Source organism: Oncorhynchus gorbuscha, linkage group LG02 (genome assembly GCF_021184085.1).
Source record: "Oncorhynchus gorbuscha isolate QuinsamMale2020 ecotype Even-year linkage group LG02, OgorEven_v1.0, whole genome shotgun sequence".
In the NCBI taxonomy this organism is placed as follows: Eukaryota; Metazoa; Chordata; class Actinopteri; order Salmoniformes; family Salmonidae; genus Oncorhynchus; species Oncorhynchus gorbuscha.
In genome coordinates this window covers 33,536,890-33,681,068 of record NC_060174.1, presented here as the reverse complement: position 1 = coordinate 33,681,068, position 144,179 = coordinate 33,536,890, and the positions used below count along the sequence as shown (strand labels likewise).

Sequence of the window (144,179 nt, the reverse complement as noted above, 5' to 3'; positions counted from 1 at the left end):
TTAATCCCAGATTCACCCATTGGACTGCCAGATGGTGAAGTGTGATTCATCACTGGAGAGAACGCATTTCCACTGCTCCAGAGTCCAATGGCGGTGAGCTTTATACTGCTCCAGCCAACACTTATCATAGAGCATGGTGATCTTGTAGCGCATGGCATAGCGCATGGCAGAGCACAAGGCATAGAATGGCGCATGGTGTGCAGTTGCTTCGGCCATGGAAACCCATTTCATGTAGTCCCCTGATGAACAGTTATTGTGCTGATATTGCTTCCAGAGGCAGTTTGGAACTCGGTAGGACAGATGATTTTTACGTGCTACATGTTTCAGCACTTGCCGGTCCCATTCTGTAAGCTTGTGTGGCCTACCACTTCGCGGCTGAGCCGTTGTTGCTCCGAGATGTTTCCACTTCACAATAATAGCACTTACAGTTGACCAGAATAGCTCAAGCAGGGCAGAAATGTGACGAACTGACTTGTTGGAAAGGTGGAATCCTACGACAGTGCCACGTTGAAAGTCACTGAGCTCTTCAGTAAGGCCATTCTACTGCCAATGTTTGTCTATGGAGACTGCATGCATGTGTGCTCGATTTTATATCCGTCAGCAATGGGTGTGGCTGAAATAGCGGAATCCACTAATTTGAAAGCGTGTCCACATACTTTTGTATATATAGTTTATGTTGGTTGTATGAATTCAGACACGTCCATGCTCTTTGTTATGGATGATGTTTAGGTGATTGAAATAAATAAACAGGCCATTGTCTACATTTAAATAGTTGCTTATGCTTTCTGGAAGATGGCGCTGGAGGCTAGGGCTGCCGTCTCATCGACTCTTAACCAACCATGCTATTTTGTTAGTTTTTTTGCGTTGTTCGTAACGTGTTTTGTACGTAATGTTTCTGCTACCGTCTCTTATGACTGAAAATCGACTCTTAACCAACCATGCTATTTTGTTAGTTTTTTTGCGTTGTTCGTAACGTGTTTTGTACGTAATGTTGCTGCTCCCGTCTCTTATGACTGAAAAGAGTTTCTGGACATCAGAACTGGGATTACCCACCTCTTCTTCAATGAGTTGGATGCGAGGGATATACTACGGACACCCGACCAGGCCCAGATCCCTGTGATTTGCTGGAAAAGGAAACGTAGGTTTCACGGAAAGAGATCAGGATGCCTTGTGTGGGTCAGGTGGCGATCTGGCTAATCTGCCCTTGCCTTCCGTTCTGCTAGCCGACGTTCAATCGCTGGAAAATAAATGGGACGAACTGAAAGCATGTGTATCCTACCAACGGGACATTAAAAACCTTAATATCTTATGTTTCACAGAGTCGTGGCTGAACGACGACGTTAAGAACATACAGCTGGTGGGTTATACACTCTATCTGCAGGACAGAACAGCAGCCTCTGGTAAGACAAGGGGAGGAGGGGGCCTATGCATATTTGTAAATAATAGCTGGTGCACAATATCTAAGGAAGTCTCAGGGTTTTGCTCGTCTGAGGTAGAGTATCTCATGATAAGCTGTAGACCACACTAGAGAGTTTTCATCTGTTTTTTTAGTAGTTGTCCACATACCTCCACAGCCCGAAGCTGGCACTAAAATCACACTCAATGAGCTGTATTCTGCCATAATCAAACAGGAAAATGCTCATCCAGAGGTGGCGCTCCTAGTGGCCGCAGACTTTTATGCAGGGAAACTTAAATCAGTCTTTGCTCATTTCTATCGGCATGTTAAATGTGCAAACAGAGGGCAAAAATTTCTAGACCACCTGTACTCCACACACAGAGACGCATACAAAGCTCTCTATCGCTCTCCATTTGTCAAACCTGACCATAACTCTATCCTCCTGATTCCTGATTGCAAGAAACAATTAAAGCAGGAAGCACCAGTGACTCGGTCTATAAAAAAGTTGTCAGATGAAGCAGATGCTAAACTACAGGATCATTTTTCTAGCACAGACTGGAAAATGTTCCGGGATTCTTCCGATGGCATTGAGGAGTACATGACATCAGTCACTGGCTTTACCAATAAGTGCACCGAGGACGTCACCACGGTGACTGTGTTATGCAGGTGAAGGAGGACCCAAACGCGACTTAACAGAAACAGAGTTTATTAATGCTCAAAACCGAATAACTGAAATCCTCTAGATAGTAGAGGGGAAAACAACTGGAGAAGCGGCCACAGACTGCAGGTCGCTTCGGGTAGGCGCAGGCCGTAGTCAACTGAGACACCTGCTCACACGCAGCGTCTGAAGAAGGCACAAAACACGACAGGACAGGGTGATACACAATCACGGCAAAAAACACGACAGGACAGGGCGAAACGCAATTACAGCATGGAATACAAAACAAGGAACCGACGGCACAGGAACGGAACACAAAGGAATAAATAGGGAGTCTAATCAGGGAAAGGATCGGGAACAGGTGTGGGAAGACTAAATGATGATTAGGGGAATAGGAACAGCTGGGAGCAGGAACGGAACGACAGAGAGAAGAGAGAGCGAGAGAGTGAAAGGGGAGGGGGAGAGAGAGATAGAACCAAACAAGACCAGCAGAGGGAAACGAATAGCATGGGGAGCACAGGGACAAGACATGACAATAAATGACAAACATGACAGTACCCCCACTCACCGAGCGCCTCCTGGCGCACTCGAGGAGGAATCCTGGCGGCAACGGAGGAAATCATCGATGAGCGAACGGTCCAGCACGTCCCGAGACGGAACCCAACTCCTCTCCTCAGGACCGTAACCCTCCCAATCCACTAGGTATTGGTGACCCCGTCCCCGAGAACGCATGTCCATAATTTTATGTACCTTGTAAATAGGTGCGCTCTCGACAAGGACGGGAGGGGGGAGGGAAGACGAACGGGGTGCGAAGAAAGGGCTTAACACAGGAGACATGGAAGACAGGATGGACGCGACGAAGATGTCGCGGAAGAAGCAGTCGCACAGCGACTGGATTGACGACCTGGGAGACACGGAACGGACCAATGAACCGCGGAGTCAACTTACGAGAAGCTGTCGTAAGAGGAAGGTTGCGAGTGGAAAGCCACACTCTCTGGCCGCAACAATACCTTGGACTCTTAATCCTGCGTTTATTGGCGGCTCTCACCGTCTGTGCCCTGTAACGGCAAAGTGCAGACCTCACCCTCCTCCAGGTGCGCTCACAACGTTGGACAAACGCTGAGCGGAGGGAACGCTGGACTCGGCAAGCTGGGATGAGAACAGAGGAGGCTGGTAACCCAGACTACTCTGAAACGGAGATAACCCGGTAGCAGACGAAGGAAGCGAATTGTGAGCGTATTCTGCCCAGGGGAGCTGTTCTGCCCAAGACGCAGGGTTCCTGAAAGAAAGGCTGCGTAGTATGCGACCAATCGTCTGATTGGCCCTCTCTGCTTGACCGTTAGACTGGGGATGAAACCCGGAAGAGAGACTGACGGACGCACCAATCAAACGACAGAACTCCCTCCAAAACTGTGACGTGAATTGCGGACCTCTGTCTGAAACGGCGTCTAACGGGAGGCCATGAATTCTGAATACATTTTCAATAATGATTTGTGCCGTCTCCTTAGCGGAAGGAAGTTTAGCGAGGGGAATGAAATGTGCCGCCTTAGAGAACCTATCGACAACCGTCAGAATCACAGTCTTCCCGCAGACAAAGGCAGACCGGTAATGAAGTCTAAGGCAATGTGAGACCATGGTCGAGAAGGAATGGGGAGCGGTCTGAGACGACCGGCAGGAGGAGAGTTACCCGACTTAGTCTGCGCGCAGTCCGAACAGGCAGCCACGAAACGGCGCGTGTCACGCTCCTGAGTCGGCCACCAAAAGCGCTGGCGAATAGACGCAAGAGTGCCTCGAACACCGGGATGACCCGCTAACTTGGCAGAGTGAGCCCACTGAAGAACAGCCAGACGAGTGGAAACAGGAACGAAAAGGAGGTTACTAGGACAAGCGCGCGGCGACGCAGTGTGCGTGAGTGCTTGCTTAACCTGTCTTTCAATTCCCCAGACTGTTAACCCGACAACACGCCCATAAGGAAGAATCCCCTCGGGATCAGTAGAAGCCACAGAAGAACTAAACAGACGGGATAAGGCATCAGGCTTGGTGTTCTTGCTACCCGGACGGTAAGAAATCACAAACTCGAAACGAGCGAAAAACAACGCCCAACGAGCTTGACGGGCATTAAGTCGTTTGGCAGAACGGATGTACTCAAGGTTCTTATGGTCTGTCCAAACGACAAAAGGAACGGTCGCCCCTCCAACCACTGTCGCCATTCGCCTAGGGCTAAGCGGATGGCGAGCAGTTCACGGTTACCCACATCATAGTTGCGCTCAGATGGCGACAGGCGATGAGAAAAATAAGCGCAAGGATGAACCTTATCGTCAGACTGGAAGCGCTGGGATAGAATGGCTCCCACGCCTACCTCTGAAGCGTCAACCTCGACAATGAATTGTCTAGTGACGTCAGGAGTAACGAGGATAGGAGCGGACGTAAAACGTTCTTTTAGAAGATCAAAAGCTCCCTGGGCGGAACCGGACCACTTAAAACACGTCTTGACAGAAGTAAGAGCTGTGAGAGGGGCAGCAACTTGACCGAAATTACGAATGAAACGCCGATAGAAATTAGCGAAACCTAAAAAGCGCTGCAACTCGACACGTGACCTTGGAACGGGCCAATCACTGACAGCTTGGACCTTAGCGGAATCCATCTGAATGCCTTCAGCGGAAATAACGGAACCGAGAAAAGTAACGGAGGAGACATGAAAAGAGCACTTCTCAGCCTTTACATAGAGACAATTCTCTAAAAGGCGCTGTAGAACACGTCGAACGTGCTGAACATGAATCTCGAGTGACGGAGAAAAAATCAGGATATCGTCAAGATAGACAAAAACGAAAATGTTCAGCATGTCTCTCAGAACATCATTAACTAATGCCTGAAAAACAGCTGGCGCATTGGCGAGACCGAACGGCAGAACCCGGTACTCAAAATGCCCTAACGGAGTATTAAACGCCGTTTTCCACTCGTCCCCCTCTCTGATGCGCACGAGATGGTAAGCGTTACGAAGGTCCAACTTAGTAAAGCACCTGGCTCCCTGCAGAATCTCGAAGGCTGATGACATAAGGGGAAGCGGATAACGATTCTTAACCGTTATGTCATTCAGCCCTCGATAATCCACGCAGGGGCGCAGAGTACCGTCCTTCTTCTTAACAAAAAGAACCCCGCCCCGGCCGGAGAGGAAGAAGGCACTATGGTACCGGCCAAGAGACACAGACAAATAATCCTCGAGAGCCTTACGTTCGGGAGCCGACAGAGAGTATAGTCTACCTCGAGGAGGAGTGGTCCCCGGAAGGAGATCAATACTACAATCATACGACCGGTGAGGAGGAAGGGAGTTGGCTCGGGACCGACTGAAGACCGTGCGCAGATCATGATATTCCTCCGGCACTCCTGTCAAATCGCCAGGTTCCTCCTGAGAAGTAGGGACAGAAGAAACGGGAGGGATGGCAGACATTAAACACTTCACATGACAAGAAACGTTCCAGGATAGGATAGAATTACTAGACCAATTAATAGAGGGATTATGACATACTAGCCAGGGATGACCCAAAACAACAGGTGTAAACGGTGAACGGAAAATCAAAAAAGAAATAGTCTCACTGTGGTTACCAGATACTGTGAGGGTTAAAGGTAGTGTCTCAAATCTGATACTGGGAAGATGACTACCATCTAAGGCGAACATGGGCGTAGGCTTATCTAACTCTCTGAAAGGAATGTCATGTTTCCGAACCCATGCTTCGTCCATGAAACAACCCTCAGCCCCAGAGTCTATCAAGGCACTACATGTAGCGCCCGAACCGGTCCAGCGTAGGTGGACCGACAAAGTAGTACAGGACTTTGATGGAGAGACTTGAGTAGTTGCGCTCACCTGTAGCCCTCCGCTTACAGATGAGCTCTGGCTTTACTGGACATGAATTAGCGAAATGTCCAGCAACTCCACAATAGAGGCACAGGCGGTTGGTGATCCTCCGTTCCCTCTCCTTATTCGAGATGCGAATCCCTCCCAGCTGCATGGGCTCAGTCTCAAAGCCAGAGGGGGAGATGGCTGCGATGCGGAGCAGGGAAACACCGTTGATGCGAGCTCTCTTCCACGAGCCCGGTGACGAAGATCTACCCGTCGTTCTATGCGGATGGCGAGAGCAATCAAAGAGTCCACATCTGAAGGAACCTCCCGGGAGAGAATCTCATCCTTAACCACAGCGTGGAGTCCCTCCAGAAAACGAGCGAGCAGCGCCGGCTCGTTCCACTCACTAGAGGCAGCAAGAGTGCGAAACTCAATGGAATAATCCGTTATGGACCGTTCACCTTGGCATAAGGAAGCCAGAGCCCTAGAAGCCTCCCCACCAAAAACTGAACGGTCAAAAACCCGAATCATCTCCTCTTTAAAGTTCTGGAAATCGTTAGAGCAAACAGCCCTTGCCTCCCAGATAGCTGTGCCCCATTCTCGAGCCCGGCCAGTGAGGAGTGAGATGACGTAAGCAACCCGAGCTCTCTCTCTAGCGTATGTGTTGGGTTGGAGAGAGAACACAATCTCACACTGCGTGAGAAAGGAGCGGCACTCAGTGGGCTGCCCGGAGTAGCAAGGTGGGTTATTAACCCTAGGTTCTGGAGGCTCGGCAGGCCAGGAAGTAACAGGTGGCACGAGACGTAGACTCTGGAACTGTCCAGAGAGGTCGGAAACCTGAGCAGCCAGGTTTTCCACGGCCTGGCGAGCAGCGGACAATTCCTGCTCGTGTCTGCCGAGCATGGCTCCTTGGATCTCGACGGCAGTGTAACGAGCGTCAGAAGTCGCTGGGTCCATTCTTTGATCGGTTCCTTCTGTTATGCAGGTGAAGGAGGACCCAAACGCGACTTAACAGAAACAGAGTTTATTAATGCTCAAAACCGAATAACTGAAATCCTCTAGATAGTAGAGGGGAAAACAACTGGAGAAGCGGCCACAGACTGCAGGTCGCTTCGGGTAGGCGCAGGCCGTAGTCAACTGAGACACCTGCTCACACGCAGCGTCTGAAGAAGGCACAAAACACGACAGGACAGGGTGATACACAATCACGGCAAAAAACACGACAGGACAGGGCGAAACGCAATTACAGCATGGAATACAAAACAAGGAACCGACGGCACAGGAACGGAACACAAAGGAATAAATAGGGAGTCTAATCAGGGGAAAGGATCGGGAACAGGTGTGGGAAGACTAAATGATGATTAGGGGAATAGGAACAGCTGGGAGCAGGAACGGAACGACAGAGAGAAGAGAGAGCGAGAGAGTGAAAGGGGGAGGGGGAGAGAGAGAGATAGAACCAAACAAGACCAGCAGAGGGAAACGAATAGCATGGGGAGCACAGGGACAAGACATGACAATAAATGACAAACATGACAGACTGTGCGTACATACCCCAACCAGAAGCCATGGATTACAGGCAACATTCGCACTGAGCTAAAGGGTAGAGCTTCCGCTTTCAAGGAGCGGGACTCTAACGCGGAAGCTTATAAGAAATCCTGCTATGCCCTCTGACAAACCATCAAAAAGGAAAAGCGTCAACATAGGACTAAGATCGAATCGTACTACACAAGCTCCGAAGCTTGTCGGATGTGGCAGGGCTTGCAAACTATTACAGACTACAAAGAGAAGCACAGCCAAGAGCTGCCCAGTGACACGAGCCTACCAGACGAGCTAAATAACCTACAGTGGGGAGAACAAGTATTTGATACACTGCCAATTTTGCAGGTTTTCCTACTTACAAAGCATGTAGAGGTCTGTAAATGTTATCATAGGTACACTTCAAATGTGAGAGATGGAATCTAAAACAAAAATCCAGAAAATCACATTGTATGATTTTTAAGTAATCAATCAGAAACTGGTATATTTGGGCGCCATTGGAACACGAGTGATAGTTAATGATAATTGGCCTCTGAACACCTATGTAGATATTCCATTTTTTTTTAATCAGCCGTTTCCAGCTACAATAGTAATTTACAACATCACACTGTATTTCTGATCAATTTGATGTTATTGTAATGGACAAAAAATTGGATTTTCTTTCAAAAACAAGGACATTTCTAAGTGACCTAAAACCTTTGAATAGTAATGTACAAATGCATACCATGAACTGAGAAACAATCTGTCCACTAAGGGCTTCACAAACTCATTTTCATTGATTGGTTGAAAGTGCTGCATAGCATCCTGATGATACTGTTTACTGTGGAATGGGATGCATGTAATTTTATCACACAATTTATTATAAAAACCCTAAGAGGCCTCTCTCTCTCTCTCTCTCTCTCTCTCTCTCTCTCTCTCTCTCTCTCTCTCTCTCACCCAAGAGGGGAGCCTCCATTTCCAAGGAGAGCGTCTGCCCCAAGTCCCACCATTCACCCTTGTACCACACAGCCTGGGCCTAAAGTGGCAGGGGTTTTGGAGTTGTTTTTAAAAGTAGTAGGAGTCTGTTTCTTTTCTTCAGATCTTGTGTTTAACACCAACCTGTCACTGAATTGTTGTCAAGGTAGGCTACTATTTCTAAATGTTGTGTCGGGTCTAGTCTGTACTAAATCTTATTGAAATAGTTGTTTGGATTTTTACAGAAGTAAGAATCTTTGTCAATACAACAGCCTACTTTGTTGTGTTTACTGAATTGTTTTCAAAGTACTATTTTTACATTTTGTGCTACTTTGTAGGAGGGGCTGTGCTTCAAGAAGTTTCATGTCATATTCTAGGCTAAATGCAAACACTCAAGTGACAGTGTGACATGAATGTGTCCTACAAATCTTATAGGGAAATTGTGTACTTTTTAAAATAGTTGTCTATTATAAAGTAAGGTACTATTTCTACTTTTTGTGTCAGGCCTGGTCTGTACTAAATCTTATTAAGAGAGGATATGTACATTTTGAAATAGTCTCTGAATAGTTGTTTACATTTCTACATCGTTACAGAAGAAAAATCATTGACAATCAAATAGCCTACTTTGTGTGGGTATTGAAATACTTTCTGAATATTGTCCTCTGGTCACATTTAGGATTATAAATAATACACTTGGTACATTTTGAGGGAGTAATTAAGTCAAATTTACTACAATTTAATATTCTGGAGTGTTTTTTTTTGTGACGAGTGTTAATCATTTTTTGATAGTGAATGTTACTCTTTACAAAATGACAAAAATAGTGTTATTCCTATTGACATGAATATGGTTTTATATTAAAGACGAAGTTGTGCTCTTTAAAACTAAGTTAACTTGTAATTGTAATTTGTTCTTTGTTTTTGAGCTATGTCTGCTTGTTTGAAATGTGTGAGAAAAATAGCTTTATCTTGAAACGGTAATCTACAGCAGCATTCTATAATTATATTAGGCTCTAAAGGGTTAATAGACCAATAACAAAGAGAGTTGCAAACCTCTCTCTAATAACAGTTAGTTTTCAGTTTTCCCCTCCCCACTCAGACCAATCCAAGACAGTCCGAGCTAAATCTTTGCTTGAGAAATATTTTTCAGCTAAAAATACATTTTAATACCATTTTAATGTAAAACTATTATAGTAAATTACTTAATTTTTACCCAGAAATGATTAGATATTGATATAAAAATGGCTGCAATAGGCCTTTAAAGATGCCGACAATATATTTCATTGTGTGCCAAATTTTTACATCACTTCTTGGTGAGAGGTTATTTGATAAGATTTAAACCCTATTTGGGGATTTTTTTTTTTCATGCATGGTTTCCTCCAGATGTGGCGCTTGGCATTCAGGTCAAAGAGTTCAATCTTTGCTTCATCAGACCAGAGGATCTTGTTTCTCATGGTCTGAGAGTACTTTAGGTGCCCTTTGGCAAACTCCAAGTGGGCTGTCATGTGCCTTTGACTGAGGAGTGGCTTCCGTCTGGCCAATCTACCATAAAGTCCTGATTGGTGGAGTGCTGCAGAGATGGTTGTCATTCTGGAAGGTTCATGTCCAATCAATTGAGTTTACCACAGGTGGACTCCAATCAAGTTGTAGAACCATCTCAAGGATGATCAATGGAAACAGAATGTACCTGAGATCAATTTCGAGTCTCATAGCAAAGGGTCTGAATACTTATGTAACTAAGGTATATCTGTTTTGATTTGAATACATTTGCAAAAATGTCCAAAACCCTGTTTTCTCTTTTTGTCTTTATGGGGTATTATGTGTAGATTAATGACTACATTCTTTTTATTTAATCCATTTTAGAATAAGGCTGTAACGTAACAAAATGGAAAAAAGTGAGGGGGGGGTGGAAAAAATGAAGGGGTCTGAATACTTTCCAAATGCACTGTATACTGAAAATAAGAATTTGTTCTTAACTGACTTGCCTAGTTAAATAAAAGGTAAAAAAATAAATAAATAAATAATACTACTTGTAAGTAAAAATGTCTCAAGGATAATTGAACTTAGACAAAGCTTTTTCATCATTAACATAGGCAACAACAGAAAAATGAACACTCACTCAAGTAATTGATTACTAACATCCGTTTCGGATATGTACGTGCTGTAATTTATGTGAAACCTATGACTGTGTACCGTATAGGCACAGCCATTTCACCCAGGATGCTTTCTGAACTCTGGATTTGGTTCCAAATAGGAAATCAGATGAGTTCAAAATGTGCTACTCACATGCAGAAATGCATGACTGTGACCTGTCTGACAGGTCAATGTGGGCTGAGGGAGAGGATGACATGACATGTTCTTTCCAACAGCCCAGTGTGGGCGTAAGCTATGGGATGTTCACATACTGTACTTACACATCTTTGGAATTATAAACACAAAACTGCTTGATACGTAAGTCAAAACCCACGGCAGAAAATGGACACGTAGCTGTAGACTGAGAGCACGTCAGCTATAAATGTACAGTTAGAATGTACCACCGGGACAACTGGTGATCAGATGCTGTGGTAAAACTGGATATAAGTGGCAAAGAGGTGGCTGTGGTTCCAGTAAATGTATGAATGAATCTTGTCTGTTCAATTGAGTAACATTCTTATGTAGTAATTGAAAAGATTAAAAGAAGACAATGTCATACCATAGACGCATATGGTTTCCTTCACCGAACTGAACCCATTGGAAATGGCTTTGGCAGCATAATGGCAGCATAATACTGTGCCTTTTCTTTCATATTTAGATGCAGTTTCAGAAAAACATGCCGAGACCTGAGGATGACCTCTCAGTGGTTAAGAATAGAGACATTCACTTGGGGGCAGGAGTAGGCTTGGAACAAATCAGGTTGATCAAAGAGCTGGAGAGAAGAACACAATAACTTTGACAACAATAACATTATGAGGAGACATAATGATGGACACTGTCTGCTAGGAGAAACCTAACCATAATAACAAGAGGCCAGACAGAATTATTCTGTTTTGTTTCTTCTTTGTTGGGGGACTCAAAGCAGATCTGTAAAAAATCTCCAAATCAAAAAGAAAAGTCCAGAAAGAGGAGAATTACAGACTGTACAATACTGTTCAACCATCACACAGAAACACATTTGGAATATAGGACTTTTATGTCCAACCCTCCTCCTCCCCCCAGAAACAAGATTCTCCAGAAAACTTGGGGAGCCCTGCTGTAGACAGTAATCGTGTCTCTATAGGTGAGGAACTGCAATACAGACACCTGGACACTACATAGAAACATCAGACAAGTGGGTAAAAATAACTGTAAGGAGTTGGAGAGTGACTCAACATTTGAAAGACTTTTTGACAAAAATCGAGAAATGTGTCAAATCGTTGCCTTGGCGGGGGTTGTGATGCGATGCAGACCCGCCGCCAGCCTATTTCTGGTTTGTCTGATGGACACAGGCCTTGTGTCATAACATCAGCACCTCATTTTAAAGCTCCCTTCCTCTATGTGTACTGAAATCACTCAATGAGGTATCATCTGAGCAGATTTATTTTGACAACTCAGGACTCAACCTGCTGGGATTATTTCTGAAGTCTGTCATGAGGAGCCTGCAGAGATGATTTCCGAGGATTTGTTCTTCTTAAATTGAACTGCTGCTCCCCAATCTTCACGCTTCCTTGCCCCTACGGGTCCAATAATACTGCTGCATGGCATAATTACACATCCATGCATGGATGCCTACAGCATGGAAATCATAATACCCTTTTTGTTCCGGGCTAAATCTGGCTGCAAATCTGCCTCCCTTCTCAAATTACACCCCTTTTAATGTCAGGTTCACAGAGGAACCTCTCCATTACTCTCAAACAACAAACTCACTGCACACTGTCTAAAATATGGAAAGGTGTAGATTTGTCTGTACTTTTACAGCAACACTACAACGATTTTGCATTGACATTCATAGCCTCCTCCTACAATTTGTTTTTAACAGCAATCTCCTCCAGAGAGAACACAAACCATATGATGTCTAGAATGAAATCTCTACTCGCACTGCAACCTGTTATTGCAGCTGGCTGCCTCTTCGTATTCCTATTACTGAGGGTGGGACTTCAGATGGACTATGTTACAGTATGTTTCCTCTTGGGGAAGGAGGGAGCAGTTCCTGTGGCCAAGGGTGTGTCCTCCTGAGCACCTTTTATCTATGCACAATAACAAATTAGAGCACAGGAAGAACCACGTTTTGTTCTGAAACCCACCCAGTCCATACAGACATAACACACCCATCAGAGTCAATAGGAGCCCCTCTATCTGAGTTGAACTGGACTGGATATGTCAGCCTCAAGAACACATGGCTCTCCATATGAATGGTGTTTTCAAAGAACATCATTCTCAGATCTTCTTGGCGTGATCACTATAGTTGTAGTAACAGGAAAGAGGGTAAACAACAATAGACAGAGGTGATGCGTCATGCTTTCCAGGAACCCTGAATCACCTTCACACCAAAACCACTTATACCAGTGACCCACCCAGGGTCATTATGAGGGGATGTGGAGTATTTCCTACAAAAAAACAACAGCAGTACAAATGGAACATCTAGCCTTCCGAATAACACTATGTATCACTCACTCTAGGTATGTACACTCTGACACAGACTGACCAGGTGAACCCAGGTGAAAGCTATGATCCCTTAGTGACGGCACTTCTTAAATGCACTTCAGTCAGTGTAGATGAAGCGGAGGACACGGGTTAAAGAAGGATTTTTAAGCCTTGAGACAATTGAGACATGGATTCTGTATGTGTGACATTCGGAGGGTGAATGGGCAATACTAAATAATTAAGTGGCTTTGAGTGGAGTATGGTAGTAGGTGACAAGCGCACCGGTTTGTGTCACGAACTGCTGGGTTTTTCATGCTCTACAGTTTCCCATGTGTATCGACAATGGTCCACCATTAAAAGGACATCCAGCCAACTTGACACAACTGTGGGAAGCATTGGAGCAACATGGGCCAGTATCCCTGTGGAACGCTTTCGACACTTTGTAGAGTCCATGTCCGACGAATTGAGGCTATTCTGGGGGCAACTCAATATTAGCAAGATGATTGATTTGATTTCATTAGAGGGAGAGAGTGAGGTGTGAGATGTAGAAAATGCATCTGACGAGGGAGGTGAAACAACTCCCATTTCCAGGTCCCTTTTCTGAATTAAAATAATGTTATGTGTTGATCACATGTATCTCATTTCTATTTTTAAACACAAATCAAAGCATGACATGTTGTTACTGAGAAAATACACTGTAGTTTTCCTACTCATCTGGGGAGTGTGTTTCTGGCCTGTACAGTTTGTCCATGGTGCTGAATAAGAGTTGAAGGATGACTATGTAGGGACGAATAATGAGTAAGTATCAGTAAATCTCTAGTGACGCTTTGATGGCACCACATCAATCACTGAGGCAGCCATCATGCTGACATGCCCATGCAATGGTAAACTTTGCCTTCAAGGCCTTACTAAAATCTCAAGTGATCTCAGGATTCAGCTGCATGACCTAATAAAAAAGTTGACTTTGTTCACTGTTTAAAACAGCTGGAAAAGAACGGACAAACATGTAGGGGAGAATGTTGAGCCATTTTCTACATTCAGCATCACTACATCAAGGGAAATATAGTATTATTTCTAACAAAGATATCTACATATATTTCAGGACATTGTGTATCTCTGGAAATAATCAGAATTTAGTTTTGAAAAGAGCTTGTCAAAAAAAAGTGGTCTCTTGGAACAACTTACCCTGGGTAAGGGTTTAGTTGAGCATAGGGACAGAGTATGTTGAGCCGCCTTGGGGTAAGTGGGTGATGGTGCTGGTAGTTAAAAGTATATATATATATTTTTCATCTTCTTATTTTTGCACTTTTTGATATCCAATTACAGTCTTGTCCCATCGCTGGGGCAATGAAATCCTGGCTGGCCAAACCCTCCCATAACCTGGACGATGCCTTAGACCACTGCTCCACTCAGGAGTCCGATAGTTCAAAGTTTAATTCATGGAATGGGGGTGTGGTGTATTGTATATCTTAAATGTATGCCTACATTCATATATAGATCTCTCTGTTCAATATCACTTACCCTTCCATTTCTAGACCAGTTGTCCTGAACAGGGATGTTTTTTCAATGTGCCAATTCTTAGGCAAGTTCTCTGCATTTGAGGCTTTCTATACACAGGCCATGATGACGTATTCCCTGTAACAATAAAAATGCAATTCATATGCATATGCATTTCTTCCTTCCTTCACAGGCTCCATAAAGACCTCTTCCTAAATATTTAGTCACGAGTGGTGGCTCAATTAGCCCTTTGGCTCAACTTACCCCACTCTCCCCTACTTTAGTCTAATACCACTATGCAGGCACTTTGTCTGTTCAGTACAGAGCAGCAAATCAATGTTTGATGGTGTTTGCCAGCATCATAATGGGAACGTTCAGATAATAATCAAAGTCAGTGGCTACATGACAGAAGTAAAATTGGCAGAAAGGTCCAACAACCCACGTGTAACCCAATATCATCCTGCTCCAGCAATAGTGGCATACAACATCCCCAGGCTCTTCAAAGTTAAAAGGCCTTATGAAACCACTATGCCATTACTTAGCTACATCAAATGTAACCTGCCTTAGAAACACCTGCACCGGATGAATCAGGACACAGATGTAACACTATATCTATATATTACATCTGATCTTTATATGACCTGCAAGTAACCTCAGGCTAAAACTCAAAAAGGTTTGGAAAATGAAAATGGATCAAAAAGGTAAGAACAAGAAGAGAAAGATGGTCCCTGTCTGAGGTAAGAAACATGGTCCTTTGAGACCATCATTCTGTAATATGTTAGAAAGACTGTTAGTCATCTAGTTCTAGTTCTTTCCTGTTGACATCCCCTCCACAAAAGCGTCAACCTTTCCTATGAAATCCGTATTACTGTTTGCATCTGTGCTTGATGCCTGTTCTTTTTATACTGTGTTGTATTTTCTATTGACATAATATTACCAGCTATGCTAAGGACAGTAAAGTGTTATCATGAAGCCAATATCATTTATACAGGTCCTTACATGATCTCTGAGGCCCTGAGCATCCTGAGGACTTGGGCCATCCAAAAAGAATACTTGGAACATTGCACCTGCAGCACTGCAGAGGCTTATCAAGAGCTCAACAAGCTTATCCGCTCATAATAAAACACAGGGATGTAAAATGTAAACAGCCTCCCTGTACCGACTCATTCTTGTTGATGTGATGCCTCACATATTAATGCTGCTGGAGCACTTGTTTTAAAGAGCACTTCACCCTGACTAGAACACACAGAAAAACCCACATAACTGAACGATCTGGAGGTGAGGCATTAACACCCATTGGGCAAAAACTGGTTAGTTGTTTCCATGCAATTTAAACCCAATAATTCAATATTATGACATTGACTCAACGTGGAAGACTGATTGGATTTGAAAAAAGTTCCGACATTTTTTTAACATATTTTCTTTCACAACATTTTTGGGTTGATTTCACTTTGAATTCACATTAGTTGACAAGCTAACCGAATGTTAATCAAAACTAGACGAACTGACGTCTGTGCCCAGTGGGAACACTGTGAAATGCATGTTTGGATTCTTAGTTGATGATATGCTCTTCATTTCAATAATAAGAGCAGGAAGGTACATCCACTTCCATATGAATAGGTAGGTCTATGTATTTCACGTGATTGAAATAAAAGTCAACCAGGATTGTAAATGACAATTTCATGAGGTTTGAGAAGAGGTCTCTATGAACGTTCTCCTTTACAGCAGTATTTTTTTTTTAAATGGGTCGCATTGAGCAACTGCAGCGGGAAGACAGAGGGAGACAGTCAACTTTTAGAACACTGCTGAAGAACAGTGCTCGTTGAGAATTACAAAGGCTCTGGAGTTTACAAATCTCAATGGGAAAATGATATATTTTGGTACGATAGCATGCGTCATCAACTGAACCCTGCAGCTGAACTAGACAAGTAGCACAGAACAGGCCTGTTGAGTATCATTGACCTTGAGGGTCTTTGTGAGAGAGTTTCAGTCAAAACCACAGTATAAGATAGTTCAGAGATTTAGTCTCAGCTTATTAAGAGCAGTATATCTTTCCCTGGTAATGAAGAGCCTGTCAGGGCTGCACTCACATCAAACAGTGAGAGATTATTCCTTGTCTGTCTGTTCAGACCTCATGCAGTATCAGCCTGGCCTCAGTCTGGAAGGAGTACAATTGAAACCCGAGACCCAATCACAGCTGGACTGCCGCAAATGTTGAGCCAACATGACACTTTGGAACCATCTCCCTTCCGTATGTATGTACCTTCCTCTGACAAAAACAGGGTTGGTCCTGGTCAGTCCCTGGATGGGAGACCAGATGCTGCTGGAAGTGGTGTTGGAGGGCCAGTAGGAGACACCTTTTCCTTTGGTCTAAAAAAATATCCTAGGGCACCGTGTGTAGGGTGCTGCCTATCGGATGGGATGTTAAATGGGTGTCCTGACTCTCTGTGGTCACTAAAGATCCGATGGCACTTATCGTAAGAGTGTTTAGCATGGTGTCCTGGCTAAATTCCCAATCTGGCCCTCATACCATCATGGTCACCTAATCATCCCCAGTTTACAATTGGCTCATTCATCTGTCTCCCCTGTAACTATTCCCCAGGTCGTTGCTGTAAATGAGAATGTGTTCTCAGTCAACTTACCTGGTTGAAATAAACCTACAATAACCTCTCCCTTTCAAAGGAAAGACGTAGTTGAATGAAATTAATACATGTAAATGGTGACTGCCTTAATCAATAGTTTCCTCTCCACGCTACGCTAGTGATAACAGTATTTTGACTTCAATCACACTAAAGCTGCAAACTGACCAGGCCCATCTTTACAGAGTATCAACAGGTAAGTAATACAAATAGATGTGGGAGCACCACTCCCTAATATATCTATATTGTGTGTGTGTGTGTGTGTGTGTGTGTGTGTGTGTGTGTGTGTGTGTGTGTGTGTGTGTGTGTGTGTGTGTGTGTGTGTGTGTGTGTGTGTGTGTGTGTGTGTGTGTGTGTGTGTGTGTGTGTGTGTGTGTGTGTGTGTGTGTGTGTGTGTGTGTGTGTGTGTGTGTAAATTATGCGCAACTGAGCCCAGAGCTGATCCTCTGCCCTAAGCGGAGTCCTGCACAGGGACTGGATGTGACAGCTGAGAATGATTATTTAGCCCATTATCCCACCAGTCATACTGCTGCCTGGAAGCCATCACACTTCACTGTCACGTCACCACACAGTACATTGAAAACACATTCCGCTGCATCTCCACCAAATACAGAGCAGTACCAGCAGCAGTGGTGGCCATTGGAAGAGAGTTATTGTTCTTTTCAACCTTACATGCGGCAGGTAGCCTAGTTTTTAGTGCGTTAGGCTCGTAATCGAAAGGTTTCTGGATCTAATTCCTGAGCTGACAAGATACAAATCTGTGGTTCTACCCCTGAACAAGGCAGTTAACCCACTGTTCCCCGGTAGGCCGTCATTGTAAAATAAGAATTTGTTCTTAACTGACTTGCCTAGTTAAATAAAGGTTAAAAAAAAATATATATATATATATATAGGTTTGCGTAATGACTTATGCCTTCACATGCTTCAGTTTGGCTACCCTCTTGTAGGAAATTGTACAGGAGGGTAGCTCTCCTGGAACAGGGTTGGAGAGACCTGGGCTAGGCGAACCGAACGATGGTGCTTGCATACTCCCTTAATAGACCTTCACCTGAAAAATGAGAAAAATGGCAATAGTACTGTTTCTCCATCTTGAGACACCATAGCCAGTATACACATCCTCAAAATAGAATTAATCGAAGAAACTCAATAAATCTGTTATTAATTTTGACATATTTGCAGAGGAGATGTTGGTCACACAATTTTACATCTACTGTAACTAAGATGTTTGGTGCAGTATTTCTCAAGTGAAAAACTGCATGAAAACGATTGATCTCTCATTGAATGACAACAAACACGTAATTGAAAAATCCCTACTGTTGACCAATCATAGATGAAATGTTGTGGACTTCAGCTGTGCTCTAAAACTTAAGAGTAAACTCTTTATCACTGAGTAATTGCTTTGACCTGGCTTACCTCCGGACCTCAGAATTGTGATGTTAAGTGAATCACCAACGGGTACATCGCTGCATGATAAGATTTTTCAAAAGATTGAGCTATTGGTTGTTGAACATTAAAGTCTTTACAAATCCTCCTGACTCACGTAGCCTGGATCAGAGCTTTTTATTACTCAGTCGTCTGTTGGTCATGTTCAGGGGCTTGACTGCCAAGAAACAGTAGCTCTAGCAACCCAGGAGGCACACTAGATTCACACCGTCTCTGCTAAATTAGAAACATACTGTCTGGGAGGTGATGGGCTGAACAGAATTATAAAGCTGTAGCCTCGTAATTGGGATTTCATAGGGCCACTTTCATTATTTTAACCTGAATAGTTACATTAGAATTATTGGCGCAATACTCAATCTACCAAATTCTACTTTATTCTAGTTCACTACTACCATTTCCCTTCTCCAGGATTAGATAAAATTGCGACAAAGATAAGTCATCAGAATGAGAAATTAAAGATACAATATTGAATGGTAGAAATTGGATACCTCATCAGACTTGGCGATTCAATGATATTGCTAATAATGGAACAATCTACATTGTCAATGTAGTGATCATGCAGTTTATCTTTTCAGAACCAACTAATGAACATTTCTATATCACCAATGCAATCAGCTATCAAAAGTTGGAATAGAAAGTATGCCAATGCCCAAACTCTGTTTTAAGTATTTGTGTTGAACATCTGTTGTGCCAGATGCAGGGAGGAGTCTGGTTATATTTTTGTTGTGCGACCATACACACATGCTCACTCACAGCCCCAGAGCTAGCCTACATTGTTCCATAACCTGAATACTTGACTCCTCACCCCGGTGCTGTGGTGGTGTGTTGCTCTTCTGTTAACCACACTGTTTGTCTAACATACTAAAGCTTTGGTCAGTCAGCAAGCGTGAACCTGAAGCTGGGACTGGGAAATAGAACAGAGCTATATTGAGTGCATTCTTCCATTGGAAAAGCAACTCTTTTTGGAAGCTATTTACAAAGGCACAAAGGACGTGTTAAGTCACAGTGCTACGGAGGTCAAGTTTCTCCTGTTGCAGGTGTTTAAACAGGACATTTGGTCTGGATAGTGCCTTTTAAGAACAATATTCATTCTGTGATCTGACTGAGCGCAGAAGTCATTTCAACGTCAGTTTTGATTTTAATTCGGTTGAGCTGTCAATAGTGATGTGCATCTTTCCTTATCAACACAATTTGAGTAATGTCTCAATAAATGGGCTATGATACGATACAGGAACAATACGTTTGAGTTTGAAACAATTCGGTGCGATTTGATTTGATTAGAGGAACGAATCAATGTGATCTGGTTAAAAGCGATTCATTAACATTTGTTGAATAAACACATTCTGAGCTGGTCCTCTCTGAGCTGACTTCTCTGTGTGTGTGTGTGTGTGTGTAAATTATTTGCATTTACAGTGCCTTTGGAAAGTATTCAGACCCCTTGACTTTTTCCACATTTTGTTACGTTACAGCCTTATACTAAAATGTATTAAATAAAAAAATAATCCTAAGCAATCTAAAATCAATACCATAATGACAAAGCAAAAACAGGTTTTTTTTCCCACAGTTGACAGTGCATGTCAGAGCAAAAACCAAGCAATGAGGTCGAAGGAATTCTCCATAGAGTTCCAAGACAGGATTGTGCCGAGGCACAGATCTGGGGAAGGGTATCAACACATTTCTGTAGCATTGAAGGTCCCCAAGGACACAGTGGCCTCCATCATTCTTAAATGGAAGAAGTTTGGAACCACCAAGATTCTTCCAAGAGCGTGTTGCACTGCCAAACTGAGAAATCGGAGAGAAGGGCCTTGGCAAAGGAGCTGACCGAGGGTCACTCTGACAGAGCTCCAGAGTTCATCTGTGGAGATGGCAGAACCTTCCAGAAGGACAACCATCTCTGCAGCACTCCACCATTCAGGCCTTTATGGTAGAGGGGCCAGGCCGCATGGAGTTTGCCAAAAGGCACCGAAAGACTCTCAGACTATGAGAAACAAGATTCTCTTGTCTGATGAAACCAAGATTGAAGTCTTTGGCCTGAATGCCAAGCATCACATCTGGAGGAAACCTGATGGTGAAGCATGGTGGTGGAAGCATCATGATGTGGGGATGTGTTTCAGCATTAGGAAATGGGAGACTAGTCAGGATCGAGGGAAAGATGAAAGGGAGCAAAGTACAGAGAGATCCTTGATGAAAACCTTCTCCAGAGTGCTCAGGACTTCCGACTGTGGTGAAGGTTCACCTTCCAACAGGACAATGACCCTAAGCACACAACCAAGAAAACGCAGGAATGACTTAGGGACAAGTCTCTGAATGTCATTTAGTGGCCAAGCCAGAGCCCGGACTTGAACCAGATTGAACATCTCTGGAAAAATCTGAAAATTGCTGTCCAGCAATACTCCCCATCGAACCTGACAGAGCTTGAGAGGATCTGCAGAGAAGAATGAGAGAAACTCCCCAAATACAGGTGTGCCAAGCTTGTAGCATCATACCTAAGAAAACTTGATGCTGTAACCGCGGCCAAAGGTGCTTCAACAAAATACTGAATAAAGGGTCTGGGCAGGAGCAGGAGCCATCCTCTGCGCCGGTGCCCAGTCCAGGCCCGGCATCCAGTCCCGCTCCATGGCAGGAGCCATCCTCTGCGCCGGTGCCCAGACCAGGCACGGCGTACAGTCCCGCTCCATGGCAGGAGCCCTCCTCTGCGCCGGTGCCCAGTCCAGGTGCGGCGTACAGTCCCGCTCCATGGCAGGAGCCCTCCTCTGCGCCGGTGCCCAGTCCAGGCGGCGTACAGACCCGCTCCATGGCAGGAGCCCTCCTCTGCGCCGGTGCCCAGTCCAGGCGCGGCATACAGACCCGCTCCATGGCAGGAGCCCTCCTCTGCGCCGGTGCCCAGTCCAGGCGCGGCGTACAGTAGCACTATATGGCAGGAGCCTCCTTCTGCACCGGTGCCCAGTCCAGGTGCAGCATCCAGTCCCACTCCATGGCAGGAGCCCTCCTCTGCGCCGGTGCCCAGTCCAGGCATGGCGTCCAGTTCTGCTCCATGGCCGGAGCCTTCCTCTGCACCTGTGCCCAGTCCAGGCGGCCAACTCAGCTCCATGGCCGGAGCCTTCCTCGGTGCCGGTGCCCAGTCCGGGTGCGGCATTCAACCCAGCTCCATGGCCGGGGCCCTCCTCTGCGCCGAAGCCCAGTCCGGGCACAGCGTTCTACCCTGCTCCATGGCCGGACCCGTGGTCTGAGCACTCCATAGCTTCACGTGTCGTTTCCACTTTATTATATTTTGTACGGTTCACACATAATAAAATGTCGAACCGATTTCACTCTGCGTTTATGTCTGAATGTTATTACGACGATCGTGACATTTTTACTTTTTCATTATGGAGTATTGTGTGTAGATTGATGAGGAAAAAATACAATTGAATACATTTTAGAATAAGGCTGTAATGTAAAAAATAATTGGAAAAAGTCAAGGGGTCTGAATACTTTCCAAAAGCACCGTTTCCACTCGATAGTAAAGATGAATAAAAACAAACAGATTTTGTCATCTTCATTTAAGGTTAGGGTTAGGCATTAGATTAGTAGTGTGGTTAAGGATAGGTTATAAATAATATTTTAAGAAGAGGAACTGCAGAAAATATCAGGTTTTATGACTTTGTTAACCAGAGACGACCCACCTGAGGTGAGCCATAACGAAAACGGGGCATCTACCACTATCAGATAAGGGGAGCAATGTTTGCTCTTTTGCAGATTCAAAGTGTTTGAACTGGTAATGTATCAATATTTATCTTTAAAAATTAGATATGTCACTGCCAACGAAAATATAGAACAACTTTGTATTTCACCCTCATCTCAAAATCGAATGGTTTACATAGTTTGGAATGTTTTATCTTTCGTCCCGCTTTGACCGTGCAGTGCAGGTAGATTTTTAGTTGTTGTTGTCCTCATTATGAAATGATCCATTTTACCCTGTATATTTACAAATGACCATGTAGATTGATTGTTCAAAACAAAGCTGTCAAAACTATTGCTGATGGTGACCTCGAACAATACAAATTAAATCCAATGTAGCCTGAGCCGCATTCACCAGGTAGGCTATATAGCAAGGTGAGAGTCATGTATCAAGCGGTTGCTTAGTTAGGCTACTTCCCCACTGGTCGATGTTGCTCCCACGTCATTTCAATTCAATTACATTGAACCAACATGGAATAGATGTTGAAATGACGTTTGTTTCCAGGGTGTTTATTTCGGTGAAATACCATTTTCAACAGCACATTTGATAACAATAACCTAGCTAATTAAATTGGTTCAACTAATAAAGCCTAACATTGCGCAAGCCTTTTTACAAACATTAGAAAGCTGAAGGTGATGTGCGGCTTACCTCTCTCTTTGTTAGTGAACAGGCGATTAATAACGTTTGAAACGGTTTTCTGAACGATGCATGCAAATTTTTGAAAGCAGTTTGGGATCCTGCAGACCAATCAATGCATATGAAACATTTGTTTTGGGGAATCATCCCTAGTTGTCAATTTGTGTGATTTCAACAGGAAAATCAACAAAACATGTCACCATGTCATTGGATTTAGGTTAAAAGTTGGGTTTAAAAAAGACAAATGTTGATGATTTTTTTTTGCCAATCCAATTAGTTTTCCAGGTTGATTCAACGTTGTCACATTGATGTATTTTGTTGAAATTATGTGGAAACAATGTTGATTCAACTAGTTTTTGCCCAGTGGGATTTAATAACACAGGGGATATATTATCAGTTCAATATTGTTGTGAAACATGGCTATATAAATATTTGAATCTACATTACAATAAACTAATGAGGCATTATAATTGACATGCTTTGATTTTCCATCAGAAGGTTTATAAAAGAGGAACATCACTAATTACCTGAAGGCTGCACCGTTTTCCTTTGAAAAGAAAATGAAACGCCAGCTTGTTAGGGTTCAGCTAATTAGAGATCCATCCATTTCTAAAGGAAAAAAAACAGCTCCAAGTCAACGCTCTCAGCTTAGGCGAAATTGCGAAGGTAAATTGGTAGAGCCCAGGGTCTAGAAAGAACTTCTTTTGACTTTCCTGTTTGTCTAGGTTCATCATTTGTGAAAGACTGAACATTCAATAGGAATTTCTATGGCAACTATTTTGAAATGCCTTGTACACTCTGAGGTTTGAATGATCTATCCTCCTGTCTATTGGCAAACGTACAATCACTAGAGAACAACCTGGGCGAGCTCCGTTTGAGACTATCCTGTCAATGGAACCCGAATAACTGTAATGTCATATGTTTTTATAGTCATGGCTGAACAAGGACATGGATAATATACATCTACCTGGTTTTTCGTTTTTTGTGAACACATTTCTATTTGTTTTGTTATTTTTGGGGGGGGGCGTTACAGGTACATTATCCCAAAAAGTATCGGCATGACCGAAATGCAGCTTCGGGTAAGGTTACGGGGGAGGTGTGTGTCTCTTTGCTAACAACATGTTAATATTAATAAGGAAATCTCAAGGTTTTGCTCACCTGAATTAGAATACCTCATTGTAAGCTACAGACCATACTATTTACCAAGAAGGTTTTCATCTATATTTTTTGTAACTGTCTATTTACCACCAGAAACCGATGCTGGCACCAAGACCACACTCAAAGAGCTGTATAGGGCCATAAGCAAACAAGAACATGCACATCCAGAGGCAGTGCTCTTAGTGTCCGATGATTTGAATGCAGGGAAACTGAAATCAGTCTTACCTTATTATTACCAGCATGTCACCTGTGCAACTAGAGGTGACAAATTCTAGATGACTTTCATACCACACACAGAAATGCATACAAATCTGTCCCTTGCCCTCCATTTAGCAAATCTGTCCATTACTCTATTGTTACAAGCAAAAACTTGAACAGGAAGGAACAGTGACGTGCTCAATACAGAAGTGGTCCGATAAAGCGGATGCTAAGCTACAGGACTGTTTCACTAGAATATGTTCCGGGATTCATCCAATAACATTGAGGAGTTTACCACTTCAGTCATCGGCTTCATTAATAAGTGCTTCGACAAAATCGTCCCCACAGTGACCGTTTGTACATATCCCAACCAGAAGCCAAGGATTACAGGCAACATCCTCACTCAGCTAAAGCTGACCCTTTCAAGAAGCGGGACACTATTCCGAACTCTTATAAGAAATACCGCCAGGGCCTTCGACGAGCCATCAAACAGTCAAAACATCAATACAGGCATACGTTTGAATCCTACTACACCAGCTCTGACGCTCGTCGGATGTGGCAGGGCTTGCAAACAAAGTATCACAGATTTCAAAGGGAAACCCTGCCGCGAGCTGCCCAGTGACGCGAGCCTACCAGGTGAGCTTCTATGGCATGCCTTCCAAGACAAGCAACACTGAACCATGCATGAGAGCACCAGCTGTTCTGAATGACTGTGTGATCTCGAGCTTCATACGGATTACCAGGATGCATATTCTGAGCATGCGCAGGCCAGCTGGTAAGTTTTTTCCTGACATTTTCAACCTCTCTACGACCCAGTCTGTAATTACCTACATGTTTCAAGCAGATCACCATAGTCCCTGTGCCCAAGAATGCCAAGTAACCTATCTAACGCCTCTCAGGACGCTGGAAAGACTCTCAGATCCTCAAAAAGGTCTACAGCTGCACCATTGGGAGCATCTTGACTGGCTGCATCACCGCTTGATATGGCAACTGCTTGGCATTCGACCACTAGGCGCTACAGAGGTTAGTGCGTATAGCCTAGTTCATCTCTGGGGCCGAGCTCCCTGCCATCCAGGACCTCTATAGCAGGCAGTGTCAGAGGAAGGCCCTAAAAAACGTCAAAGACTTCAGCCACCTAAGTCATAGACTCTTCTCTCTGCTACCGCACAGCAAGTGGTACTGATGCACCAAGTCTAGAACCAACAGGACCCTAAACAGCTTTCTACCCCCAAGCCATTCAACTGCTGTATCGTTAACCAAGCAGGTACCGCGGACTATCTGCACGGCCCCTTTCTGCATGAACTCTTTTGACTCATCAAATACAATGCTGCTACTGTTTATATATCCTATTGCTTAGTTACTTTATCCCTACCTATATGTCCATATCTACCACTATTACCTCGTACCCCTACACATCGACTCAGTACTTACCCCATGTATATAATGATGTTATCTTTACACATTGTGTATTTGGTCCTAGTAGTATTTTTCTATTTTTTCTCTATTTGTCTCTCCCCATTGTTGGGAAGTGCCCATAAACAAGCATTTCACTGTTAGTCTACACGATGGCGTGGATGTCGATTAAGGCAACCCCTCACACCGTTCTGATTCAGAGGAGTTGGGTTAAATGTGGAAGACACATTTCATTTGAATGCATTCAGTTGTACAACTGACTAGGTATCCCCCTTTCCAAGGTTTTTCAGTGTTGTTTCTGAAGCATGTGACAAATTGTGACGGCCCTGAATTTTTCTGAACCGTCTCAGTGCAGCTCCTTCCAATAGGGCACTTTCCCTTTAATTCCCAATTAAATACCCAGCATCAGCTGCGCAAAAATGGGGTTGTGATGGAGACGTGACTGAGGATGTGTTCAACCCTCAGTTCCCGAAGCTTCTCTATGTATTTCATTTGTTTTGATGTGAGGTATACTGTGATTTATGTAGTTAGTTGTAGTTGAGGACTTAGTAAGAGTTGATACGCTTTAAGTTCTGTGGTAAAATAATTGTTATATTGATGGTATGTTTAATACTGTGTTTACGCTACACTGAATGAACGGACAAACATTGAGTGACAAAAGTCACTTGAGTTCACTGAACTCCTTTACCGGGCTGGACTCTTTTTAGGCCCGAGGTACAGGACATTTCTGGAGGAACCAGAACTCATTGTGTTATATTATTATATGTGTGTGTAATCATTGATGTTGTTAATACAACCCACGCAAAATAATATAGTTTTTGAAGTTCTTTCCAATGTTTTAAGGGTTTATGAAAAGTTTATTTCCATCCTGACTTTTACATAAGTCCTTTGTATTGGTGTAGACTTGACGGACCAGATGGGACTCATTCCCACCCAAACTAAAAGGAGAAACCAATGTTTTCTCTGGTAGGCACAACCTACCTGGCACCCCTATAAATAATAACCTCAAGTCAAAACTGTTACAAAATACAATTTGAATTGACATGCAGTACATTGTTTTTAACTCCTTGTATGCTGGCTGGGCTTTGACAAGGAAAACACACTGAGCCTTTTAAGTTTACAATTTACCCAAAGTGCTGACAATGGATTGAGAGGCAAACACTTTGGGGCTCTACTGTGGATTTTCTTTCTCGATGATTGGTTTCAGAATTGTTTGCACAGATTTATACCCCTATGACTTTCACTATATCAATCCATCAAATGTTACAACAAATTCAACTTGATGTGGATGCATGATATATTTGCTAGGTTTTGCACGTTTGCTTTTGCGTTTACTTATATGATGCTTGAGAAGTCAATTTACAGTCATAGTATTGGGCCTAAAGTGCCTTCGGAAAGTATTCAGATCTTTGGACTTTTTTCACATTTTGTTACGTTACAGCCTTATTCCAAAATGGATTAAATAAATACAAATCTGCAACAATCTACACACATTATCCCATAAAGACAAAGTGAAAACAGGTTTTCAGAAATGTTAACATGTATTCCAAATGAAAAACATTGACATACCTTATTTTTGTAAGTATTCAGACCCTTTACTATGAGACTAAAAATTGAGCTCAGGTGCATCCTGTTTCCATTTATAATCCCTGAAATGGTTCTACAACTTGGAGTCCATCTGTGGTAAATACAATTGATTGGACATGATTTGGAAAGGCACACACCTGTCTATATAAGGTCCCACCGCCGACTGTGCATGTCAGAGCAAAAACCAAGCCATGAGGTTAGAATTGTCCGTAGCGCTCCGAGATAGGATTGTGCCGAGGAACAGATCTGGGGAAGGGTACCAAAACATTTCTGAAGCATTGAAGATTCCCCAAAAAACACAGTGGCCTCCAGCATTTTTAAATGGAAGAAAATTGAAACCACCAAGACTTCCTATTTTATTTTATGTTTTATTTCACCTTTATTTAACCATGTAAGCTAGTTGAGAACAAGCTCTCATTTACAACTGCGACCTGGCCAAGATAAAGCAAAGCAGTGCGACAGAAACAACAACACAGAGTTACATGGAATAAACAGGCAACACAATAGAAAAAAAAGAAATTCTATATACAGTGTGTGCAAATGGCATGTGGAGGTATGGCAATAAATAGGCCATAGTAGCGAAGTAATTACAATTTAGCAGATTAACACTGGAGTGATAGATGAGCAGATGATGATGAGCAGATGATGGTGTGTAAGTAGTGATACTGGTGTGCAAAAGAGCAGCAAAGTAAATAAAAACAATATGGGGATGAGGCAGGTAGATTTGGTGGGCTATTTACAGATGGACTATGTACAGCTGTAGCGATCGGTTGGCTGCTCAGATAGCTGATGTTTAAAGTTAGGGAAATCTAGGTCTCCAGCTTCAGCAATTTTTAAAATTTGTTCCAGTCACTGGCAGCAGAGAACTGGAAGGAAAGGCGGCCAAATGAGGTGTTGGCTTTGGGGATGACCAGTGAGATATACCTGCTGGAGCGCATGCTACGGGTGGGTGTTGTTATCGTGACCAGTGAGCTGAGATAAGGGGGAGCTTTACCTAGCATAGACTTGTAGATGACCTGGAGCCAATGTGTCTGGCGGCGAATATGTAGCGAGGGCCAGCCGACTAGAGCATACAGGTTGCAGTGGTGGGTGGTATATGGCGCATTGGTAACAAAACGGATGGCACTGTGATAGACTGCATCCAATTTGCTGAGTAGAGTTTTGGAAGCTATTTTGTAGATGACATCGCCGAAGTCAAGAATCGGTAGGATAGTCAGTTTTACAAGGGTATGTTTGGCAGCGTAAGTGAAGGAGGCTTTGTTGCGAAATAGAAAGCCGATTCTAGATTTGGAAGGAGAGTTTACAGTCTAGCCAGACACCTAGGTATTTGTAGTTGTCCACATATTCTAGGTCAGAACCGTCCAGAGTAGTGATGCTAGTCGGGCGGGCGGATGCGGGCAGGGACCGGTTGAAAAGCATACATTTGGTTTTGCTAGTGTTTAAGAGCAGTTGGAGGTCACGGAAAGAGTGTTGTATGGCATTGAAGCTCATTTGGACGTTAGTTAACACAGTGTCCAAAGAAAGGCCAGATGTATACAGAATGGTGTCGTCTGCGTAGAGGTTGATCAGGGAATCACCCGCAGAAAGAGTGACATCGTTGATATATGCAGAGAAAAGAGTCGGCATGAGAATTAAACCCCATAGAGACTGGCAGAGGTCCGAACAACAGGCCCTCCAATTTGACACACTGAACTCTATCTGCGAAGTAGTTGGTGAACCAGGTGAGGCAGTCATTTGAGTAACCAAGGCTATTGAGTCTGCCAATAAGAATACGGTGATTGACAGAGTCGAAAGCCTTGGCCAGGTCGATGAAGACAGCTGCACAATACTTTCTTTTATCAATGGCGGTTATGATATGGTTTGTACCTTGAGCGTGCCTGAGGTGCACCCGTGACGATTTCGGAAACCGGATTGTACAGTGTAGAAGGTACAGTGGGATTCAAAATGGTCAGTAATCTGTTTATTAACTTGGATTTCAAAGACTTTAGAAAGGCAGGGCGGAATGGATATAGGTCTGTAACAGTTTGGGTCTAGAGTGTCACCCCCTTTGAAGAGGGGGATGACCGCGGCAGGTTTCCAATCTTTAGGGATCTCGGACGAAATGAAAGAGGTTAAACAGACTGGTAATAGAGATTGCAACAATGAAACAGCTGGCCGCCAGGCCAAACTGAGCAATTTGGGGAGAAGGACCTTGGTTAGGGAGATGATCGGGTCACTCTGATAGAGCTCTAGAGTTCCTTTGTGGAGATGGGAGAACAATCCAGAAGGACAACCATCTCTGCAGCCCTCCACCAATCAGGCCTTTATGATAGAGTGGCCAGACGGAAGTAATTCCTCAGTAAAAGGCACATGACAGCCCGCCTGAAGCTTGCCAAAGGGCACCTAAAGACTCTCAGACTATGAGAAACAAGATACTCTGGGTCTGATGACACCAAGATTGAACTCTTTTGGCCTGAATGCCAAGCATCATGTCTGGAGGAAACCTGGCACAATCCCTACAGTGAAGCATGGCGGTTGCAGTACCATGCTGTGAGGATGTTTTTCAGCGTTAGGGACTGGGAGACTAGTTAGGATAAAGGGAAAGATGAACGGAGCAAAGTAGAGAGAGAGATCCTCGATGAAACCCTTGCTCCAGAGCACTCAGGACCTCAGACTGGGGCTTAGGTTCACCTTCTTGGAGAATTGGAGAAACTCCCCAAGTACAGGTGTGCCAAGCTTGTAGCATCATACAACACTCGATGATGTAGTTGCTGCCAAAGGTGCTTCAAAGTACTGCATAAACTGTCTGAATACTTCTGTAAATGTGATATTTTAATTTTAAAATATCACATTTTTGTAAAAATGTCTAAAATCCTGTTTTTGCTTGTCATTATGGAGTCTTGTGTATAGTTTAATGAGGAGAAAAAGTATATTGAATAACATTTTAGAATAAGGCTGTAACAAAATGTGGGGTCTGAATTCTTTCCAAAGGCAAGGTATAAAATCCCACTGTTCTACCAACCCCCCAGCTAACATCTATTGCTATTTTCTGCTGGGAGAATCAGAGATGCAAGTGGAGAGAGACTGCACACAATTTATGCCCCGACAATGAATACTGGAAAATGTATGCCTCGACAATGAATATTGGAAAATTTATACAGCTTGCTTTGGAATATAGGCCTGCATTGAACTAACCACTGAAAGTGACTAGCCTTCATGCCACATTAGTGTGCTAACGTGGGCATGTCAGTTCAGAAGCCAAGAGTTTTCACTTTGCCGATGTTAACCATGCCAATATTCTGTTCATATTGTCAACTGAAAAGCATGGGGAACAAAGTCTTCGAAGATGCAAGAGCTATTGCTCCCACACCCAGATTAAATAAATAAGCAACTGAAAGGAAAAAGTGCAAATAACCCACTAGTTCAATTACAAACATCCTTGCACATAACATTTTCATCTGGGTTGGAACATCGCATTTGTCAAATTTTACAAACTAATACTAGCTGACTATCAAGGTGAGACCCAGATGCAGACACAGGAGGCAGATGGTTGGAGTCATAATGTTTATTAATCAAAGGGGTAGGCAAGAGAATGGTCATTGGCAGGCAAAAAGGTCAAAACCAGAGTCCAGGAGGTAGAGTGGCAGACAGGCTTGTGGTCAAAGCAGGCAGAACGTTGAGGCAGGCGGGTACAAAGTCCAGAAACAGGCAAGGGTCAGGACCGGGAGGACTAGAAAAAGGAGAATGCAAAAAGCAGGAGACCGGGAAAACCGCTGGTTGACTTGGAAACATACAAGACGAACTGGCACAAAGAGACAGGAAACAGGGATAAATACACTGGGGAAAACAAGTGACACCTGGAGGGGGTGGAGAAAATAACGAGGACGGATGAAACAGATCAGGGTGTGACAGTACCCCCTCCTAGGGACGCCACCTGGAGTCCTACCTGGGCACATACCTGGTTGACCGGGGTGTCGGCGGTGACAGTCGGTGATGAGGGCTGGGTCCAGGATGTCTCTAGCGGGAACCCAGTACCTCTCCTCCGGGCCGTAAACCTCACAGTTAACCAGGTACTGGAAACCCCTGCCCCGTGGTCGAACACCCAGTTTTACCATGTAGGCCGGATGGCCATCAATGACATGGGGAGCCGGGGTTGGGCCTGGGGACAGAAGACAAATAACAGTGAGATACAGGCAAAATGGCAAAATGGGCTCCAACCCCGGATGGAGCTTGTGGTCCAATCAATCATTGGATTGTGCTTTTGAAGCCAGGCAAAATCCCAAAACAACTGGAACATGGGGAGATGCAATGAGGAGGAACTGTATTGTCTCACTGTGGTTACCAGAAACCCGTAATTGAACGGGCACAGTACTATGGGTGACTTCCCATATAGATCGGTCGTCCAGTGCCCTAGCATGCATGGGCACAGAGAGAGGCTGAGTGGGAATACCAAGCTCCGAAGCTATCGTGGCATCTATAAGACATTCATCAGCCCCAGAGTCAATGAGCACTCGGAGAGACTTAGATTGGTCTCCCCACAGCACAAGAGCAAAAAGGGGAGTGTGGGTGATGGGAATTAGGGAACTCCCAGTTTGACTCACCATAGTACTGTTACCCACTAGAGACAAGGGTTTCCTAATAGGATATTGTATTGTATTAGAGACAAGGGTTTATAAGATGTCCTGACCCTCCACAGTACAGACAACAGTTATCATTCATCCTCTGTGAGCGCTCCCAAATTGATAGCCTAGTTCTTCCCAACCGCATAGGCTCAGGAGTATCCAACACACCCGTCATAGAGTCACGTGAGAGCTCGGGTGGCATCGACTCCTCTCAGAAGAGCTGCCTTCGGAAATTTCCAGATTCCATAGGAGGTGAACGTGCCATATCGGGTACACCAGACCTCCTCTCACTTGTGTTCCCTTGGGCGGCCATCAATTTTAATGGTTAAAGCGATAAGGGAGTTGAAGTCCACCAGCAGTTCCCGAGCAGCTAGCTCATCCTTAACCGCAGATAATTAGTGCAGAAAAGTATTGAAAAGAGACTCAGGCACGCTCGGCGGCCAACGTGCGAAAGTCCACCGCGTAGTCTGCCACACTACTGGAGTCTACATAAGACAAGCAGTTTACTTGCCGCCTTTCTCCCAGAAAACAGACTCAAATACCTTTCTCACTTCTGCCATGAATTCCTCCAGATGTCAACAAAAGGCAGATTGTTGCTCACAAACTGCCGTAGCCCAGGAGAGCGCTCTTCCTGACATTAGCGTAATAATATAGGCCATCTTCGATCTGTCTGAAGGAAACGAAGATGGCTGTAGCCCAAAAAATAAGCGAGAATTGAGAAAGACATCCCAGGCAGGTACCAGGATTCCCTGAATATCGTTCCGGAGGTGGTAAGCAGGGTTCTCAGGGAGCCGGGATAGGCTGTACAAACTCACCACAGATAGGGGAAAACAATTACTGGCTGATTGGAATTTTCCAGAGGTGGCAGCCAGCCTCTGAGCTAACTCCCTGATTTGCTCCATAATAGCCTTTAACCCATGGTCATGGCGTTCCGTCAAGGACCTGAGCCCTTCCAAAAGGCCCTGAACCAACTCCTCATGTCTCCTAAATGTGGCTCCCTGCAGGGAGACAGAGTGGGGGAGCTGGTCAGTCTGCTGGGTGTGTTATGGCCAGTTTGTACTATCAAGGCACAAGATGAGACCCAGATGCAGACACAGGAGGCAGATTGTTGGAGTCTTATAAATGTTTATTAATCCAAAGGTGTAGGCAAGAGAATGGTCGTGGACAGGAAAAATGGTCAAAACCAGATCAGAGTCCAGGAGGTACAGAGTGGCAGACAGGCTCGTGGTCAAGGCAGGCAGAATGGTCAGGCAGGCGGGTGGGTACAAAGTCCAGAAACAGGCAAGGTCAAAACCAGGAGGACTAGAAAAAGGAGAATGCAAAAAGCAGGCGACTGAGGAAAACAGCTGGTAGATTTGGAAACATACAAGACGAACTGGCTCACAGCGACAGGAAATACATGGATAAAGACACTGCAAAATTCTGGTAACTTTCCTCAAATTCCAGATTTTCAAAACATTCTGGTCGAAGGATTTCCATAAATCTTCCAACCGTTATTTCATGGAAGACCTGGGAAATGTACCAGAATTTTGCAACCCTACCTGCAAATCACATTATGCTGGCTTGCAAAGTGATGTGTAATTCCTATTGCAATCTAGCCAGAGCTAGGATATCCAACAATTTCTAACGACTGCCGAGGATAGGAACAGTGTGAGGAGACTACCTAAGTCATTTAAACTGGAACAACCATTTCAAATAATCAAACTAAATGATTAGATTAGTTAAGAAAAATGTTCTTTATCTTTGTATAGCATAAGATTAATCAATGACTCAATGTACATGCAAAAACACAGATATTAAAAACAATTCCCACCTTCCGAGTGGTGCAGCGGTATAAGGCACTGCATCGCAGCTGCGTCACTACAGATCCTGGTTTGATTCCAGACTGTGTCACAGCCGGCCGCAACCGGGAGACCCATGAGGCGGCGTACAATTGACCCAGCATCGTCTGGGTTAGCGGAGGGTTTGGCCGGAATTAAAGTGAAATTATAAAAATGTTGAATTAAATAATGAATAATTTTTATTTTTAAATCAACCTGCAGTAGAACATGCTGGGGAAAAAATGTAAAAAATCACAGTTGATGTGGCTTCTCATTTAGTTTTGAGTCAGTAGCACAAATATATAAAGCTATAATGACTTAATTGACTTTGTGTTCAATTTACAAAGTATTTTAGTTAAAAATACCTTGGGGTTTACAGTGCAGTGCTGTATGTCCACATAATGGACCATGACCCTGCATTTGAAATAGACCTGCATATCTAGGCAAGTATGGTTAGGAGGGATAGCAGAGGCACACAGATGTGACGATAGGAGCTGTTCTCACACAGTGGCCAGTGCTGCAGGTAGCCTGCTGCTGCTGACAATGATGCTGACCTGGACAGACCTCCAGCCACATAGTCAGACACACAGGTGCTCATCTGGTTTACAGGATACTTTCTGACCTTTGCCATGCAAACCTGCCAAGCTCTCAGCTAAAAGGGGAAGGTCTAGATGTACAGTTTAAAACATACTCACACTCAGACCACGACAATGAACAATTCAAGGAGGCCAAGATGCAAAGATGTACTTAATAATCCATGCTTGAAATAATACAAAGGTGAAAGTGTAAAGTGATAAATCATGGTGATGTCTAGAAACAAACTTCTGATGAGACCCAGGTATTCCCATTGCTATGTCATTTTTCCTTTGTGGCATGTTATTCAACCTGATCAGTTAATTCCCATTATTTTACTCAGCAATCGTCCTGTAGTCCTTCTGTGTGTGTATAGAAACAGCCGCAGCAGTGTTAGTGATCATAAATGATCCCCTGGGTTGGGGGCTTCACCCTGAAGGCAGTGTAGTGTAGTGCTGACTTTGAACCTTGGAGGTAAATCAACATTAAGGTCATGGCTGGGACACGTCTGCACCTGCACAGCTGGGAGCTCCATGTTATGACATCACACGGAGCAGCAGCACAGTCAGACAACTCTGACACAGCCAATCTCAGCCCAAATTTTGGATTAGTAATCCGTTAAATATGTTTTGTGGCACATAGGGCCTAACATTAGATGGTGAGTCTTGTTTTGCATGTGTTCCGGTCCTGAACATTACCTTGAGGTTAAGGCTCACTTTCAAGCAGAGCTGGTTAATGTGAGCAGAGGGGGAGACCAAGTTATTTCCAACCACTGAACTTCCTGATCTGTTCAATGCCAGTCTCAGCAGTGACAGGACTTTTATTTTGTCTAGTTAAGCAGAGAGGAAGTGGGTCTACAACAGACCCACGTTTGGAAAGTCATAATACAAACTTTTAGATATTTTGTCTCAACTTCCCCCAGTCGTAACGACCAAATGTCATGCCCATCGGCACAGGAAATATAAATGGAATTGTATTTAACTTCTGTCTTCCCTCAAACTGTTTTTGTGCAACCCAATAATTGGGTGTAACGTGAGTGTATGTAAATACACATGTTGCTAAAAGCAGCTAGAGAGTAGGCAGATGTAATCACTCAAACTCATAGAGATATATGGATGCAAGGACTGCCCATCCAGGATACCAAATATATAGTTTAACCATGTTTTAATGCTAAACAGTGTTTGTTTGCATTGTTTACAAACATTGGAATAAAACAAGCTTACATGGGGTTCTGATGGGATACAACAGTTTAACTAAGCTTATGGGGCATTCTTTAATTGTTTTCTTCAAGAATAAATGGGTATATAGAAATAATTTATAAGTCCCAAATGGTTCCAGCTTTAGTTTAAATTGTCTTGGAGCTCCTGCGCCATCTGGTGGAATTTGCATTTCACTACAGTTAATGATGTCATGGAATTTCTACTAAAATAGGGTTAATTCACAGATATGGTTTATAATGTTGGTGAATTTGGTAGACCACGGGAGGCTGGTGGCACTTTAATTGGGGAGGACGGGCTCATGGTAATGGCTGGAGCAGAATAGGTGGAATGTCAGGAAAAATACATCAAACACATGGTTTCCATGTGTTTGATGATATTTCATTTTCTCTGTCCCACCCATTATTATGAGCCTTCATCCCCTCAGCAGCCTCCACTGCAGTAGACCTGTCTAGAAAGCAGAAAATCACATTTTGCTATATACCTACTCTTTAGTATTGTTACTTAACTTTAATCTGCACAAACACTGTTCTCAGTGAGCTGGAACTGGATCAGGTGAAGAGAGCCGGTTGCTAGGCATTTAAGTGTATCAATCACATATGTTGTTTGAATCGCATTTCGGGATTTATTTGGTGCAAATGTTGAGAATGATTTTATTAACCATAACAGTTGATATCTTGTGCGCCCACACACTCCCTCAAAGCAGACAAAGCCAGTCAAGTCCCTACTTCAAACAAATCATTCTGAAGAAAATCTGCCAATTTCATAGAGACCCGAGAAAACTTTTCGCCAACGTCAAGTGATTCAAGTAACTAATTTTTGGTAGCTAGCTAGCTAGTCTGATCTTTACTAGTTACCACAACCACAAAGTCATAAACCCTGCCCATTTCTATAATTTATCTTTATTTAAATTTGATTTTGAACCTAACCATAACCACGCTGCTAAAATGATTTTTTACGACATAGCCAATTTGGACTTTGTGGTAACTAGTGGAAACCAGTTTCTCCAAAACATCTGTAACAAAATTGCTTAAACATCTCAACCTAACCAAATCCAAATTCAGTAGCAGGCTGGAGGTTCTGTTTTGCTGATAATTATTTCTTGGTGCAACAGCTAGCTGTGGCTAGCATTGTATTCCTACGACTTTAAGTGTGGGATATGTGAAAATAGTAAATTATTTTAAATTATTCAGTATATTATTACCTGTCCCCAGCTTGTGAACCTTGTTAGCAAGCAATGCTGCAGCCATCACATCAGTTGGCGGGTTGTTTGTCAGAAGGAAGTCTGTACAACCAAATGGTAGGCGATCATCACTAGGATGCTTTAGATGCTAACTAAGATGGCAATCTAGCAGGTATCTCTACACACACCGACAATCTGGATATTAATTAGCATTTGAAAAATGTTTTGTTTTTTACCCTGCATAGGTGAGACCCATTCAGCTTGCCAGTTTCAGGTTCAGGGACCTGTTTCAGGGACCAGGTTCGGTCCCTCTCAGACAAACCTCTCCAATGGGCCCGTGTGGGTGATATATTATTAAAGTTAGGCCTATACAACTTAGTATGGAGGCAAACCGTTTAGCTAAAAGGCTCACATTTCAATTGTATTGCTCATAAAGCTATGAGTAAACTATTATATGAATACATGTATTACCAGTCAGTTAACCTGGAAAAAATGTTTTCATTTTTTTTAGCAATGTTTATTACAAAGTCCCTCAACTGACTAAATTACACTTTAAATGTCATTGCCTTGGAACTATGCTACCTTTTTGAGTCCTGGGATCTTTAAAATCAAGAAATAAAACATAAAACATTAACTATCCTACATTCATAGTGACAATCTAAAAGAAAACAGACATGTGGCAAACATACAAAGGATTTTGATATTAAGTTGAAGTGCAGGGAGGCGCTTCCCGGAGGAGGGGGTATTATGGTAGTTGAAAGGTGTAGGCTACCCTATTTTTACTCATGAGTGGCCTTCGAGCAAAATGATGCAAAGTGTACTTTTAAAAAGCCTCTATTTCTTGATTTACCTCATTCATAATAAAATACACCCTGAAATGTCCTGGGTTGACCACTGTTCCAGATGTGAGGTTATTCCTGAGTCTAATAAACTACTCTCTGTCCCACTCAGACCAAAGGTAGTCCGGAGATTTCAGGATCTGTTGGGAAAGTGTAAAAGGCATTGTTTTTGCAATTTTTAAGGAATCACCCAAAATCATTTAAAATTGATTGTGAAGCTCAACAAAGTTATTTATACATTTTACAAATGACCTTCCACTGACCTTGAATATAGCCTGTGTGTCTATGTATGCTGACGACTCAACAGTATACATTTCGGCTGCAACCGTAAAACAAATAACTGAGACGCTTAACATAGAGCTCCAGTCAGTTGTAGAATGGGTAACTAGCAATGGGCTGGCACTATCTACAAAACTAAAAGCATCATTTTCCACTAAACCTCTTTTAGATCTATTATTATTGAATAATGTGGCTATTGAGCAAGTTGAGGAGACGAAACTGCTGGGTGTCACCCTAGATAGCAAGCTGTAATGGTCAAAACATATAGACTCAGTGGTTGCTAAAATGGGAAGAGGGCTGTCTATGATAGAGTGTTGCTCTACCTTCTTGACATCTCAGCCAGGCAGGTCTTACAGGCCCTAGTTTTGTTGCACCTGGACTATTGCCCAGCTGCGTGGTCATGTGCGGCAAAGAAGGACATAGATAAATTGCAGTTGTTCCAGAACAAAGTAGCACGTATTGCACTTCAATGTACACGGAGTGAAAGTGTCAGTAACATGGCTCAAAAGTTGGCTCAAAGTTGAGGAGAGATTGACTGTATCACTATTGGTCTTTGTGCGAGGTGTTGATGTGTTGAAGGTACCAAACTGTCTGTTCAAGCAGTTGACACACAGTTCGGACACTCATCGCTAAAACACAAGACATGCAACCAGAGGTCTCTTCACAGTCCCCAGGTCTAGAACAGAGGCTGGGAAACACACAGTATTAAATAGAGCCATGACTACATGGAACTCTCTGCCACCCCAGGTAACTCAAGCCAGCAATAAAACCAGTTTAAAAAAGCACCTTACTGCACAAAGGGGACTGTGAAGAGACGCAGCCATTTAAAATATAGTGTATTGTAATTTGCACTGTACTATGTACTAGACTTAGATATTGTGTGTATGTACTGATATGTAGACTTTCTGTGATGTTTAAATGTATGTGTGTCAGTCCTTGACTAATAATGTACAGTACTATACATTATGTTATGTTTCATGAGGAGCCCAGGAAGAGTAGCTGATACTTTTGCAGCGGCTAATGGGGATCCTAATAAATACCAATACCAACAGAAGATTTGAACATGATGCATGAAAAATGCTAATATCGATCACATGACTTGAATGGGATTTCTGCCACAAATGCTAAAATGTTATCATGTGGAAACAGAGCCAGGAAAAGTAAACCAAAGAACAGATTTCTGTCATACCTTGTCCATAGTCTGCTTACAGGGTAAGGAAACCAATATGTACAGTTCTAATTTGGGTGAATTATCCCTTTAACAATTAAAGGTCAACCTTAACTAGCATCACTTACGTCTCAACACACCAGCATGCAGAGATTACTAACATATATTTTTGTATTGTATTGTGTTATGTTTTTAAGCTACTGCCCTCCAGTTGTATCTGTGTGGTGCTTTAGAGTATCTAAATACCTTTTTTATTTTTATTTTATTTTATTTCACCTTTATTTAACCAGGTAGGCTAGTTGAGAACAAGTTCTCATTTACAACTGCGACCTGGCCAAGATAAAGCATAGCAGTGTGAACAGACAACAACACAAAGTTACACATGGAGTAAACAATAAACAAGTCAATAGCAAAGAAGAAAAAAAAGAAAAAAAAACTCTATATACATTGTGTGCAAAAGGCATGAGGAGGTAGGCAAATAATTACAATTTAGCACATTAACACTGGAGTGATAAATGATCAGATGGTCATGTGCAGGTAGAGATACTGGTGTGAAAAAAGAGCAGAAAAGTAAATAAATAAAAACAGTATGGGGATGTGGTAGGTAAATTGGGTGGGCTAATTACCGATGGACTATGTACAGCTGCAGTGATCGTTTAGCTGCTCAGATAGCAGATGTTTAAAGTTGGTGAGGAAGATAAACGTCTCCAACTTCAACAATTTTTGCAATTCGTTCCAGTCACAGGCAGCAGAGAACAGGAAGGAAAGGCGGCCAAATGAGGTGTTGGCTTTAGGGATGATCAGTGAGATACACCTGCTGGAGCGTGTGCTATGGGTGGGTGTTGCCATCGTGATCAGTGATTGACAGAGTCGAAAGCCTTGGCCAGGTCGATGAAGACAGCTGCACAGTACGGTCTTTAATCGATGACGGTTATGATATTGTTTCGTACCTTGAGCATGGCTGAAGTGCACCATTGACTGGCTCGGAAGCCGGATTGCACAGCGGAGAAGTGCCAGACGTGTCCCCCTGCTTAAGCCAGTACATGTCCAGGCCCGTCTGAAGTTTGCTAGAGAGCATTTGAATGATCCAGAAGAAGATTAGGAGAATGTCATATGGTCAGATGAAACCAAAATATAACTTTTTGGTAAAAACTCAACTCGTCGTGTTTGGAGGACAAAGAATGCTGAGTTGCATCCAAAGAACACCATACCTACTGTGAAGCATGGGGGTGGAAACATCATGCTTTGGGGCTGTTTTTCTGCAAATGGACCAGGACAACTGATCCGTGTAAAGGAAAGAATGAATGGGGCCATGTATCGTGACATTTTGAGTGAAAACCTCCTTCCATCAGCAAGGCCATTGAAGATGAAACGTGGCTGGGTCTTTCAGCATGACAATGATCCCAAACACACCGCCAACGAAGGATTGGCTTTGTAAGAAGCATTTCAAGGTCCTGGAGTGGCCTAGCCAGTCTCCAGATCTCAACCCCATAGACAATCTTTGGAGGGAGTTGAAAGTCTGTGTTGCCCAGCAAAAACCCCAAAACATCACTGCTCTAGAGGAGATCTGCATGGAGGAATGGGCCAAAATACCAGCAACAGTGTGTGAAAACCTTGTGAAGACTTACAGAAAACGTTTGACCTCTGTCATTGCCAACAAAGGGTATATAACAAAGTATTGAGATAAACTTTTGTTATTGACCAAATTCTTATTTTCCACCATAATTTGCAAATAAATTCGTTAGAAATCCTACAATGTGATTTTCTGGATTTTTCTTCTCTCATTTTGTCTGTCATAGTCATAGAAGTGTACCTATGATGAAAATTACAGGCCACTCTCATATTTTTAAGTGGGAGAACTTGCACAATTGGTGGCTGACTAAATACATTTTTTGCCCCACTCTATATCTGTTCTTAGTTCTGCATTTTTTGAACGGAGCATGCTTATCTAAGATGGTGAGGATGTTGCTTTTAAAGAATGACCAGGCATCCTCAACTGACGGGATGAGGTTAATTTCCTTCCAGGATACCCGGGCCAGGTCGATTAGAAAGGCCTGCTCGCAGAAGTGTTTTAGGGAGCGTTTGACAGTGATTATGGGTGGTCGTTTGACTGCGGACCCGTAACGGATACAGGCAATGAGGCAGTGATCGCTGAGATCCTGATTGAAGACAGCGGAGGTGTATTTGGAGGGCCAGTTGGTCAGGATAACGTCTATGAGGGTGCCCTTGTTTACAGATTTAGGGTTGTACCTGGTGTGCTCCTTGATGATTTGTGTGAGATTGAGGGCATCTCGCTTAGATTGTAGGACTGCCGGGGTGTTAAGCATATCCCAGTTTAGGTCACCTAACAGAACAAACTCTGAAGCTAGATGGGGAGCGATCAATTCACAAATGGTGTCCAGGGCACAGCTGGGAGCTGAAGAGGGTCGGTAGCAGGCGGCAACAGTGAGAGACTTATTTCTGGAGAGATTCATTTTTAAAATTAGAAGTTCGAACTGTTTGGGTATGGACCTGAAAAGTATGACATTACTTTGCAGGCTATCTCTGCAGTTGACTGCAACTACTCCCCCTTTGGCAGTTCTATCTTGATGGAAAATGTTATAGTTAGGTATGGCAATCTCAGATTTTTTTTTAAACTAGGTCAGGAACTGTAGCCCTCGTGTGGTCTTTCCCTTCCACATTCTCAGTCTAGTGTAGCCTGCTGCATGCCTATAATGAAGGATAAGACAGTCTAAGATATCATTTATCAGGAGTATCCATCACACTTAGTATGTCGCCAACATATTTGGCTTGTGGACAACATTAATTTTATAGACTTGGTCTGGGTGAAGTTTTTGATCCATATATCTTTAAAACCTCACCAGGCCGAGGACCCCAGCAAATATCAGTGTTTTTCACTACTTCAATTTATCTGTATGTCCAGCCCTTATATTTAGCCTCATGATGAAGTGTTTCACCATTTTCTTTCCAGGACAACCAGGGCTACAAGTAAAACACAGAAACATTGACATAAACAGTAGCATTTATGAGTTATATGGACAAATGTCAACACAAAAATAAGGTCCGCCAAGCAAAACCCTCAGCTTTTCATAGAAACGGTATTAATAGTAGCTCAACCATTCGGAGTTTACAGATGTTTTTGTGAGGAGAACCGCCCCCAGACCCCTTCAGAATCTGCCTTTGTCTCACTAACACTGCTCTAGCTCAGCCCCCATTAATTAATCACATAGAATAATGGTTGGTATCAATGGATGCAGAAGAGATAAACATATGTGGCTCAAACACAATGTTTAAAAGGGGGTAGAAGTCCAAAACATGCCGGCGTCACTGTGGGACTATAGGAGTTAAAGCAGCTTTGTTTAAGCCTTGTTGACAAGAGATGACCAATATCAACAGAGGTGCCTGTGCAGTAGACCTACAACTCCAGAGTGTAATCTCTCTAGCTCTGATTCAGTCCTAAGTGTGATACTTTTTAAATAGAATTGGTGATTACTGTAGGGTGCTGTGGATAGATACATTGTTTAAATCACAAGTATAGGCCTGCCCTTTCGTTATTACTTAATCATTCATATTGGCCAAGACTGTTATTATTGTTCGTGATGTGCAACTTTGCCAGAGTAGAGCTGGAAGGTCATTGTTTTCAATTACAGATTGCATTGCTGATATCCGGTATCAGATTCTTGATCATTACATAATTTGTGCCTGTGTGTAGAGTTAACCTCATGGAGGCCACACACAGACAGCGAAGTGAATAGTGTTGCTATCACTGTCAGATGGAGAAAGGATGGATTGGCGTGGTCGCTCACATGATTAGTCATCAGAGATAATGTTCCCCTTTCAATGCGTGATTGTGTTTCAGGCACCATCTTTTCTAGATAAGTGAAAAGACATCTAATGGATTTGATTTTGTCAGAAACACTCTTAAAAATAGCCAAAATGTCACAACTTCCTCCGAAGTCGGTCCCTCTCCTTGTTCGGGCGGTGTTCAGCGGTCGACGTCACCGACCTTCTAGCCATCATTGATCCATTTTTCATTTTCCATTGGTTTTATCTTGTCTTTCGACACACCTGGTTCCAATCCCATCAATTACATGTTGTGTACCCTCTGTTTCCCCTCATGTCCTGGGCCGGAGATTGTTTGTTGTATGTAGGTGTTTATTGTTCATTCTGGTGTGCGACGGGTTTTGCACCCTCTATTTGTTATTTTGTATACTTTGGTTTTCGGGGTTTTGATGTTTATTAATAAACATCTCCGTTTTTACCAAGTTCATTCTCCTGGGCCTGACTATCCTGCCACCAGCACGCACCATATTACACAACTTCTCCTGGAAAAAGCATATCCTCCTGTCCCAATAGTTGCTCTTCAATATATTCTGTTATGTGTTCAGAGATCTTTTTCATATTGCCTACACATAGGCCTAGTTGTCATTGTTCAAAGCAAGCTACAGTTGAAGTCGGAAGTTTACATACACTTAGGTTGGAGTCATTAAAACTAGTTTTTCAACCACAACACAAATATCTTGTTAACAAACAGTTTTGGAAAATCGGTTAGGACATCTACTTTCTGCATGTCTCAAGTAATTTTTCCAACAATTGTTTCCATACATATTATTTCACTTATAATTCTCTGTATCACAATTCTAGTGGGTCAGAAGTTTACATACACTAAGTTGACTGTGCCTTTAAACAGCTTAGAAAATTCCAGAAAATGATGTCATGGCTTTAGAAGCTTCTGGTAGGCTAATTGACATCATTTGAGTCAATTGGAGGTGTACCTTTGGATGTATTTCAATCAAGGCCTACCTTCACACTCAATGCCTCTTTGCTTGACATCATGGGAAAATCAAAAAATCAGCTAAGAAACCAGAAAAAATTGTAGACTTCCACAAGTCTGGTTCATCCTTGGGAGCAATTTCCAAACGCCTGGAGGTACCACGCTTATATGTACAAACAATAGAACGCAAGTATAAACACCATGGGACCACACAGCCTTTATAGTACTCAGGAAGGAGACTCATTCTGTCTCCTAGAGATGAACGTACTTTGGTGCGAAAAGTGCAAATCAATCCCAGGACCTTGTGAAGATGCTGGAGGAAACAGGTATAAAAGTATCTGTATCCACAGTTAAACGAGTCCTATATCGACATAACCTGAAAGGCCGCTCAGCAAGGAAGAAGCCACTGCTCCAAAACCGCCATAAAAAAAGCCAGACTATGGTTTGCAACTGCACATGGGGACAAAGATCATACTTTTTGGAGAAATGTCCTCTGGTCTGATGAAAGAAAAATATAACTGTTTGGCCAAGCCGAAGAACACCATCCCAACCATGAAGCATGGGAGTGACAGCATCATGTTGTGGGGGTGCTTTGCTGCAGGAGGGACTAGTGCACTTCACAAACTAGATGACATCATGAGAAAGGAAAACTATGTGGATATATTGAAGCAGCATCTCAAGACATCAGTCAGGAAGTTAAAGCTTGGTCGCAAATGGGTCTTCCAAATGGACAATGACCCCAAGCATACTTACAAAGTTGTGGCAAAATGGCTTAAGGACAACAAAGTCAAGGTATTGGAGTGGCCATCACAAAGCCCTGACCTCAAACTTATAGAGAATTTGTGGGCAGAACTGAAAAAGCGTGAGCGGGCAAGGAGGCCTACAAACCTGACTCAGTTACACCATCTCTGTCAGGAGGAAAGGGCCAAAATTCACCCAACTTATTCTGGGAAGCTTGTGGAAGGCTAGGCGAAATGTTTGACCCAAGTTAAACAATTTAAAGGCAATGCTACCAAATACTAATCGAGTGTATGTAAACTTCTGACCCACTGGGAATGTGATGAAATAAATAAAACCTGAAATAAATTATTCTCTTTACTACACTGCTAAAAAAATAAAGGGAACACTTAAACAACACAATGTAACTCCAAGTCAATCACACTTCTGTGAAATCAAACTGTCCACTTAGGAAGCAACACTGATTGACAATACATTTCACATGCTGTTCTGCAAATGGAATAGACAACAGGTGGAAATTATAGGCAATTAGCAAGACACCCCCAATAAAGGAGTGGTTCTGCAGGTGGTGACCACAGACCCTTCTCAGTTCCTATGCTTCCTGGCTGATGTTTTGGTCACATTTGAATGCTGGCGGAGCTTTTACTCTAGTGGTAGCATGAGACGGAGTCTACAACCCACACAAGTGGCTCAGGTAGTGCAGCCCATCCAGGATAGCACATCAATGCGAGCTGTGGCAAGAAGGTTTGCTGTGTCTGTCAGCGTAGTGTCCAGAGCATGGAGGCGCTGCCAGGAGACAGGCCAGTACATCAGGAGACGTGGAGGAGGCCGTAGGAGGGCAACAACCCAGCAGCAGGACCACTACCTCCGCATTTGTGCAAGGAGGAGCACTGCCAGAGCCCTGCAGAATGACCTCCAGCAGGCCACAAATGTGCATATGTCTGCTCAAACGGTCAGAAACAGACTCCATGAGGGTGGAATGGGGGTCCGACGTCCACGGGTGGGGGTTGTGCTTTCAGCCCAACACCATGCAGGATGTTTGGCATTTGCCAGAGAACACCAAGATTGGCAAATTCGCCACTGACACCCTGTGCTCTTCACAGATGAAAGCAGGTTCACACTGAGCACGTGACAGACGTGACAGAGTCTGGAGACGCCGTGGAGAACCTTCTGCTGCCCGCAACATCCTCCAGCATGACCGGTTTGGCGGTGGGTCAGTCATGGTGTGGGGGGCCGCACAGCCCTCCATGTGCTCGCCAGAGGTAGCCAGACTGCCATTAGGTACCGAGATGAGATCCTCAGACCCCTTGTGAGACCATATGCTGGTACGGTTGGCCCTGGGTTCCTCCTAATGCAAGACAATGCTAGACCTAATGTGGCTGGAGTGTGTCAGCAGTTCCTGCAAGAGGAAGGCATTGATGCTATGGACTGGCCCGCCAGTTCCCCAGACCTGAATCCAATTGATCACATCTGGGACATCATGTCTCACTCCATCCACCAACGCCACGTTGCACCACAGACTGTCCAGGAGTTGGCGGATGCTTTAGTCCAGGTCTGGGAGGAGATCCCTCAGGAGACCATCCGCCACCTCATCAGGAGCATGCCCAGGCGTTGTAGGGAGGTCATACAGGCACACTACTGAGCCTCATTTTGACTTATTTTAGGGACTTTACATCAAAGTTGGATCATCCTGTAGTGTGGTTTTCCACTTTAATTTTGAGTGTGACTCCAAATCCAGACCTCCATGGGTTGATACATGTGATTTCCATTGATAATTTGTGTGTGATTTTGTTGTCAGCACATTCAACCATGTAAAGAAAAAAGTATTTAATAAGAATATTTCATTCATTCAGATCTAGGATGTGTTATTTTAATGTTCCCTTTATTTTTTTGAGCAGTGTATTATTCTGACATTCTTAAAATAAAGTGGTGATCCTAACTGACCTAAAACAGGGAATTTTTACCAGGATTAAATGCCAGGATTAAATGCCAGGAATTGTGAAACACAGAGTTTAAATGTATTTGGCTAAGGTGTATGTACATTTCCGACTTCAATTGTTCATTATTCTTCACAGAGAAACATAGAAAACGCATAGGCCTGTTGTGCTGATGGTATTAGAGTCGTCTATAGTCAAATGTAGAAATATAGTGATGTTCAGGTTTTATGGAATAGAACAAAGCAATGAAGTCCCATCTTTACTGGTAACCTGCTGCCAAGACACCTTTATTGCTCTCAATTCAATAGGATCTGTGGAATATCTGAAACATCAATATTGCACCTTACTTGTGTTCTTAGAATGGGCAAATGTAAGATGTTCTATATAATGCAAAACATGCAAGCCATTGGTGACTAATGGTCTCTTACAGCAGTGCTAAAAACACTCTATTGGCAGATGAAAGCGTTTATTGTGTATAACCAGACTGTGTTAGCTTTGTATATATTCTGTAAGAAATCCTTTGTATTGTATTCCTCCTTTCTTTTTCTCCTTCAAAATGCATTTCCACTGAAACATGTCTTTCTATTCGAACATTCAATACCTTTTCTCTCTGCTTTTCTCTGTCTCTTTTTCCGTCTCCCCTCCTTCTCTATGTCCGCCTTTCATTCCTGTTTTCTTTCATTGTTTTTCTTTTTTCCCTCGCCTTGAGACCCCATATTTTTCTTTTCCTCTATTCAGGTTTCCTTTATTCTCTTTCCTGAATAGTTGTGGTACTTTGAGGGGAAGGAGAAGAGAAGGAAAGGGAGGTTAGTTTCAGTCAAAGCTGCAACACAAAACTTCCTCCCAGACTACATGCACTGTCTCTTGGAATGAGTTTGTCACTGACTCCATGTTACTTAGTCCTACACAGTCTCAACTATTTGTCTATATGTAATGAATCGGTGAGTGTTCTCGCCAGCATCGGCATGGCATGTTGCAGAGCACCGGAGGCTGGTTGCACCTTAATTGGGGAAGACAGGGCTCATAGTAATATCGGAAACAGAGTCAATGGAGTGGTATCAACCACATGGAAACATTGTTGATGTGTTTGATACCATTTCATTTACTCCATTCCAGCCATTATAATGAGCCGTCCTCCCCTCAGCAGCCTCCTGTGTTGCAAAGAGCCAAATCGTTCCATTCCCTTTGCTGAGTGGTATGTTGGGTTCAGTGTCGCCTGGTAAAACTTGATGGGATGGTGCGTTAAACTGCCACAGCTGTGTTCAAATTTTGTTATCTCCGAACAGAGGCACGTACAGGGAAGAACATATTCTACACAAGAACATATTTATCACTGCACAGAGATGACAGGCTACAGGAGGCGATGCCATGTAGAGTAGCACTACCTACTCACAGGCCTCAGTCTCAGAGATCCACTCAGATAAGCACATCTAGATTACTGTAACTCATTGTACAGTGCATTCTGAAATTATTCAGACCCCTTCAGATCCACATGTTCTTACTTTACAGCCTTATTCTGAAATGGTAATTGTTCTTTCCCTCATCAATCTAAACACAATACCTTAAAATGACAAAGGAAAAACTGTTTTCTAGAAATGTTTGCAAATGTGTTAAAAAAACAACTTAAATATAACATTTACATAAGTATTCAGACCCTTTACTATGTACTTGTTGACGCACCTTTGGCAGCGATTACAGCCGCGAATCGTCGTGGGTATGATGCTACAAGCTTGGCACACCTGTATTTCACCCATTCTTCGCTACAGATCCTCTCAAGCTCTGTCAGGTTGGATGGGGAGCATTGTTGCATAGCTATGTTCAGGTCTCTCCAGAGATGTTTGATCAGGTTCAAGTCCGGGCTTTAGCTGGGCTACTCAAGAACATTCAGAGACTTGTCCCGAAGCCACTCCTGCGTTGTCTTGGCTGTGTGCTTAGGGTCATTGTCCTGATAGAAGGTGAACCTTCGCCCACAGTCTCAGGTCCTGAGCGCTCTGTAGCTGGTTTCAAGGATCTCTCTGTACTTTGCTCCGTTCATATTTCTCTCGATCCTCACTTGTCTCCCAGTCCCTGCCACTGAAAAACATCCCCACAGCATGATGCTGCCACCACCATGTTTCACTGTAGGGATGGTGCCAGGTTTCCTACAGATGTGACGCTAGGCATTCAGGCCAAAGAGTTAAATCTTGGTTTCATCAGACCAGAGAATCTTGTCTTAATAAGGTGCCTTTTGGGAAACTCCAAGCTGGCGGGCATGTGCCTTTTACTGAGGAGTGACTTCCGTTTTGCCACTCTACCATAAGGCCTGATTGGTGGAGTGCTGCAGAGATGGTTGTCCTTCTGGAAGGTTCTCCCATCTCCACAGAGGAACTTTAGAACTCTGTCAGAGTGACCATCAAGTTCTTGGTCACCTCCCTGACCAAGGCCCTTCTCCCCCGATATCTCAGTTTGGTGGTTCCAAACTTCTTCCATTTAAGAATGATGGAGCCACTGTGTTCTTGGGGACCTTCAATGCGGCAGACATTTTTGATACCCTTCCCCAAATCTGTGCCTCGACAAACAATTAAATTTACCACTGGTGGACTGCAATCAATTTGATCAATGGAAACCGGATGCACCTGAACTCAATTTCGAGTCTTATAGCAAAGGGTCTGAATACTCATGTACATAAGATATGTCTGCTTTCATTTTTAATACATTTGCAAATATTTCTAAAAACCTGTTTTCGCTTTGTCATTATAGGGTATTGTGTGTAGATTGATGAAAAAAATGTAATCCATTTGAAAATAAGGCTGTAACGTAACAAAATGTGGAAAAAGTGAAATTGTCTGAATACTTTCCGAATGCACTGTACATGTCTCAGTCAGAAATCACTCCATTGTCTACAGTTAGTTCAAAATGCTGCAGCTCGGCTTTTAACAGGCACCAGAAAATTATAACCAAATCACACCTATTTAGCTTCTTCACACTGGCTACCAGTCACTTTTAGAATATATTTAAAAAATGTATGAATAACATTTTAGGCTAGGCATCATAAATCACATATATTTTACCTCACTACAAGCCAGGATGCAGTCAGAGATACTGTACCCTGGCAGGGCACTGTTGACCATTCCAAAGTCTAGGTTGAAAAGGAAAAGAGACCAGGCATTTGTCATTAGGGCCCCTAGACTTTCGAATTGTCTTCCAGAGGAGATCAGGCTTGCAGATTCATTGCCTCTTTTTAAATCCCTGCTGAAGACACACTTTTTTAAAGATGCTTTTAATTAATGTATGATTTCAATGTACTGTATGATTTTAATATTTTTTCATTCCCCTTCCTCTTGTCTTAGTTTCTTTCTTAGTTTTTGAAATTGTATTATTTTATGATATGAACCTCTTTGTTACTTGTATTGAAAAGTGCTATATAAATAAAGTAATTACTATTATCTGGGACTGCACTCCACCTAACTGCCAATACAGACAACATGAATGAGTAAACAGTTATTTGTTTCGTAACATATGTTTATTAAGCTACAGTAAGAAGGTGGATAACGCAACCTCAGTCTATGATTGTTACTCAGAATAAATCATTTAAAATCTACCAGTCATATCTAGATTTTTTTGATGATGGTAAAAGAGTAGTAACTAAGCACATTTGGTGTCTATCTTACAGTCACTCATTCTTTCTTGGACAATAATTGACAGCATAGAAAAACATGATGGCAATGGAAAGTGAGTTGTATAAATTGGAAATGATTAAAAATGCAGAATTGACAGGGAAACCGATAAAACTTTCTCTCCATAACTAAGAACCAAAAACCAGCATGATGGAATGGCAGGCTTGAAGGGGAGAGAAAGGTGAAAGACAGATGAAAGTGAAAAGAGATAAAAGCCGGAGAGAGGAGGGTGTGGGATAAAGCAGGAGGAAGGGAGGCAGAGATGAAAGCAAAATGAGAAAGATAAGAACAGAGTGAGAGAGACAGAGAGGGAAACGGAGGAAGAGATAGATAGTGTACAGAGCAGAGGGGTAACCATGGAAACAGGAGGAAGGTACAAAAGAAGAGATAGACAAAGGGTTTTGATTTAAAAGAATGAAACTTGGACGAAGGAAAAGTAATTCGGACTGAAATTTGTTTCCAGGAGGTGAAGGAATAATACAGAAGAGTAAGGAGGACCATAGAGGGACAACATCAGCTCTGTCCTGCAGTCTGTTTATGAGTCCATGTGAATGAGGTGGGCTCTTCCCAACACCAGGCACTCCAGAGACCTCTAGTGTTAATAGGCTTCACTGGCTCATCATGGGCCTCACCTTGAGTAAATCTTGAGACATGGGAGTAATGTAGGAGAATGGCCTTACTCCAGCTCCAGTGTGCAAAGTGTCAGGGCCTGTCCACACAATGACTGGATAAAACTTGATGAGACTATACCTCAGTTGAGAGATACCTTTACACATTCTGCATGGTGTGAGTCTGAGGTTCAATGTCCTTGGGATGAGATATCTGGGTAGATCTATCACAAACCTTGTATTGATATGAAGATGTAGGCTATAAATTATATGAAAATATATGGCTCCTTCCTCCATGGTGCCACTTTACATTTAGTTATTGATTCAAATCATTTGAGGTCTAGGCTATATGCTGAACTGCCGTCTTCTACCTCCATCATAAATGTATAAAGAGATAGAGATATTTATATAGTAATATTCATATTTGTATATATATATATAGAAAGAGAGAGTTACAGGCAGACAGAGGCTTTTTATTGTTGTTTTTTAGTCTCTTGTGGCTCTCTTTATCTCCCTTCCCCCTCTCTGTTTTTCTCTTCTCTGTCTTTCTCTCTCGTCCTCTGTCTCTGTTTCTCACTCACTCACTCCCCCTCCCTCCACTCCCCCCCCTCTCTTGATATCTCTCTCCTCTCAATCTCTCTCCACTCCTGCTCTCTCTCTCCCATGCCCCCTCTTTCTCTCACTCTCTACTCTTTCTCTCTTTCCTTCCATAGCTCTCTGTCTCTCTCCCATGCCCCCTCTTTCTCTCACTCTCTTATGCTCTCTCTACTCTTTCTCTCTTTCCTTCCATAGCTCTCTGTCTCTCTCCCATGCCCCCCTCTTTCTCTCACTCTCTTATGCTCTCTCTACTCTTTCTCTCTTTCCTTCCATAGCTCTCTGTCTCACTCCCTCGCCCCCCTCTCTGTTCCTTTTATATCCTCCTTGCTGAATGTTCTTCTCCTCTCCTCCCTCAACTCTGTCTTTTCTTCTTTCTATTCAGTCTTTTTTTTTTACAGCTCTCCTCACACTCCTTTCTCTAATGTTGTCTCTTAGCAGAGCTATTTCATTCCTAATATTCTGTCCTTCCATTTAGTAGCCCTGTGCTGAATGAGGAGAGTAATCTTTTATTTACGATTTTGGCTCTGCCCATCTCTGCATCCTGTCTCTCTGCCTCTGTGAGACTGATTTGTTAGAAGAATCTAACAGTGTAAAAAAAAAAATTTTCAGAAATCAGTATTGATAAATCACTAATGCTGCATTTGCTGCAAATACTTGTTTGTTTGCTTGAGTAAGCGTTGTCTGTGTGAGTCACCTACAGGCCAACTTTGTCTGAATACGCTTTGAGATCATGCATATCTGACACTTAAAGTTACTGCATAGTATGTACTCAGACGAGGACTGAGTGCCGTGTTGGGTGCTCACCTGTCCATGTGTCGTTTCCTATCAGGGTTCACCTGATAGCAGAGCAGGCTGGTCTCATAGATTAGACAAAACAAAGTAAACTCTCAAATGAGTATGATATGTTTGGTAGGGTTATTTAGCACCTGTGATGTCTAGTACTGCTATGCACACCATTCAACCACATTCAAGGGTTGGACCAGTCAAGGTTCTCAGCTGGAGCAGAATGGGTAAATAATAAGGCTGGGGGACAGTTGTAAAGTGTAAAAGATAATGCAGGCTTGTATTAAAATAGAAATAGAAATAAGGTAATATGATCAATCAATATACAAAGCGCTCAAATTAATACAGTTACGACAGAAAATTGTAATAACCATGAAATGACAATGGGTAAGAAAAAAACTCATAATAATCTTGTTTTGAACACCAACGTTTTGGCAGTCAATAGTATTTCTAGGTCATTATAATCTAACAGAGTAATTATAATCTATTGGGTGTACCCTTTAAATCTAAACCTGATAGAAATACAATGTAGCAATACAAAATCTGTTTCAGAAATCTATAGTTAAATACAGTCAATTCACCCATTCAATAATAAAACAATCCCACCACGTTAGTAAATAACCCACAGTGAAACCAACGTGAGTACAATAGAAATGTGCAGAGCAATGAGTGGGAATAGTTTCCTCCTACCAGTACACTATATAAACAAAAGTATGTGGACACCCCTTCAAATAAGTGGATACAGCTATTTCAGCTATTGCTGAAAGGTGTATAAAATCAAGCACACAGCCATGCAATCTCCATAGACACACATTTGAAGTAGAATGGCCATACTGAAGAGCTCAGAGACTTTCAAGGTGGTACCGTCATAGGATGCCACCTTTCCAACAAGTCAGTTCGAAAATGTTTGCGCTACTAGAGCTGCCCCGGTCAACTGTAAGTTGAAACGTCTAGGAGATACAACGGCTTAGCCACAAAATGGTAGGCCACACAAGCTCACAGAACGGGACAGCCGAATGCTGAAGCGTGTAGCATGTAGAAATCGCCTGTCCTTAGTCAATACTGAGTTCCAAACTTCTTCTGGAAGCAATGTCAGCACAAGAACTGTTCGTTGGGAGCTTCATGAAATGTGTTTCCATGGCTGAGCAGCCGCACACAAGTCTAAGATCACTATGCGCAATGCCAAGCATCTCCTGGAGTAGTGTAAAGCTTGCCATGGAAACCCATGCATCCTGTTTCTGCCACTGGACTCTGGAGCAGTGGAGAATGCCGCCTGCCCAAATGCATAGTGCCAACTGTAAAGTTTGGAGGAGAAGTAATGGTCTGGAGCTGTTTTTCATGGTTCGGGCTAGGCCCCTTAGTTCCTGTGAAGGGAAATCTTAACGCTACAGTAGATGAGTACACTATAGATGATTCTGTGCTTCCAATTTTGTGGCAACAGTTTGGGGAAGGCTCTTTCCTGTTTCAGCATAATAATGGCCCCATGCACAAAGCGAGGTCCATACAGAAATGGTTTGTTGAGATCGGTGTGGAAGAACTTAACTGGCCTGCACATAGCCCTGACCTCAACCCCATTGAGCACCTTAAGGATGAATTGGAATACCGACTACAAGTCAGGCGTAATCACCCAACACCAATGCCCGACCTCACTAATGCTTTTGTGACTGAATGGAAGCAGTTCCCCGCAGCATTGTTCCAACAATTATTGGAAAGCCTTCCCAGAAGAGTGGAGGATGTTATAGCAGCAAAGGGGGGACCAACTTCATATTAATGCCCATGATTTTGGAATGAGATGTTCGACGAGCAGGTGTCCACGTACTTTTGGTCATGTAGTGTAAGTGCGGCAAATAAAGGGCTCAACGTCATTTCCAAGGAAAAAAGTATCCGCATAAGGCCAAAAGAGATAGACATCAACAGAATTACAATATAGTAAAGTTCAAGTATAACAAATTACATTCATTCAATTAGCTTTGGTTCAAAATAAACATTATTTCAACATGAAATCAAGTAAAATTGCTTTTCTCACCAATCGTTCAATGGTACATGCACTTTACATGCACTCAGACCATCACGAGGTGGCAGCGTGCAGTACACGAGGACACAGACAGGGGAAAAAAATATCCAACAATGTGGCATGAACAGGCTTTTTCATTGAGTAAATTAAGTAAGGGCTAAAAGTGCAATAAAACAAACAACAGTGCATCTAGTTCAACTTAAATTAATTATCAAAACATAAGGCATGAGGGGAAAGTAAATACAGTTCAAATTCAAGAGCTATTTTACAGTTAAAGCTGCAATATATAAGTTTTTGCGTGATCTGACCAATTTCACATGTAAATGTACGTTATAGATCTGTCATTCTCATTGAAAGCATGTCTAACAAGTGGTAGATATGTTCTATGTGCTCAATTTCTATGCTTCTCCTTCTTCAGTTTACTTTTTGCGTCTTATAATTTTGGTTTTGTACACTAGTTTCAAACAGCTGAAAATACAATATTTCTGGTTATTGAAAAGATATTTCACAGCGGTTTAGATGTTACTTGCTTCTTTTGTCACAAACTGAAATTAGACAAACTATTATAATTTTAGTAACCAGAAAAGGCAGAGCAATATCTGCATAGTGAACTTTTAAAATAATAAAAAATTGCATTTAGCTTTAAAGCCTAGCAAAGAGCAATGCTCAATTTTAAGTGAATGGAGCAGTTAGCATGCTAACTAGATTAGCGACTAACAGAGCTAGAACATTTTGCAACATTGTAGTTCGCTGTCACGCCTTGGTCTTATTATTTTGTGTTTTCTTTAATTATTTGGTCAGGCCAGGGTGTGACATGGGTTATTGTGGGCCGTCGACGTAGTCTATGGCTGCCTGAGGCGGTTCTCAATCAGAGTCAGGTGATTCTCGTTGTCTCTGATTGGGAACCATATTTAGGCAGCCATATTCTGTGAGTGTTTTCGTGGGTGATTGTTCCTGTCACTGTGTTAGTTTTTCAGCAGACAGGCTGTACAGGTTTTCACGTTCCGTTTGTTGTTTTGTAATATTTATAGTTATTTCATGTATCATTCAGTTTCATTAAAGAACATGAGTAACCACCACGCTGCATTTTGGTCCGATTCTTATTCTACCTTACCTCTTCATCAGAGGAGGACATAGAAGAGAGCCGTTACATTCACCAAATTCTAGGTCTCACAAACTCAATAAAATCTTGTTCAAAACTATCCCTCAACATGGAATGGAAGCTTCAGGTGAGGAGGAAGTTGTAGTGGTTTAATTTATCCAAAATATTCAACATAACTATTTTCAAGCACTTTTCTGTCCTTTTCTCTGGTGGAATCTTCATTCATCAGGAGTCTAGAATCTTCTGGTCGTCAGCGAGTATATTCCAGCGGGCAGGGTTGCCAGGTCTAGATAACATTTCTAGGCGAATGACCACTCAAAACCCACCCAAAAGGCCTGAAAACTAGCCCAACATTCCATTGTATACAGTACCAGTAAAAAGTTTGGACACACTGACTCATTTCAGGGCTTTTCTTCATTTTTACTATTTTCTACATTATAGAATAATAGTGAAGACATCAAAACTATGAAATAACACATATGGAATCATGTTCTATTCAAAAAAGTGTAAAACAAATCAAAATACATTTTATAATTGAGATTTTTCAAAGTAGCCACCCTTTGCCTTGATGACAGCTTTGCAGACTCTTGGTATTCTCTCAACAAGCTCCATGAGGTAGTCACCTGGAATGCATTTCAATTAACAGGTGTGCCTTCTTAAAAGTTCATTTGTAGAATTTATTTCCTTCTTAATGCGTTTGAGCCAATCAGTTGTGTTGTGACAAGGTAGGGGGGTATACAGAAGATAGTCCATATAATAGCAAGAACAACTCAAATAAGCAAGAAGAAATGACAGTACATCATTACATTAAGACATGAAAATCAGTCAATATGGACATTTTCAAGAACTTTGAAAGTTTCTTCAAGTGCAGGTGCAAAAAACTAAAAACGTGCTATGATGAAACTGTCTCTCATGAGGACCGCCACAGGAAAGGAAGACTCAGAATTACCTCTGCTGCAGAGGATAAGTTAATTGGAGTTACCAGCCTCAGAAATTGCAGCCCAAATAAATGCTTTATAGAGTTCAAGTAACAGACACATCTCAACATCAACTGCATGAATCAGGCCTTCATGGTCGAATTGATGCAAAGAATCCACTACTAAAGGACACCAATAATAAGAAGAGACTTGCTTGGGCCAAGAAATATGAGCAAAAGACATTAGACCAGTATAAATCTGTCCTTTGGTCTGATGAGTTCAAATTTGAGATTTTTGGTTCCAACTGCAGTGTCTTTGTGAGACGCAGAGTAGGTGAATGGATGATCTCTGCATGTGTTGTTCCCACCGTGAAGCATGGAGGAGGAGGTGTGATAGTGTGGGGGTGCTTTGCTGGTGACACTGTCTGTGATTTATTTAGAATTCGTGGCACACTTAACCAGCATGGCTACTACAGCATTCTGCAGTGATATGCCATCCCATCTTGTTTGCGCTTAGTGGGACTAGAATTTGGGTTTTCAACTGGACAATGACCCAACACACCTCCAGGCTGTCTAAGGGCTATTTTATCAAGAAGGAGAATGATAGAGTGCTGCATCAGATTGCATGGCTTCCACAATCACCAGTTGGGATGGTTTGGGATGAGTTGGACATTTTTTGGTTACTACATGATTACATATGTGTTATTTCATAGTCTTGATGTCTTCACAACCATGTAGAGAATATTGCAAATAAAGAATAACCCTTGTATCCAAACTTTTGACTGGTACTGTATATCGATAAAAATTATGCCAGCACGCCAACTAGCATACTGAAACATGAGGTGATGGTGGCGGATGAATGGCACGACGATGGGCCTCAGGATCTCATCACGGTATCTCTGTGCAATCAAATTGCCATTGATAAAATGCAATTGTGTTCATTGTCCATAGTTTATGCATGCCCACAACATAACCCCACCACCACCATGGGGCACTCTGTTCACGATGTTGACATCAGCAAACTGCTCGCCCACACGACACCATACACGCTGCCTGCCATCTGCCCAGTACAGTTGAAACCAGGATTAATATGTGAAGAACACACTTCTCCAGTGTGCCAGTGGCCATCGAAGGTGAGCATTTGCCCAATGAAGTCGGTTACGAAGCCGAAATGAAGTCAGGTCATGACCCTGGTGAGGACGATGAGCATGCAGATGAGCTTCCCTGAGACGGTTTCAGACAGTTTATGCAGAAATTATTTAATTGTGCAAACCCACAGTTTCATCAGCTGTCCGGGTGGCAGGTCTCAGACGATCCCGCAGATGAAGAAGACAGATGTGGAGGTCCTGGTTTGGCATGATTACACATGGTCAGTTGTTGTGAGGCCGGATGGACGTACTGCCTAATTCTCTAAAATGACATTGGATGCGGCTTATGATAGATAAATTAATCTCTGGCAACAGCTCTGGTGGACATTCCTGCAGTCAATATGGCTATTGCACACTCCCTCAAAACGTGAGACATCTGTGGCATTGTGTTGCGTGACAGAACTACACATTTTAGAGTGTCATTTTATTGTCCCCAGCAAAAGATGCACATGTGTAATGATCATGCTGTTTAATCAGCTTCTTGATATAGCACACCTGTCAGGTGGATGGATTATCTTGGCAAAGGAGAAATACTCACTAATAGGGATATAAACTAATCTTTTATTTCAGCTCATGAAACATTGGACCAATGCTTTACATGTTGCGCTTATATTTTTGTCCAGTATACTTTTTAGCTACTTTGCACCTAACCCCTAAACCCTTTAATCCTAACCATAACCATAAGATCAAATCGTACCACACCGGCTCCAATGCTCGTGGGATGTAGCAGGGCTTGCAAACCATTACAGACTACAAAGGGAAGCACAGCCGCAAGCTACCCAGTGACACGAGCCTACCAGACAAGCTAAATAACTTCTATGCTCGCTTCGAGGCAAGTAACATGCATGATAAAATATGCATGAGAGCATCAGCTGTTCTGGACGACTGTATGATCACGCTCTCCTAAGCCGATGTGAGTTAGACCATTAAACAGGTCAACATTCACAAGGCCGCAGGGGCAGACGGATTACCAGGACTTTTACTCTGAGCATGCGCTGACCAACTGGCAAGTGTCTTCACTGACATTTTCAACCTCTCCCTGTCTGAATCTGTAATACCAACATGTTTCAAGCAGACCCCCATAGTCCCTGTTCCCAAAAACACTAAGGTAACCTGCCTAAATGTCTACCAACTCGTAGCACTCACGTCTGTAGCCATGAAGTACTTTGAAAGGCTGGTCATGGCCCACATCAACACCATTTTCCCAGAAACCTTAGACCCACTCCAATTTGCATATCTCCCCAACAGATCCACAGATGATGCAATCTCTATTGCACTCCACACTGACCTTTCCCACCTGGACAAAAGGAACACCTATGTAAGAATGCTATTCATTGACTACAGCTCAGTGTTCAACACCATAGTGCCCTCAAAGCTCATGTCTAAGCTAAGGACCCTGGGTCTAAACACCTCCCTCTGCAACTGGATCCTGGACTTCCTGACGGGCCTTCCCCAGGTGGTAAGGGTAGGCAACAACACATCCACCACGATGATCTTCAATACGGGGGCCCCTCAGGGGTGCGTGCTCAGTCCCCTCCTGTACTCACTGTTCACTCATGACTACATGGTCAGGCACGACTCCAACACCATCATTAAGTTTGCAGATGACACAACAGTGGTAGGCCTGATCACCGAAAACGATTGACAGCCTATAGGGAGGTCAGGTCAGAGACCTGGCCGGGTGGTGCAAGGACAACAATCTATCCCTCAACGTGATCAAGACAAAGGAGATGAATGTGGACTACAGGAAAAGGAGGACCGAGCATGCCCCCATTCTCATCAATAGGGCTGTGGAGGAGCAGGTTGAGAGCTTCAAGTTCCTTGGTGTCCACATCACCAACAAACTATCATGGTCCAAGCACACCAAGACAGTAGTGAAGAGGGCACGACAAAACCTATTCCCCCTCAGGAGACTGAAAAGATTTGGCGATGAGTCCTCAGATCCTCAGAAAGTTTGACAGCTGCACCAGAGAGCATCCTGACTGGTTGCATCACTGCCTAGTATGGTAACTGCTCGACCTCCGACCGCAAGACACTACAGAGGGTAGTGCGTACGGCCCAGTACCTCTCTGGGGCCAAGCTTCCTGTCATCCAGGACCTATATACCAGGCGGTGTCAGAGGAAGGCCCTAAAAATGGTCAAATACCCCAGCCACCCTAGTCATAGACTGTTCTCTCTGCTCCCGCACAGCAAGCGTTACTGGAGTGCCAAGTCTAGGTCCAAAATGCTTCTCAACAGCTTCCACCCCCAAGCCATAAGACTCCTGAATAGCTAATTAAATGGCTACCCTGACTATTTGCATTGCCCTCTCCCACCCCTCTTTTATGCTGCTGCTATTCTCGGTTTATTATAGTCACTTTAACTCTACCCACATGTACATACAGTGCCTTGCAAAAGTATTCGGCCCCGTTGAACTTTGCGACCTTTTGCCACATTTCAGGCTTCAAACATAGAGATATAAAAATGTATTTTTTTGTGAAGAATCAACAACAAGTGGGACACAATCATGAAGTGGAACAACATTTATTGGATATTTCAAAGTTTTTTAACAAATCAAAAACTGAAAAATTGGGCGTGCAAAATTATTCAGCCCCTTTACTTTCAGTGCAGCAAACTCTCTCCAGAAGTTCAGTGAGGATCTCTGAATGATCCAATGTTGACCTAAATGACTAATGATGATAAATACAATCCACCTGTGTGTAATCAAGTCTCCTTATAAATGCACCTGCACTGTGATAGTCTCAGAGGTCCGTTAAAAGCGCAGAGAGCATCTTGAAGAACAAGGAACATACCAGGCAGGTCCGAGATACTGTTGTGAAGAAGTTTAAAGCCGGATTTGGATACAAAAAGATTTCCCAAGCTTTAAACATCCCAAGGAGCACTGTGCAAGTGATAATATTGAAATGGAAGGAGTATCAGACCACTGCAAATCTACCAAGACCTGGTCGTCCCTCTAAACTTTCAGCTCATACAAGGAGAAAACTGATCAGAGATGCAGCCAAGAGGCCCATGATCACTCTGGATGAACTGCAGAGATCTACAGCTGAGGTGGGAAACTCTGTCCATAAGACAACAATCAGTTGTATATTGCACAAATCTGGCCTTTATGGAAGAGTGGCAAGAAGAAAGCCATTTCTTAAAGATATCCAGAAAAAGTGTAGTTTAAAGTTTGCCACAAGCCACCTGGGAGACACACCAAACATGTGGAAGAAGGTGTTCTGGTCAGATGAAACCAAAATTGAACTTTTTGGCAACAATGTAAAACGTTATGTTTGGCGTAAAAGCAACACAGCTCATCACCCTGAACACACCATCCCCACTGTCAAACATGGTGGTGGCAGCATCATGGTTTGGGCCTGCTTTTCTTCAGCAGTGACAGGGAAGATGGTTAAAATTGATGGGAAGATGGATGGAGCCAAATACAGGACCATTCTGGAAGAAAACCTGATGGAGTCTGCAAAAGACCTGAGACTGGGACGGAGATTTGTCTTCCAACAAGACAATGATCCAAAACATAAAGCAAAATCTACAATGGAATGGTTAAAAAATAAACATATCCAGGTGTTAGAATGGCCAAGTCAAAGTCCAGACCTGAATCCAATCGAGAATCTGTGGAAAGAACTGAAAACTGCTGTTCACAAATGCTCTCCATCCAACCTCACTGAGCTCGAGCTGTTTTGCAAGGAGGAATGGGAAAAGATTTCAGTCTCTCGATGTGCAAAACTGATAGACATACCCCAAGCGACTTACAGCTGTAATCGCAGCAAAAGGTGGCGCTACAAAGTATTAACTTAAGGGGGCTGAATAATTTTGCACGCCCAATTTTCAGTTTTTGATTTGTTAAAAAAGTTTGAAATATCCAATAAATGTCGTTCCACTTCATGATTGTGTCCCACTTGTTGTTGATTCTTCACAAAATAAATACAGTTTTATATCTTTATGTTTGAAGCCTGAAATGTGGCAAAAGGTCGCAAAGTTCAAGGGGGCCGAATACTTTCGTAAGGCACTGTATTACCTCAATTACTTCGACTAACTGGTGCCCCTGCACATTGACTCTGTACCAGTATCCCCTGTATATTGCCTCGCTATTGTTATTTTACTTCTCGTCTTTAATTATTTGCTACCTTTAATTTTTTTTTTTACTTATCTATTTTTTACTTAACACGTATTTTTCTTAAAACTGCATTGTTTGTTAAGGGCTTGTAAGCAAGCATGTGACAAATAATTTGATTTGACCTTAAGCCCTGACTTAACCCCTTACCTAGCTCATGTTAGCCACAACAAACACAACAAATTGCAATTCGTAGCATATCATACAAATTGGAATCCGTAACATATCATACGAAATGGATGATGAACATCCATAAATGAATACATACCATACCAATCGTAACATATCATATGGATTTTGTTTACTATGTTTAGTCTAGCCCTGTGTCCAGGTTAAGAAGACAGTTGGAGAGATGCAGGCAGGGTGAGGCAGCTTTTTTACCCATTGCAATATTCCATCTGTGACACTCACATTCAAGCTGTGCAATTGTCTGTGCTTATGAAAAAGCCTGCTGTGTTTTTTTGGAAAAAGCTTAATTACGTCAGCTAATCATGCTTGAGGCACACTATTATATCAGTGTGTCATGCAGAGGTGAGGTTTGTGTGGCTCTGACTCTGGTTCTGGCTGCTTCCTGATACAGGTCTGAGATGGGAGCCCACTTGACCCCAAACAACATTAGCCCATAGGACTGATCACAAGTCCAGGTTCAAAACCAGAGAGGGAAGTTATTTCCTTTGAAGTTTTTTCACATTGTTTCCCATGTAGAAAATGTAATGGGGTTTACTGGAATGACGGGTCGACAAACACACTTTCTATACCTCACCTGAGGCTTTGAACCGGATATGATAGTAGGTGCCAGGTGCACCGGTTTGTGTCAAGAACTGCAACGCTGCTGGATTTTTCACACTCAACATTTTGCTGTGCGTATCAAGAATGGTTCAACACCCAAAGGACAACCAGCAAACATGACACAACTGTGGGAAGCACTGGAGTCAACATGGGCCAGCATCCCTGTGGAAAGCAGGCCAGCATCCCTGTGGATTTGATCATGTCTCGTCCCTGTGCTCCCCATTCTATTCGTTTCCCTTGCTGGTCTTATTAGGTTCTTCCTCTCTATCCCTCTCTCTCCCTCCCTCTTCACTCACTCTCGCAGTCGACACCTTGCAGAACATGAGAGACAAATGTAGGTAAAAGGGCAAAAGGGCAGGGGGGATGCAACTCAATATTAAGAAGTTGTTCCTAATGTTTGGTATACTCAATGTATGGAGAAGGACTAACCTAAGACTGAAGAGTGTGTGGGTGTTTCTGCATGTGCCTCACATAATAATTACTCATCACTAGAAGTCCATCCTGACCCCTGGTAGCTGAGTCTCTCTCTCTCTCCCAGAATAAATTGTATCACTGAGATATGATACTGTTGGCTATATTATGGTTCTTATTACAGATGTAAAGAACCAGTCTGTGAGGAAATTTAAAGGAACATTTTTACAGTAACTTACACAGACACCCATGTCAAGTGTGTTGTTTCAGAGCTGTAGGGTGGTGGAGGGACCTGAAAATGTGTGTTGATGTCAGTGTGCGCCTGTCCCTGTTCACAGAAGCGCTCGCACACACACACACACACACACACACACACACACACACACACACACACACACACACACACACACACACACACACACACACACACACACACACACACACACACACACACACACACACACACACACACACACACACACACACACACACACACACACACACACACACACACACACACACACACACACACACAGTGGAAACCCCAGTTGAGTGTTAGTAGATACACTAGTGAGAGCTGGGCCATGGCTCACTTCCCTCTGTTTCTCTCAGTATAAGATGCATGTGGAAACCTGTGGAAACACAGAGAGGAGTGACATGAGCAGGCTCTCATTATTCATTGTGTTTCTCTCTCTCTCAATCATATTAGTGCTGGTTTCCAACAGCAGCCCCATATTTACCGGCAAATGGGCAATTGGATAGAGCTGGGAACTGACAGCGACCTCACAATATGATATTATCACCATACTTACGCGCCGATACGATATGTATTGCGATTCTCACGATTCTGTTTTACTACAATTCGATAGAGCAATTTTATTGCGATTTGGTGTTACAAACATAATATTATTGCTCATTATGTCTGCTGCAGAGACAAGAGAGAGCATTAGAAGACAAGTTTTGATCAGTAACCGAAATAAAAGTACTGAAAACATGTTGGCTCACTAGTTAGAAATAAAGTGGAGAACAAGCTTTAAGATGAGAAATACCAGAGTTTTGGTACAGCTAACTAGTACTATCTAACACTACTTAGCTAATGCTACCTCGATACTCCAAGTACAAATCGATACTTTTAGTCAAAGTATCGATATAATATTGTCCAAAATAATATTGAGGTACGTAACTATCAACTTTTTCTGGTGTTCTGGTGTTGTAAAGATGCGGACCTGGAACAGAGATTGTGTGTTCCTTCCCAAAACTTTTGTCGTCTTTTTCATTTTCCCCATAGGCTAGTTCTGTGTTGTTTTATGTACGTGTCCCTTGTTGTTTCTTCCATGTGGTTTCTTTGTCTTTCAGCCTCTTATCTCTTTGTTTCTTCCCCTGCTCTCCTTCTATTTTCTCTCCTATTTTCTCTCTTGACTTCCTGCTATCTCTCCCCCTCAATCACACCCTCACTCAATCTCTCTCTCCCCCTCCTTCCCTCGCTCTCACTCCCTATCTCTGTATCTCCTTCTCCCTTCCTCTCTCTATCTCTCTCTCATTCTCAGCACTCCCAACCACTGATTATTTATCAAGGTTTTCAAGGTTTGCCCTTTCCTGTTATTTAGTGGAGAATATTATGCACAGCCTGCCTCCATACAATCAGGATTAGCATGTGCTCATTTACTGTAGACTGTGTGTCTGTGTGTCGGTGTGTGTGTTGTGATAGTAGCCCCCTGTCAGGGATATTGATCAGTTGTTTCTGAATTAAAGAGAAACATGGTTTATAATAGCGTACCTGTCTCATTATCAAGATCAGCTCGACCACTGACTGCCTTCCCACACACACACCCAGTGCCCAGCCCACAGAGACTTTGCCGCACTCTTTCTGAACACAGCCTGAAAGAAATCTGGAAGTTCAATAGTTAATGTCTTCCCTTGCTGTTTTTCCTTTTCCTCACTCTCTCCCTCCCTCCCTCGCTCGCTCCCTCTATCTTCCTCTCCTCTCTCTCCCTTCCCCTCGCTCTCACCCCTCTCTCCTTCATTCTGCACTCCCCCTCTCTCTCTCTTGCTGATGGACTCTTCTTTTTATTTTCACACTCCACCATACCCCCTTTTTTGTTCTCTTTTTCCCTCTCCTTCTTTCCTCTAGCCCTCCCTTCCCCTTCTCCCTCTTTCACTGCATGTTCTTTCAGCCCTCCCTCTCTTTATCTCTCTTCCCCATCCCCACCCCCTCTAGAGCACTCCTCCCTCCTCTTTTCTTTTCTTTTCTTTTCTTTTCTTTTCTTTCTTTCTTTCTTTCTTTCTTTCTTTCTTTCTTTCTTTCTTTCTTTCTTTCTTTTCTTTCTTTCCTTCTTTTCTCTTTCTTTTACCACATCCTTTCTTATGCTTTTGCTCTCCCTGTCTCTCCTTTCCCTTCTTCCTCCTTTTTTGCTGCATTCTGTTCTTCCCTCCCCTCCCCCATCTCTCTTTCCTCTCTCTCTTTTTCTTTCTGTCTCTGTCTCTCTCACCCCCCCCTCCCTCCTCTCTGCCTCACTCCCCCTCCCTCTCCCTCTTTCTTCCTTATTCTCTCTCCCCCACGTCTGTCTCACTCCCTCCCTCTCTTTCCTGACTGCTTTTCTCTCCTTTCTTTCTCCTTCTCTTTCTTTTGTCACTCATTTTTCTACTGAATCTCAGACATGGTACATTTCAAACTGTCTCGCGTTTAATTAATTAAATGTAATAAATAAATACAGAAATATACATGTTCTCTGGAAAGTTAAAATGTTAGCATATCTTATTTGACAGTTAGCCACTGACAGAGACACATCCACCTATACTGTATGTGTGTGCATGTGTGTGAATATGTATGTCTGTGTGTGTACGTGCGCACGCACAGAGGAACTACCGATTAGATGTTATAATTGTTTGTGTGTTTGATTAGGCTTGCTAAAGGAAATGCAAAGTATGAGTGTGATAAAGAGAAGATAGGCTTGGGTTTCTGTGTGCCTTAAAGACAAATGTCTGTTGGAGGGTCATGCTGAATTGTGTGTGTGAGAAAGAGAGATAAAATGTGTGCGCTGTATGTGCGTGTGTTTGTCGGTGTGTCTGTGTGAGTGAAAGAGAGAGAGAAAGAGACTAGGAAGATAAAGAAAAAGGAGAGGGGGAGAGTGATAAAGAGAAGTGAGCTGGGAGGGAGAGAGGGAGGGAGAGAGAAAGAAATGGTGTGTGTATGTAAGTGTGTGTGTGTGTGTGTGTGTGTGTGTGTGTGTGTGTGTGTGTGTGTGTGTGTGTGTGTGTGTGTGTGTGTGTGTGTGTGTGTGTGTGTGTGTGTGTGTGTGTGTGTGTGTGTGTGTGTGTGTGTGTGTGTGTGGAGGGGGGGGGCAGGCACAGTCAGTTCTGATAACAGCAACAGTAGGAGGAGGATGAGTCGTGGGACCGCCCCACTCTCCCACAGATATAAATAGGAGCCTGATTTTTTTTTACTCCACTCAGTTCTCCTGAAGGATGAGATCCCTGAAACACCTCAAACATCACACCAGGAACAATGTGGTGAGTTGTTAGCCTAAACTGAGACCGTGATTACAATACTAGTTCAGTGGGGATGTTGTATGTTGATTTAGAAGGTGGTTACACTGTCTCTCTCTAAGTCAAAGGAGATTACTTTTCTATATTCATACAGTGCTGCAGGAAGAACATATTTTACAGCTAAGAGTAGACCACCAGACTAGACTACTAACTATTCTCTCCTCTCTGTCTCTGTCACACCTCTGCTAAGCTGCTAAGCTTCATATTGTTCTGATTGTTTGATATTTGTCTTAAACCTTCTTTCACATAGAACTTTAAATGTATAAGTATAGACTTGCAATTACTATCTTGCCTTTCTGTTTCTCTGTCATCTTTTTGTCTTTCATTTAGCCTGCCTTTCATTTTGTCGTGCTTTTCTCCTTCCTTCCCCCTCTCTACCTCCCCTCCTTTCTCTCACTCACTCACTCACTCACTCACTCACTCACTCACTCACTCACTCACTCACTCACCACTCACCCTGTCTCTCTCTGTCTCTCTCACTCCTCCCACACCCCTCCCTCTCCTTTTCCTTTCTCTCCCTCTCCCCATCTCTCTCACATGCTCACTCAATCTCTCCCTTCCCCTCCCCCCCTTTCTTTATCTTTCAGCCTCTGCATCTCATTTCGCTCCCTCTCCCTCCACTCCTCCCCTGCCCACATCTCGCTTTCTCTTTCTTTTCCTCCCTCTCCTACTTTCTCTCTCACACACACACACACACACACACACACACACACACACACACACACACACACACACACACACACACACACACACACACACACACACACACACACACACACACACACACACACACACACACACACACACACACACACACACACACACACACACACACACACACACACACACACACACAGAGAGAGAGAGATATACACACCTCACTCTCTGTGTTCCTCTCACAAACACAAAGTCTGTCTCTGTCTGACTACTTTAAAAGGAGTAATTATAAATGATGTGGTTACCAGGGCATCCAGGTCTACCCCCCCTCACTTTTCCCTCCTTTCTCTTCCTCCTTTTTTCTGTCTCCATCCCCTCTCTGTCTCTTTCCTCAGTATTGTATTATGAAAGATAGCAGCTCGTAATCTGTTGTAGTGTATGTCCTAGACCAGGGGTACTCAACTCTTACCTTACGAAGTCCGGAGCCTGCTGGTTTTCTATTTGACCTCATAATTAATTGCACCCACCTGGTGTCCTAGATCTAAATCATTTCCTGATTGGAGGGGAACAATGAAAAAATGCAGTGGAACTGGCTACGAGTTCCAGAGTTGAGTTTGAGGGTCCTAGACTAAGCTGTATGAAGAGGCTAGGGTCTATCTCATGTATTTTTCCATCATTACACCAGGTTTGAAGGAAATTACCTGAAAGTATTGGGGTACACTAGGGACCTGTCATTTGTTAGGGAGCTGGAGCTTGGTTGTGCCAGCATTTAGCGTTCTTCTAGTTCCACTCTGTTTTGCCTTTTCAATCATCTAGAGGGCAAACACAATCATTTGTAGACCATAATGCTGTTTTTGGTGTATACCATAACAATACTCTTATGTATAAGTATTGTATACTTAATCTGTTCTCCCCGCGATCATATTTCTGTCATGGTTATAACTGAGTATGTCTTCTACCACCTTGTAACGGAAGCCTTGTGGCAGTGGAGGTGAACTGTGAGAGGAGACCATGTGTTTGGTGTTAGCCTACTGCCTACTATTAGCAGTGCAAGGCAGACGGCTAGGCTTGCTCCTCACGAATGGGACTGATAGATAGCCCCAGCCTCCAGCCCAGTGATGATGAACCCAGTATGGTCAGCCTGGTCAGGGCCACTCTGGACTCCACAGGAAGCTCTGTGGACAGGTCACGGAAGTCCACTTCCTGGTGGGCCTGCATCCCATTTGTGTTCCTTATGATTTTAAAGGCTGTCAAGGAAGGAAACGGGGCTCGAGTACCGATCTGCCTTATCTCCTCCATCTAGTTCTCTGATGGATTCAGAGCAAAGAACCAAGACGTTGTCAGAATGCAGCTGACTGTCTCTAGCAAGGGAGTTGGGAGTTGGGAGGGAGTTGCATAAAAAACAAATGTGTCAGACCACTTCAGGGATCGTATGAACTATCAATCATTATTCCCACCACACCCACCTACCATTGATTTCTTAGGAATACATATCACTTAGAGAGATCTGACTGTCAGTCCTTGTACTTAAGCAATATGTGGCTTATATAACGGTAGTATATTATAAAGCAATCTCACAATGTTGAATACATGTCTTTGTGTGGTGTGGTCTGCTGCTGTGTGCTGACCTGATCAGTGCTGTGTGTGTGTTCTCTGTTAGGAGGAGGAGAGTGGCCGTCTGGTGCGGTGCTACCCCAAGGTGGTGGAGGGTCAGGTGGATGCAGGAACACAGACAGAACCCGTGGTGGTGCTGTCACTGGCCCAGGCTGCTGTCCTGGGCCTTATCTCCCAGAATGAGATCTTTGGAGCCACCATCGCCCCCAATGGCTTCTACATGGGCGAGCCCAGGGAGTATGGCAGGACCCCTCCTACTCCAGAGGGCATGGAGTATGAGTACGCTGACCAACTGATTGGGGCCAACGGGGACTACCTGGCTGAGCCTGTAGGGGATTCTGAGCCCCACAGCAGTGAGAGGAGGCGCCCCGGGCCCAGAGGGAGGACCAGGAGACCCAGGAGTGAAGGAGGAGCGCCAGGGGAGCCCCCTCACAGAGTCCCCAACATACAGACTCAGGTCAAAGGGGAGCGGGGAGAGTCTGACACCCCTCCGTCCTGCATCCACATGGCAAAGAGCCGTAGCAGCCCAGGCAAGACAGATGAGCCAGCCACTCACAGACGGCTTCTGAAGGAGGAGCAGAGCTGTGGTAACTGTGCTGTGTGTGTGAGAGAGACGTCCAGTCAGACTCAGACAGAAGTACGGCCAGAGCAGGGGCCAGAGGAGAGGAGGGAGGGAGGAGGAGAAGGACAAGAAGAGGAGGTAGCTGAGGAGGAAGAAGGAGTGTTGAACCTCAAGACTGGAGGAGACAGGGGACACAGTCCCAGTCCCGTTATGAACCGCTACTTTGAGTCCAGCGAGGTGGCCTATGAGTCTGCTGACATGGCCGTGGGGGACTATGACGAGGGCAGCCAGGGAATGTTGTGGGCTGCAGATGCTGAGGGGATAGCCAGGCACATGCAGATCGACCGGCTGGACGTCAACGTCCAGATAGATGAGTCCTACTGTGTGGATGTGGGAGAGGGCCTGAAGAGATGGAAGTGCCGCATGTGTGAGAAGTCTTATACCTCCAAGTACAACCTGGTCACCCACATCCTGGGCCACAACGGCATTAAGCCCCATGAGTGCCTGCACTGCGGCAAGCTGTTCAAGCAGCCCAGCCACCTCCAGACCCACCTGCTCACCCACCAGGGCACCCGGCCACACAAGTGCACCGTGTGTAAGAAGGCCTTCACCCAGACCAGCCACCTGAAGAGGCACATGCTGCAGCACTCGGACGTCAAGCCCTACAGCTGCCGCTTCTGCGGCCGAGGCTTCGCCTACCCCAGCGAGCTCCGGTCCCACGAGAACAAACACGAAAACGGTCACTGCCATGTGTGTTCCCAGTGTGCCATGGAGTTCCCCACCCACGCCTACCTGAAGCGCCACCAGACCAGTCACCAGGGCCCCACCACCTACCAGTGCACTGAGTGCAACAAGTCCTTTGCCTACCGCAGCCAGCTGCAGAACCACCTCATGAAGCATCAGAACGTAAGGCCCTACGTCTGCCCAGAGTGTGGAATGGAGTTTGTCCAGATCCATCACCTCAAGCAGCATTCCCTCACTCACAAGGTACTGACACCACAGACCCTCGCCGACCAGGTACTAAAACCCCACTGACTTGATATTCCATATATTACATTATTCTGTACCAACCCCTGTTCTAACTCCAGCTCAGAGTATCAGGGTAGTCCAGGCTCTCACAGGGTCACCCAGGGGTCACACCAGCTCTAGAAGGTCATCAAGATCTCCGCTTCTTATGAATCACACATTTCTTGATTGATGCGATAAACTCTGAGAAAACATCCATAGCATGCTGCTCACTGAACAACACTCTCTGAGCTGTATCTATGAATTCCCAGTAACTTGAATTAATTAACAGGCAGAGACAGACAGGGTTAGGTGAACTTAGAGGTATATCAAAATACCTAAAGGCTGTTATTCCTATTGCCTGAACCAGTTGCAATGTAAACATAGCCTTCAAAATGCTTGGTTTGTTATGTTTGGTCTGACCTAATCCAGCATGTGCTTTGTGCTGTGTGTTGTCATACAAACACATACCACCCTTCATGCCTGATGCTACATTCTATGCTTTGATCCACAGGAGGTTGGTGGCACCTTAATTAGGGAGGACGGGCTCGTGGTAATGACTGGAGTGGAATAGGTGGAATGGTATCAAATACATCAAACACAAGGTTTGATGCCATTCCATTAGCTTCGTTCCATCCATTATTATGAGCCATCCTCCCCTCAGCAGCCTCCACTGCTCTGATCTCTACACTGATTCATCCTAGGCGTAGAGCCTCAGTCGGATAAATTGTAGTGTCACATTGACAGGGCATTTCATTAAATATTGGCTTACAGATATTGTCACAAACAATTAGATGTATTTTTTAGCGTCCATCAAAATGTAGGTGTATCCAAACATTCATGTTAATGTTTTAACATGCTTTTCAATACTAATCATGCACCTTTCCATATTGTGAGAGTATCACGAGCTTAGAGAACCAACACTTGGTGGTGCTAACGTGTATGTATCAAGTTGCTGCCATTATGCAAGGATTTCACATCTACCCTACAGCAGTTACACCTCTTGACCTATGATGTCTGTGTGTTTTTGTGTGAAAGCTTGATTGTCTCGATAAATGACTATAACAACCACCAATCTTAGTGTTAATTTCAACGTGTAACTTGCTGTTCAAACCGTAACTTGCTGTTTATCAACAATAAACCCAACTTTATTCAACCAAATTAATTAAAGAGCCAATCCTCTTTGTTTTCCCAGAGTATGAAGGAATTCAAATGTGATGTGTGTGCCCGGGAGTTCACCCTCTCTGCTAACCTCAAGAGGCACATGCTGATCCACGCCAGCATCAGGCCCTTCCAGTGTCACGTCTGCTTCAAGACCTTTGTCCAGAAACAGACCCTCAAAACACACATGATCGTCCACCTGCCTGTCAAGCCTTTCAAATGCAAGGTCAGAAGAGTTCTCTATAGACAGCATGGGTTGAGTACCACTGCTTCTAGAGTGTTGAGATTGAGTGTTGTTCTCTTGTGTTCTAGGTGTGTGGCAAATCTTTCAACAGAATGTACAATCTCCTGGGCCACATGCACCTCCATGCTGGCAGCAAGCCCTTCAAGTGTCCTTACTGCTCCAGCAAGTTCAACCTGAAGGGCAATCTGAGCCGACACATGAAGGTCAAACACGGCATCCTGGACGCTTCACCAGACGGACAAGGTGACTAACAATATTCATTGATACTATTCTTCAGTTATGTACCTTGTTATTTATGATTTGATCTTGAATTAGCTAATTCAGTTATGTGATTTTTGTTTCTTGCTACAGAATGTTTATACACTAGACATTTCAGTGGGCTCTGTGTTTCATTGTGTTTTTAGTCAGTCTGCCCTTAATGCACTTTAACTCAGCATGTATGTAATCTACTGACAAGTGTTTTGGTGCTTCTCTGCCACTCCCCTCCCTCTGTGTTTCACAAATATAGAAGTGCTTGGACTAGACATGCCGGTCTCTATCGGTAGAGAGGGATAGGGAGGCAGGGGAGCACTGTACTGTCCTCTATGAGGCTGGGAGTAGCTGTGTGTGTGGGGGTGTGTGGTTGTGTAGACAGGATGGGCTCGTATGTTCGTGTGTGTGTGTGTGTGTCGACAGGATGGACTCATGTGTGTGTCTGTGTATTTCCTTCCTCAGCCCCCCCTGACATAGAGAACCAGGAGGACTATGACGAAGACAACTTTGAATTCAGTGAACGAGAGAACCTGGCCAGTAACAACACACCAGACATCGCTAAACTGTCTGAAATTGAGTATTATAGCAGCTACACCAAGAGTGCAGGGCGCTACAAAACTGCATGAATGATTAAAAGACCCCATATTGAGTAGAAATGTAAACTAATAAAGGAAGTTAGTGCCACTAGCAGCTGACAGCAATGTGATGAGCTTTTACTCACTGTAAGGGCATGATATAAAGTGGTGGAGTCTGCCCATTCGTATACACTGGAATCTGTTCTCTCGCTCCGGCATTCATTGGGAGAAAGAGACAGGTCATTTGGGATTGTAGATTTCTCATCGGTCTGTTTGTTTTGTGCTGAAATGTGACTTCAGCTCTAGCTGCCACAACATTGTGATTGATAAATGTAGTGTTCACAGGAAAAAGGGGTCATATCTGAAAATAAACCATCATCCAAACCTCTGGGAGAGACATACTCAACATACATCCCCAGAGGTGGCCTAACTCTGTAAGCACACTTTGTAGGGAAACACCCATATGGTACCGACGTGGCTCAGTTGGTTGCGTACGGTATTTGCAACACCAGGATTGTGGGATCAATTTCCACGGCGGACCAGTACGAAAATGTAATCACTCACTACTGTAAGTCACTCACTACTGTAAATCTCTCTGGACAAGAGTGTCTGCTAAATGACTAAAATGTAATGGTAAAATGCACTTACTCATTCAGAGCCATCCCCCAGTAAGTCTGTGTGGGTAAATTAGAATACAGCTGAGTATTATTGCTTTTATTAACATATATAACAATGCATACAAGCCAGTCAAGTAAATGTGTCCTCTGTTCACGTCACTTACCAAAGCTGATAACATTCAAGCAGTTCTCATGATGTTTAGCCAACCAAATTTTATTTTTATTTACTTCTCTGTTTTACTTTTATACTGTGAGTAGTTTCAATTATAGTTCTAGGTTTAGATAACATAGGATGCTCATTTCATATTCTGTTGTATTTGAAATGTGCAGAAAGAATCATTCGGCCAGTGTCATTCAGACTCCTCGAGTTGGCTGGTTCTGCACGTCATCACTTTATGGCCCCATGTTACGAGCTTGATTTGAAGTGTCTGCATTGGCAGACATTTTGTTATTGATCCCAAGTTAAATAATTGTACTGATGCAGCCCACATCTTTAAGTGAGCTAAAAGCCAAATCAAATATGTTCAAATTGACCTTCTGATGTAGCCACCATGTGCCAAAGAATCTGACCAATGTTGGACCACATTGCCAAAGCCTACAGCTGAGGGCAATAGCAGTCTAGTGGCACCCACTCTCCGCTTTGTAGAGCTGGGACATTTGATTTCACGTCCCCCAATAGCAGACTTCATGCAATTACTTTTTAGTCTTCATGCTCCCCCCAGTAGATTTTTCCAAACGATTACCACTGAGAAGACACTAGTGCAGTTTTCTTAGGATCCTTCACAATTCATGCCCCATGCAAGCCTTCATGGAACAGACTGCAACATTTCTCAAACGCAAACACAGCCCCTGCATACTCATTGTGGTTTTGATGGGTGAATCGCAACAGGATCTGTCCTAAAAAAACTTTAGACAGAAATAAAGTGCCCTTGTGTCTCCAGGACTGTGCCATCCATCATGCTACACACTGGTCTAAAGTGATGAACAACAACCTCCCAACATGTGACAGGGCCACAGACCGAGCAGAAAATGACTCCCTATATAGTTTCCCCCTGTGCTTCGCTTTAAAACCACCTGCAAACTAGGTATATATATATAGATGCAAGGTTTATTTTGAATTGTACACATTTGCTGCATACATAGGCCTACGTACATTAAGAGATGTAGTATACAATATTGCAGTGATGCAGTCTCAAAGGCATAGGGCTGTTGTAGTACCTGCCAGTCTGAGTAGAGGGAAGGTTCAGTTTGTGACTATCGTGTAGATTTGCCACAGACATGGCCTCTTGTCTAAAGCAGCCATTTGTTGTAACACCATTATGGTATCCATACACAATGTTGATATAGTGTGCTTAATATACAAAATGCTCATTTTTGTGGGGGATAACAAACACCTCTAGTGATGAAACAAATGGAGAAAAAAAACAAGATCTGGAACTTGAATGGCTTTCTGTGTTACACATTGGTGTGGAAATATGCTGTTGATAGAAATTTTAAAATGTGTACCAGACAATACTGTAAAATAATAAATTTATTTTAAAACTTTAAAATCAGTGTGCACTTTATCTTACAAGATTAAAATGGAGGCAGAATACAAGCATAGGATCCAACAAGGAAGATTTATTAGCAAATATTCTTGACATGGCCTTCAAGTTTCTTCCAAGGTATAATACAGTACTTCACATATAAATATAACCTCGGAGACATGGGGAAAGAAGGTTGAAGGAGTGCTAGATGGAACAGAGCTCTGAATAGAAGGACCTAATCTGGTACACTGAATAATGCTCTACAGATGACTTCTTCCTTCAGACAATACGCATTTGGATATCTTGACCTAAATTAAAAACGAGGTACAAAAACAAAATGACATTTGTCATTTGCAGGCTAGCTGTACTCCAAATTTCAATCCTTCATTTGCCCAGGGCTTTGTCCAGGTTGTTCTTGATGGCATCCAGGAAGTCCTCAGTGTTGACGTAGTGTACATTCAGCTTGCATCTGTAATCACAGATCAGAACATAAGTTACTCAGTCAGGACCCTGTCCCTGAGACAGAATCATGCAATCTTCCAATAAGGAAATAGGACCCCCCCTCGATTATAAAACAATCCATGCATTGATGAACATGTTAGATCAAGAATTTGGTCAACGCAATAGTAAGGAGCTCACTTGGAAAGTCCGTGAATGCAGCCGGCGAGGTCCTTAGTCATAACACCACTCTCAACGGTCTCCACACATACCTTCTCCAGAGTCAGGGCGAACCTGCAGGTCAAACAGACAAGATTCAGTAATGGGCAAAACAATTGGCTTGTGAATATAAAAACACTTTGCCAATTTCCTGGCAAACACCAATTTATTTATTTTACCTTCATTTAACTAGGCAATTCAGTTAAGAACAAATTCTTATTTTCAATGACTGCCTAGGAACAGTGGGTTAACTGCCTGTTCAGGGGCAGAACAACAGACTTGTACCATGTCAGCTCAGGGATTCGAACTTACAACCTTTCGGTTACTAGTCCAACGCTCTAACCACTAGGCTACCCTGCTGCCCCAATGGAATAGGACACTGGGACAGTACACCATTATATAGTTAGTGACAATATTAGTTTAAAAATTAATATTAGTTCATTTCTTACTTGATCAGGTCAGGGTTCCCATCAAGTTTACCCCGATGCTCAAGCCCTCTGGTCCAGGCAAAGATGCTGGCAATGGGGTTGGTGCTGGTTGGGTTTCCCTAAAGGTGGATACAGAAGGGGTAAAGTTAGGTTACAGTTTACCAGTGGAAATACAGATACTTTACAGATTATGTAAAAGCATGGACAACATAACTCCAATAATCCCATGTTGATGGATCATTTCCTTCATCCTATGAAGTCATTCTGGCAGCATATTGTCCACCACAAGATGGCACTGTTCACATAAAAGACATTCAAATAGAGCCACTGAAATTGGACTGGTGTACGTACCACGGAAGATGATTTATGCTTCTCGAAATATGAATCTTGGGCTGTAATGAAAGTTAGTAGAATGAGTCTAACCTTCTGGTGCTCGCGGTAGTGTCTGGTCACTGTGCCGTGGGCTGCCTCAGCCTCAATGGTCTTACCATCGGGACATACCAGCACTGACGTCATCAGACCCAGAGAGCCGAAACCTACGGAACCCAAATAGTATGTCCATCACCCATAGTCTGATATAGGACTCTTAATCTAATCTCTACGGCACTCAACATTTGGATCATAGTCTAATTTCAAATGGAATTAGAAATGAGGTGTTCCTAATCCCTCACCCTGAGCCAGGATGTCAGACTGTACGTCTCCATCGTAGTTCTTGCAGGCCCACACGAAGGCACCATCGGACTTCAGCACCTGGGCAACCATGTCATCAATGAGCCTGTGCTCGTACCAGATCTTCAGCTTGTCAAACTCTGGCTTGTAATTCCTATGGACACAAAAGACATGGTAGTGTGAGAGCACTGCATTAAACATAACCTGGGTAATTTGGGTCCTAGATGCTGAAGCAGCATTCCAGCTGGGTGTATAACAAACAATATACCCCTTGGTATGGCACAAAACTACTTGTTTACTGTTATATTTATGTTGGTAACAAGTTTAAACAGTAAGGCACCTTGGGGTTTTGTGTTATATGGTCAATATACCACAGCTAAGGGCTGTATCCAGGCATTCACGTTGTGGCTAAGAAGAGCCCTAAGGCGTATTTTTAAGCAATAAAACCCGAGGGGGTGTGGTATATAGCACAGCTAAGGTATGTTCTTTCGCACGATGCAATGCAGAGTGCTTGGATACAGCCCTTAGCCACAGTGTATATAGAGCACCACAGTATGAGTCATAATACCCACAAAACATAGAGGTCAAACAGGGAAATGGTTCCAATGGTCTTTCCACCATTCATCTTTCCCCATAAGGAACTTCAGAAACACTTCAAATAAGGGCTGGGTGTCGTGTAGGCTTACCCTGGCGTGACGTTTTGATAACCATGTCAATCTAGGAAAATGTGACTTTCCAATATAGTTGCCTGTATTTACCCATCCCCCCAAAATGAAATGCTAATTAGCCACTAATGTGGCTATCATAAAGAACTACAACTTCCATGAAGATCTGGACGAGACCGCCGAATCGAGGCAAAAGTAAGAATCTCTAGATTAGCTAACATCACATAGTTAAATGTAGTAATGAATAAATTGGCAACATTTCTTTAAATGGAAAATTCTGTGAACTGTGTTGTGCAAGTTTTAAACAGACAAAACCCGTGGGCAAAGGTGTCAGCTAAAATATGACATGCAGGAGCTTGCAGGAATTTGTAGTTTTGCATGATGTCTACTGATGTTAAATAGCATTTCAGAATCTCAGTAAAAAGAGCATTATAACAGCTCTGCTCTATATCACATAGCCCCGAGGTGCCTTATTGCTATTATAAACTGGTTACCAACATAAGTAGAGCAGTAAAAACAAGTGTTTGGTCATACCCGTGGTATACAGTCTGATATACCACGGCTTTTAGCCAATTAGCATTCAGAGCTCAAACCACCCAGTTTATAATGGCCAATATGCTAGAAATCCAATATTAAACTTTAGTCTAATGGCTGAGGTACTGGTATTTCACTGCCCAATTGTTTTATATTCACAGGTCTAGAATCCTGTTTCAACCAATCAGTATCCAGGACCACAGCCCAATAGATGTTGAGGCTAATGAGATCATAAAAAGCAACAAATACTAACGCCTGGTAGATTTCCTCAAAGATGTCCTTGAATCTGCCATCATAAGCTTTGAGAATGGTGTTCTTGGTGCTCAGGTAGAGGGGCCACTTCTTGCCAATGGCGTACTGGAAGCAGCTATGTGCAAAGCCTGAAATAGACTGATGGGATAGAAAGTGTACAAAGGTCTCCACTAGTGTAGCATGTAGGTCATATGAGCAGCAGTAAGAGGTTAACAACCTTCTATCTCTTAACCCTCAACTAGCCCCCAATTCACACTTCCATTTCCACTAGACAAGTTGAAAGTCTGCCACATGACCTCTGACGGCATAAAATCAAACAAAATCCTGCTTGTGATGGTAAACAAAGAGTATTAAGGCATGTTTACAGGAGGCCAACTCACTCCATTCACTACTGCTATAATTTCATGAAGGGAAAAATCTGTGGCAAAATAATAGTGTGACAAATTATAAAATATATCTAGTTGGCAAAACAAACCACATTACTGAACTCACCTCATCTGTGTTGTACATGCCCATTCCACAGCCACCTCCGGGGAACTTGTAGACCTCCCACTCCTGGCCTTTGCTCCCATCAGTAGGAGAGAAGACCATCTTGAAAGTGCCTGGTTGGCTGACAACAAAGTCTGTTGCTCTGTACTGTAAAACAATGGATCGGTTACAAATAACACAATGAAGATACAAATATTAAAATGGCTCCAATTTAGAAGGAACTGACCTGGTCACCAAAGGCATGTCTGCCAATGGTGATGGGCTGTGTCCAACCTGGAACAAGCCTGGGAATGTTCTTGCAGATGATTGGCTCACGGAAGACTGTGCCTCCCAGGATGTTCCTGATGGTTCCATTGGGGCTCTTCCACATCTTTTTCAGTTTGAACTCTGATGGTAAACGACAGTTCTCACAAAACAGCAACATTTAAAACACCAACCATAGGTTCCTATTGTCGGTTTAACTACAAAAATAGTGTAATGTGTGATTGCTCTCTAAGCCAAGCGACCCTGAAAGGGAGCATTTGGAGAGGGAATTAAACCTTTATAGCAAAATATAAAAACACTGCTTATATGCTATTCAAATACCTTCTACTCTTTGTTCGTCAGGAGTGATGGTGGCACATTTAACAGCGACATGGTACTTCTGGGTGGCGATGGCAGAGTCGATGGTGACCTGGTCGTCAGTCTGGTCACGGTATGGCAGACCCAGGTCATAGTACTTCAGCTCCACATCCACATTGGAGAGGATGAGCTGGAAAAGCAGAACATAGTGACAGTAATCAGAACTCATTATTTCTTACATTGTCAAATGCTCTACAGGATTTCAGACACTGTTTATGTCTGAACTTAGAATGGACGTGCTTTAGTCAATGGACGCACCCCAGTCCAAGCACATAAGGGTCAGAATTCCAGGCTGTATTACAACCGGACGTGATTGGGAGTCCCACAGGGCAGAGCACAATTGGCCCAGTGTCGCCCGGGTTAGGCAGTCATCATAAATAAGAATTTGTTCTTAACTGACTTGCCTAGTTAAAAGGTCAAATACAAAAACAGTAATATTTACAAGAACAATCTTTAAATATACTATAACTTAATGCAATATAGATTGCACCATATCTATTGATAGATGTAATAATCATATCTTCATTCATGTATAGTGCGATATATTGTTTTACGTGGGGGACAATACACATTTAAAATTGTCAGGAAAAAAAGGTAATGTTTTTTTCTCCCATGAAGCTCCATGTTCAGACTGAGCCATCTGCTCTCTCCAGAGGTGAGTAGCCAATGGGTGACAAACTTTACAAAAAACCCTCCTCCCACATTATACAGACAATCTCCTTACACTCAGGCACATACTCATTCACTCTGAATCTACACAGACACCACTGTCGTCCCCCTCCCCTCCAAGTTCAGCACCTTCTCTTTGATGAACTCCCAGATGATCCTGGTCATCTCATCTCCATCCATCTCCACCACAGGCTGGGACACCTTGATGCGCTTGTCCCCATCTGTCCAAAATAAAAAGAAAGTGTACATTTAAATGGAGACTGCCTGTCGTCACAATTGTGACCTACACACATTAGTAAGGAGCATGTTAGCGTGTTTTCACCACAAAAACTGCTGAGCAACCAGTCACTGATTATAGCTTATTACGACATACAATTATATATAACAATAATACATCTGTTTGACTGGCAACATGGCTCCCGAAGAACTATGACAACCAATACTACATACTGGAATATTTTGTTTGACATGGTCTCTATGAATAGCCTATAGGGCGTCTAAAGGTCTCAGGAAATGTTCCCTGAATAGGCTCATGCCGTTTGTGAGGGTTCAAGAAACAGTTGGTTCTAAATTAGGGGAGTCGTGTGATCAAAGTCACCTCATCCTACAAAGAGACTGCACTTTCATTTAGACTTCATGGCTTCCTCTCTCCATGGACAGTAACATATTCAGCTCTCTTCATGCCAATACATACAGAATATTGACAGCAAGACATTTCTATTTTCATTCATCTGTAGCTGCCATGCATCTTTCCCTTTGATTCACCCAGACTAGTAGTCCAATTATCTAGTAAAACAAGTCTCTGCTCCCACACTGCTCTGCCCTTTAGTGTCCCTGGGAGAAGGCAGGCCCTCACCCACTCTCCCAGCTAGACCATGCAGTGGAGACAGAGTGGAAGAGGGGCGGTGCAGGGAATCAAGTGACTTTCTAATGTTCCTGCCAAGTCTATGCTTCCACTGCTCCCCATGACATCCAAGAATAGTGTTTATACTTCAGGAGAAACAAAATGGCGGTATCCAGCGGAATGATGAAATAACACCATCACGTGGATCTATGCTGTATGACAACCTTGATACCAAGTATACACACAAACATGAGACCTTTACTGCAACTATGCACCTGTCAAAACAACCTACTCACAACTCAGTTGGACATAAACAAACCCCGGCAGCAAAAGAGACTGTAAAACAAGGCCCATATAGGCTAACCTTGCCCGCAAGCAGCGACCTGGGTATATATACTGACTGATTGCCTAATTCTTTCTCCCGCAAGCCTGTTAGCTTCATCCATTGAGAGACAATAGTTTACTTTGCGTGAAGAGCCAATTGTGATAGGCAAGGATTAGGTTATCCTTTATAATACTGTAGTGAACACGTAGCAGAACTCAGAAGATGTGTCTTGATCACAAGTTTACCAGGTGTGAAAAGCATACAGACACCAGGTGAAGTCTGAATGAGAAAGATTTACCACCCCAGCTGTGTCTTGCTGCAATGTATAATGGGTAGAGATATTTTTTTTAAATAGCCAGCTGGCTAAAACAGTCACTTTTACTGAAACATTGATTAATGTGCACTGTCCCTGTAAAAAAAAAAAAAAAAAAAAAAAACTCACTCATTTTTTTTTTAAAGCTGATGATTTTGGCTGAATTACAGAACACCTAAATCCACCTACACAAGTAGTATAGATCAAATTAACTGCAGACATCAGTCTGTAGGGGGATGGGTGAAAGGTGATTATATGCCGTTTCTAACAACTAAGTGGAATATGAAGTGACAGCTGAACCTTTCAAAGGTCAACACCTTTGCTATGCATATTCTGCTAGTTAAAATCAGTTATGATTGTGTTTATGGTAATTTTAAAACATATTACTAAAATGTAGGCCCTATGTTCATAACTGCACTTGGCTACTCTTCAAGACACATTAAATTAGCAAGTGAAAGTAGTCATTGATTTGAAGGGATTGTGTATGGTACAAAAATATGACCAAAACATGTGCCACTATGACTCAATTTTCTGTATTATTTATATCACTCAACTTTTAAACTAACATCTTATATCAATGATCTGTATTGCATGACCAGGCAAAAAAACATTACAAAAACATTGGTTCCAAGACATGAAAATGTGTCAAATAATGTCACACCAAAATACAATGACCCAAAAAATACCCCATATTTTGAAACATTTTCCATTCATGATCATTGTTATATCTTTTTAAATGTAATTTGACATCTGTCCTTAACCACAAGGGTATGTGACTGGATAGATAGTGTTGCTTTAACAGGACCAAAGCCATGAAACTATCTAGAGACCCTCAATTTGATTCAATCCTCACATAACCTTATACAAACACATCAGTGACTTCTGCAATCCGGTGAATATCAGGATCATGATTCAGAGACAGCTGACTGTAGAATGTGCAGACTGGGGAAGACGAACTGCCCTTCAATTGACCTGCTACTTTCTACAGTCCTTCAAAGTCAAATAGAGGGGGCAAGGCATTATAGGCCTTAAAGCTATCTAACAAAACAGCTAGCCTAAATACCATATTTTGGACTTTCTTATTTGAAAGTTATTCTGGAAGGTTATATAAGAGGACAAAGAGGGTCAAATGTATTTTTACAGTGCGTGTAAAACAGCTTCCTAGACCTACTACACAGTTCAGACATGATTTAGTTATGCTGCTGCAGAAAATAGGATTTGGTGGGCCATTGAACACTTGTGGCAGCCATTGCAGAGCGTCCCACTCTAGGCTGACCTTGTGGAAGTTTCTTAGCAAAGAAAGTAGCTAGCGCTCAAACAATGGAGGTGTAAACTTTTGAAAACTGTTTGGAGACAATTGTATCAATGTATATTCACCATTTCTAATTGATTGACGCATTTCTACAGCGTGTTTACACAGTTCACATGCATGATTGGCATGGGCAGGTGGCTTGGAGTCTTCGATTCAATTGCTGCCAATTGGTTTGGTTGCGTGGCGAATGGAAATGGTCACATTTTAGATGAAACTATTTAGAGTATTTTAAACCAATCTCGAGATATACTGTTAAATAAATCAGCCCATTTAATAGTATGTACATTCACTCTACTTTTTAGGCCAAAGCAAAAGAGAAATAAAGCAATGGCCAAGAGAGTGACGCAGACAAAGACATCTCCCTCGACCCTCTGATCTTCCCCTCGCTAGCGGTTTCTAGGGAAGGCAGCTGACTTTGCTTGCGAGGGGAGTTCATTTTGTGACAACTAACGTTACCTAGCTCCATTCACCGAGCAAATGTGGGACTCTGCATTAATGGGATAATTTAGCGAACAGACGAATATTTCATTATGGTAGCAACAGTTACTTCACCAACAAACAATCCAAAACTGTCCAAATGTGGCGCAAGATGATGCCTAGCTAAAAGTAACGGCGAGAAAGCTAGACTACTAGCTAAGCTGGGGCTGGTCTACTTTCTTAGTTCACACATATGAACCAGAAAAAAATGAGTGGGAAGCTTCGCTTCCTCTCCCGTCTATGGCTAGCTTCCACACAGTGAATAGGCCAACGTTATTTGACGGGGTTTTGCGTTAGGCATTATACATTCACTTTCTGTTTGATTTTGTACAATATCATGTAACCATGTTAAAGGTCGGACATTTTGCTCAAAACTCACAGTTCCTCTGTTGCAAACTCTGGAAGGTTGCAGCTGGCGCGAGTACCGCGGGGTTTTTGGAGAAAGTGGCCGCCGACCTAGATAGAGAGCTGAGGACCTTCAAGTATCCAGCCATGGCTTGCCCAAATTACTAGTAGCTGATACCCGACAAACTCCGAGCAAAGAAGGGTCGAAATGAAATGCCGTGCACTGCAATAGACGCAACGCCTCCCCACTCTACGCGCTTGACGCTACGAAAAAAAAATGATAGAGGGAGGGACTTCTAATTGACCATCCCCAATCAGAAGAGTATTTATGACTTTCATTCTAGTCCTGCTGTCTAAACTCCAGATAAGGGTCAGTTCATTTTCGTTCATAAAGATGTATGGTACGAGATATGGTACTCACTGTATATAGCCGCATTCAGGTGGTCTTTATTCCTCTGGTGTTATCATTTAAAATATTTCTTATTTTTTTTAACATAATTGGGAAAGAGCTCGTAAGTACGCATTTCACGGTAAAGTCTACTACACCTGTTGTATTTGGCGCATGTGACAAATACAATTTGATTTGATGTTAGAAGTCTGGACCTTCATACAGGCAGAATGTTACATGCTGCCATGCATAGATCGAATAGATTATAGAGTGAATAGCCATGCCGCAATGTATAGACGTAATAGATTATAAAGTGAATAGATGAGTATGTCTTTATGTAGGTATAATTGATTCTCAGCAGTAAGAGCAAAGGCACCTTGCTGGTAGTCCAAATTCAGTGTAGGTTATATATTATAAGGGTTGAATTATGACTGGTTTATGAAGCTGAAACAATCCTCTTACATTCCATATCCCCAGTCACCACTGTGAAGGGCCCTAATTTTAGCTGGGGCTGGTTACCATACTGGGAGAAAGAATGGGTAGTGTGTAGTCATGTGGGAGTGGAAGCTTGCAGCATATTAAAGTCCCTCAGCTCAGAGCAGCCAGGTCACCTCCCAAGGAAGAGGGGGCATTAAAGGACAAAAACACTGCACAACTTTGAAACTCAGAAGAACACAAATGTATCAATTTTCCGAATAGATGTGCACGTGGTTGGTCATCCTCTAGATACTTGGACAAGATGTTTGCATTCATTTTCACTATTACAGTGATCTAGATGAAAGGTCAGTCAGAGGAGAGTCGGTGCTATGACATAATGTGATGACTTGAGTGAGCACCCAACCTTTGGACCCTTGGAATGTAAACAGTTTTGGAATACAGTTGGAATGCAGTTCAACCAATGGCAGTTCAAATAGTCTAACAGAAGAAGAATCACCCAACAAAAGGCCCTACAGTACTAAGGTCAGGTACATATCTTTAGGGCACCTTCTGTTCTGGATGGCACACATAGTAGTCTCTCATCTCGTGACAGATTGTCAGTGCACACACGATTCGTGTCTGGGTTCAGAGATTACAGGGTCCAGTTTACCCACATCTCTCTAGGACACCCTAGTGAAATGTAAAAACATTTCAAATGATCTAAATCTAGCATAACATCCTGTATCACAATACAAACCAGTAAGAGAGAAAAATGTATGACATTCTACACTACACTTATAGGATACATTTCTCCACGTGAAAGAGGTTATTTTTAACTAGTTAAGTCAGTTTAGAACAAATGATCTTTTACAACAACAGCCAGGAACAGTGGGTTAACTGCCTTGTTCAGGGGCAGAACGACAGAGTTTTACCTTGTCAGCTCGGGGATTCGATCTAGCAACCTTTTGGTTACTGGCCCAACCCTTTAACCACTAGACTACCTGACACCCTTTACTTAAGTGTAGATGTCACCCAATAGGCAATATATAATTAATCACATTGCATAAATGTGGCCCAAAAAAGATGTTATCTCCTAAGTGTGGTTTTTATACAGTTGTAGGTCTTTGAAAAATCATTTGACACAGCCGTACCTGCTGGAATAAAATATGAATGCATTTGTAGAACCTGAGTGGGCCTAGAGCGACCTCTGCTGGATTGAATATTGTAGATTAAATGATAGGAAACCCATACAATTCATTAATACCAATATGATTCCACTGTTCGATTGGAGGTATTATGGCAGCTGGATGGCTTTGTTAAGTTAGCTAAGAAGATGAATTGTATTGTGTTGAAACAAGGGTTATCTGCGAGGATGGCAGAAATGGGGCTCCTGAGTGGTGCAGTGGTCTTAGGCACTGCATCTTAGTGCAAGAGGCATCACTGCAGTCCCTGGATCAAATCCAGGCTACATCACATCTGGTCGTGATTGGGAGTCCCATAATGCGGTGTGCAAGTCGGCCAGGTAAGGCCGTAATAAGAATTTGTTCATAATTGACTTGCCGAGTTAAAAACATTAAGAGGAGGACATGGTACATTTTCATGTATGTTGTTGATAGCCAACATGGGATGTTGGCTATCAACAACAAGGCAACTCCTATGACTAATTGGGAATGGGACACAAGCGTAGGATTGATCACCCTGTCGCTGGCCACCTTTGGGGAGGGTGTATAGTGTGAAAGGCCGAAACACCCTAGGAACCAAAGGTACACTACTGACGATGCGCTCCCTAAATTTCACTAGGCTCACTGTTCATGAACTCTTGGAAGTGCTTGCACAAAGGATAGTAACATCTCATCCTGTGTTCTTGGAATCTGTCAGAAATGTATGATAATTGTCTTTGGAGACCGGCGGTTATGAAGAGCGAGAAGCAGCCCGGAAAGATGGCGAGTGGAGGAGACCCTGTTTCTTGGTCGGAAGCGGAGATGGGAAAGCAAGGAAGAAGGAGAGGAGCTGAGTGCAAAGGGAAACAGTGTGTCAAGGAAGTGCAAAGTGTGCTTAGAAAGTTAAGTTGATGAGTGAGGTGGCAGGTGTGGTGAAGATCCCAGAGTCTTTTCCCAATGGTTATGACAACAATGATTCTGACCCAGTAGGAGTGACATTCTTGGAGAAAGTGGATCGCTGCCTTTTGGCTGACAAAGTCATGTTAGGATATGTCAGGTATCCTGTTAGAGCTTTTGTACCGAACCCACTACGGTGTTTCAGGTGCCATGCTTATGGTCATGTTATAGCAGTGTGTAGGAGGGATATTCCTAGATGTGAGGAGTGTGCAGGAGGGCATGGGACAGAGGAATGTGTTGTTTGGGTGAACAAGTTGTTCGTGTCAACTGTAGGGGTGCCAATATTACTGGGGAAGTGTGAAATGGGCAGGTTGAGGTGGCCAGTGCCAGAGAAGTACAGGTGTCGTATGCTGAGGCAGTGAAGAATGTGGAGGACGATGGATCAAGGTTGAGGGATCCTAAGAAGTTTGATGTGGGTGTGTATTTGCCATGCATTCACAACAAACAAATGCAGTAGTAAGTACAGCGATGTAAGTTAGGCTAGCTTTGCTCTGGCGAGAACACATTTTTGAAGTTGAGGACTTCTCCCCTCCTGACTGACTCACCATCTCAAGGTGATCAGTTCTATGTGTAGGCTAAAGCTTGCGCTGACTTTGTGTTTAGCCAAGCTGACAGCAGCTATCTAGCATAGCTTGGTGATGGCTGAAGCTGGCTATCCAATCTAGCTGATATTTCTCTGTCAAATCGGTTATGGCAAGATAGCTTCCAGAGTAATATGAGAAGAATGAAATTGCTAAAGATATTCTTAACAAAGTGTTTTGACGACTTTCAAGTATAAGTTCCATGTAGAATAAACCATCCTTCACGTAATATTGTAGAAGCAGTGCTCTGCTAATATAACAATGTGCAAATATTACACCCGTCTTTCATCTTTTATTGTCATTCACAGCCGACAGAGATAGTGTACCTTTCAACTTTTTGTCTGGTGGTGCTGCGGCTACCTTGCCGCCTCCAGACGGCCACCTTACCAAACATGTCAGTCGTCAAACCTTCCTGTATGGTGTCACATACCACCCCCCCCACCCCACCCTTGATAGTGCCATTTGATTCAATAATAACAAAATATGATAAAAAGTTATAGATGTCTTGTATAATTCTATTGCTGAGTGAAAGGGCTCGCTCCATTCAGAGACATCAGCATCAAGCCGTGTGTCAGTCTGGACTCTATCACATCTTGCAAGTCTCCCAAATGCTGGCTCCATATACAATAGGTATCTGTGAAGACACACACACACACACACACACACACACACACACACACACACACACACACACACACACACACACACACACACACACACACACACACACACACACACACACACACACACACACACACACACACACACACACACACACACACACACACACACACACACACACACACACACACACACACACACAGAGCACTGATTACATTATCAATGTCTATTATGATTAGCCTGGTGGAATCAACCAGATCGATGCGTTCACCTTTATTTCACTTCAGATATCATAAAATGTGAAGTCCAATAGAATGGTGAACACAGCGATTAGGCAGGTTCCACCAGGCTAGGTTATGCCCTGGACATTATATGCATCTAAGTAGACATTAAGCAAAAAATAATGTCAGATACATAACCAGCAGTCTATGGTCTAGTTACCGGTATACTTACCACCACTGGGGACCAATGAACTCCAACCACCTATTCCACACGGCAGGGTCCTTCAGCAGTGCATGCAAACTATTGTTGGCTGTGCATCCTGTTGGAAGCATGCATTGTCGAACTGGAGCCGACGGCATGGTCAATACGTATTGGGCTTTTCAGTCTCAAACGGCAGATGAAACATCAGTGACCCATTCATTCAATGAAGGAAAGTGAAGTGGGCGGAGGGGCAATTTCCACATGGAGCTTGGCAAATGAGTGCATGAATTGTTGACATAATTGTAATCCAAACCCAACCTCCAATTGACTTGTGAGACACACTTTTTCTAAACAAGACTGAATTTATGTCAGAAATGATCTTATTTACACTTTTTAGCCAATTTTGAAACTATAATAAATGTTTCTCACGGACTCATATCAATGCCACATATGAGGTTTTCAAAGGTATTCATTTGTTGTTTTTTAGAGGGAATCATTCTTTAACACTTGGCCTACAATGTTTGCGCCACCACGGAATTAACATAGCACAAAAAAAATCCAGAAGATCTCTGAAATCGGTCTTCTCACAAAAATCTCTGTAGCATCAGAATAGTTTGGCATACAAACTATTATAACCACTATTGAAAGCGGAGACTAATCCAAATGAAGAAATGTAAACAAACCTAGAAGAAAAATGCAGATAAACAAGAATAATAAGGCAACTACTGTCTAATATTAATAACAATGAACTGGGAAGTCATACTGAGACTAGGTTCTATTTTTTTAGATGAGGCCTGCATAAATACATCAAACATACAGTACCAGTCAAAAGTTTGGACACACCTACTTATTCAAGTGGTTTTCTTTATTTAGACTATTTTCTACATTGTAGAATAATAGTGAAGACATCAAAACTATGAAATAACACATATGGGAATCATGTAGTAACCAAAAAAGTGTTAAACAAATCAAAATATAAAAGCAGCTTTACCCATCTCTGTGGAGAACAAAGGGGCCTCCAGTGTTATCCAAGCCTGTGACCGACCGGGTCTGATCATTTGTAAGTCTAAATTAAATTAATGATGATACAGTTGAAGTCGGAAGTTTACATACACCTTAGCCAAATACATTTAAACTCAGTTTTTCATAATTCCTGACATTTAATCAGAGTAAAAATTCCCTGTCTTAGGTCAGTTAGGATCACCACTTTATTTTAAGAATATGAAATGTCAGAATAATAATAGAGAGAATTATTTTATTTCAGCTTTTATTTATTTTCATCACATTCCCAGTGGGTCAGAAGTTTACATACACTCAATTAGTATTTTGTAGCATTGCCTTTAAATTGTTTATCTTGGGTCAAAATTTTCAGGTAGCCTTCCACAAGCTTCCCACAATAAATTGGGTGAATTTTGGCAAATTCCTCCAGACAGAGCTGGTGTAACGGAGTCAGGTTTGTAGGCTTCCTTGCTTGCACACGCTTTTTCAGTTCTGCCTACACATTTTCTATGGGATTGAGGTCAGGGCTTTGTGATGGCCACTCCAATACCTTGACTTTGTTGTCCTTAAGGCATTTTGTCACAACTTTGGAAGTATGCTTGGGGTCATTGTCCATTTGGAAGACCCATTTGCGACCAAGCTTTAACTTCCTGACTGATGTTTTGAGATGTTGCTTCAAAATATCCACATAATTTTCGTTCTGATGATGCCATCTATTTTGTGAAGTGCACCAGTCCCACCTGCAGCAAAGCACCCCCACAACATGATGCCGCCACCCCTTCATGGTTGGGATGGTGTTCTTTGGCTTGCAAGCCTCCCCCTTTTTCTTTCAAACATAATGATGGTCATTATGGCCAAACAATTCTATTTTTGTTTCATCAGACCAGAGGACAATTCTCCAAAATCTTTGTTCCCATGTGCAGTTGCAAACCGTAGTCTGGCCTTTTTTATGGCTGTTTTGGAGCAGTGGCTTCCTCCTTGCTGAGCGGTCTTTCAGGTTATGTTGATATAGGACTCGTTTAACTGTGGATAGAGATACTATTTAGGGTATGTAAACATTATATTAAGTAGCATTGTTTAAAGTGGCTAGTGATATATTTTACATCAATTCCCATCAATTCCCATTTGGCTGGAGTTGAGTCAGTGTGTTGGCAGCAGCCACTCAATGTTAGTGGTGGCTGATTAACAGTCTGATGGCCTTGAGATAGAAGCTGTTTTTCAGTCTCTCAGTCCCTGCTTTAATGCACCTGTACTGACCTCTCCTTCTGGATGATATCGGGGGGACTAGAGAATACATTATAATATTAGCAGCACACTTTATAAATATGGGTTCCAGTCCATCCAGGCCAGCTCCTTTTTTGATATTTATTTAATTGAGGAGAGGCAGTATATCAGTTGGTTTCATCTTTATAAAGTCACATTTCTGATTTGCGGTGTTGATCTCCTGGTTCCATGTATCCAGGCTGTATCACATCCGACCGTGTTTGGGAGTGCCATAGGGCGGCGCACAATTGGCCCATCGTCGTCCGGGTATGGCCGGGGTAGGCCATCATTGTAAATAAGAATTTGTTCTGAACTGACTTGCCTAGCTAAATAAAGGTTACATTTTTTTAAATGGAAAAAAGACCTACAGAGGATTGGGAAAGTATTCAGACCCCTTGACTTTTATCACGTTTTGTTACTTTACAGCCTTAATTTGAGATGGATGATTTTTTCTTTCTTATTCTCATCAATCTAAACACAATACCCCATAATGACAAAGTGAAAATATGTTTTTAGAAATGTTTGCAAATGTATAAAAATATCACATTTACTTAAGTATTCAGACCCTTTACTTTGTTGAAGCACCTTTGGCAGCGATTATAGCCTTAAATCTCCATGGGTATGACGCTACAAGCTTGGCATACCTATATTTGGGGAGATTCTCCCATTATTCACTGCAGAAGCTCTCAAGCACCGTCAGGTTGGATGGGGAGTGTCGCTGCACAGCCATTTTCAGGTCTCTCCAGAGATGTTAGATCGGGTTTAAGTCTGGGCTCTGACTGGGCCACGCAAGGACATTCAGAGACTTGTCCTGAAGCCACTCCTGCATTGTCTTGGCTGTGTGCTTAGAGTCATTGTCCTGTTGGAAGGTGAACCTTTGCCCCAGTCTGAGGTCCTGAGTGCTCTGGAGCAGGTTTTCATCAATGATCTCTCTGTACTTTGCTCCGTTCATTTTTCCATCGATCCTGAGTAGTCACCCAGTCCCTGCCACTGAAAAACATCCCCACAGCATGATGCTGCCACCATCATGCTTAATCGTAGCGATGGTGCCAGATTTCCTCCAGAAGTGATGCTTGGCATTTAGGCCAAAGAGTTCAATCTTGTGTTCATCAGAGCAGAGAATCTTGTCTCTCATGGTCTGAGAGTCCTTTAGGTGCCTTTTGGCAAACTCCAAGCAGGCTGTCATGTGCCTTTTACTGAGGAGTGGCTTACATCTGGCCAGATTGGTGGAGGAACTCTAGAGGAACTCTAGAGCTCTGTCAGTGTGACCGTTGGGTTCTTGGTCACCTCCATGACCAAGGCCCTTCGACCCCGATTGCTCAGTTTGGCCGGGTGGCCAGCTCTAGGAAGAGGCTTGTTGGTTCCAAAATTCTTCCATTTAAGAATGATGGAGGACGTTGTGTACTTGGGGACCTTCAATTATGCAGACATTTTTTGGTACCCTTCCCCAGATCTGTGCCTCAACATAATTGCAATAATAATGTAATTGTTTTTAGGCCAGCTGTTTTTAGTCAAGATGTTTGTATTTTTAATGTAATATATAATTGTTGTACTGTATGTGTGTTTATAGTTTTGTTTAATGTTATGTTAGTTTATGTGAGTTGTTTTGTCTGAAACGTTGTTCCCCCTCCTGCTATTGGATCAGGTCTCTCTTGGAAAAGAGATATTATCTCAATGAGAAAAAACCTGTATAAATAAAGGTAAAATAAATAAAAAATAATAAAAAATAATGCTGTCTCAGAGCTCTACGGATAATTCCTTTGATCTCATGGCTTGGTTCTTGTTCTGACATGCACTGTCAAATGTTGGACCTTACATAGACAGGTGTGTGCCTTTCCACATCATGTCCAATCAATTGAATTCACCACAGGTGGACTCCAATCAAGTTGTAGAAACATCTCAGGGATTATAAATGGAAACAGGATGCACCTGAGCTCAATTCCGAGTCTCACTGCAAAGGGTCTGAATACTTATGTAAATAAGGTATTTCAGTTTAAAAACATTTATAAATGTACAAACATTTCAATAAACCTGTTTTTCCTTTGGAATTATGGGTTATTGTGTGTAGATTGATAACTAAAATGTTTTATTTAATCAATTTTAGAATAAGGCTGTAACGTCACAAAGTGTGGAAAAAGGGAAGGGGTCTGAAAAATTTCCGAAGGCACTGTAGCATTAATGGAATTATGGGTAGAATTATTATTTGAGGTCACAGATGAGCTAATAGGTGAAAAATAGTGATTAAAAACAGCAGCTATATCTGTTGGCTCATGAATGTCCTGGAGGATTAGTTGCTGAATGGGTTGGTTAGTTAACCTATTTAAAAGGTAATACAATATGTGTATTTCCAAAACTGCTGTGCTTGTTTTTGAATTCTTTATAAGACTATCCATATAGAACGAGGCTTTTGCATTTCTAATTTTAGTTTTACTGGCGTGTCTTAATTTTCTATATGATTTCCAATCATTCTGATTTTTGGTTCTATGGTACTTGGCCCAGGCTTCATCTCTTTCTCGGAACAGATGCATTAAGCTAACACATGGAATTGTTTTAAGATGGTCATACCATGGATCATTTGATTAGGAGTTTTAGGATCCCTTTAGGTGTAGAAAAAGTATATATTTTTGGGGGGGATATTATGTTTTCTTTGACCTTTACAACTATAGCCTATAGAGACGCATTGAATAAGACATTCATAAATATGAACGATCCACCTACTGCTATTGTCACTATGAATGGTGGATAGAGGGCAGGAGAGACATTGCAGTTGACTTTGTTTTCTATCCTAGCTAAAGTGACTGCACCTCAAAAACTGTGGGCCCTCAGGGCAGCTGCCAAGAAGCTGTGGGACTTAAGTGCTTCCATGGTTGGTCTGGAATGATGGACCTGATTACCACCAGGACTGGCCTAGCCTTTAGAATGAAACTATACACAGCAGTCAACACATATTACCGTCTGATGATGATGAACTCTGTAAGTGAAATGCATTCAAACATCATTGCATTTGGTAAGAAACTGTTGAATGACAAGTGCTTAGAGACATTTATTTAGAATATAAAGCAAACTACATACAAAAATACTATGCATCAAAATATGTTAATGTTTAAACAGAAGGAATGTCTTACAGTTAAGTTACATAGCAGCTGTATTAACTTTTACTTCAATTGCCATAAGTGTAAATTATATTCTAGAGGAACAACAACCACTAAAGTCTGTATTTCCGTTTGTAGTGTCCAGATATTAAACTCAGCAAAAAAAGGAACGCCCCTTTTTCAGGACCCTGTCTTTCAAAGATAGTTTGTAAAAATCCAAATAACTTCACAGATCTTCATTGTAAAGGGTTTAATCACTGTTTCCCATGCTTGTTCAATGAACCATAACCAATTAATGAACATGCACCTGTGGAATGGTCGTTAAGACACTAACAGCTTACAGACGGTAGGCAATTAAGGTCACAGTTATGAAAACTTAGGACACTAAAGAGGCCTTTTTACTGACTCTGAAAAACACCAAAAGAAAGATGCCCAGGGTCCCTCCTCATCTGTGTGAACGTGCCTTAGGCATACTGCAAGGAGACATGAGGACTGCATATGTGGCCAAGGCAATAAATTGCAATGTCCGTACTGTGAGACGCCTAAGACCGCACTACAGGGAGACAGGACTGACAGCTGATCATCCTCACAGTGGCAGACCACGTGTAACGACACCTGCACAGGATCGGTACATCTGAACATCACACCTGCGGGACAGGTACAGGATGGCAACAACAACTGCCCGAGTTACACCAGAAATGCACAATCCCTCCATCAGTGCTCAGACTGTCCGCAATAGGCTGAAAGAGGCTGGACTGAGTGCTTGTAGGCCTGTTGTAAGGCCGGGCCTCACCAGACATCACCGGCAACAACATCACCGGCAAAAAGTGCTCTTCCGTCGACAGGACCGGCAAAAAGTGCTCATCACTGACGAGTCGCTGTTTTGTCTCACCATGGGTGATGGTCGGATTCGCGTTTATCATGGAAGGAATGAGCGTTACACACTCTGGAGCGGGATCGATTTGGAGGTGGAGGGTTCGTCATGGTCTGGGGTGGTTTGTAACAGCATCATCGGACTGAGCTTGTTGTCATTGCAGGCAATCTCAACACTGTGCGTTACAGAGAAGACATCCTCCTCCCCCATGTGGTACCCTTCCTGCAGGCTCATCCTGACATGACCCTCCAGCATGACAATGCCACCAGCCATACAGCTCGTTCTGTGTGTGATTTCATGCAAGACAGGAATGTCAGTGTTCTGCCATGGCCAGTGAAGAGCATGGATCTCAATCCCATTGAGCACATCTGGCACCCTTTGGATCGGATGGTGAGGGCCAGGGCCACTCCCCCCAGAAATGTCTGGGAACTTGCAAGTGCCTTGGTGGAAGAGTGGGGTAACATCTCACTCCTGCAAGACAGAAATGTCAGTGTTCTGCCATGGCCAGCGAAGAGCATGGATCTCAATCCCATTGAGCACATCTGGCACCATTTGGATCGGATGGTGAGGGCCAGGGCCACTCCCCCCAGAAATGTCTGGGAACTTGCAAGTGCCTTGGTGGAAGAGTGGGGTAACATCTCACAGCAAGAACGGGCAAATCTGGTGCAGTCCATGAGGAGGAAATGCACTGCAGTACTTAATACAGCTGGTGGCCACACCAGATACTGACTGTTACTTTTGACCCCTCCCTTTATTCAGGGACACATTATTCCATTTATGTTAGTTACATGTCTGTGGAACTTGTTCAGCTTATGTCTCAGTTGTTGAATCTTGTTATGTATATTGTGGTCCTTCTGTAGCTCAGTTGGTAGAGCATGGCGCTTGTAACGCCAGGGTAGTGGGTTTGATCCCCGGGACCACCCATACGTAGAATGTATGCACACATGACTGTAAGTCGCTTTGGATAAAAGTGTCTGCTAAATGGCATATATTAATTATTATATATAAATATTTACAGATGTTGAGATTGCTGAAAATAAACGCAGTTGCTTTTTTTGCTGAATTTGTGTTGTTTTGTCATGGAACTAATGTATGAAAATACATGCCCTGCTATATCTACAAAACATTTGGAGAAACAACATTTTATTTTTCTCTTGGGCAATTTGGAATTTACGATAATGAAGTGCTGATTTCCACAATCTCTTTAATTGTACTTAAGGCATATAAGTCATAGGATTTTTATGTTTTCTTAGCCTTTCATATTGGGCAGGAAACCAACGGCACTAAAACAAAACACCTTTTGGTTGCATTGGGACTTATAAATAACTTTTTGATCCACCTTCTTTTCCGATAATTGTCTTGAAGGCACTGTATACAAGTTTGCTACAAAACAATCAAACTCCCTTTCATACTAGAGCTACAACATACAAAACAATCAAACTCCCTTTCATACTAGAGCTACAACATACAAAACAATCAAACTCCCTTTCATACTAGAGCTACAACATACAAAACAATCAAACTCCCTTTCATACTAGAGCTACAACATACAAAACAATCAAACTCCCTTTCATACTAGAGCTACAACATACAAAACAATCAAACTCCCTTTCATACTAGAGCTACAACATACAAAACATAACACATTTTTTTGTATTTCTAGTTAGCCCACCTGCATTTTGAATGAATAACATAATTCTACGCAACCATCTGGTTTGTTGGCTACACATGTATCTCCTGCTGTATGTGTTCTTAGGATTGCACATCTAAAGGACTTGATGGCCCAACAAATAATTGTTATTCATATGGTTACATTCAAATAGTTTTTGTGATTTTTAATTGTCTAGAAATTTAATGTTTTTGAATCTCTCAGCCATCAGTTGTTACCTTGAGATGTTGCTAGTGTCTAACCTGTAATGTTGAATACGTGGTGCTGATATTCTAAGAGCATTAATAACATTTACAACTGTATAAGCAAGTTATATTCTTGTTCCACTGATTTTCTAAGAGGAAAGGTTGAAATAAAAAAAATCTACAAAATCAGGACATTTTCTTTAGAAAAGTTACAAGTTTTTTTTTATGTGGTGAACATTGCTACATCTACAAACAATGAGTCCCACTACAGCTCCTCAAAAGCAGAGAGTTGTTTCATTTGCTCCACTTGCATAGAGTGCCTCCTTACAAGTTTCTTCTTTGACTTGAGCTGGCCTCTATTTGGTGAGTTTGCTGCTACTGGAGCTATTGATCTGAAACCTGAGGCAAGAGGGGATGAGGGCTTGCTGCTGGTTCCAATGTCAGGTATAGGAGGGTTGGGGTTGAAGTTCAGGGGGGGTAGATGGCCAGGCCGGGTATGGTAAATGTAGTCCAGCAGCAGAGTCCCTGAGCCTCGCCTCTCCAGGAGGCCTGGTGCGCACCGCCGTGCTGTGCTGGGAGATGACATGCTGTTGTTGATGTCTATGGACTCCCTGGAGTTGGTCAGAATGGCTAACGGAGACCCGTTGAGTTTCTTCCTTTCTAGAGGAACTTTAGGAGAGTCCAGCATGCCACAGTCTGAGTACAGCTGGAAGTCTGAGTCATAGTGGTCAGTGCCCAGCCATCTCCTGTAGACTGTGTCTCTCAAACTGGCTAGCCCAGTTTTACTGCTACTGTCCTGCTCTGCAGGGACGGTGCTACGCCGGGCTAGGGGCTGGTGCTGCTGACACAAACTCTTCTCATATGCCGATTTGGAAGTTGGAGGGACAGATAATGAGGATGAAATTTGTGGAAACAACACATCCTTGCCATCCACACTGTTTTGTCGAGACAGAGTCGATCTCTTGGACAGAGAAAGTCCATTGATGCCTGTGACAACGTCCTCATCAGAGGTGGTTCTTTTACTCTCCTCGTGGGCCTCAGCTGGAGCCAGGACGGAGGGAGCGATCAGCCCCCAGGGCTCCGACTGCAGACGTTTCAGCTGGGGTAAACGAGCACGCTTGGGGTTGGCTGGTCGCAGCGTGGGTGAAGTCGGCCCATTGGGAAGCTTTGCTGCTGTGCTCGACGATGTTTTCAACTTTGTCTGGAAACTGAAGATAGTGTTGTGCTGCTCGGCTGAGTTAGGTGATGAGGAGGTGATGAGCTCAATGTCAGAGGGAGTGGTGCAGAATGCAGCGGAGCACTTATCCTCTAGCTCTGTGGAAGGGGGGGCATTCAGGTACTGCTTGGTGGTTTTGGTGCCAGAGGGTGACTTGTCTGTGGTGATAATGATGACCTCTTTGCCCTTGGCTTTACATGCGTCTAGGAGACCCTTTAGGGTCTCCTTATCTTCTTCGTTAATGGCATAGACCAGAGCAGAGGCCCCACTCCTGTCTTCCAGACTTGGGTCTGCACCATTGGTCAACAGGTGGGACACCACCTCATGTCCCGCCCTCTGGCTGCAGGCGTGCATCAGGGCTGTCCGGCCTGCTTTATCCTGGATGTTGGGGTCAGCCTTGTTATCCAGTAGGTACTTAACCAGCTTTGCCTTACTCACGCTCTGCGGGTCGCTGTGTTTGGACATGCAGGCCACCATGAGCGGTGTCTCTCCTCGCTCATTGCTCTCATTGATGTAGGCACCACCATCCAGCAGGAGCCTGGTGAGCCGCAGGCGTCGGAGCCACACCGCCTTCAGGAGAGAGTTCCCGTCTGTCCGCAGCTCTAGTATGTCTGCCATCATCGCCAAGACAAACACAGATAGTGCCCTCCCTCAGTGGTGAAAGGTAGTCACTACCTGCAGCCCTTCAAACAAACCATAGATTATTTTGCATGAAATTTTGCTTAATATATAGGTCGGCTTACTGATTCATCCATCTAGTATTATCACAAACACACAAGCACAATGGATACTTTCCAAGCCTCTCCCAAGACTACCACAAGGAGGCAGTCCGTGTTCTAAAAATCTATTTTATTAAGACATGAACAGGTATGGAAATTGTGGAAGGAACTTTATACCTATTTAGGTAGTTTTATTGTCAAAACAGTAAACTGTGCTAGTGGCAACGAAAAATATATAATTTTGTGAATAGTGGCCAAAACTTGTCACATGTATATTCTGTATGCTTCCATCTCCCTGTATAAAACATCAATTAGATGGACGAATGTGCATTATAGCCTATATGTAGTCAAGCCATTTATCTTGAATGTATTGCTTGTTAGATATAGATGGACAATAGCCTAGTATTCAATATTGTAATGTTATTTTGTTATCGTTGCTCTGTAATTGACCAAATTCATCCCAGATCCAAGCCTATAAATTAATTAGTTGAACTTTTCGATCATTAAATACCAATAATAAATAACATGACATATTGAGATAATCATATGGTTGTAGAAAAAAAAACATCGTCACCATAAGCGTTAATCATCCTAGAAGAGTTGAAGAGTTGGGTCACAAGTTTTCAGCAAAAACATCTATGTGATGTTCAGATCATTTTTTCTTACTCGATTCAACGACAACTAAGATGTATCTTCTTCGGGTAGGCTACCTAACGTGCATTATCTGTTGAATAGATTACCATTAGACTACGCTATACCGCGTCGTTGTCCATGGCCCTCATTTTGGATAACTTGTGTTAGAGATGCGCATCTGTTAGAAAACGTTTCACTACCAAATTCCTGATCTGTTGTACAATGTAGGCGAGTTTTTTTTACAGACATATATTACTTACTATGATTCCTTTATGTCGTATAAAATAACAGTAAACTTGTTATCAACAGAAGTAACCCGAAGGACCACAATTTAAAGTGTTATATAGACTCTTCACATAACCATGGACTCCTCACATTTAATATTATCATTAGCTAAACTATCTTCCATTATCGAATTATAATATACTTGTCTACTCAAAAAGGTGTGTGGGTTTTAAAATGTTGGTATGAAGTCTTGGTATGAAGTCATGAATGGTATATTAATATGTAGACTATTTACGTTTTTTGTGAAAATAACCTGCATTAATCCACATATTCTTATGTTCAAGATATCAAGAAGGTGTACCTGTCATTCAACCACTTATCTTACCCGATGCAGGCTTGTCATGTTCAAAGCTGTCCCAATGTTTTGTCATTAGCGACCCTGAAACATAATGGGAAAAAAAATGAAAATACAAGGTTCTTCTTTATAGTCCCTGAATTTATTCGGAGCTTCTCAAATACTGTCCTGGTTTAGGTTCAGAGCTCTGGCAGCATAGCGCATCATGCTCCTCGCTTTTGTTATGGGAAACGTTCTAAATCAATCCATTAGGCGGCATTCCTTTCACTGCGTATTCAACAACCACAACCTCAAGATACTGAGGTTGTAAATAACTTTCTTTTTTTTTGCCTGGTGAATGAAACGTGCATTTTCTTGACGTCAGAGTCAACAAAAATAAAGATTGCGTCTGGTGAGAACTTCTGTCATGCATCACACAAACAATCCAGTTCTACCTTCCAATAAAATGGAAAGGTTCACAGTTTTATAACACATGCTTTTTTTTACAGCATATAATGACAAAACATTTTCATAGATTAGCCTATGTCCCACTCCCACAACATAGGGAGAATCAAGATTCAGTATATACAAAAAGTATAATTTAATATTTTTGTACACGGAAGTTATACAGTTTCATGTGATCATTCATATTAACATCACAGATGTTGAGCCAGGGAAGGTGGCTGTCACTTGTCTGCCCTATGACAGAAGTGGAAAACTTGTGCTGATGTTAGGTTCAGTAGCCTAATCATCTCAGGGTGTCTACATGTCCAAGACATCAAAATTGTAATTTGGTTGCAATATTTAGCTCTCCTGAACACAAAAACAAATACACTCATGTTTATTTCTTGAATACACATTGCAGATGTTTTTTGACATTTTTGTCTTGGATTTATTATATTGCAAAAATAATGGGTAAATCATCATCTTGAAAACAGGACATGTTTACAGCACAATTAAAGAGGCCACAACTTGTTCCAGCCATCACAGCCATACTGCCTAATAGGGACATTTCTATTTATAGGTTGCTATGAGACAGCAGAGAAGCAGTTCCTGATGAGAGCTATGGAGTTCTCAGCTTTGCAAGGAACAGGTAATCAGAACAATAACATTGCACCAAGAAACAGGAGAGTTCTTATGTCATTTACCCAAATGTATTTGTTGATGATGTTTTCCATTTGCACAAAGAATCCCAAAGCCCATTGATCATTAGCCCTTATGACCTCTGCATTTTTCCTCATAGGGGACAGATTTATCACTACTCTGATGTTGCAGGACTTTAACAGTCAAGGATGTCAGTGATTTCCCCCCCTAGTGATTGCTTGACAGACTCCTGGGAAATGTTGTTATTTACCAGGGAGGCACACGGGAGAGGTGGTTTATGGAACAGCAGGGAGTCCCCTACTTCCATGCTTGTGTTCATCCCAGGAACTGATAGAAAGTCATTATGGCTGTCTGGCTATTCTGTGTAGGAACAGTCCACATGGTTCTTGGTACAGACATCACTTAAACATGAGAGGTAATCCAAGGAAAGGGCATTGCCTAGATGTAGATCCCTGAGAGGTAAAAAAAGTAAAAAGGTAAAATATAATGGAGTCAAGGCCTTCTGATGAGTGTTGTCAAGCAACAAAACGGGATCTTTGTTGGTGGATGTAAGCAGGGAGGCTGTAATATACCATGATAATTGGAATAATGTAGATGCTGAAATAAGACACATTTGAGGTGAGGGGCTAGTCTATCCACACTGGTGCCACTTCAGGGAGGTAGATTATGGAGTGGGGATCATAACACAGGGCAAAGCCATATTCCCCAAGCTTACCGGTCTAAGCACGTTCATTAACTTGGGAACTACAGACATCAGCAGTCTCCATATGACCGTTGCCCCAACGCTGCTGTCGTCTGCAGCATATTAAAGGGGAAATAAATAATTAAAACAGAGAGAATAAGCGCTGTCACCCATGGGAGCAGTTCCCATCTTCAGATACCTTACATCGCACTAGCCAATTAAACTCAACTCCCTGATATACATCACATCCACGAAGTTGAGCGGCAACTAGTGTGGGTGGACTGGAGCTCCGACTTCACATAAAATTAAGTTTTGATAAAAACTATGGATTTCAGCACCAAAAGAATAGCGTGCAAATAAACAGTATTTTTGTTTGCTGAAATCTGTAGTTTTTTTTATGTGATGTCAGCACACAGTCATGCCAATGTTCCTTCTAAGCTGCATGAATGCGCGCCACGCAGAAGACATTTCTGCTCATGCAGAGATGTATGAGATTGAACTTCACTCAACTTTCTAGTTTTCCCCTTTAGTTAACACTATGAACATTTCCCTTTACTGTGGGAATTGTGATTGAATCAACGGAATATTAGCCACTTTCAATGTTACCTACCAAAACAAAACAAACTATGCAATACATAGTATAAAAAACAGTGAAAGAGATTTTCTAGTAGGCAGAGCGCATTAAGAGTAGGATTATATTGCATTGACTGGGAGCACTCAGGCCTGTACTCTACACAGACCGGTGAGTCATAATGTTACGGTTTTCTAATGGTGGTGAAGGAGAGTCGGACCAAACTGCTGCGTGTAGATTGCGATCCATGTTTAATAAAACAACGTAACACAAATCAAAACACAAACTCAACAAACGTAATGAAAACCGAACCAGCCTAAACTGGTGCAAACTAACACAGCACAAGGACACTAAGGACAATCACCCACAACACAACCAAAGAATATGGCTGCCTAAATATGGTTCCCAATCAGCGACAACAATAAACACCTGCCTCTGATTGAGAACCACTTCAGACATCCATAGACTTACCTAGAACACCCCACTAAGCTACAATCCCACTACATACACACCACATACAAAAACCCATGTCACACACTGGCCTGACCAAATACATGAAGATAAACACAAAATACTTCGACCAGGGCGTGACACATAACCAATCAAAGCTGAAGTAAGCTTACATGCAAATAGTTGTTGACATATATGGGTCTGTGCCATTCACTTTGAGCTAGACTGTGTTTATAGCATGAGTAGAGGAGCTTGTTTTTATGTCAAAGTGAGAGCTGCATGTTGCCACCTGTGCACATTTGTTCATATTCTTTGCGAGTTAGTGAGTTATTAGCCCAGTTATGGCTGATTTCTAGTCAACAATGGTGGGGTGGTTATTTCCTACAAGAGCACACAATGTGTGCTTTTCTAGCCATCTTTGAAAAGCCAGTCAGGTAAAGAGCTTTTGTATAACTTATAGGGGCAGTGTTGTATTTTGAGACAGTCTTGAATAAGCTAAGTAGCCAAAAGACAGATGGTAGCATCATTTGTCTGATTCTCTCTAATAATGTTATGGTAATAATATTTTATTTTGTAAAGGGGTTTCTTGCATCAAACAACACAACATTTTCAGTCACCTCCTTGTCTGAAGGACAAGGGGATAAGCAGATTAATGTCAAGCCTTTTTCAAAAGTCTCATGGAATGTAGGCCTACATTGAACACCACACATTTGCTGCTCGTGTAGACTTGTTGACAGATCAGCTATTTCTTTGTTAATATGTTATGGGATCCATTTTGTTTTTTATGGTAGGCCACTCTGGTAGGCCTACATTATGATCAAATAACCACATTAGGCTACTTGGCCACTGTTAAAACTGTAACTTAAATCAGGTACAGCCTCAGTGGTCACAGTAAACGCGCACTGGAAGTTGCACAGGATTTTAACAATGTTCAAGTTTGCGCTCAGCAGAGATGAAGTTTGCTCAGTGATGAAAAAAATGAGAGGGAACATTGGTCGCCACTCAACTCAGTTGATGTGAAGTACATCCTGGAGTTGAGTTTAATTGGCTAACATCACACCTGCTGCACTGCCTCCTTCTAAATATAGATTTTGTCTCTCGACTCTGATATCATGCAATGCTTCTCGATGGGCTAAAAGAACAGGGGGTGTATTTCTGGATCATACCTATGAAAAGTTCAAGCTTGATATAAATGGAACAACATCTTTCAAAATTAAGACATTTGAGAGTTTATTTTGTTTTAATTAGACAACCCACAACGAGTACAGTATGACATCCCAAGAGATCTGGAGGGTTTCCCAAGATACAGTCTTATGGAATCACATCTAATGGTAGGAAACAGCAAGACATATCCCAAAATAACAATGTACAAGTTAGATCTCTGTACTAGTTTAGCATTGTCTTTTTTTATGATCAACTGAGATCAAGATGAGTGAAACTGAGTGAGAAAGTTGAAATTTGAATTCTACTCAGATGCCATGCCAATTTATGATGTACATTTGGCCCTATACTCCATTATTTTGGATTTGAAATCAAATATTTCATATGATGTGACAGTACAGAATGTCATCTTTTATTTGAGGGTATGTTTATACATATCCATTTTACCCGTCTTACCGTTTTAGAAATGAAATCACTTTATGTACAGTTGCAGACAAATATATTGTCACCCTTTCACTTTTCTTAAATAATTCAAATATCCTCTAAAATAAGTAAAACAATTTAAATACATGTTTGGTTACAATGTTATTGGATTTTCAACAATCCAGAACAATGTTTTTTTGTAAACTTAAGTTTACCATTTTATTTTTTGAAAATAAAGACAAATGGTCTGGACAAAAGTATTGGCACCCTGGAGCTAAATACTTGGTTTCACAGCCATTGGCCAAGATAAACATTTGTTGGCAATTATTGTTTCTTGTAGCTTGCTGCACCTTTCTACTGGCAATTTGGCCCACTTTTCAGCAGCAAACTGCTCTAATTATTCAATATTTGAGGGGTGCCCTTCACCAGCTGCTGATTTTATCTCTCCACAGGTTATGGATGGGATTCAGATCTGGACTCTTTGCTGGCCACTCCAGAACAATTCAGCATTTTTGTTCTTGAACAATTCCATGGTGCATTTGTTTGGGGTTGTTGTCCTTCTGGCAGTTCCACAACCTTCAACAGAGACAGAGTTTTTGGACACTGGGTTGAACATTGCACTCCAAAAGACCTTGGCATCCTGACCCTCCCTACAATCAAATATGGGGAGCTTTGATAATGCTGTGGGGTTGATTTGCTACCTCTGGTACTGACAGCCTTAAACATTTGCAAGGCATCATGAAATCATCAGATTAACAGGTGTTTTGGAGTCCAATTGTTAACCCATTGTTCAAAAACTGTGTCCCCATTGAAGGTTGTGAGTCTTCCAGCAGGAAAACAACCACGAACACACATCAAAAAGCACCAAGGAAAAGTTCAAGAAGAAACGCGAGAGATGAAAATTTAGTCTACTGACTACATCACACACAGCATTAAAATAGTCTAAATTATTCTAATCAATTTCATACAATCATATGGTTTCAGAGTGTAATATTCTAATCATTCTAATCATATAATTCTATTAACAAGCGGTTAGTGAAGGGTACCACTCAAACGTGGAAGAATTAGAACAGTTTGCTGCTGAAAAGTGAGCAAAATTGCCAGTAGAACGGTGCAACATGCTCATTGATGGATACAAGAATCATTTGTCTGAAGTTATCTTGGCCAAAGGCTGTGCAACTAAGTACTAGCTCCATTTTGTTAATGCCGTTTGTCTTTATTTCCTTAATTAAAATTGTAAATTTAACTTTACAAAAATACAATTGGTTCATTTATTTACTTGTTTTTACTTATTTTAGAAGAAAATGGGAATTATTGAAGAATAGTGCAAGGGTGCCAATATATTTTGCCGCAACTGTAACAAGTCCTCCCATTTTTTCAATGTATTTTTTACCTTTGTTTAACTAGGCAAGCCAGTTAAAAACACCTCTGGGATCGGTGTCCTTCCATGGGACGGTTGAGCTAATGTAGGCTAATGCGATTAGCATGAGGTTGTAAGTAACAAGAAGATTTCCCAGGACATAGACATATCGGATATTGGCAGAAAGCTTACATTCTTGTTAATCTAACTGCACTGTCCAATTTACAGTAGCTATTACAGTGAAATAATACCATGCTATTGTTTGAGGAGAGTGCACAATATTGAACATGACAAGTTATTAAAAACAAATTAGATACATTTGGGCAGTCTTTATACAACATTTTGAACATAAATGAAATGGTTCATTGGATCAGTCTAAAACGTTGCACATACACTGATGCCATGTAGTGACCAAAATCTAAATTGCACCTGGGCTGGAATAATACATTATGACCTTTCTCTTGCATTTCAAAGATGATGGTACAAAAAAAATACAAAAGAATGGTTGTTTTTTTCTTTGTATTATCTTTTACCAGATCAATTGGGTTATTCTACTACATTCCTTTCACATTTCCACAAACTTCAAAGTGTTTCCTTTCAGATTGTACCAATAATATGTATATCCTTGCTTCAGAGCCTGAGCTACAGGAAGTTAGATTTGGGTATGTCCTTTTAGGCGAAAATTGAAAAAAAGGGTCTGATCCTTAAGAACAAATGATTTCTTACAATGACTGTCTAGGAACAGTGGGTTAACTGCCTTGTTCAGGTGCAGAACAACAGATTTTTACCTTCTCAGCTCAGGGATTCGAGCCATAAACCTTTCAGTTACTGGCCCAACGCTCTAACCACTAGACTATATGCCACCCCATTCTAAATTAGAATATAAGATGTTAATGAACACTTCTGCATTAATGTGGATACTAACATGATTATGAATCATCAGGAACAAAGATCATACCCCCCCTAAAAAAGGTTAACCTTTGCTGTTATTGGTGAAGGTGAGAGGTTAGCATGTCTTGGGACTATGATTTTTGTGCCTCTAACTTTTTCACTCAACATTATTCACGATTCATTCATGATTATCTGTAATCATGGTAACATCCACATGAATGTAGAAGTATTCGGAAACATATTCTTATTTACAAAAAAGTGACTCCAAAATGATACAATACATTATTTACCATTAATTTATATTGGAACAACATAATCTGAAACACAACCAAAACTAACTGCAAGTACTAGGAATATGGCGGCTAGGAATTTGGGACCAAATACTTTTGACTACTTTAATACACATAAGTGAATTTCTTCAAAATATTATGGCACCTTTAAATGGGAGGACTAGATACATGAAATGATTTCATTTCTAAACAGTAAAACTGGGGTAAAACTGCTATGTATGAAAATACCTCCCCCAAAATATGACATTCTATACTTTCACATTTATAGCATACTGCCATGTGTGCATTGCTATGCTTATAATGTGAAGAAATAGCCTAATAGTTTAACATTTTAAGCTAAAAAGTATTTTTGATGCTAGTGGTTGTATTAATTGGGATCTGTCGTATACCCAACTGTCCCAGACTATGTTTGGAATATTCATTTCTTTCACAGAATAGAATAGGTCAAATTTGTACAATGCGGGATAGTAGATTGACATAGGCTAGTTATTTTGCTGTTCGTTAAGCTTACTCATCTTGTTGGCTGACAAAGTCAATGTGGACAGTTCTTCCAATATCTTCAATATGCACCTCGGAATTGGATAAGGATGTGCGCAGTTGCATCCCCAATGTGTCTGTCTTCACTTGTAGCCTGTAAGAAAGACCCGATCATGTTATCACAAATCAGGTACGACCCAGATGCAGACAGTGTCGAAGAAACAAACGTTTATTTCTAATACAGGGGCAGGCAACCGACAGGTCAAAGGCAGGCATGGGTCAGTAATCCAGAGAAGGTGCAAAGGGTCCAGAACGGCAGTCTCAGGGTCAGGGAAGGCATGGGTCAGTAATCCAGTGTGGTGGGGCAAGGTTTAGAACGGCAGGCTGGCTCAGGGCAGGCAGAAGGGTCAAAACCGGGAAGCACTAGGAAACAGGAGCAAGAAACAGAGAAAGGTGAAACAGACATGTGAGGGAGAGGTGCTTCGGAGTGTGAAGCACTCAGGGAGAAGGGCACAACAGCCACTGGCCGCAATGGGCATTGATTTCTTTAGGGTGCATTAAGACCACACAAAGGGGATCCATCCGTGAAATTAGAGGCAATATCAAATGCAAATGCTTGTCAAATTGTGAATGCGAGACTGGTGAAGTGTGTACAGCCTGCACAAAAAAAAAAAAAATCAGAGCTCATGCCTTTCGAGAAGCATTTTTCAAATCATCATTAGAGTCGCATCATGCAGCCTTATAACGTATTAAAATTCAAAAACATATCGGCCAATGTTTGTAGAACAACTAAAGTTACATTAATAACTCTAAATGAAACATAATGGAGTACCTATTTATTTGTTAACACCTCAACACACAATAGCTGCATGTGCGCACTCCCTCAAATCATTTGGAGAAAATATTTTATTTTATTTTATTCAACTTTGTTCAATTGTATTCTTCAAATTATAAAATTATATAAAATAATGCCACAGAATTCTTGTCTGCTTAATGAAATAGTGTAGCGCAAAGCCAGATGGACCTAACTTAAGGACAATATGTTATTCTGTTCTTCTGAAATAGACTACATTTTCTTCATATCATGCTTCTTTAGACCTATCTAAAATAAATAATAGATTTATTGTGAAGGTGTAAGCTATTTTACATGGATTAAATGTAGATATTCCAAAGGTCTGCATCTTTGGAAGCCAGGAGATGCTAAATGTGTTTTTGTTCATTAATAGTCAATAACCGTGAGACCGATAGTTATTTGCTTGACAATCACCGGCTGATGAAATGTTGTGACCGCCACAGCCCTAGTTGAGGTAAGGGATCTGTGCAGGCCAGTCAAGTTCTTCCACACCGTTCGACAAACCATTTCTGCATGGACCTCACTTTGTGCAAGGGGAATTGTCATGCTGAAACAAGAAGGTTCTTCCCCAAACTGTTGCCACAAAGTTGGAAGCACAGAATCGTCTAGAATGTCATTGTGTGCTGTAGCGTTAAGAGTTCCCTTCACTTGAACTAAGAGGCCTTGCACGAACCATTAAAAACAGCCGCAGACCATTATCCCTCCTCCACCAAACTTGACAGTTTGCATTGTGCATTCGGGCAGGTGGCGTTCAGATATGTCCGTCTCACTGCCAGACGGTGAAGCGTGATTCATCACTCCGGAGAAAGCGTTTCCACAGCTACAGAGTCCAATGGCGGTGAGCTTTACATCACTCCAGCCAACACTTGGCATTGCGCATGGCGATATTAGGCCTGTGTGCAGCTGCATAGCCATGGAGACCCATGGGGCGGCAGGTAGACTAGTGGTTAGAGCGTTGGACGAGTAACCGAATCCCCGATCTGACAAGGTAAAAATCTGTCGTTCTGCCCCTGAACAAGGCAGTTAACCCACTGTTTCTAGGCTGTGATTGTAAATAAGAATTTGTTCTTAAATGACTTGCCTAGTTAAATAAAGGAAAAATATAATGAAGTTCCAGACTAACAGTTCTTGTGCTGATGTTGTTTCAAGAGGCAGTTTGGAACTCAGTAGTGAAATGTATGCGGTACGCACTTCAGCACTTGATGGTCCCATTCTTTGAGCTTGTGTGGTCTACCAGCTGAGCTGTTGTTGCTCCTAGAAGTTTCCACTTTACAATAACAGCACTTACAGTTGACCGGGTCAGCGCTAGCAGGGCAGAAATTTGATGAACTGACTTGTTGGAAAGGTGCCATCCTGTAACGATGCCACTTTGAAAGTCACTGAGCTCTTCAATAAGGCCATTCTACTGCCAATGTTTGTCTAAGGAGATTGCATGGCTGTTTCCCCGATTTCTGTACACCAATTCAGCAGTGAGTGTGGCAGAATTTCCATATACTTTCTTTATATATAGTGTACTTCTATTGAAGTAAATCTGCCTCTGTTCCATGTCCAAAACAGAGAGGACTTGAAAGGTTTACAGAACATATTTTGTAGATGGAGCTGTTTAAATGCTACTCATTATCAAAAGAGCTTGATATTTTCATTCTCTTGATGAATTCTCTCTTAAACTGGGGTTTCTTTAGACCTCACCACAGTATTTATTAACATATTCTTCCATAACAGGTAGAGATATCCCATATGTTTTGTGTTGTTGCAGAGATGGATGTTGGTTGTGGAACTGAGACAGTTGTCTCTTTAAAAAGTGAGTCTGACATTCTCATGGCATTTGTTGTCTCAGCGATTGCATCAACTGAATGTGTAGGCAGTGACAGCAATGAACTGGCACGAACCCGGCTGCAGCTTTGTCCTGGCTCTATATAGCCTCTCTACTTTTTCAGTTTTGGGAAACATTTCCTGTATCTTTTGCAAATCCGTTATCCTCTGCTCATGTTATTGGGATATAAGCAGTGGATAATATAGGGATTTCTGCTTCCATTTATTAGATTATGTCCCTTGATGTACGATCCATTTACAGTTCTCCTTCCTATTGTCTTTTGATATTGAGATGTGTTATGCTGTCACACCGAAAGCCTTGAAATGGTTCCGCTCTTGCTTCACTCTGCCGATGTCCTCTCAGATCTCACAGTGCAGGCCAACACCTGCCCCTCTCCTGGCTAACAGTAATTGTTTAAGAAGAGCATTATTCAAGAGCATTATACAGGCAACATTTTTGCTGGGTGATTATTGTGTGTGGCGGCCGTATCCTAGGAGATTGGTGAATATCTAACAAGGAGTTTGGTACTCATTTTGCAAAGTGGGTGCTTTGATGTCCTCTGTGTTGAATTTTTCAGTTTCTCCTCAATATCACTCCTTACGAAGCAGTAAGCCTAAAGGTTTAACATTGGTTGCTTATTAACAGTAAACTCCATATTGAAATGGATAACCTCTCATTGGCCTGCATTAATCAAACCGTCAAATGCTAAAACTAGGACTGTAATGCCATAGGTCACAGCGATACCAGGCAGCAATGTCCAACAATACTGGAGACCATCCTCTATAAGGCAGATGGTTGTTAGGCATTCTACCTGCATCTTATGTACCTTCAGATTGTTCTACTGTGTGTTTAAGGTTAGACCATTGTTTATGTTTTGCTTGTTGTCAGATTCCCAGATTATCAGCTGTAGCGCTATTGACTGCAGGTGGAATAGTTGCCAAATGTAGACTACCGTTCAAAATTTTGTGGTCACTTAGAAATGTCCCTGTTTTTGAAAAAAAAAGCAGATTTCTTTTGTCCATTAAAATAACCTCAAATTGATCAGAAATACAGTGTAGACATTTTTAATGTTGTAAATGACTATTGTAACTGGAAACAGCTGATTTTCAGGTTGGCCTTCTAGGTTGAGTTGCAAAGAAAAAGCCATATCTCAGACTGGCCAATGAAAAGAAAAGATTAAGATGGGCACTGCTGCCTGTTCCCCCCGTTACCATCCGGAAGGCGACATCCGTACAGGTGCATCAAAGCTGGGACCTAGAGACTGAAATACAGCTTCTATCTCAAGGCCATCAGACTGTTAAACAGTCATCACGAACACAGAGAGGCTGCTGTCTACATACAGACTTGAAATCATTGGCCACTTTAATAAATTGATCACTCGTCAATTTAATAATGGCACTTTAATCATGTTTACATATCTTGTGTCATGACGCTGACCATTCCCCTTTTTCCTCTCTCTACTCTACCAATGTCACTATTGAAAATCCCTTTGTTAACATAGAGAGACAGAGAACATCAGAAGATGGTAAACGGAACCATATTTCGGTAATCCAACCAGTTGAAAATATGTGTTGGTACTTAATGAATATGATGTCAGATCAGTTGGCGTCTGAAACATTATTACTGTTGATAGGATGACATAAACTGTATCTTGGATAGTCCACATATTCTAGTTATCAGATTCACATGGAATTGTAGCGCAATTTTAAATGTTTAAATATGAAACTATTTGTGAAAAGATTAAATGTAATTTTAGCTTCTTAAATGAGAGCATGGTTTGTCATAACACCACTCTGCTCACTCAGAGGTCCTGCCCAAGTGAACAGACATGGGTTGTAAAACTATGAAACACGCCCTTCTTTCACCACTATATAAACCCGTTGACGAAAATGTAACTTTCTGTTCCAAGGACGTGCGGACTGGCAGTCCCCACGTTGATAGGACAAAGACCACCTACAGAACTAAGCCAACATCAGCAAGAACCTAACGAAATTGGCATCGAATTTCAATGTGAAGGTAACGACCTACACGCCAAAAGGATGAATTTCGACTATAACAGTCAGAATATAGCATGAGCTTAAAGTATGGCAACTTGGTATGAACTTTGAACTCTTATTCGCTAAAGAAGTGCTACCCCCTCCGCCCGCTAAAAGTGGGCTAGGAGAGGACGGACAGAGTATCCATTCTACCACGCCCCAGTTCACCACTAGAAAGTCTTCAGAGGACCAGAGATCCATGCTGGACCACCCGGCCTACGATCTATGACCAATCTACCGAAGTGCAGCTCAGAGTAAATATTTATTGCATTTTCCTTTTTCAAATGGGCGGTAATTTAGAATGCATAAGATACTGTATTTATGATAGCATAGCTTCTCCCTTTGTTACTCAGTCTTCCCACTCTTTCACTCAAACCCAACCCCCTCTCTTTGTAACCAGCTGTCATATCTGTTCCGTCCACTAGGGACGTTTTCCTTTGTGACATAATTTGTAATCAATCAATCAAGACCTGAGCCAACTCCCCATGCTTACCGTGGAGAGAGGTGGACCGGGCAGGCACCGGGTTATGCCGTGAGGCGCACGGTGTCCCCGGTGCCCAGCCATAGCCCGGTGCGTTACATCGCAGCGCCTCGTATCGGCCGGGCTAGAATGGGCATCGAGCCAGGTGCCATGAAGCCGGCTCAGCGCATCTGGTCTCCAGTGCGTCTCCTCGGGCCGGGGTACATGGCACCAGCCCTACACACGGTGTCCCCAGTTCACCAGCACAGCCCAATGCGGTCTGTTCCACCTCGCCGCACTGGCCTGGCTATGGGGAGTATCCAGCCAGGTAGGGTTGTGCAGGCTCGGTGCTAGAGACCTCCAGTGCGCCTCCATGGTCCGGTCTATCCGGTGCCTTCTCCACGCACCAGGCCTCCGGTGGCAGCCCCACGCACCAGGCTGTCTCTCAGTCTCCTTCCTCCAGGTGCTCCCTCCTGTCCTGAGCTGCCAGAGTCGCCCGTCTGTCCTGAGCTGCCAGAGTCGCCCGTCTGTCCTGAGCTGCCAGAGTCGCCCGTCTGTCCTGAGCTGCCAGAGTCGCCCGTCTGTCCTGAGCTGCCAGAGTCGCCCGTCTGTCCTGAGCTGCCAGAGTCGCCCGTCTGTCCTGAGCTGCCAGAGTCGCCCGTCTGTCCTGAGCTGCCAGAGTCGCCCGTCTGTCCTGGGCTGCCAGAGTCGCTGTCCTGGGCTGCTGTCCCTGGGCTGCCAGAGTCGCCCGTCTGTCCTGGGCTGCCAGAGTCGCCCGTCTGTCCTGGGCTGCCGGAGTCGCCCGTCTGTCCTGGGCTGCCGTCCCGTCTGTCCTGGGCTCTGTCCTGGGCTGCCGGAGTCCCCGTCTGTCCTGGGCTGCCGGAGTCGCCCGTCTGTCCTGGGCTGCCGGAGTCGCCCGTCTGTCCTGGGCTGCCGGAGTCGCCCGTCTGTCCTGGGCTGCCGGAGTCGCCCGTCTGTCCTGGGCTGCCGGAGTCGCCCGTCTGTCCTGAGCTGCCGGAGTCGCCCTGTCCGGTGCTGCTGGAATTTCCCATCCATTCGGGGCCCGCTGCTAGGGTCCCCAGTCAGAGGTCGGCGGCGAGCGTCGCTGCTCTAAAGGTGCCACTGAGGCGGGGAAAGAAGCGGGAAAGATGCTTTTTGTCCATCTGGAAAATGTCTAGGATCTTTTACATCAGCTCATGAAACATGGGACCAACACTTTACATTTTTCATTTATATTCTTGTTCAGTATACATTTTGTTTCTCACGGTTTTGCCTGTAATCTCAAGGTGAAACATACAGGTGTGAAACCTTACTGATATGAAGCAAAATCAATCATAACTAGGGCTGTGGTGGTCACAAAATGTCTTCAGCCGGTGATTGTCAAGCAAATAACTGTCGGTCTCACGGTAATTGACCATTAATAAATAAACACATTTATCATCTCCTGGCTTCCAAACACCTACATGCCATTGATGCAGACCTTTGGGACATCTACACTTTGTCTAATAAATCCATATAATATAGCATACACCTTCATAATAACCTTCCATTATTTATTTTAGACAGGGCAAAGAAACATGATATTAAGAAAATGTAGTCTATTTCAGAAGAACAGAATAGCATACTCTTAGTTGTCCTTATGATAGGTCCTCATCCGGCTATGCCATACTGCTGTGGACTACACCTGTTCATTTAGCAGACAAGATTTGCTTAGAATTCTGTGGCATTATTTTATAGTATGAAGAAAACAATTAAACAAAGCTGAATAAAATATAAATTATATTTTTTTCCAGACAACTTGAGGGAGTGCGCACATTCTGTGTTGAGCAGTTAAAGCATTTTGCCAATATCAGATATGTCTATATCCTGGGAAATGTTCTTGTTACTTACAACCTCATGCTAATCGCATTAGCCTACATTAGCTAAACCGTACCGCGGGGGACCCACCAAACCTGAAGAGGTTCACAAAGGACTAAAAATAAAAGTTTCCTGGAATATCCTTTAGGGGTTCTTCAAATTGAAACTGTGGAGGATTTCCTATAATTTCTTTGAAGAGCCCTTTAAATGAGGACACAGACGGCTGTTTAATCCTTGATACATGAAAAGTGGGATATATACGGAGGGTGCTGGGCAACAGAAGACAAACAGCAGACAGACTAAGAATCCTAGAGATGGGAAAGGGCTTATAAAAGGGGGGAAAGTTTGCGGGACTCCACCCAGAGGGGCAGATCCCAAGTGGACAGCCATACCGTCTGCCCGTGTAACGGGGTGAGTGACTGGTTGCTGGGAAGTCAGGCGCAGGAGAGCAGAGATGGGTGATAACAGGAGAACTTTAGTATACACCCTGGCCAAAAGACACAGGCAAGGCAGCACAAAGCACAACCATGGTAACATGAACCAGATTACACAAAACAAACAAACCTAGGTAACACCCTAGACAAAGAACAATTCCACACACAGACATGGGGGAAACAGAGGGTAATATACATTTAGTCTGATGAGGGAATGTGAACCAGGTGTGCGGGAAAACAAGACAAAACAAATGGAAAATGAAAGGTGGAGCGGCGATGGCTAGAAGACCGGTGATGTCGACCGCCGAACGCCGCCCAAACAAGGAGAGGGACCGAATTTGGCGGAAGTCGTGACAGCCTGAGACGATACCAGGGAGCCGGGGTCCTGGGGCGGTCTGCCTAACGTCAATACTTGGAGGTGGTCTTGAGAAGAGCAGACCGGGGGAAGAGCGGGAGCTGATAACCCACCGCCCCAGGACCCCGGATAACCCGGCGAGAGACCTGGCTGAGCAGGGGAGCGTGTTGCGGGCATATTCCACCCACACAAGTTGCTGGCTCCAGGTGATGGGGTTGGCGGAGACGAAGCAGTGAAGAGTTGTCAAACAGGTCCTGATTGTCTTGCTCCAACTGGCTCTTAGACTGGGGGTGAAACTCAGAGGACCGGCTGGCCGACGACCCAATGAGTGTGCAGAATGCCTTCCAGAACCAGGACGAGAACTGAGGACCATGGTCACAGACTATGTCAACCGGAAGTCTATGAATCCGGAAGACGTGCTTCACCATGAGCTCCATGGCTGAGGGTAGCTTGGGGAGGGGAATGAAATGGACGGCTTGGAAAACCTGTCCACTACCGTAAGGATAGTGGTGTTGCCATCAAACGGAGGGAGACCAGTGACGAAGTCCAGAGATATGTGAGCAGGGACGATGAGGGACAGGAAGTGGTTGAAGGAGGCCAGCCGGAGCTTGCTGAGGAGTCTCGTTCTGAGAACAGACCGTGCATCTGGCGATGAACGCGGGCGGATAAGTCAGGGACCATGGTGGGCCACCAAAAGAGTTGTCGAACAAAGGTCAGGGTCCGACGGGAGCTTGGAGGAATGAGCCCATTATTACGTGATTAAACTGATTAATCATGTAACTGTAATTAACTAGGAAGTCGGGCAGCAAGGAAAATATTCAGATTATAAAGTTATAATTTTCAGATATTTTAATATCTGATCAATGAGTCTTCGAATGAATGAATTATTATTTACCTCATGTTAGTCTCATTCAAAACTTCGTAAATTGTTGGTTATCTGCACAAACTGCACAAACCCAGTCTTCACTATGAGTCATCCATACATCAATTGTCTTAAATAATTTATTTACTAACTAAGTAATTCACAGAAATGCATAAACAAACAGTAGGAAAGGAAATGATAAAGGAGTTTCCCTAGTGGGATAAACCGGTATCACGGCTTGGTGGACAAAAAGGGAAGTGGGGGTCAACTGAGATGAGATTGATGATTCTAACAATTGAAATGCTAATCCTTTGCACATGAATGCTCACTCATTCGGGAATAATTGCAATCAATATATATATATTTACGCTCAGTGTGTCATCGGGATCTCTGTTGAAAAGTTTGTTTCTGTTGGAGAGTTTGTCCGCCCTCTCTCTGTCGTGGTTAGAATGGATAGTTCAGAGTGACATTCATTCATGTCGTTATTGAATAGATGTTTCGGCGGTTGTCGATCTTCGTGATCAATGATACCGAATTCCTAGCTGCAGACTAGTATTTAATATCAAAGACTTGTTCTTATTCTGTCGGTATTGATAGTCTAAGAGTTTAACCACGTGTTGTGGTTAAAAGATTCAGCCATCTACTCAAACCTTTGGTTTATGGTCTCCTCTCAAACCTTGGCCCTCTCGTTATCGAGGTAAGCTGGTCTGCAACCTTTGTCCTCTCATAATTGAGAGAAACATGGTCTGTTGAGAAATTCTCAAGGTGTGGGTTTTATTCGGAAGAGCAGAAAGCGGCCTATCCCAGGACGCCAGACCATAACTGTGCTCATTGGCGGTCCTCTGATTTAGTTGAACTCCAAAGCGAATTGGAGTTTCCTTCATTAAACAGTCCAAAATCACAATACACAATTTCACAAACAGTATCAACCTCACTCATTCATCTTATACAACAATTAGATGTAAGCCTCATATCTGAGGCTATTGTATAAACAGCGCTATGGTAATGTGGCCGTATTGTCTCTCGTGAGTTTCACAGAATTGTACCAAACGGACCAGTTCGTAGCTGGATTCTTCACCCATCTTTTATACGTTCTCCAGAACATAAATACTGTTCGGACCTCCAGTTCTCTGAAGTGGAAGAAATTATTTTGTTCTTTCTATGAAAACTCACTCTCTCTCTATACTGTGGCCAAGAGGAGATAATCTCCTCCAGGAATTTATGTACTGAGGTCGCAGGAGCTTAAGTGTAGGAGACAGAGAGAGGGGGATGGTGCCTGCTGAACCCAAAGATGGCAACGTCATGACAAGGGATTATGATTTCCAGGCAGTCTCGGCTGCCAACATTCTGAAATCAACATTTCTCGACGAAGCTGGAGTAACTACCGGGCAGCCTATCTCCCGGACAACAGAGAATCGGAAACAGTTTTCACCTCAACCACGAACTCCTCCAGACTGAAGCACATGGCTGATTGTTGTTCCCATTCCGTCGTAACCCAGTCAAGGTCCCTCCCAGACATCAGCGTTATGAGGTATGCTATCATCGAGCGGTCCGAGGTAACGGACAGGGCAGAGTCCGTAACAGCGGCGTAGCCACGGGTAGCAGCCTACCCAGTTTGATCTCAGGCCTACCCCAAAAAAGTTATTATTATTCAATATACATTTTAATTTGTATTTATTTTATTACATGTTTAAAATAAATGCATGTGAGATTTATTTCCTTTGGGTAATTTTAATACAATGTAACAAAGAAACAGTCCGTGACAATCAAGTTGGCTTCCAACTATTGGTTACATTTGAATAAAAATCACAAGGTGGTTTACTTGTACAACGTCATGTGGATAAACTTTGTAGCACATAAACTAGCAAGCTCTAGCATGCTAGCTTACTCAAATTGACTCACCAGCTAAGGGAATTTAGTAGTTCTAGCTTCTTATGGCAACATGGAATTCAAAATACAGATGAACTTCTTGTTAATCCAATCGTCCAATCATCTTTAAAGATGAACTTCTTGTTAATCCAGCCGCTGTGTCAGATTTCAAAAAGGCTTTACGGCGAAAGCATACCATGGGATTATCTGAGGACAGCGCCCTGCTTACAAAAGCATACAAACATTAGCATAGTTCCCTTAAAGTATGATAAATGGCAAATCACGCTGCTTCTCTTCAAGGTGGTATGACCAGTTTGTATGGATTGAGTATAGTAAAGCAACATTTGTAATTTATTGTAAGTTTTGTAGGCACTTTCCTGGGGAAAATATCGAATTTAGATTTGTATGAGATGGATTTAAAAACTGGAAACTCACAAGAAATGCTTGCTGCAAACACGAGAATAGCAAATTACATGCTAGTGCCCTTGCAAAATTTGAATCCTACAAGGCGACCCATGAGCCTAGAAGTCGTGGGACTGTGTTGAACCAAATACATGGTGATGCAAACATGGATTTTATAGAATGAAACTGTGCACATGTTAAAGTGGTCATAGGTATTGTTGTAATGTGTGCAAAGCAGGATATTCCACTCAGAGGGTATAGAGAAACCGAAGAGGCAATCAACAAATGTAACTTTTTAGAAATCTTCAATTTCATCTCAAAGTATGACTCAGAAATACATAACAGGCTTAATGAGCTACCTCGCAATCTCACGCTTATGAGCCCCGAAATTCCGAATGAGTTTCTGGAGTGTGCAGCATCATTGTTACTGTGCAGGATAAAAGATGAAGTTCATTCTGCGTCTTCCACATATTTTGCCAAACTAGCAGATGAATATAAAGATAAATCTAAATGAGAACTTATTGCTGTGTGCATCTGATACATTCATGCTGGAATGATTAAAGAAAGAGCTGCTGGGTTTATGGAAACCACTGATTTGTCTGCACAAGGAATTTCTCTGAAAATACTGTTGCAACCATGGAGTTGGATCCCACTCTGTGTGTGGGTTTTTGTTTTGATGGCGCTTCAGTCATGTCAGGGAACAGAGGAAGGGTACATGTCCTACTAAAGCAAACATTTAAGCAAGCTGTATATGTGCATTGCAACTCCCACCGTTTGAATTTGGTTCTGTACACCGCAGCAAATGTGTCAGGACTTGTCAGTAGGACTTGTCAGTACTTTTCTTGACACAGTAAACCAGCTACACACATTTATGAGTGGATCCCACAGACATGCTGGACATGCTGGATTCATAGTGCGGTGACACTCCCCATCCAACCTGACAGAGCTTGAGAGGATCTGCAGAGAAAAATTGGAGAAACTCCCTAAATTTAGGTGTACCAAGCTTGTAGCGTCATACCGAAGAAGACTTGAGACTATAGTTGTTGCCAAAGCTGCTTCAACAAAGTACTGAGTAAAGAGTCTGAATACTTATGTAGAGAAAAAAAAACAATTTAATAGATTTAAGTCGCTCTGGATAAGAGCGTCTGCTAAATGACTTAAATGTAAATGTAAATTTAAGGCTTTAACGTAACAAAATGTGGAAAAAGTCAAGGGGTCTGAATACTTTCCGAATGCGCACTGTATGAGCAGTAGAACATGGCAACCGGGTTGATATCAAATGGCGTTTAGTTTGTGATGTACATTACAATAGAGGATCCCTCAGTCCTAATGGAATGTATGAGTCTTTCGGTCTATTGTCACTGTTGATATCTCCAGAGGGTTCACTGTGCCTATCTTGTCCTATTCTGCAAACGAGCCCGGACGTCCAGGAGGACAGACTTGAGTGATCGGTCTGACGTCACCAACAACCAAAATCTGAAAAAATACTAATTTCCCACCTCTCTCTGCAGAGGAGGTGTATTTTGGTCAGTGTCTCATGTTGTCGAATACGTCATGGTCTTAAGGGTGTGAACCACAGGCAGAGAGAAGCATTCTAACTAGCTATCTGAAAAGCACACGTTCTAACATTTCAGACAGAGCTCCTCAACCGCTCCGATCAATTGCACTGATCAACCGCTCTGATCAACTGCTCTGATCAAACCAAGGAACATACAACTACATAGTCAACCGTTCAGTGTTATGATTAGGGCTGTTACCTCCACACCAGTGGTCACGAGTCATGAAGGTAGTCAAATTCCACGTGACCATTTAGACACCGTAATTAGTATTTTCCAAGCTGTGATGCTGCTGATGGTCAATAGTAGATTACCAAACTTGCCAACTGCCTGGTACTCAGCATTCTATTGTCCCTCTTACTCTGACATCAATGCAAATGTATTTGAAAATCTGATCAAACACGTAATGAGAGCCCATGAGCTCATGTTGCACATAATTTCTATAGGCTATGCAATTGTGTGAGAAAACAGAGTGGTGGCCTCTTAAAAAGAGGAGCATCCCATTGGCTTTCTATAGGCTAGGCCGACTATACTAATTTCTCAACTTTCCTAATATTAAGCACATTGCTTCTCTTTACAACAGGGGTATAGCCTATCTGGATGGCATAAGCAAATTAACCACGGGAAACATGTCCTCCATTCTCTGTTTAAGTACATAGATGACAATTTTGAGACAGGTGCATGATAATGGTCCATTCTAAATCAAAACGAATTACACACATATACTAAATAATATATGTAAAGACAAGACTAAACCAAGAATAGTCTGATGGGTGACAATATTAGCCTATCACTTGTGAATTATATAATATTACTTGTGAATGATGCCCAGTTTAAGGCAAGAAACAATGCCTTTTGTGTGACTTTTTCAAATCATAGTCACACATCTGTTTTGATGTTTGTATCACAACTAAAGTGTCCAAATAACTTCTTAAAATTAAGCATATTAATCCACTTTACAAGGGGTGTAGAGCTTAACTGGCATACATACAGTGAGGGAAAAAAGTATTTGATTCCCTGCTGATTTTGTACGTTTTCCCACTGACAAAGAAATGATCAGTCTATAATTTTATTGGTAGGTTTATTTGAACAGTGAGAGATAGAATAACAAAAATCCAGAAAAACACATGTCAAAAATATTACAAATTGATTTGCATTTTGATCTGCAAAACATGACTTAGTACTTGGTGGCAAAACCCTTGTTGGCATTCACAGAGGTCAGACGTTTCTTGTAGTTGGCCACCAGGTTTGCACACATCTCAGGAGGGATTTTGTCCCACTCCTCTTTGCAGATCTTCTCCAAGTCATTAAGGTATTGCTCACATTGCCTACCAATAACGTTATCACACAATTGTCCAGAACAGCTGGTGCTCTCATCCATTTTTCAGTGTTTCTTGCCTCGAAGCGAACATAGAAGGCATTTAGCTCATCTGATAGGCTTGCATCACTGGGCAGCTCGCGGCTGGGCTTCCCTTTGTGGTCTGTAATGGTTTGCAAGCCCTAACACATCTCACATGCATCAGAGTCAGTGTAGTATAATTTAATCTTAATCCTGTATTGAATCTTTGCTTGTTTGATGGTTAGTCTGAGAGCATAGCAGGATTTCTTATAACCGTCCGGATTAGTGTACCGCTCCTTGAAAGCGGCAGCTCTAGCTTTTAGCTCGATGCGGATGTTGCTGTCATGCCGGTGAAAGAGGACCCAAAAGCGACTTAACAGAAACAGAGTTTATTAAAGTCCAAAACGGAATAACAGAAATCCTCTAGACTTGTAGAGGGGGAAACAACAGGAGAAGCGGCCACAGACTGCAGGTCGCTTCGGGTAGGCGCAGGCCGTAGTCGACTGAGACACCTGCTCACACGCAGCATCTGATGAAGGCACAAAACACGACAGGACAGGGTGATACACAATCACGGCAAAAACACGACAGGACAGGGCGAAACGCAATCACAGCATGGTGAATACAATACAAGGAACCGACGGGACAGGAACGGATCACAAAGGAATAAATAGGGACTCTAATCAGGGGAAAGGATCGGGAACAGGTGTGGGAAGACTAAATGATGATTAGGGGAATAGGAACAGCTGGGAGCAGGAACGGAACGACAGAGAGAAGAGAGAGCGAGAGAGTGAGAGAGGGAGGGGGAGAGAGAGGGATAGAAGGAGGGAAAGAACCAAACAAGACCAGCAGAGGGAAACGAATAGCATGGGGAGCACAGGGACAAGACATGACAATAAATGACAAACATGACAGTACCCCCCACTCACCGAGCGCCTCCTGGCGCACTCGAGGAGGAATCCTGGCGGCAACGGAGGAAATCATCGATGAGCGAACGGTCCAGCACGTCCCGAGACGGAACCCAACTCCTCTCCTCAGGACCGTAACCCTCCCAATCCACTAGGTATTGGTGACCCCGTCCCCGAGAACGCATGTCCATAATCTTATGTACCTTGTAAATAGGTGCGCTCTCGACAAGGACGGGAGGGGGGAGGGAAGACGAACGGGGGTGCGAAGAAAGGGCTTAACACAGGAGACATGGAAGACAGGATGGACGCGACGAAGATGTCGCGGAAGAAGCAGTCGTACAGCGACAGGATTGACGACCTGGGAGACACGGAACGGACCAATGAACCGCGGAGTCAACTTACGAGAAGCTGTCGTAAGAGGAAGGTTGCGAGTGGAAAGCCACACTCTCTGGCCGCAACAATACCTTGGACTCTTAATCCTGCGTTTATTGGCGGCTCTCACCGTCTGTGCCCTGTAACGGCAAAGTGCAGACCTCACCCTCCTCCAGGTGCGCTCACAACGTTGGACAAACGCTTGAGCGGAGGGAACGCTGGACTCGGCAAGCTGGGATGAGAACAGAGGAGGCTGGTAACCCAGACTACTCTGAAACGGAGATAACCCGGTAGCAGACGAAGGAAGCGAATTGTGAGCGTATTCTGCCCAGGGGAGCTGTTCTGCCCAAGACGCAGGGTTTCTGAAAGAAAGGCTGCGTAGTATGCGACCAATCGTCTGATTGGCCCTCTCTGCTTGACCGTTAGACTGGGGATGAAACCCGGAAGAGAGACTGACGGACGCACCAATCAAACGACAGAACTCCCTCCAAAACTGTGACGTGAATTGCGGGCCTCTGTCTGAAACGGCGTCTAACGGGAGGCCATGAATTCTGAATACATTCTCAATAATGATTTGTGCCGTCTCCTTAGCGGAAGGAAGTTTAGCGAGGGGAATGAAATGTGCCGCCTTAGAGAACCTATCGACAACCGTCAGAATCACAGTCTTCCCCGCAGACAAAGGCAGACCGGTAATGAAGTCTAAGGCAATGTGAGACCATGGTCGAGAAGGAATGGGGAGCGGTCTGAGACGACCGGCAGGAGGAGAGTTACCCGACTTAGTCTGCGCGCAGTCCGAACAAGCAGCCACGAAACGGCGCGTGTCACGCTCCTGAGTCGGCCACCAAAAGCGCTGGCGAATAGACGCAAGAGTGCCTCGAACACCGGGATGACCAGCTAACTTGGCAGAGTGAGCCCACTGAAGAACAGCCAGACGAGTGGAAACAGGAACGAAAAGGAGGTTACTAGGACAAGCGCGCGGCGACGCAGTGTGCGTGAGTGCTTGCTTAACCTGTCTTTCAATTCCCCAGACTGTTAACCCGACAACACGCCCATAAGGAAGAATCCCCTCGGGATCAGTAGAAGCCACAGAAGAACTAAACAGACGGGATAAGGCATCAGGCTTGGTGTTCTTGCTACCCGGACGGTAAGAAATCACAAACTCGAAACGAGCGAAAAACAACGCCCAACGAGCTTGACGGGCATTAAGTCGTTTGGCAGAACGGATGTACTCAAGGTTCTTATGGTCTGTCCAAACGACAAAAGGAACGGTCGCCCCTCCAACCACTGTCGCCATTCGCCTAGGGCTAAGCGGATGGCGAGCAGTTCACGGTTACCCACATCATAGTTGCGCTCAGATGGCGACAGGCGATGAGAAAAATAAGCGCAAGGATGAACCTTATCGTCAGACTGGAAGCGCTGGGATAGGATGGCTCCCACGCCTACCTCTGAAGCGTCAACCTCGACAATGAATTGTCTAGTGACGTCAGGAGTAACGAGGATAGGAGCGGACGTAAACGTTCTTTTAGAAGATCAAAAGCTCCTGGGCGGAACCGGACCACTTAAAACACGTCTTGACAGAAGTAAGAGCTGTGAGAGGGGCAGCAACTTGACCGAAATTACGAATGAAACGCCGATAGAAATTAGCGAAACCTAAAAAGCGCTGCAACTCGACACGTGACCTTGGAACGGGCCAATCACTGACAGCTTGGACCTTAGCGGAATCCATCTGAATGCCTTCAGCGGAAATAACGGAACCGAGAAAAGTAACGGAGGAGACATGGAAAGAGCACTTCTCAGCCTTTACGTAGAGACAATTCTCTAAAAGGCGCTGTAGAACACGTCGAACGTGCTGAACATGAATCTCGAGTGACGGAGAAAAAATCAGGATATCGTCAAGATAGACAAAAACAAAAATGTTCAGCATGTCTCTCAGAACATCATTAACTAATGCCTGAAAAACAGCTGGCGCATTGGCGAGACCGAACGGCAGAACCCGGTACTCAAAATGCCCTAACGGAGTGTTAAACGCCGTTTCCACTCGTCCCCCTCTCTGATGCGCACGAGATGGTAAGCGTTACGAAGGTCCAACTTAGTAAAGCACCTGGCTCCCTGCAGAATCTCGAAGGCTGATGACATAAGGGGAAGCGGATAACGATTCTTAACCGTTATGTCATTCAGCCCTCGATAATCCACGCAGGGGCGCAGAGTACCGTCCTTCTTTTTAACAAAAAGAACCCCGCCCCGGCCGGAGAAGAAGAAGGCACTATGGTACCGGCGTCAAGAGACACAGACAAATAATCCTCGAGAGCCTTACGTTCGGGAGCCGACAGAGAGTATAGTCTACCTCGAGGAGGAGTGGTCCCCGGAAGGAGATCAATACTACAATCATACGACCGGTGAGGAGGAAGGGAGTTGGCTCGGGACCGACTGAAGACCGTGCGCAGATCATGATATTCCTCCGGCACTCCTGTCAAATCGCCAGGTTCCTCCTGAGAAGTAGGGACAGAAGAAATGGGAGGGATGGCAGACATTAAACACTTCACATGACAAGAAACGTTCCAGGATAGGATAGAATTACTAGACCAATTAATAGAAGGATTATGACATACAAGCCAGGGATGACCCAAAACAACAGGTGTAAACGGTGAACGGAAAATCAAAAAAGAAATAGTCTCACTGTGGTTACCAGATACTGTGAGAGTTAAAGGTAGTGTCTCAAATTTGATACTGGGAAGATGACTACCATCTAAGGCAAACATGGGCGTAGGCCTGTCTAACGGTCTGAAAGGAATGTTATGTTTCCGAGCCCATGCTTCGTCCATGAAACAACCCTCAGCCCCAGAGTCAATCAAAGCACTGCATGTAGCACCCGAACCGGTCCAGCGTAGATGGACCGACATAGTAGTACAAGATCTAGATGAAGGGACCTGAGTAGTAGCGCTCACCAGTAGCCCTCCGCTTACTGATGGGCTCTGGCCTCTTACTGGACATGAATTAACAAAATGTCCAGCAACTCCGCAATAGAGGCACAGGCGGTTGGTGATCCTCCGTTCCCTCTCCTTATTCGAGATGCGAATCCCTCCCAGCTGCATGGGCTCAGTCTCAAAGCCAGAGGAGGGAGATGGTTGCGATGCGGAGCAGGGAAACACCGTTGATGCGAGCTCTCCTCCACGAGCCCGGTGACGAAGATCTACCCGTCGTTCTATGCGGATGGCGAGAGCAATCAAGGAGTCCACATCTGAAGGAACCTCCCGGGAGAGAATCTCATCCTTAACCACTGCGTGGAGTCCCTCCAGAAAACGAGCGAGCAGCGCCGGCTCGTTCCACTCACTAGAGGCAGCAAGAGTGCGAAACTCAATGGAATAATCCGTTATGGACCGTTCACCTTGGCATAAGGAAGCCAGGGCCCTAGAAGCCTCCCCACCAAAAACTGAACGGTCAAAAACCCGAATCATCTCCTCTTTAAAGTTCTGGAATTCGTTAGAGCAATCAGCCCTTGCCTCCCAGATAGCTGTGCCCCATTCTCGAGCCCGGCCAGTAAGGAGTGAAATGACGTAAGCAACCCGAGCTCTCTCTCTAGAGTATGTGTTGGGTTGGAGAGAGAACACAATCTCACACTGCGTGAGAAAGGAGCGGCACTCAGTGGGCTGCCCGGAGTAGCAAGGTGGGTTATTAACCCTAGGTTCTGGAGGCTCGGCAGGCCAGGAAGTAACAGGTGGCACGAGACGTAGACTCTGGAACTGTCCAGAGAGGTCGGAAACCTGAGCAGCCAGGTTTTCCACGGCATGGCGAGCAGCAGACAATTCCTGCTCGTGTCTGCCGAGCATGGCTCCTTGGATCTCGACGGCAGTGTAACGAGCGTCTGAAGTCGCTGGGTCCATTCCTTGGTCGGTTCCTTCTGTCATGCCGGTGAAAGAGGACCCAAAAGCGACTTAACAGAAACAGAGTTTATTAAAGTCCAAAACGGAATAACAGAAATCCTCTAGACTTGTAGAGAGGGAAACAACAGGAGAAGCGGCCACAGACTGCAGGTCGCTTCGGGTAGGCGCAGGCCGTAGTCGACTGAGACACCTGCTCACACGCAGCATCTGATGAAGGCACAAAACACGACAGGACAGGGTGATACACAATCACGGCAAAAACACGACAGGACAGGGCGAAACGCAATCACAGCATGGTGAATACAATACAAGGAACCGACGGGACAGGAACGGATCACAAAGGAATAAATAGGGACTCTAATCAGGGGAAAGGATCGGGAACAGGTGTGGGAAGACTAAATGATGATTAGGGGAATAGGAACAGCTGGGAGCAGGAACGGAACGACAGAGAGAAGAGAGAGCGAGAGAGTGAGAGAGGGAGGGGGAGAGAGAGGGATAGAAGGAGGGAAAGAACCAAACAAGACCAGCAGAGGGAAACGAATAGCATGGGGAGCACAGGGACAAGACATGACAATAAATGACAAACATGACAGTTGCCTGTAATCCATGGCTTCTGGTTGGGATATGTACGTACAGTCACTGTTGGGACAATGTCGTCGATGCACTTATTTATGAAGCCGATGACAGAGGTGGTATACTCATCAATGCTATTTGATGAATCCCAGAACATATTCCAGTCTGTGCTAGCAAAACAGTCCTGTAACGTAGCATCCGCGTCATCTGACCACTTCCGTATTAAGCGAGTCACTGGTACTTCCTGCTTTAGTTTTTTTAGCTTGTAAACAGGAATCAGGAGGATATATTTATGGTCAGATTTGCCAAATGGAGGGTGGGGGTAAGCGTTGTATACATCTCTGTGTGTGGAGTAAATGTGGTCTAGAGTTTTTTTTCCCTCTGGTTGCACATGCTGGTAGAAATGAGGTAAAATGGATTTAAGTTTTCCTGCATTTAAGTCTTCTGGATGAGCATTGTCTTGTTTGCTTATGGCCTTATACAGCTGGTAGAGTGCGGTCGTAGTGCCAGCATTGGTTTGTGGTGGTAAATAGACGGCTACAAATAACATATATGAGAACTTTCGATGGATAACTCTCCGCCCCTCGTCTTACCAGACATAGTTTCTCTGTCCTGCTAGTGCATGGAAAATCCCGCCAGCTCTATAACATCCATGTTGTCGTTCAGCCACGACTCGGTGAAACATAAGATATTACAGTTTTTAATGTACTGTTGGTAGTATAATCTTTTATTTTCCAACAATTGCATGTTGGCCAGTAGATCGGATGGCAGTGGGAATTTACTCACTTGCCTACGAATTCTCAGAAGGCAAATGATGGGGATTGAGCCCATTCCCGAGAAAGCAGTATATCCTTTGCGTTGGACTCGTTTAAGAAATATTATTCTTCCAGTTTGAGTTGAGTAATCGCTGTTCTGATGTCCAGAAGTTATTTTCGGTAATAAGAGACGGTAGCAGCAACATTATGTACAAATTAAGTTACAAACAAAGCGAAAAACTAACAAAATAGCGCAGTTGGTTAGGAGTCTGTAAAACGTCAGCCATCCTCTCCAGTGCTATTCTATCAAGCAGCATGATGTGAAATGGAACTGTTGAACTATATGCAATGTCTAAATCTGGCTTCTCTACGTCCTTCTCTCTGCTATCTGCATGATCAATCATCAACACTCAGGGCGGGACAGACAGCGCAACTCAGTATGGAGTGCAGTTCATAATGCATGTATCATCTCATCATGGTAACTTTTTTTCTTGTGACAGGTAGGCCTACATTTGCTGCATCGTAGCCTATAGTACAGTAATATAAGGGCTGAATGCAAATTTCTCCATCTCAGTCTGGTTTTCGGTGTCACCTTATGTTTTAACTGTCAAGATGATTTTCTTTCAAATACAGCTGCAGAGGTTAAAAACAGCCTGTCACTCAAATATTGTTGCTTTAAATCTGTGCACACCGAATAGTCTTTCTCGCTCAATCAATTCAATTAAAAAGTCATCCACAACAGATAATCCTGTTCAAGTTTCATATACAGTACCAGTCAAAAGTTTGGACACACCTACTCATTCATAGGTTTTTTGTTCTTTTTACTATTTTCTACATTGTAGAATAGTAGTGAAGACATGAAAATGACGAAATAACACATATGGAATCATGTAGTAAACAAAAAATTGTTATTTTTGAAATTCTTCAGAAGCCGCCTTTTGCCTTGATAACAGCGTTGCACGCACTTAGCAATCTCTCAACCAGCTTCATGAGGTACACACCTGAACTGCATTTAATTTAACAGGTGTGCCTTGATACATTTTTGGTATTTCCTTCCTTAATTCATGTGTTTGAGCCAACCAGTGTTGTGACAAGGTAGTTGTGGTACACAGAAGATACCCCTATTTGGTAAAAGACCAAGTCCATTTTATGTAAAGAACAGTTCAAATAAGCAAAGAGAAACGATAGTTTATCATTACTTTAAGACATGAAGGTCAGTCAATTCGGAAAATGTCAAGAACTTTGTAAGTTTCTTCAAGTGCAGTAGCAAAAAACATCAAGCTCTATGATAAAAATGGTTCTCTAGAAGTCTGCCACAGGAAAGGAAGACCCAGAGTTCCCTCTGCTGCAGAGGATAAGTTCATTAGAATTACCAGCCTCAGAAATTGCATCCCCAAAAAATGCTTCATAGAGCTCAAGTAACAAACATCTCAACATCGACTGCGTGAATCAGGCCTTCATGGTCAAATTGCTGCAAAGAAACCCTTACTAAAGTACACCAATAATAAGAAGAGACTTGCTTGGGCCAAGAAACACGATTAATGGACATTAGACCGGTGGAAATCTGTTCGTTGGTCTGATGAGTCCAAATTTGAGATTCTTGGTTCCAACCGCTGTATCCTTGTGAGACGCAGAGTAGGTGAATGGATGATCTCTGCATGTGTATTTCCCACATGGAGGAGGAGGTGTGAAAGTGTGGAGGTGCTTTGCTGGTGACACTATCAGAAATGTATTGAAATTCAAGGAACACTTAACCAGCATGGCAACCACAGCATTCTGCAGTGATACGCCATCCCCTCTGGTTTGAGCTTAGTGATTATCATTTGTTTTTCAACAGGACAATGACCCAACACACCTCCAGGTTGTGTAAGGGCTATTTTACCAAGAAGGAGAGTGATTGAGTGCTGCATCAGTAACCTGGCCTCCATAATCGCCCAAAGCATTCAATGTGAAGCTGGTTGAGAGAATGCCAAGAGTGTGCAAACCTGTCATCAAGGAAAAGGATAGCTACTTTGAAGAATCTAAAATATAAAAAATATTTAGATTTGTATAACACTTTTTTGGTTACTACATGATTCCATATGTGTTATTTAATAGTTTTGATGTATTCACTATTATTCTACAATGTTGAAAACACTGCAAACTTTTGACTGGTACTGTATATTGTGGTGTACAGCAAGTCAGCCACCAGGAGGAGACTAGTCGAGGCATCACGAGGCGATGGCTCCATCTGCTGGATGTGCCAGGTCTAAATTAGGGCTGATTGGGGATTGGTGAATAATCAAGGGATGATTGCTCACCAGCTGTACAACTCCCATAAAGGCAGCACACAAGGGAGAGACTGGAGGAGGAAAGGACTCGCATATAGTTGGTGACGGTGACAGGAGGGAGTTCAGTTTTGATCCCCACAGGATACAGCAAGACCCAGAGCACCGAGGACGGTATCCCAGAAAAGGTCTCTTGGGTGTGACCTTTTTCTTTTGGACTATTCTTTTAAGAAACACCTTTGAAACTGAGCTAATCCTACTCTGTCCGTGTCTACATTTTGATCCAACCCCATGGTCTGGTGTGTGTCTATATATTTTAATTTTTTTTATACCTTTATTTTACTAGGCAAGTCAGTTAAGAATAAATTCTTATTTTCAATGACAGCCTAGGAACAGTGGGTTAACTGCCTATTCAGGGGCAGAATGACAGATTTGTACCTTGTCAGCTTGGGGATTCGAACTTGGATCTTTCGGTTAGTAGTCCAATGCTCTAACCACTAGGCTACCCTGCTGCCCCGTCTAGAACTAAAAAGGTGCTACCAGGAATTAAAGTTTTTTTTTTCGGGGGGGGCTGTTCCCATAGGAGAAACCTTTGAAGAATCCCTTTTCCATGTATAACCCTTTTTGTTCCAGGTAGATCCCTTTCCAGAGGTTTCTACATGGAACCCAAAATAGTGCTACCTGGAACCTAAAAGGATTCTCCTATGGGGACAGCCACAGAAACTTTTTGAAACCCTTTTTTCTAATATTGTACACTACCGCTTTTTGGTAATAAATTATTTTCTTATATTTAGCTATTGAATGATGGGTTATGCATAAGCTTCTAACGTATAGCCTCTTTCTCTTGTGCAATATGCACCTGCAATCTGCTTGCCTTTCTCATTAAAAAATGCTTCTTCTTTGTTGGAGTCCCAGGAAAAGGTATACTAGCATAGTTTGCTGGACATTTGTTTTTTAGCATTTCTTATACTAACAGACTATTTGAGGGGTGCAAGCTCTTGTTTGCTGAATGTTAAATACCGCAGCCAATAAGAGTTCAAAGAAAACAGTGCTGTCTGCATCTTATTGTAATTCAATATTGTTCATGCATGTCCTTACAATGATGACGATAAGGACAACCAAACTAATTTAAATGAACTGTTGAAAGCAAGGAATGAATCAACGATGGAGTAAGAGTAATACGCACGTCACACAATTTTCAAATCCAAATATATTTATGTTTTATATTCTTTCGAATAGCACTTCTGGTTTTGGCAGGAAATACCGAGTCACCGGATAGAAAAGTGATTTATCCTCAGGATGGAACTTTTGTAAACAAAGGGAAAATATTCAAAGTTTAGTTGTCACATACACATGGTTAGCAGGTATTATTGCAAGTAGAGTGAAATGCTTGTGCTTCTAGTTCTGACAGTGTAGCAATAACGTGTAATCTAACAATTCCATAACAACTACCTAATACACACATCTAAATAAAGGAGTGGCATAAGAATGTATACATATAAATATATGGATGAGCCAATGAAAGAGCAGCATAGGCAAGATGCAATAGATGGTATAAAATACAGTATATACATTTGAGATTAATAAATGTAAGATATGTGAACATTAAAGTGACTAGTGATACATTTATTCAAGTGGCTTATGATTTCAAATCTGTATGAAGGCAGTAGCCTCTGTGTTAGTGATGGCTGTTTAACAGTCTGATGGCCTTGAGGTAGAAGCTGTTTTTCAGTCTCTCGGTGCCAGCTTTGATGCACCTGTAGTGACCTCGTCTTCAGGATGTTAGTGGGGTGAACAGGCCGTTTCTCGGATGGTTGTTGTCCTTGATGTTTTTGACCTTCCTGTGACATCGGGTGCTGTACGTGTCCTGGTGGGCAGGTAGTTTGCCCCTGGTGATGCGTTGTGCAGACCGCACTACCCTCTGGAGAGCCTTGCGGTTGTGGGCGGTGCAGTTGCTATACCAGGCGGTGATGCAGCCTGACAGGATGCTCTCAATTGTGCATCTGTAAAAGTTTGAGGGTCTGAGGTGACAAGCCAAATATCTTCAGCCTCCTGAGGTTGAAGACGCGCTGTTGCACCTTCTTCACCACACTGTCTAGGTGGGTGGACCATTTCAGTTTGTCTGTGATGTGTACGCCATGGCTAATGTGTACCTATTTCATTGTTTCAGTGCCCCCCTCCTTGGCTGCCCAGATGGAGAAGATGTGTTCTAAATAAATAAACTTCACCTGCTGAGTTCTAGGGCTGTTACGGTGACCAAATGTATTACCACCACACCGGCAGTCACGAGTCATGACCTCAGTCATTTTCCACGTGACTGTTTAGTCACTGTAACTAGGCTTCTCCAAGCACTGATGCTGCTGATGGTCATTAGTAGTCTACCAAACTTACTAACTACCTGGTACTCAGCACTCTATTCTCCCTCCAATCACCCTAGCATCAATGCAAATCAAATACTTAATGAAAATCTAAAAAAATATCAAATCAAACACATAATGAGAGCCCATGAGCTCATGTTGCACAACATTTCTATAGGTTATGCAATTGTTTGAGAAAACAGAGTTTTGATGATCTCGACTAAAAAGAGGATTCCATCAGCTTTCTATAGGCTAGGCCTACTAGTATACTTATTTCCCAACTTTCCTAATATTAAGGACATTACTTCGCTTACACCATGAGTATAGCCTACCTGGCTGGGATGAAAAGTCACACCGGGAAAAGAGCCCCCCATTTGCTATTTAAGTCCATAGATGACATGTATTTTCTTCCCCATACCCCTGTTCCAAGAAATGCATAGTTACAGTGGGGCAAAAAGTATTTAGTCAGCCACCAATTGTGCAAGTTCTCCCACTTAAAAAGAGAGAGGCCTGTAATTTTCATCATAGGTACACTTCAACTATGACAGACAAAATGAAAAAAAAAAACATTCCAGAAAATCACATTGCGATTTACCTATTGCAGATTCTTCCCAGCCTGGTGCAGGTCTACAATTTTGTTTCTGGTGTCCTTTGACAGCTCTTTGGTCTTGGCCATAGTGGAGTTTGGAGTATGACTGTTTGAGGTTGTGGACAGGTGTCTTTTATACTGATAACAAGTTCAAACAGGTTCCATTAATACAGGTAACGAGTGGAGGACAGAGGAGCCTCTTAAAGAAGAAAGTTACAGGTCTGTGAGAGCCAGAAATCTTGCTTGTTTGTAGGTGACCAAATACTTATTTTCCACCATAATTTTGTCTGTCATAGTTGAAGTGTACCTATGATGAAAATGACAGGCCTCTCATCTTTTTAAGTGGGAGAACTTGCACAATTGGTGGCTGACTAAATACTTTTTTGCCCCACTGTAACTATGCATTTACTGATGGATGAATGTCAAGAAAGTGCACAGGCACTCTGTGAGACTAAGCGATGACCAAAATGACCAAACTTATTGGCACTCTTAAAGATGTGCAAAAAGACTGTATAAAATAAATACAAATACTGACCTATATTGTATGCTGAAAGAAACAGTTCAATTATTTATACTAGTGCAATTGCTCAAGTAATAAACAATGTTCTCAAAAAGAGAAGGCTTCCCCTGTTTTCAATATGTGGTACCCTGCACTTATATAAACCGCACCCACTGAATTATTTAAAAAATATGTATTTTGTACATAAATAAGCCGCACATGTCTATAAGCCGCAGGTGCCTACCCGTACATTGAAACAAGTGAACTTTACACAGCCTTTAAACGAAACACGGTATGTAAACAAAAATAAATAGGCTTTAACGAAACACGGCTTGTAACAAAAATTATTAAACAGTAGCCTACCAGTAAAGTCATTGGTCACTATCTTCCTCCTCCTGTGCACTGAAACCACTGAAGTCATCTCCTTCGGTGTCGGGAGTTGAATAGCCTCAGAATTGCTTCATCCGATGTTGGATCGTTTTCATCGTCGCTCTCGTCACTTTCATCCGGAGGCAAATACCCCGCTACCATGCTGCCCCTTCAACACGCAGCAGTCCAGCCTTTCGAAACCCGTTGATGATAGTGGATTTTTTGACAATGCTCCACACTGTCAGGACCCACTGGCAGACTTGACCATAAGTTGCTCTTCGCATGCCCGTTTTAGTGAAGGATTTCTCCCACTTGTCATCCAAGCCTCCCACTGAACACGGAGCGCCACCTTAAATGCACGATTTAGTGGCTGCAAATACTTTGAGCCACCTGCTTTTCTTCCCTCTGAAAGGTTTGTTGTCTTTTTGCACTGAGTCAGTTCCTCACGCTGCTGTTTACAAAGTCTTATAATCGACTCATTAAGGCCAAGCTCCCATGCAGCAGCTCTATTTCCATTTCCAACAGCCAGATCGATCCCCTTCAACTTGAAAGCTGCATCATATGCATTTCTCTGTGTCGTTGCCATGATGAGGGTGACAAAATTACTACCGTAATCAGAATGATGGGAAGTCTGAGCGCGCTCGATTTACGTCACATTATGTGACTGTGCTCAGTTTTTTTGGCGGCATGAATCTTGTGAAAGCGGGAAAAATCCATAAATTAGCCGTGTCATTGTATAAACCGCGAGGTTCAAAGTGTGAGAATAAAGTAGCGGTTTATAGTCCGGAAATTACGGTACTAGGAGAACAGCACTGAGCCTTTTTCTAAAAGGTTTAATGAGATTGGAGAACACATTGGGGAGGATTTTAGACCATTCCTCCATACAGAATCTTTCCAGATCCTTGATATCCCATGTCTGTGATGAGGACTGGGTAAAGTGGCTTCAGGACCGGTGGAAGCAAAATAGCGCGATAAAATCAAACATCCACCACCATATTTTACATAAGGTCTTCCTTTCGATCTCAAACCCTCCACTGGTGTGTATGGCCAAAGTGCTTGTCCCTTTTCCTTTCCCTTACCCGCCTGCCTTGTTTAGCTTATCTGGTTTAGGACAGATTATCATGAGGAGCTGGGAAGTTTAGCGAGGAAATCATTGTGGCAGAACAGCTCTCATTAGCATGTGCTTTGCCAGGCTTCCAGTCTGTGTTGAAAAACAGAAGCATGAAGATTTCATCAGCAGACTGCTCATGATCCGATTGCGAGTTCTTGTCAACATCCTTTGGCATACAGAAAGGGAACATACACACAGTCATAGAAGCAGCTGGAGACGAGGGACCAACGACACAAAAATCTTAATTAGAGGAGGAAAAAACAAGCCCTGGAAGGAAGATTTGACAGTTATATGGAAATTGTGTAAGCACTGTAGTGTAGTTTTGCTGCACTGTACTGTACCCATTTTAATGTTTTTATTCATCAATTGTGGACCCTTTATTTTATGTGTTCTCCTGAAATATAATGAAGTAAAGAAAGCATGTGTTTTCTTACACTCTGTACTCTCGATACAACACAACTATGGGGACTTCGATTGAAGAGCTAGAATCACGCCAATTCTTCCGCTCTTCACCTCAATGTGAGCCGGAACGATTCGCGCTACTAAAAACAAACATTTTAGGAACATAAGACTGACTTTGCGTCAACTAGGCCATCTATTTTAAGTCCTGCCTGTCTTCCCAGTAGCCTACGTTTTGTGGGAACTGCTGACTGCTCATAACTTGCAGATGATTGTTGACACATCAACCAGGATTAAGGGGCAGGGCAATATTTGACTGTTGTTGTCTTGTTAATCAGTGGCTGTATTGGAGGGGGAGTGGTTTCTCCTCTCCTAGGCAATCAGCAATTAGTACTGGGAGGTGTGCTCTTCACCTTTGCAAGACAATTAACAATTATTATTAGTACTTCAGTCTCCCCCTTTTCTCAGTGGCGGTCTTGTCCCAAAACTAAGACTTGCTATGGAGCGATAGTCATCTAGTTTAGTTACCTTAGCTTTCTTGGGAACAGGAACAATGTTGGCCATCTTGAAGCATGTGGGGAGAGCAGACTGGGATAGAGATTGATTGAATATGTCAGTAAACACACCAGCCAGCTGGTCTGCGCATGCTCTGAGGATGCGGCTAGAGACGTCGTCTGGGTCGGCAGCCTTGCGAGGGTTAACACGTTTAAATGTTTTACTCAAGTCAGCCACGAAGGAGGAGAGCCCACAGTCTTGGTAGGGGGTCGTGTCGGTGGCACTGTATTTTCCTCAAAGTGCGCAAAGAAGTTGTTTTAGATGTTGCTGTCTAGTTCTGTTTGTAATCTGTGATTGTCTGTAGAGCCTGCCACATACGTCTCTTGTTTGAGCCATTGAATTGTGACTCCACTTTGTCTCTATACTGATGCTTTGATTGTTTGTAGGGAATACCTACACTGTTTGTATTCGTCATGTTTCCAGCTGCCTTGCCATGAATAAATGCAGTGGGACATGCTTTAAGTTTTGCGCAAATGCTGCCATCAATCCACAGTTTCTGGTTAGGGAAGGTTTTAATAGTCACAGTGGGTACAACATCTCCAAAACACTTCCTTGTAATCTCGCTCACTGAGTAAGTGTATATGTCAATGTTATTGTCTGGGCTACCTTGGACATATCCCAGTCCACGTGATCAAAGCAATCATGAGGCGTGGAATCCGATTGGTCAGACCAGTGTTGGCTAGACCTAAGCATGGGTGCTTCCTGTTTTAGTTTCTGCCTATAGGAGGGGAGCAACAAGATGGAGACTGAAGCACATGGCTGATTGTTGTTCCCATTCCGTCGTAACCCAGTCAAGGTCCCTCCCAGACATCAGCGTTATGAGGTATGCTATCATCGAGCGGTCCGAGGTAACGGACAGGGCAGAGTCCGTAACAGCGGCGTAGCCACGGGTAGCAGCCTACCCAGTTTGATCTCAGGCCTACCCCAAAAAAGTTATTATTATTCAATATACATTTTAATTTGTATTTATTTTATTACATGTTTAAAATAAATGCATGTGAGATTTATTTCCTTTGGGTAATTTTAATACAATGTAACAAAGAAACAGTCCGTGACAATCAAGTTGGCTTCCAACTATTGGTTACATTTGAATAAAAATCACAAGGTGGTTTACTTGTACAACGTCATGTGGATAAACTTTGTAGCACATAAACTAGCAAGCTCTAGCATGCTAGCTTACTCAAATTGACTCACCAGCTAAGGGAATTTAGTAGTTCTAGCTTCTTATGGCAACATGGAATTCAAAATACAGATGAACTTCTTGTTAATCCAATCGTCCAATCATCTTTAAAGATGAACTTCTTGTTAATCCAGCCGCTGTGTCAGATTTCAAAAAGGCTTTACGGCGAAAGCATACCATGGGATTATCTGAGGACAGCGCCCTGCTTACAAAAGCATACAAACATTAGCATAGTTCCCTTAAAGTATGATAAATGGCAAATCACGCTACTTCTCTTCAAGGTGGTATGACCAGTTTGTATGGATTGAGTATAGTAAAGCAAAATTTGTCATTTATTGTAAGTTTTGTAGGCACTTTCCTGGGGAAAATATCGAATTTAGATTTGTATGAGATGGATTTAAAAACTGGAAACTCACAAGAAATGCTTGCTGCAAACACGAGAATAGCAAATTACATGCTAGTGCCCTTGCAAAATTTGAATCCTACAAGGCGACCCATGAGCCTAGAAGTCGTGGGACTGTGTTGAACCAAATACATGGTGATGCAAACATGGATTTTATAGAATGAAACTGTGCACATGTTAAAGTGGTCATAGGTATTGTTGTAATGTGTGCAAAGCAGGATATTCCACTCAGAGGGTATAGAGAAACCGAAGAGGCAATCAACAAATGTAACTTTTTAGAAATCTTCAATTTCATCTCAAAGTATGACTCAGAAATACATAACAGGCTTAATGAGCTACCTCGCAATCTCACGCTTATGAGCCCCGAAATTCCGAATGAGTTTCTGGAGTGTGCAGCATCATTGTTACTGTGCAGGATAAAAGATGAAGTTCATTCTGCGTCTTCCACATATTTTGCCAAACTAGCAGATGAATATAAAGATAAATCTAAATGAGAACTTATTGCTGTGTGCATCTGATACATTCATGCTGGAATGATTAAAGAAAGAGCTGCTGGGTTTATGGAAACCACTGATTTGTCTGCACAAGGAATTTCTCTGAAAATACTGTTGCAACCATGGAGTTGGATCCCACTCTGTGTGTGGGTTTTTGTTTTGATGGCGCTTCAGTCATGTCAGGGAACAGAGGAAGGGTACATGTCCTACTAAAGCAAACATTTAAGCAAGCTGTATATGTGCATTGCAACTCCCACCGTTTGAATTTGGTTCTGTACACCGCAGCAAATGTGTCAGGACTTGTCAGTAGGACTTGTCAGTACTTTTCTTGACACAGTAAACCAGCTACACACATTTATGAGTGGATCCCACAGACATGCTGGACATGCTGGATTCATAGTGCGGTGACACTCCCCATCCAACCTGACAGAGCTTGAGAGGATCTGCAGAGAAAAATTGGAGAAACTCCCTAAATTTAGGTGTACCAAGCTTGTAGCGTCATACCGAAGAAGACTTGAGACTATAGTTGTTGCCAAAGCTGCTTCAACAAAGTACTGAGTAAAGAGTCTGAATACTTATGTAGAGAAAAAAACAATTTAATAGATTTAAGTCGCTCTGGATAAGAGCGTCTGCTAAATGACTTAAATGTAAATGTAAATTTAAGGCTTTAACGTAACAAAATGTGGAAAAAGTCAAGGGGTCTGAATACTTTCCGAATGCGCACTGTATGAGCAGTAGAACATGGCAACCGGGTTGATATCAAATGGCGTTTAGTTTGTGATGTACATTACAATAGAGGATCCCTCAGTCCTAATGGAATGTATGAGTCTTTCGGTCTATTGTCACTGTTGATATCTCCAGAGGGTTCACTGTGCCTATCTTGTCCTATTCTGCAAACGAGCCCGGACGTCCAGGAGGACAGACTTGAGTGATCGGTCTGACGTCACCAACAACCAAAATCTGAAAAAAATACTAATTTCCCACCTCTCTCTCTGCAGAGGAGGTGTATTTTGGTCAGTGTCTCATGTTGTCGAATACGTCATGGTCTTAAGGGTGTGAACCACAGGCAGAGAGAAGCATTCTAACTAGCTATCTGAAAAGCACACGTTCTAACATTTCAGACAGAGCTCCTCAACCGCTCCGATCAATTGCACTGATCAACCGCTCTGATCAACTGCTCTGATCAAACCAAGGAACATACAACTACATAGTCAACCGTTCAGTGTTATGATTAGGGCTGTTACCTCCACACCAGTGGTCACGAGTCATGAAGGTAGTCAAATTCCACGTGACCATTTAGACACCGTAATTAGTATTTTCCAAGCTGTGATGCTGCTGATGGTCAATAGTAGATTACCAAACTTGCCAACTGCCTGGTACTCAGCATTCTATTGTCCCTCTTACTCTGACATCAATGCAAATGTATTTGAAAATCTGATCAAACACGTAATGAGAGCCCATGAGCTCATGTTGCACATAATTTCTATAGGCTATGCAATTGTGTGAGAAAACAGAGTGGTGGCCTCTTAAAAGAGGAGCATCCCATTGGCTTTCTATAGGCTAGGCCGACTATACTAATTTCTCAACTTTCCTAATATTAAGCACATTGCTTCTCTTTACAACAGGAGTATAGCCTGGATGGCATAAGCAAATTAACCACGGGAAACATGTCCTCCATTCTCTGTTTAAGTACATAGATGACAATTTTGAGACAGGTGCATGATAATGGTCCATTCTAAATCAAAACGAATTACACACATATACTAAATAATATATGTAAAGACAAGACTAAACCAAGAATAGTCTGATGGGTGACAATATTAGCCTATCACTTGTGAATTATATAATATTACTTGTGAATGATGCCCAGTTTAAGGCAAGAAACAATGCATTTTGTGTGACTTTTTCAAATCATAGTCACACATCTGTTTTGATGTTTGTATCACAACTAAAGTGTCCAAATAACTTCTTAAAATTAAGCATATTAATCCACTTTACAAGGGGTGTAGAGCTTAACTGGCATACATACAGTGAGGGAAAAAAGTATTTGATTCCCTGCTGATTTTGTACGTTTTCCCACTGACAAAGAAATGATCAGTCTATAATTTTATTGGTAGGTTTATTTGAACAGTGAGAGATAGAATAACAAAAATCCAGAAAAACACATGTCAAAAATATTACAAATTGATTTGCATTTTGATCTGCAAAACATGACTTAGTACTTGGTGGCAAAACCCTTGTTGGCATTCACAGAGGTCAGACGTTTCTTGTAGTTGGCCACCAGGTTTGCACACATCTCAGGAGGGATTTTGTCCCACTCCTCTTTGCAGATCTTCTCCAAGTCATTAAGGTATTGCTCACATTGCCTACCAATAACGTTATCACACAATTGTCCAGAACAGCTGGTGCTCTCATCCATTTTTCAGTGTTTCTTGCCTCGAAGCGAACATAGAAGGCATTTAGCTCATCTGATAGGCTTGCATCACTGGGCAGCTCGCGGCTGGGCTTCCCTTTGTGGTCTGTAATGGTTTGCAAGCCCTAACACATCTCACATGCATCAGAGTCAGTGTAGTATAATTTAATCTTAATCCTGTATTGAATCTTTGCTTGTTTGATGGTTAGTCTGAGAGCATAGCAGGATTTCTTATAACCGTCCGGATTAGTGTACCGCTCCTTGAAAGCGGCAGCTCTAGCTTTTAGCTCGATGCGGATGTTGCCTGTAATCCATGGCTTCTGGTTGGGATATGTACGTACAGTCACTGTTGGGACAATGTCGTCGATGCACTTATTTATGAAGCCGATGACAGAGGTGGTATACTCATCAATGCTATTTGATGAATCCCAGAACATATTCCAGTCTGTGCTAGCAAAACAGTCCTGTAACGTAGCATCCGCGTCATCTGACCACTTCCGTATTAAGCGAGTCACTGGTACTTCCTGCTTTAGTTTTTTTAGCTTGTAAACAGGAATCAGGAGGATATATTTATGGTCAGATTTGCCAAATGGAGGGTGGGGGTAAGCGTTGTATACATCTCTGTGTGTGGAGTAAATGTGGTCTAGAGTTTTTTTTTCCCTCTGGTTGCACATGCTGGTAGAAATGAGGTAAAATGGATTTAAGTTTTCCTGCATTTAAGTCTTCTGGATGAGCATTGTCTTGTTTGCTTATGGCCTTATACAGCTGGTAGAGTGCGGTCGTAGTGCCAGCATTGGTTTGTGGTGGTAAATAGACGGCTACAAATAACATAGATGAGAACTTTCGATGGATAACTCTCCGCCCCTCGTCTTACCAGACATAGTTTCTCTGTCCTGCTAGTGCATGGAAAATCCCGCCAGCTCTATAACATCCATGTTGTCGTTCAGCCACGACTCGGTGAAACATAAGATATTACAGTTTTTAATGTACTGTTGGTAGTATAATCTTTTATTTTCCAACAATTGCATGTTGGCCAGTAGATCGGATGGCAGTGGGAATTTACTCACTTGCCTACGAATTCTCAGAAGGCAAATGATGGGGATTGAGCCCATTCCCGAGAAAGCAGTATATCCTTTGCGTTGGACTCGTTTAAGAAATATTATTCTTCCAGTTTGAGTTGAGTAATCGCTGTTCTGATGTCCAGAAGTTATTTTCGGTAATAAGAGACGGTAGCAGCAACATTATGTACAAATTAAGTTACAAACAAAGCGAAAAACTAACAAAATAGCGCAGTTGGTTAGGAGTCTGTAAAACGTCAGCCATCCTCTCCAGTGCTATTCTATCAAGCAGCATGATGTGAAATGGAACTGTTGAACTATATGCAATGTCTAAATCTGGCTTCTCTACGTCCTTCTCTCTGCTATCTGCATGATCAATCATCAACACTCAGGGCGGGACAGACAGCGCAACTCAGTATGGAGTGCAGTTCATAATGCATGTATCATCTCATCATGGTAACTTTTTTCTTGTGACAGGTAGGCCTACATTTGCTGCATCGTAGCCTATAGTACAGTAATATAAGGGCTGAATGCAAATTTCTCCATCTCAGTCTGGTTTTCGGTGTCACCTTATGTTTTAACTGTCAAGATGATTTTCTTTCAAATACAGCTGCAGAGGTTAAAAACAGCCTGTCACTCAAATATTGTTGCTTTAAATCTGTGCACACCGAATAGTCTTTCTCGCTCAATCAATTCAATTAAAAAGTCATCCACAACAGATAATCCTGTTCAAGTTTCATATACAGTACCAGTCAAAAGTTTGGACACACCTACTCATTCATAGGTTTTTTGTTCTTTTTACTATTTTCTACATTGTAGAATAGTAGTGAAGACATGAAAATGACGAAATAACACATATGGAATCATGTAGTAAACAAAAAATTGTTATTTTTGAAATTCTTCAGAAGCCGCCTTTTGCCTTGATAACAGCGTTGCACGCACTTAGCAATCTCTCAACCAGCTTCATGAGGTACACACCTGAAATGCATTTAATTTAACAGGTGTGCCTTGATACATTTTTGGTATTTCCTTCCTTAATTCATGTGTTTGAGCCAACCAGTGTTGTGACAAGGTAGTTGTGGTACACAGAAGATACCCCTATTTGGTAAAAGACCAAGTCCATTTTATGTAAAGAACAGTTCAAATAAGCAAAGAGAAACGATAGTTTATCATTACTTTAAGACATGAAGGTCAGTCAATTCGGAAAATGTCAAGAACTTTGTAAGTTTCTTCAAGTGCAGTAGCAAAAACATCAAGCTCTATGATAAAAATGGTTCTCTAGAAGTCTGCCACAGGAAAGGAAGACCCAGAGTTCCCTCTGCTGCAGAGGATAAGTTCATTAGAATTACCAGCCTCAGAAATTGCATCCCCAAAAAATGCTTCATAGAGCTCAAGTAACAAACATCTCAACATCGACTGCGTGAATCAGGCCTTCATGGTCAAATTGCTGCAAAGAAACCCTTACTAAAGTACACCAATAATAAGAAGAGACTTGCTTGGGCCAAGAAACACGATTAATGGACATTAGACCGGTGGAAATCTGTTCGTTGGTCTGATGAGTCCAAATTTGAGATTCTTGGTTCCAACCGCTGTATCCTTGTGAGACGAGAGTAGGTGAATGGATGATCTCTGCATGTGTATTTCCCACATGGAGGAGGAGGTGTGAAAGTGTGGAGGTGCTTTGCTGGTGACACTATCAGAAATGTATTGAAATTCAAGGAACACTTAACCAGCATGGCAACCACAGCATTCTGCAGTGATACGCCATCCCCTCTGGTTTGAGCTTAGTGATTATCATTTGTTTTTCAACAGGACAATGACCCAACACACCTCCAGGTTGTGTAAGGGCTATTTTACCAAGAAGGAGAGTGATTGAGTGCTGCATCAGTAACCTGGCCTCCATAATCGCCCAAAGCATTCAATGTGAAGCTGGTTGAGAGAATGCCAAGAGTGTGCAAACCTGTCATCAAGGAAAAGGATAGCTACTTTGAAGAATCTAAAATATAAAAAATATTTAGATTTGTATAACACTTTTTTGGTTACTACATGATTCCATATGTGTTATTTAATAGTTTTGATGTATTCACTATTATTCTACAATGTTGAAAACACTGCAAACTTTTGACTGGTACTGTATATTGTGGTGTACAGCAAGTCAGCCACCAGGAGGAGACTAGTCGAGGCATCACGAGGCGATGGCTCCATCTGCTGGATGTGCCAGGTCTAAATTAGGGCTGATTGGGGATTGGTGAATAATCAAGGGATGATTGCTCACCAGCTGTACAACTCCCATAAAGGCAGCACACAAGGGAGAGACTGGAGGAGGAAAGGACTCGCATATAGTTGGTGACGGTGACAGGAGGGAGTTCAGTTTTGATCCCCACAGGATACAGCAAGACCCAGAGCACCGAGGACGGTATCCCAGAAAAGGTCTCTTGGGTGTGACCTTTTTCTTTTGGACTATTCTTTTAAGAAACACCTTTGAAACTGAGCTAATCCTACTCTGTCCGTGTCTACATTTTGATCCAACCCCATGGTCTGGTGTGTGTCTATATATATTTTTTTTTTATACCTTTATTTTACTAGGCAAGTCAGTTAAGAATAAATTCTTATTTTCAATGACAGCCTAGGAACAGTGGGTTAACTGCCTATTCAGGGGCAGAATGACAGATTTGTACCTTGTCAGCTTGGGGATTCGAACTTGGATCTTTCGGTTAGTAGTCCAATGCTCTAACCACTAGGCTACCCTGCTGCCCCGTCTAGAACTAAAAAGGTGCTACCAGGAATTAAAGTTTTTTTTTTTTTTTTTTTTTCGGGGGGGCTGTTCCCATAGGAGAAACCTTTGAAGAATCCCTTTTCCATGTATAACCCTTTTTGTTCCAGGTAGATCCCTTTCCAGAGGTTTCTACATGGAACCCAAAATAGTGCTACCTGGAACCTAAAAGGATTCTCCTATGGGGACAGCCACAGAAACTTTTGAAACCCTTTTTCTAATATTGTACACTACCGCTTTTTGGTAATAAATTATTTTCTTATATTTAGCTATTGAATGATGGGTTATGCATAAGCTTCTAACGTATAGCCTCTTTCTCTTGTGCAATATGCACCTGCAATCTGCTTGCCTTTCTCATTAAAAAATGCTTCTTCTTTGTTGGAGTCCCAGGAAAAGGTATACTAGCATAGTTTGCTGGACATTTGTTTTTTAGCATTTCTTATACTAACAGACTATTTGAGGGGTGCAAGCTCTTGTTTGCTGAATGTTAAATACCGCAGCCAATAAGAGTTCAAAGAAAACAGTGCTGTCTGCATCTTATTGTAATTCAATATTGTTCAAGCATGTCCTTACAATGATGACGATAAGGACAACCAAACTAATTTAAATGAACTGTTGAAAGCAAGGAATGAATCAACGATGGAGTAAGAGTAATACGCACGTCACACAATTTTCAAATCCAAATATATTTATGTTTTATATTCTTTCGAATAGCACTTCTGGTTTTGGCAGGAAATACCGAGTCACCGGATAGAAAAGTGATTTATCCTCAGGATGGAACTTTTGTAAACAAAGGGAAAATATTCAAAGTTTAGTTGTCACATACACATGGTTAGCAGGTATTATTGCAAGTAGAGTGAAATGCTTGTGCTTCTAGTTCTGACAGTGTAGCAATAACGTGTAATCTAACAATTCCATAACAACTACCTAATACACACATCTAAATAAAGGAGTGGCATAAGAATGTATACATATAAATATATGGATGAGCCAATGAAAGAGCGGCATAGGCAAGATGCAATAGATGGTATAAAATACAGTATATACATTTGAGATTAATAAATGTAAGATATGTGAACATTAAAGTGACTAGTGATACATTTATTCAAGTGGCTTATGATTTCAAATCTGTATGAAGGCAGTAGCCTCTGTGTTAGTGATGGCTGTTTAACAGTCTGATGGCCTTGAGGTAGAAGCTGTTTTTCAGTCTCTCGGTGCCAGCTTTGATGCACCTGTAGTGACCTCGTCTTCAGGATGTTAGTGGGGTGAACAGGCCGTTTCTCGGATGGTTGTTGTCCTTGATGTTTTTGACCTTCCTGTGACATCGGG

At 42.8% G+C, this 144,179-nt stretch overlaps 3 protein-coding genes across 4 annotated transcripts; 1 reads left to right on the top strand and 2 right to left on the bottom strand.

Moving 5' to 3' along the window:
• Window positions 1–65,910: 65,910 nt before the first annotated feature.
• LOC124001231 (zinc finger protein 710-like) lies at window positions 65,911–74,317 on the top strand. 2 transcript variants are annotated; one of them, XM_046307880.1, is made up of 5 exons: window positions 65,911–66,044; window positions 68,398–69,900; window positions 71,114–71,305; window positions 71,392–71,566; window positions 72,038–74,317. In XM_046307880.1, exons 1-5 carry the CDS (start codon window positions 66,000–66,002, stop codon window positions 72,199–72,201), a joined length of 2,079 nt encoding a protein of 692 aa, XP_046163836.1. In that variant the 5' UTR covers window positions 65,911–65,999; the 3' UTR covers window positions 72,202–74,317. The 2 variants fall into 2 exon arrangements, with proteins under 2 accessions (XP_046163836.1, XP_046163827.1); XM_046307871.1 differs by having other exon boundaries at window positions 68,398–69,930.
• Window positions 74,318–74,367: 50 nt separating this feature from the next.
• Window positions 74,368–83,123, bottom strand: LOC124001239 (isocitrate dehydrogenase [NADP], mitochondrial-like). The gene is made up of 11 exons (XM_046307886.1): window positions 82,928–83,123; window positions 79,407–79,498; window positions 78,573–78,738; window positions 78,214–78,374; window positions 77,991–78,134; window positions 77,500–77,636; window positions 76,050–76,201; window positions 75,802–75,914; window positions 75,400–75,497; window positions 74,933–75,025; window positions 74,368–74,762 (listed from the first exon to the last, which is right to left on the bottom strand). The coding sequence occupies exons 1-11, from the start codon at window positions 83,040–83,042 to the stop codon at window positions 74,678–74,680; spliced, it is 1,356 nt and encodes a 451-aa protein (XP_046163842.1). The 5' UTR covers window positions 83,043–83,123; the 3' UTR covers window positions 74,368–74,677.
• Window positions 83,124–94,648: 11,525 nt separating this feature from the next.
• LOC123992602 (ankyrin repeat domain-containing protein 34C-like) lies at window positions 94,649–98,863 on the bottom strand. The gene is made up of 2 exons (XM_046293875.1): window positions 98,701–98,863; window positions 94,649–97,421 (listed from the first exon to the last, which is right to left on the bottom strand). The coding sequence occupies exon 2, from the start codon at window positions 97,357–97,359 to the stop codon at window positions 95,788–95,790; it is 1,572 nt and encodes a 523-aa protein (XP_046149831.1). The 5' UTR covers window positions 97,360–97,421; window positions 98,701–98,863; the 3' UTR covers window positions 94,649–95,787.
• Between the last annotated feature and the right edge of the window lie 45,316 nt (window positions 98,864–144,179).

Bases quoted from the DNA above. Each gene is read 5' to 3' on its own strand.
- LOC124001239 (XM_046307886.1), bottom strand. From the start codon at position 83,042: ATGGCTGGATACTTGAAGGTCCTCAGCTCTCTATCTAGGTCGGCGGCC. The intron at 78,739-79,406 runs GTGCTGAACTTG...CTGCTTTTCCAG, and splicing joins GGGAGTTCATCAAAGAGAAG to CTCATCCTCTCCAATGTGGA. The intron at 75,498-75,801 runs GTTAGACTCATT...ATCCACCTTTAG, and splicing joins ACTACCGCGAGCACCAGAAG to GGAAACCCAACCAGCACCAA.
- LOC123992602 (XM_046293875.1), bottom strand. From the start codon at position 97,359: ATGATGGCAGACATACTAGAGCTGCGGACAGACGGGAACTCTCTCCTG.
- LOC124001231 (XM_046307871.1), top strand. From the start codon at position 66,000: ATGAGATCCCTGAAACACCTCAAACATCACACCAGGAACAATGTG. The intron at 66,045-68,397 runs GTGAGTTGTTAG...GTTCTCTGTTAG, and splicing joins ATCACACCAGGAACAATGTG to GAGGAGGAGAGTGGCCGTCT. The intron at 69,931-71,113 runs GTACTAAAACCC...TTGTTTTCCCAG, and splicing joins CACAGACCCTCGCCGACCAG to AGTATGAAGGAATTCAAATG.